Below are 131930 nucleotides of genomic sequence, written 5' to 3' on the forward strand. Positions count from 1 at the left end.
TTCCAGTGCAACATCCTTGGTTCCTCAAGGGCAATTGATCCCCAGCAGCCATGGAACCCTCCTTCAAACCTGTCCACATCTCGTTCCCCATGCCCAGACACCCTCATCTCAACTTCCATGCTCACCTCAGTTTCATGGGAAATTGCACCATGGTCCATTTGACCACTACCGACATCGGTCAAGCTGAGAGCACTTTACCACCAATGGGAAGTTTTGTCTACGCAATGCCTGACGTACGTAAAATTTCCTTACTAAGGACTCTTGCAGCATCCCCTCTGATGAGTTCTAGATGAGAAACGACCGGAATGTGATCAGCACTCCTCTCGCAACCTCGGGCTCCAACCTTGACTACGCCACTAGAATGGCCAAGATACTTGCACGCAAGATGAAACACCCAGTGTACGTGGGCTGCAGCATGGATTTCACTGGCACGACTGCCGAAGAAGAAATGGAAGGCTTCGCGGCCGTCGTCGATCAGATAATGGAGAGGTGGGACCCAGAATCGTGAATCCGCCCTGGTCCCCTCATCTCCCGTTGGGTCAATGTTCTAGAAAGCTATCAAAACTTGAGGTCCCCGACATACAAGGGTCGGTATCCTACGCCCTGGCGTCTCATTGGGTCGGGGACCAGACCTGGGGCAAGCAAATCGGGACCATTCCTGGTAGCTGGAATTCGGCACTTTAGAGCCTCATCGACCACCCTGCACCAGTGCAAGAACCTGGAACCCGTTACTAAATTCCCTCCTGAGACACCAAGATCGTCGCTTAGGCCCCTCGGAACCTCTGTTGAGTGAGAAAAACACCTCGAGATCGATCACCGTCCTTCGCCAATTCTCGGCAGGGTTGCCGGTTGCGAGAAAACCCCGGTGGCGATAGGCACCGTACGGCATCTCCCTGGATAAGGTTGTGTTGATCGAAGCTTGGCTCTTACAGAGGACAATCCCCTGGGAACTGGAGGCGGATCGCCCCTGGTGACACCACTCAGGACCCTGCAGAGTGACGACCCTCAACGTCAGTAGAAACTAAATTGGCAATCATCAAACAGAAGGTCATAGCTTAACTCTCCCCACGGAGCTTACACGTCAATTCCCCTCTGTGACCTGAGACCTCTCAGAATAGTCACGATGTCTAGTTAGAGGGCTGAGGAAGAGGTCTGCGGCAACGCCTCTGTTTCTGCCTTGTGCTGGGGCTTTCGCAATGGTGCTTTGCACTATCTTAACTTTCGGCGAGTCGCCGCAATGTTGACTCGAGGGGATTGACCATTCGACAGGCGTTCACCTTTCGACTTCCCCATATATCTCATTATGCCGATCATGCCCTCACACTTTGCGCAGCCTCAATAGCGAGGTTTTCGGTGCTCCCAGTGTGACGTACACAACCATACCGAGTCCTGCCATTGACCAAATCTTTGCGACTGTCGCATCCCTGGGAAGGGACTTGGAGGCATTGCCTTCTCGAACTCGCCCAAGCATGGGTTTCTTTGGTGAGACGCATTATCGAACTCACTTTGATTGAGTCACGGGTACTTGGGTCAGATGACAAGGGAGGAGACAATCGGCGCCTCCTTGCTGCACCTTGTCGATCCTCTTCTCAATTCTCCCAACCCTCAGCATAATTGGTTCCATGCCAGGTATATGACGGATGCCACCAAAGGAACTACACGGAACAAAAATCCAATAACAACTACGAGTACAGGCAGGAGCCAATAAACCCGTCGCGGACAATTATCCTCACCAGGAATGGAGCATCATAGGGAATAGATCGGGCGATGTTGGTAAAATTAAGAACTTTTCCCTAAACTTTTTCAACATATGAGCAGCAGATTGGATCTGCCAAATCCGGTCGCGCCCATGGGACAGTTCAACTGCCTCCGTCCGCTTATGAAACTAGTTGAAAATCTATTGAACACCAAGGAAGGGTGCAATGTCGCTCGTCGTTCGTTCGACTTTTGGGTGATGGCCGCAGTGACCACCATGCTGCGCTCCGTTTCAAGATATCGCCACAACTCGCCGAACGCAAATGTTTCACAGAGAAGAACGGAAAGAGTGGTTGGGTTCGAAACACTTGCGAAATGGTGAGCCTGTCTGATCCTTGCTGCACGAATGCGGGACTGAGATGCCAGGGGAAATCCCACCTTGGTGCAGTGCTAGCTGCGAGGTGCGAGCTGCAAAGTCGATCCTGTTTGAGGGTCGTGTAGATCCGAGGGCTGAGTTCCGTTCCAACGGCTTCCCAGTGGTACTTACAACCGACTGGATGGCGTTACCTGGGGGGCAATCCTGACCTCCAAAACAACCCTGGTTTGCTGGATCCCTGGCGTTTAATCTAAGTTCCAGGTCTCCTCAAAGCTCCACGCTAGTGCCACAAACCTGTCTTCTGGAACTATTGGCTGTTTCCATCACTGTCTCCCTGGGAATCTTTTGCGCCACCCCGCCGAGAGCTGAGCGACGGTTACTGGCACGATCCTGAACAGAAGAGGGAAACGGTTGAGCTCTGGATTTTGCTGCTAATCATTTTGGGGGAAAGACATTGCTGCACATCATTGCTCACACGGTAAAATGTTGTCGATGGCTTCCCCTACGGACTCTCTGCAATTCCGTCAAGTCTGCGGCCTAATTCTGCACCTCAATGGAAATAGGCAGAGATGACGGGGTTGACCGCCACAAACACTTGGGACCAAGGATCAACTATCCATTATTCCCGGGTTCTGCAAAGCTACGACTCGAAAACGTACTCCGTACCTGTGGATCCTCAGATCCTGCTTTCCGCAAGTGATCCGTTTCCCACTTTTACTTAGTATCATACGGGTGCAAGCTCACTGGGCCCCTCTCTGTCATACCCCGTCCTTCGAGAAGAGACGGAAGTCGTTGTGAGATTGACCGTGCAGGTATCCTCACCCCCACCTGGAATCTTGCATCTGCAGCACGGGACTGAGAACTTGCAGCTTTAGCTTCAACCAATTCGTCACGTCGCAGATATTCTGGCTCCAGAGGGTACAGACGCTGGAGCAAGTCTTCCGTCCTGGTCTTGGATGCTTGCAAAGGGAAAGGAGCCTAGTCAACAGAGATGATGTTGACGAAGGTGAGAGGGGGCCAATTTTCAGCTTCAGAGACTAAATCACTCCCGGCGAAGCAACCCCATGCATCCAAAATTCATGACCCCATGATCGACGACGCAGTCCGAACCCCCCTGGCTGATGGGCTGTGGCTGGCTAGGGTGATGGCTTGGATTCGACTTTCTCCGTCGCATCCATGCACCATCCTCACGCTTAGATTGTTTATCTGTTTAATGCCAGTCGGAACAAACGGAGAAGGATGTACTACATTCGATCACACTAAACCATGCAAAATTGGAGAGCCATGCAGGACTGGACAGCAAGGGAGAAAGACAGGAGCAGTAGGTACAGCCTCAGCCATGAATGATGCGCTCCTCATGTGGGACATCGGCATGTTCCACTTTGGTCTTCTCCATCACCCTCTGCACCAAAACCACAACATGCAGATTGAGTGTTTCGATGGAGCGAGAAGACTTTCAGACATCGGGCACCCCTCTCCCCCTTCATGTGGAATCACACACATGTCAGAGACATGCTATGTCCGGTGGCCGGTCAGCCTTTTCCGTTCGCTGGAGCAAGGCACTACCTCTGCAAGTGAGAGGAAATTTTCAGTTCGCCTACAACATGACCGAAATGGCCTGTTCGGGATGTTTCAGGTACAGCGAAAGCCTTCTAGAACCCAGTATTTCGCCGCAGATGAAGTTCAATAGATGAGCAGGGATCAGGGCCCTTTGACTCAGAGCAGTTCGAGCCGAGTCCGGATGAGGTATGTTGATAGCACATTTGTTTCTGATCTGCCCTGCCTAGGGCCGCTTAGAGCTACCCAGCGACAGCAGCCAAGGCCTATGATCGTCCTCGGTCCGCCTCCACAATAGGCCCGCAATACAGGTAGTCCAGGGAGCCGTCAATGTCAGCAGCATGGGAGCCATTATGATGGCTGAAGAACCCGGTGATCTCGTTCACAACTGCCATTCATGCCACGCGTATGACACCATAGTCATGTCGAGGCGAGGTGCCCTCTATCAGTCAGTCGACCCGGCCGACTCCTGGAAGACGTTCGAACGCAATTAGAGAGCACGAGTATAGAGTGTCTACTATGTATCATCTACCTGTCAAAGTTCCGGGACGCTCTCAGCCTGGATAGTCCGAACTGTGGCTTGGGTATGGGTCAAACACTTCATGGGTCCTCCTGGCCACCTCCCTCGAACAGGGGCACTCTTTTCGAGAATGGCTCCAGTGATGTTTGGCGCAAACCAGCTAGGCGGCAAGCCGAATGCCGGTCATGCCCCATTCGGCTGTTGAAAACGTTGCTGCTAGCTTCTTTCACTTCGGCTGCTAGAACCGGGGAGGTTCCTAGGAAGCCCTAGCTTTTTCAGGGTTGCGCATCAATCCGAATCTGCTCCCACACAGACGTGGTTTTTGGCTTTCCGCTGATGTGCCCCAGCATCAGTTTGGTCTTCGGTCAGAGGGCCTCATCCACCACCTGGCTTGGTTCTCGATGTTCCAGCGGGACCCTTCCTTTCACGCTCCCAACGCCACGCGCACCGGCAGTTCACCCCTCGTGCGCCGCTCGTGGACTACACCTGTACCCCCTTAAAAGTTAACGGGCATCAAAGTGGGCTCAAATTCTGTGGTTCCCTCCTCCCCCAATCTATACTTGTCCTTGCTTAGAAGTCTTGACGATCTGGCCCCAAATTTCGCTGCTTGCCGATCGACAGATCAGTGGGAAAAGGCGCATGGCTATCGCGAGACCACGGTCGCGCCCTCGAAAACTTCGAGTTCCTTTTGCCCGTTGGCAGTACTCTCTACCTCTGTTCTAGCGACAATTTCGGCTGACCTGACTGAGAAAGTGGCGACCACTCGCTTCGCATCAATTCGCCATTCCCCAGTGGTCCATTAGGCCAAGGTCGGACATTTACCTGTCTCCATTCCTGCATCTCGCTTCTGTCGTTGCAGTAACCTGTCGAAACAGCACTTTGATCGAGGTGTTCTTGAGTCGAGAGGGTGTCTCTTTCTTTGTTTGTTTGTTATGGATTGAGGGTCCTGAGCGCTGCTGTTGCTTCTGGATCCGGGTTCGGAAAGTGGCGGGCATGTCTCGTCACAACGAGAGAACTCGGGTCTGAGTAGAAAGGGAAGACAAAAGCCACTCTCTCGGATCTCCTGCGATGCCTGGCAACTGTCGATGCGACTGAGACGATGGACGAGTCATTGCCCGTCTTCGGATCGACGTCGGTCGCCCCCTCAGGACCATTTACTGCCGCTCATGAGCTGGATCGAACACCACATCCAAGGGCTGCGTCGTCGCAGCATCTTGGCACAGGACTATTCACATCAGGACAAACTACGATGTCGTCGTTCTATAGTCCTCACGACATGGGGCCCCTCTCTCCGAGTGAGGGAGTGTCTCGAGCGGGGGACAACTTGAGACCGGGCAGTGGAGCGGCGAGCACCCCATCTCCTGGTCAGATTTCTGCCATGATGATGCACAACCCAAAAAGAGCCTACAGACAAAGAAGAAAAGACCCGAGCTGCGATGCATGCCGGGAGCGCAAGGTCAAGGTTAGTCGGGAACAGAACCACTCCTGCTGTGATTGCGCTGATGAATGATCAAGTGTGATGCGACCGAGACATCGAGCTGTACAGAGTGTTCGAGTCGCAATGTTCGTTGCCAATTTACCAAAGACACAAACCGACGGATGTCCTCTATCAAGTGAGCCAAGTCTGTTCCAGATCTCACACGGCGCTGTCTAACCATCCCAGGCTCGTACAAGACCTGGAGCGACAATTAATGGAAGCCCGGCAGCAGCTCGAGCGATATCATTCAGTTGAGCGAAATGCTGATCTCTCCGCTGACCTTCGTCCCGAAACTGCCTCCTCGGCCTTTACTGAGTTCCCGTCTATCGGCAAATCGCCACGGAGGATGTTGAAAGCAAGAGCACCTCAGGACCTCACAAGTGCCAGGACGCAGTTGAACGATATTGGTCGCGGTTTGTTGAAACCTCCAGTTACGGGCGTCCAACCTCGATCACACACTACGCACACACGAATTTCGGACCTACAGGGCTTGCCTTCGCAGCCCGTTGCAGAAAATTTACTACACTATTATCACGAATACATTCACCGTCTTTTCCCCGTCCTATACTGGCCCAAGTTTCAGCGAAACTTTGCAGCAGCGATGGAAAGAGGCAACGTGCAATCACTGCCGACAGATTGGATTGCGACTCTATATGCCGTCCTCGCATGCGGCGCTCTTGCGACAAAAGACCGTGGCCGGGTCCCAGAGGCGCAGGAATACCTGACAAGGGCAATATCCACCATCAATTTCTGGGAAGATGACGTGTCTACAAATCAGGCAATCGTGGCGTTTCTCGCTAGCTTTGCGCTGATAGAGATGAACCGGAAATCTGCCAGTTGGATCTGGCTAGGCTCTGCGATCCGCATTGTCCAGGATCTAGGTTTACATGTACAGGGGGGTCAATGGTCGCCGATTGAGGGCGAAATGCGCAAGCGCATATGGTACTCGTTCTACGTCTGGGATCGGTAAGTCTCGAGTCTGGATGCCACCAATCTTTTTTTTCCAGCTAACAGGGACAGCGTGCTTGCTCTGGAACTCGGAAAGCCGATGCTCATAAACGACGATGAGTGCGATACCGAGTACCCCGAAGTCCTCGACGAAGAGCGCCTGATGTCCGACCATTTGCACACTCCTCTGGCTCCTAAGTTACTACTGGCGCATGTGCACATAGCACGGCTTATGGCGCCGCTGGCAAAAACCTTTCGTTCTCTGTGCATCACCAGTGAGGCGCTGGCCAAATTCGAGGGTCACCTGGGTGAATGTCTGCTCTTGTTTCCCCGGCCACTACAACTCTCTTCGACGGCTCCCCTGGACCCATGTATCATGGCCCCGCTTATCTCTTTCCAAAATACACGAATAATGCTCCATCGCCATAATTTGTCTCCATCGTGCTCTTCAGAGCAGAGAGCTCAAGCCATTGAGCAGTGTCTTCATGCTTCTCGCGATACCGCAAGCATCCTCTCAAGGTGCATGATCCCACATGTTCAGTCGCATGAGTGGGAGCAGCGGTTTGTCCTCTCTACGACCACGATGCTTTGCACCCATTTATGGCGGTGCATGCTCTTCCTGTTGTTTCGACAAGTTTATGACGGGTTTTTTCTCCTTCTGAGAGCGGCTGCTGCAATCAATGACGCTCGAAGCATCAACATATGCTGCGGCAGACACCTGTCCTTTTTCCTACGGTGTTTGATTGAGAGAATCGAGCAGCCGAGCAACATTGACATCGACCACGACGAGGAGTTGCTAGTTTACCTGTCTGCGGATCTTCAAGCCAGTACAAATAGCTGGGTCTGGGGCAACGCCGAGACGGGCACCCATCTCAGTCGCCGTCAAAAGCACGGCAGACCAAGGCACCAATTCATTGAACATGATCCACATTCCTCAGGGGCCCAGTCGCCGTCGTGGGACAATATGTTGTCTGAGGAAGAGCAACACGACTGGGGCGGCTGGCAGCACATTGAGCAATCAGCCAGATATCTCCAGCAGCTTTCGGAGAGGCAACACTATCAACAGAACCAAATACATCCCGCGCCTCCCTCCTTACCTATATCACCAATACCTAACGGACCAGGCCCAGGCCCAGGACCATCAGGGCCAGCACTGGCACCGCTCAGCACCCCGACCGAAACGAACCCAGACCCGACCCGAGCACGAATGAACCTTGCGAACATCATATAGTCAAAAGGTCGCGCACGCATGCACGTACACAACAACGCGTCAAGAGTTGAATGGGTTTTCCTGTTGGAAAAATATGATGAATTTTGACGTTACAGAGAATATGACAAAATGTGCCTTTGTCTAGTTGAGATCTTGTACATGCTGTACATCCAGCCCCTTTCTTATGGATTACTATCGAAGATACCCAGCAATCATTTTGCAATACACCACATAAAAAAAAAGAAAGACCGACGTCTGCCGCGACGATACGCATAACTTAGCCATGTATCTTTGTTTGGTGGGGATTTCTTTCAAGATTCTTTTGCCGCCGTTTCCCTCTTTTTGACCTCTTCTGCGCCCCTGTGCGAGAAGGCGAGCAACCTACCTCGTACCCAACGAGTAGCCACTGAACAAAGCTTAGAGGTAGGGCTTTCACTCCCTTCCCCCGCGCTTTCTCCCTTCCCATCTCCTTTGTGTTTGTCGTATTCGATCTACCAAAAGGCGAACGGGACTAGCGTAGGGTATCTATCCATGACTAGAAACAGGCTGGGTGGAGGCAAAGTTCCAAACCTAAGTGGGAGGCTCGTGGGTACCCAAGAAAAACAAACAAAGGTAAACAAACAGTACCAGTACCAGTTCTAGTCCCGGTCCCAGTCCCAGTAACAATAGTAGCAGCAGGACGTACCGAACGACAAGAACGACTCGGAAGAAACCCACTTACAATACATGCACGAGGTACCACCAGGCATCATACGAAACCTTTGATTCTTGGTGAAATAATTCACATGCTTTTTCTATTTCGTCTCTTTCCTCAACACTGAACTACGATCTGTGTATGCTGATCTAAAAGTCCAAGTTGTCCTTTTTTGGTCCTATATGGGGGACTTTTGCTCTGATCTTACGACATTAGACTTCATCGGTCTACTTGACCATGCAGACAGAGGAGCAGTAGCCCAGTGATGGCCCATTGGCGCGAGAGATTATACACACCACGAGTTGGGCTTGAACTAGCTTTACTTGGTTACACAGCATTCTCTCAAGGAGCAACAAGCCTCAAAAGGAAATGACCCAAGGTCAGTCGAGCAGATCAAACCCCATGGCCCTCCTGCCTGCGTCGCCGCCCAAAAGGCCCTTCTCGCCCGTGTACAGGTGGAAGTTCTTCTCGGCGGGACCGCGGCGGAAATCCTCGGGCGGGATACCGTTGAGCATGTCCTGCAGCTGGCGCTTGATGTACCGCTTGTTCTCGTTGGTGCTGGGCGTGGCGGCGATGTAGGCCACGCTGGCCTCGTGGTCGCCGTTGTGCTCCACCTCGACCGCGTGGCACATGTCGGCGTGCCACCACACCGTGTCGCCCGGTTCCATGCGAGGGATGCCCACCATGCATTCGCGCAGGCGCAGGTGCGGGTGCGACGACGGACTCAGCAGTTGGCTGTCGTCCCTGAAGGTGCCCGGGAACCAGGGACTCTCGGCGTCGAAGGTCCACTTGGTGGCGTCCATGATGTCCTCCTCTTTCTCGGACGTTGGTGGTTGGAAGAACGGCCGCAGCAGCAGGTACGCGATCGTCCATTTGACATTTGGGTACAGCATCAGGCTGCCCTCCCCGAGCCCAGCCGAGGTCAGCGCCGTCCAGCCCTGGAAGCTCCGAAAGACCCGCGAATGCGCGCTGCCGGGGAAGATGGCCTGGTTGGCCGTCTTGCGGGCGGTCAAGTCGTAGTTGTCCATGGACTCGGGGTTGCCTGAGAACACGGCCGCATAGACGGACTGGTACGTGGGGTCGGCCCAGCGACACAGACTGCCTGCGTCGATATGGGGCCCGAGACCGCGAAACGGGATCCCCGGAGGTCGGATGCGCACCGCGTCTGCGTACGACAACGGCGCTGGAGAATAAGTTCCATCCTTGTCATGCCACCAGGAGTTGAGCTCCTCGCTGAGTCTCAGCTGGTTGGGGTGTGATCGTGCGGCTATTTGCGTGGGCGAATAGTACAAGTTGAGGATGAATGGCGTCTCCACGGGCCAGCCTGGAGATAAGGTCAGACACAGACACAAAGGTATTACTATCACTTCATGATGTTTGCGCATATGGGACATACGTACCCTTAATCTGCGACCGATTAGCAGCAACATACTCCTTCAGATCCGTGAACCATTTGTCTGCTTCCTCCCGGCTAAAGACATTGCGGACGACAAAGCACCCGACGTCTTTCAGGCCCTGCTTCTTCTCGGGCGTCAGGCTGAACACCTCGTCGAATTGGATCTCAGGGATGACGGCGGTGCCGTGCTCGGCGATGCGGTCAGTCACTGATTTCAGCTCCTTGCAGACCTTGAGCCAGCTCTGAACAATGTTGTCCTTGCCGTACTTGTCCACGATGGCTTTCTTGTATCCGACCAGGTCGTCGCCTGGCTCTGCCTTGGCAGCTGTGAACTCGGGCCAGTCTGGCCAGCTCAGTAGTCTTCCTGGCATTTTTGCGACTTTGGTTTAGGGATTTTTTTTGGTTGCGCCGCCGCACGTAATGATCTCTTCCCTTCTCTCCTGTGTTGAAGACCCCGAGGATTAATAGTTCAAGATGCCCACTGGATCAGGACGCAGCATGCTCTCACACGGACATCTACGCTGTAAGGTTTGCAGACAGGGTTCAGCATTCACTTGAAATTGCGGGATACAGTCTCTCCCAGAGCACCAGGGCGACACCACACCTGCACTTGGTGAATGCGAAACTCTCGAGAGCCAGTGGAGGCGGAAATCTTCGCTCACAAACCTGGGCTCATCAAGCGGGAGACTGTGCTGCCATATCCGTCCCTCGATGCTTTCAGGACGGATATTACCGTGCCACACCTCCACATCATTCGAGCAAAACGGCAAGCCGAGGGCCAGCCTACCAGCCTCGTCCCGTATCAGGAGGGCTTGGAGTCGCTTCTCCAGATAACGCGAACCCAAATGGCACAAGACCCTAGGGGCTAGGACCAGAGTCGCGGAGCTCGTTGTTTGGAAGAGATTCGCCGCTCTATCCGTCCCACGCTGGCGGACACCTCCACATCTACATAGAAGGTTTTGCGATAAGGGGCGGTACTGCACCTGGTCTGGCTGGTGCGAAGAAGCGAGCCATGTGTCGTCCCTGTTCCAGACGATGTTCTAATGTAGATATATATAATGGAGCGGGATCTCGGTCGAGAGAGGTTTTGAAAGACACATCAAAGTCGGTCTCGTGGATATTTTTGTTCAGACTAGCGACCGATTGCGCAAACAAAGGCTTGATATCAAAGTCACAATGTCGCCAATGCCTTGGGAGCTCCCGGCATTGGTGCCAGGGCGGTCGTGGCTTGCTTGCACCATCTTGGTCCTCACATCTTGTGTGACTTCCACTGTAAGTACATATCTGTGTTCTGGTTCCGGTGCGGTTGCGCAGGTTGGATCGATCATAATTTTGACACAAGCGGCCTTGCAGACTCTAGGCTTTGATGGCTCCATGATGAACGGTCTCAACATCCTCCCCTCGTACACAGATTATTTCACTCTTACCACAGCCACTCTGGCGCTCAACACGGCCTCAGTATGGATGGGCAGCGCCATAGCAGGTATCGGATACGCCAAAGTCCCCGACTGGATTGGTCGTAAATGGGCTCTGTTCTTTGGTGCCGTCTCCACCATCATCGGCGTTGTCCTCCAGACTGCGGCGCAGAATATCGCCATGTTTGTGATCGCGAGGATCATCATCGGCTTCGGAACCGGCGCCTCGTCTATCGCCGCGCCAGTGTATCTGTCAGAGACCGTGCCCGTGAAGCTTCGAGCTGTTTCGCTGGCCCTTCTGTATGACTTTTGGTATGTTGGTAAGTCATCGCTCGCCCTCGCCTCTTGCAAGTGACTGGATGGATGGGTAACTGACAAACAAATAGGCGGTCTGATCGCTGCTGGTGTCACCTATGGCACCGCAAAGATGGATTCCACCTGGGCCTGGCGTCTTCCGTCGGCCCTGCAAGGCCTCTTCAGCGTTCTCTGCATCGTCCTCATCCCATTCACCCCAGAGTCTCCTCGATGGCTTCAAGATCAGGGACGCAGCGAAGAAGCCCTCCTGGCATTGGCGCAGACTCATTCGAACGGAAATATCAATGACGCGGCTGTGGCTGTTCAGTTCCGCCAGATCACGGATACCCTGGCGTTCGAGAAGTCGTTCGAGAGACCTTCTTTCGTCAAGCAGTTCGCCAACAGTGCATCCACGCGCAGACGCATATTTTTGGTCTGCACCGTTGCTGTCTTCTCCATGCTCTCCGGGAACAATATCATTTCCTATTATTTCGGAACCATGCTCACGCAGGCGGGAGTGACGAACTCAACCACGCAGCTGGAGATCAACATCATCCTCAACGCATGGTGTCTCGTCGTTTCACTCGTGGGCACCGCCATGGCAGACAAATTGGGCCGCAAGGCTCTCGCTGCTATCTCCACGGCGTTGTTGACCATCTTCATCTTCCTCGTGGGCGCGTTGACGAAAGTCTATGGAGACTCGACGAACAACTCCGGCATCTACGGGACCGTGGCCACGATCTTCCTCTTCCAAGGAGCGTACAGTTTCGGCTGGACGCCGCTTACTGTCTTATACCCACCGGAGGTCCTCAACTATGGCCTGCGCTCGCTCGGCATGGGTGTTTATACCTTCCTCGTAAATGGGGTGGGATTGATGGTGACATTCGCTTTCCCCTTTGCGCTTGAAGCTATCGGCTGGAAGACGTATATGATCAACGGTGCCTGGGACGTTCTTGAACTGGTTGTGGTCTTGGTATTCTGGGTCGAGACCAGTGGGCGCACATTGGAGGAGATTGATGAGAATCTCGACGGCGAGGTCCACAGCGAGGCGCCCAAGCTGAGAGCAATCATGGGTGTGGCGCCAGAAGACCGGGAGGGAATCGTGGATGCCTTGGCCTTGGGAAAGGACAAGAAGATGGAGATACTGGGCGAGGTGACAGAGGTGGCCAAGGAGTAGATGCGCGGGTCAGCCTTTCACCCCTGTCGATGTAGTCGTGATTGTGGTCATAGTCGGCAATCTTGCATCTCATTTCTCAGATCCACCCTCGTGAGTTTTCTCGTCTGTTGATCCAATCCGCAATCTAGCACAGTGTCTTTGTCATATCGAGGCCTCCAGCCATGTTGCACGATGCTACAGACGCAGAAATCCTAGCGTCCACGTAAATGCCCGCCAGAATATCGTGCCGCTAAGTATCACTCGGAGAAGTCTGGAGCCATGTACTATCCGCGTCATCGTGTAAAGATTGAGCACAGTCCCCTGGAAGAATCTCCTTGTGATCCTGGAGTGCTGCTGTGTAGACAAGTTCAATCGACATAGTTAGTGGCATTCGTCTGTTAGGCCTTGCAGGGGCGGACGCGGAGGTCAGAGGCAATCGCAAGAGGTTCGTTGGCCAGTCACTGATGTTGCGTTGAAGGACGCCATCTAACACGCCATACGACAAAAAGGATGGAATCCCGTTGTCCTTGACGGACTCTGGCGGAGGATCACGTTCCTCAGGACGAGGGGGATGAGGCGGCTGCCGTGGATATCGCGAGGCAATTTCTTCAATTGCCGTTCTATGTCATCCTCTTCGAGGTCTTCCTGAGCGAGATTGTTTCGTTGGCCCATTCGGCCTCTGTCTCTTCTGTTTGAAAGGTGATACACTGATCCTACAATATAGCTCCTATTATACTAAATCTATTGGGAAGGTTAGGCCAGTGATACTACACCTCTCGTTACCACCTTATCTTTTCAACTCTAGTACCTAGGTAGTTTACTAGATGTTCTCTACTTTTAATATCTTTACTTTAATTTATCTCACTTTACCTACTGATCTAGTAGCGCACCTCACCTATAAGTGAGATGAATATGAGGTCAGGAAGAGATTTCTTAGATTAATGACTGAACTCATATCTAGGGGTGAATTTCTAGGCACTGACTAGGCAGAGTAGAAATTTGCAGCCGTAGCTAGATACTACGCAGGTATAAATATAGTCTTCCTCCTCTGTCAACTCTCCCTCCTCTTCTTCACCATCCAGCGTCCCAGGGCCTCCCCCCTGTGGACACCTTGCGCTCTGTCGCTCTCAGGATAGACATGGAATCCTCCATCCAGATCCGCCTGGCGTGGAAGTGGGCACCAAGATCATAGCTCGGAGTCATCAGTGTCGGAAGCGTCCACCTCCATATCATCATCGTCCATGTGCTGTCTTGCATATGGGCTCTTTCTTCTCAACCTTGTTCCAAACCTCTCGAGCACAAAGGGAATGGGCACCAGCAATATCGCAAGGCATCCCAGTATGGTTCCTGCCCAGTTGTAGCCTTCGTTCTCAAACAACTGGGTGCCAAACAATGGAAAACCGGCACCGGCCAGATTTCTAATGAGTCCAACACCGGCCAGGGCCGAGGCGGAGAACACCATATAACTGTCCTCGATGTACATATACGTCATGAGGATCAACGTGTAAAAGGACCATCCGAACACTACAGTGGCAAGAATCGGAACCATCCAGTGAATATTGTATGTCGGCACCGAGGTCCAGCCAAACCAGAACAGGGAGATGGGAAACAAGACCGCGGCGATTTTGGCCAGTTGAAGGCGTGCTTCGGGGATGTTTTTGAAGCGCTTGTCGTCTTTGTTGACGTCAGGGTCGTCACGACTTGGTTCTTCTGGATCTCGGGGATGTGAATGGATGGCTTTTTGGTAATGTTGCTCTTGCCAGATGTTAACAACAGGACCCAGCGTTATGCCGACGACGAGGCCCAGGAAGCACAAGCCCACCCCGATGACTCCGAAGCCATAGCCGTGCTTGCCGAAAACCAAGTTGAATGCGTCGTTGAACAGGAATGACAGACCATAGAGATACCCGTTATACAACGCGGCAAAGATGATGATGGCCTCTGTAGCCAGAAACCGGAAGGGCCGAGACAGAGTGACTCGAAACAGCTGTGTCAGAGACTTGCGCCTCATCTCCTCCGGGACGGTGACATTGCTCGAGTTTCGCTCTCGTCTCAGGCGACTCGCCCTCCTTCTCAACAAGACGGAATGTCTCGTCTCGTTCCCGAAGACGACCAGGACAACAACCATAATCAGCCATAGCCCGCCACAGATGCCCAACAGTGCCCAGAAGACATCTCTCCACCCTCTGGTCTGCGCGACGAAGGCGAGCAAGAAATACCCGGATGGCGAACCACACACGGCAGCCCAGAGGAACACACTCATGGCAGGTCCAACCTTGTGCCGCGGCCACAGGTCCGCTATCGTCCCGCCGAAGTTCGCTATGGTCACGCTGGCGCAGAGGCCGGAGAAAAAGCGGAGGACGAGGAAGCCGCCAAGGTTATCGACGAGCGCGGTGCCCAGGAGAAAGAGCAGATACGTCCCGTACGGCAAGACATAAAGTGGCGTCCGGCCATAATACTCAGACAAGGGCGCCAGACTCATGGGGCCAAATGCCAATCCCAAGACGTAGAGGGAGAGGCCCAGGACGCCGACCTCGGTGCTGACATGGAAGTGCTTGGTGAATTTTTCGCTGGCAGGTGAAAAGCCAGAAGCGCCCCACGAGACGGTCAAGTCGATGAGCGTGATGCTGGCCACGATGGTCCATTTTCGCCAGACAGGCCAGTTTCGAGGATCGGCCGGGTCGCCAGGTGGGAAGGTGACGACGGTCTTTGATCCGGTGTTGGGCGTGGGTGTGAGCGTGTCGGTCGTCGAGGCTTGTCGTGAGGTTTCTGCCCGGTCAAGGCTAGAGGGTGCCATTGCGCCGGCGAGGCTGAAGCTGGTCCCGTGCTACTCTGTGCTCTATGGTAGACAAAAAGAAACCACCAAATCGTACCGTCCTACATGAGTATCAGTATCGAAATGGTACAATTCGCAGAGATGTATCATGGGTCAAAGGAGAAAAGGATCTGGTATTTCATCATGTCACCATTGAAGATCAAAGAGTCGTGCTTTTGCATCCGATTCGTTCAAGCCGATGATCATATCGAGATGAAATACGGAGCACAAATGACGTCCTAGCTCCTCAGGCGATCGAATCGGCGAATTTGACGAGACCCTCCCAAGGGACTCAGTAGGTAGTTATAGTGTCTTTCAACCCTCCGAGTGACTCAGTAAGATCATACTTTCCTCATAATGTCACGAAGATAGTGTAGGCGTCCCTCTCCTCGAACCTACCACGCCTACCTCCGGGGGCGCTAGAGGCGCCAACCAGCCATGAATATTTTGCGTTATATACTCGACCGACGACCGCCTACACTATCTATGTTCAATCGACGAACCCCGCGTGTACGGCCAAGTCTGTAACTGGAGAACTGACGAATGCGCTCATTGATCCGCTCGCGGACTTCTGCATTGACAACTTTTGAAGTTTATATTGAGGCCGGGACTGCAGGAAGTCGTGGTTTATTGATGGGCGGGCAGGTGTAGCGAGGTGTTGCTCGTGCTGGACAAATGCTTCTCTTGTGGTCAGATAGCCCGTCCATTAAAGTGATTGAGAGAGGAACTCCAAGTCCGCTTCAGGCATCCAGTCCGCCCACCACCAGCGCCCAACGCTGTCGAGACCCAGTTGATCCAAGAACAGGTTTTGATCGTCAATGCTGAACGCGAATGGAGAGCTGCCATTCCACGCCGGCTCAACGGCGACAATGGTCTGTGGTTCTTGCGGCGGATCCGATCTCGGCTGCCGGTGGTGATTTGTCTGCCCTGCGTGGACGGCCCCAATGTCAGATTGATTCATCCCAGCGAAATCTTCAATTCCCTCCAAGTGGCCCGTCGGTGGACTCTCGACCACCAGCCGCCATTTCCGACACAACTCGGGGCCAAAGGGTGCAAAGAATTCTTCCTGGTCAGGAGTAAGAACGAGCCGGACGGACTGCGCCGTCTCTGGTAGGGAAGTGGAATGCTTCATCATCTGATTCACCACTCTCTCAGCGCCGAGGCTAGAAGGAAACCTCTTCTTGAGCTCGTTCAACGATGATCTGATGATTTCGATCTCTTCGGTCCGATGTGTGGCCAATGAGGGGAATCGCTGGTAAGACAGTTGCAAGAGTGCTGCGACCATCAGGTAGAATATGGAGGTCACTGGGAGATGCGAGACATCTTCCCACGTGAGATACTCCTCGAAGATCCCGGAAACGAAGGACGCTGCGAGTAGCGAGACGGGTCGGGGAGGCTCATCTCTCTTGTCATGTCGGAAAAGAATGATTAGTGAGGTGAAGTAGATCGTGTGGAGCTGCCGGGATTTGAAGTTGTAGTCGTTCAGTTTTTTCGTCTCGGGATTGTAGAGTTGTAAGCTTGGTGGTACAGTTTTCAGCCATCGGCGAAGTGCGTCTTCAAAGTCGATCTTTTTGCGATCTGAGAGCGTGCCACGACGGTACTCCTCGGTCATATCCCCTAGAATGGAGGTTATTTGGACAAAGTGCATGAAGAGGAGGGCATCCTCGTCGTCGCCATCAAAGTCATCCGTGCGAAGGGGTCGAACATTCGAGTCTTCGGAGTTGACTGCCCTCGGACGTCCATGACTTGCGGCTATTAGGTTGTCCCTGGACTTCCCATTGTGTTAGTTTCGTTGACAACTTGGCGGAAACGACAGTCTCATCTTACGACCAGAGCCCACCAAATCCTCCGCCTCAACTTTGCATCCGCCATCCGCGGGTCGGGCTCACGATGGAGGCCCAATTGGTGTGCGAGGGCGACGCTGATCCTGAGCCAGAAGCTGCTGTTGTCACTGGACACATGCTCCGGCCCGGATGGATTCAGCCACTGCAGGAAGATGGTGGCCATGATGGCATGCAGGTGATCTTGCTCGGCGTTCGTGTAGAAGAGCACTTTGGCTCGCTGATAGCACCTCTGTCCTTGTTCTGCAGCTTGCGGTGTGGACGAGACGATGCTCCCCGCCACAAGCATGGACGTGACAAGTAAGGTGTCCTTGTTCTTCGAGTCGAGCTTTTCGAGGTCCAACTCGTTCACCAATGGCATCCACGGACGACATCTTTGCAAGAAATTTCTCAGCAGAGTCTGCCGAAGCGTGCCCTGAGGCACCTCGAGCACGGACAAGTTGCGGCGGATCTTGACCTCGAAGTTGTGCCACGAGCCCGCGCGAGGGCCGCCGGGACTCTGGTAGTGAGTTGCGTCGTCCTCGTCAATCTCAGCATGGGCCGAGATGTAGTCGGCACGACCGAGATAGCTGGCTTGCTGGGACGGTGTCAAGGTCCTCTCGCCATCTGCTGCTGCCCGTCTGACCTTTTTCTCCCCCGCGGCTGATTGTTGTGGGCTTCTTCCGCCGTGAACCAGCGGTTGTCGTCTGCGTTTCCTGACATGAGGCCTTTTGTTCCCCTCGCGATGTCAGTTGAGGTTTGCTCTGCTCGGAGTTTTCAATGAGACGTAAGGGAGGGACGCTTACAGACAGGCTCTCCCAGCGTCACGGCAATTGGAGCAAGCTTCGCGAGTGCTCTCATGCAGGTTCTTGTCACATCGGACTTTCCTGGAGTGGCAGGCCTCGCAGGCGCTGCCTTGTTTGGACGTTCCTGGCACAGATGGCTCCTCCGACATTGCGGTCGAGTTGGCCCAACTGGGATCCCCATTGACGGTAGGTGTGGACATTTCGCCGCGGCGATCACTGGCAACGCCGCAAGCGCGTCGTGAATGGTGGGGAAGATGTAAGAACTCGCAGAGACGAAAGATTGAAGATAAGCGGCCCCAAAGGACGCGAGCGCCGCGGCAAATTTCATTCCCATGAAATCGCCGAAGCTTCCGCTCCTCATTATGTAGTTGCTCTCGAGCCTAGAACAACTCTACAGAAAGACCTGGGGCTCACAAAGGAGAGTCTCGGAGGTTCTATGCTTGTCATTGAGACCGTCGTAATAGCACGGCGTCGTAGTAGAAATCTATGCGTCTAAATCTTTCACGTCCAGCCACCTTTCTCCACCAAACGCTCTATGCCCCAAGTGCCTTCAGTGAATTGACCGCGTCCACGATTGTCTCTTTGAGAGGGCGGTATTGAACGCCCAACACCTTGATGGATTTGCTGTTGTCGATACCCCAAGGCGGAAGCGTGTCGGATAACTCATCTTTGAGATTTCCCTTGATTTCTGGAAAGGCCTCTTCCATGACTTCCCGGAGCTGCTTCTCGGTGGCTGCTTGAGCGACGGTAAAGAACCTCTGATTGGCAGCCTCGGGTTTTTCAATCGCGAGCACATGAGCCTCGGCCAGGTCCCGAACATCGACGTGGACCGGCGACCCAACCGGTCCGGCTCGTGGCGTCCCACGGTAGAGATTCCATATCCGCGAACTGGAAGTGTTCAATTCATCCAATGACTTGACTTGATGGAGCACCGGCCCATATATCATGGGTGGACAGAGCGTGGTGACAGTGAAACTTGGTTTCTCCGCCTCCACGAAGTCCCAAGCAGCCTTTTCGGCCCATTTCTTGCTCGCCCTGTAAGCCGCCTGCGGGTTCGGTGCCGTTAGAGCTTCCTCCATGGTCATATCATTCCAGATCTCTTCGTTGTATACCGCAGGTGGGTTGCGATAATTCGATAAAGCAGCGAAGGATGACGTGATCACCACACGCTTGACGGATTTTGCTGACTGGTGGATGGCCTTCAGGATTCCTGTCGTCCCCTTGATCGCGGGATCAAGCAGGTCTCTCTTGTTGTCTGTGACCTTGAAATGGAAAGGGCTGGCAGTGTGCACGACGGCTTCAAACGGTGGATCGGCCTTGACGGCATCGTCAAAGGCGCCATCTTCCGCAATATCCTTGACTATCGTATATGACACTGGCTTACCCTTGAACAATTCTTGCAGGTAGTGTCCCTTTTCGTCAGAACGTACAGTGACAACCACGTCGTGCCTGAGGAATGGTCAATATTAGACGATATCCACGATAGAATTCAATCAAAATACCCGTGTTTGAGCAGCGCGTCCAAGCAATGCACAGCAAGAAAACCGCTGCCCCCAGTGAGCAAGACCTTCATGATGGAGAATGATCGAAAACGCTGCTCGTTAGAGGTTCTTGATGGCGAATACTTTGGGCCTATTGTCTCTGATGGAAAGGTCGGGCATCGCAAGAAACATTGGGGGTCCCACTATATATATTTTGTGCCATGGTCGTCGTCTTAGGTCCGCGCCCGGCATTTCGCCATTTGCTGCCGTATTTCCACTGATTCCTAAACCTGCGGTGATCAGCGGCGACAACTAGACAGAACGTCCCTTGCCTTTTCCATCGTGGCAACGGGAAGACGAGGCTCGTGTTAAGTTCAGTCGAGCAATGACTACCAGGAAGAAAGCTGCATCGTGGCCTGAAGATCTGCGATCGAAGCGCCTTTGTGTGATTTAGTGGGGGAAGCCGGCTGTCGACATGTGCCTAGTTGGCCGGATTTGGACGGAGCATCTGCCGTTCGCGAGCAATCTGGCACCAGCTGTTTCGCAGTTTGTCAGCTTAGGAACCATTTCGCTGTGGGTGTAGAGGATGAGACCAACCGAGAAAACTACCGTCGGTGCCAGGAACCCCGAGATGCAGGCCGCGAGGGAGCGAGGGAGCGAGGCGGCTGGCCGGCTTCAGAGATAAATGGCACAGTCTGACACTGTTCAATAAGGACGAGGGGACTACCATATCAGAGAGCTTCTATCTGGGCTCGCTAGTAGTAGGTATAGGGATCTCGCTCTGTATAATTGTAGATAGAATACGCCCGCGAATGAAGATAACCCAATCACTAACAGTCAATCACTTCGAATACTCTACTGCCATGCTTGGTCACAAAAAAGGGTGGTCTGACGAGAAGTTGCGGGCGGCTCATCAGCGTTAGAATCTAGAAATGTCCTGTCAGACAAAACAGTATTCTAAACATGATTGAGGACACCAAATCACTGAAATCCCCCCGTGTACCGATTACAGTTCGCATGCGACCCTTTGATATGCGCTCTGTGGCACCGTCACCCGCGAGTGTGCCATGCGCATGATTTGTCGCCATGTGACGCCTCCAGCTCTATCATTGTCTCCATTCTTCGCACCCGCACGGCTTTGGCAATGGCTGAGAGGCGTTCGTCTCGTCGTGCTTCTTGCCTGTCTGGCTTCTATAGCCACCGTCCATGCACAGACACCTGGCCAGATCAAGGCCCTCAGAAAGGAGGCTGAGGATCTCTTCTATCATGGCTTCGAGAATTACATGTCCTATGCCTTCCCCGAGGATGAACTGCGTCCAATCTCCTGCAAGCCCTTGACACGCGACCGCGACAACCCCGCCCATATCGAAGTCAATGACCCGCTGGGAAACTATTCTTTGACCCTCATCGATAGTCTGTCCACTCTCGCGATATTAGCCTCCAAGCCGTCGAGTTCAAAGCACAATAAACCCCTTCGCCTTTTTCAGGACAGTGTCAGGGATTTGGTCGAGCAGTATGGTGATGGCTCCGATGGGCCGTTAGGTCAAGGGCTAAGAGCAAGAGGATTCGATCTGGACAGCAAGGTACAGGTCTTCGAGACAGCGATACGAGGTCTTGGTGGGCTGTTGAGCGCTCATCTATTTGCGGTTGGCGAGCTGCCAATCCGCGGCTACGGCCCTCCTCAAGAGCAGGCTGCATATGCTCAAGTATGGCAGAAGGATCAGTACAATGGCAAGAAGCAGGGCATCCTTTGGCCTAATGCATTTGAATATAACGGTCAACTTCTTCGGCTCGCCTATGACCTTGGGAATCGCCTGATTCCCGCCTTCTGGTCTTCAACTGGCATTCCATATCCTCGTGTCAACCTTCGCCACGGGATCCCGTTTTACGTCAACTCCCCCCTAAATTCTGGCGTTGAGAACGGTCAATGTGATGCTCGCTCAGGAACACCTGAAATCACCGAGACATGCAGTGCCGGTGCCGGAAGTTTGGTACTTGAGTTTACAGTCTTGACCCGGTTAACGGGGGATCCCCGCTTTGAAGAACTCGCAAAAAGAGCGTTTTGGGCGATCTGGCAGAGGCGCAGTGCTATCGACCTGATTGGAGGCGGAATCGACGCAGAAAGTGGAAGCTGGATCGGCACTTGGACTGGCATCGGTGCTGGCATCGACAGCTTCTTTGAATATGCCCTGAAGTCGCACATCCTTCTATCACGAGAAGCTCATCCGGTCTACAAATACACAAACGCCTCACAAGACCCAAGGTCACTTCATCAATCCTTACCTGTGGAGGACTCGACTTCTGAGGCCTTTCTCGATGCCTGGAACGTCGCTCATGCCGCGATCAAGCGGCACCTCTATCGTGGGTCGACATATCAGCACCCACACTATATCCAGGCTGATTTCTCCACTGGCGCCGCGAGAGGATTCTGGATTGACGCATTGAGTGCATACTATCCGGGCGTACTCACCCTTGCTGGAAACGTTGACGAAGCCGTGGAAACCCATCTTCTACAGACGGCCCTCTGGACAAGATTCTCTGCTCTACCAGAGCGGTGGAATATCGTGACTGGAGGCATCGAAGGCGGGCTTGGTTGGTGGATAGGCCGGCCAGAGTTCATTGAGTCTACCTATTATCTCTACCGCGCCACAGAAGACCCGTGGTATTTTCACGTCGGGGAAATGGTGCTGCGGGATATCAAACGACGATGTTGGACCAGGTGTGGCTGGGCGAGCATCCAAAACGTGCTCACTGGAGAGCAGACGGACAGGATGGAGAGCTTCTTCCTCGGGGAGACTGCAAAATACCTCTTTCTCCTGTTCGATCCAACGCATCCTCTCAATCACCTGGATGAACCTTTCGTCTTCACGACTGAGGGCCATCCATTGATCATTCCCCGAAGCGTTGGCAGCAGCTCCGACCTCGGGGCTCTTCGGCGTCCAGTGCACGGCGAAGCATCATTCTGTCCTGCCAAACCCTCACCCCTGCCACTGACTATCTCCAGTATTGCCTCGAGGGGTGATGTCTACCACGCCGCTAGTCTGGCCAGACTTCATCTCATGCCTCACAGGGACAATGTCGAATCCGCTCTCGGTGAATACGCGGCGGACCACCCGAGCATTACGTTGCTGGACATCAGCTCACCTTCCAATCATACCTACTATCCGTGGACGCTGCCCCCGGAGCTAGTCCCGTGGAATGCCTCAAGTTCTCTCATTCCGACTAGACCGACACTCGACATTTCGTTCCCGGCGATGTCTCCCGCAGGCCAACCTGTTCCTCCTCTCCAACGTGTGAAAGATGGGATCTTGATCAACACGATCGGCGGCTTGCGGCTCGGAATGATTCAGGATTACCCTTTGCTTTTCGACGACGGTTTCCACGATACATTCCGGATCCAAACGATCAACAACATCCCCCTGGGTAAGGACGAGAAGGTGTACCTGGCACGTGAAACGGGCAGAGACGTCCTTAGCCCTGCAGATCCCAATTTTATGCGCATTCGCAATGCCGTTATGCTGGACCTGGTAATTGATCTAGACGGGTCAATCGAAGAATCAGACGCTGGGAAAGCCAATGAACCAGCAGCAACTGCAGCAGGCCAGAAATCTGAAGACGGTGGAGAAGCATCGATGGTTATCGATCTTCCACAGTTCGACGATGGTGCGAACGACGGCGCCATGCGGGCGGCGTGGAACGCAATCGTCTCTCAGATCTCTAGCCTCATTCGAGAAAGCCGCGCTCCATCTCCCTGGCCCTTCTCAACGCCTCTCTCACTCGTTACGCCCCCAGCAACTTCTAGGCTTGCCTCTTCCTCTACGTCATCGTCCTCAAAAAAAGGCGGACAAGGTAATTTGCTACGGTATCACCTCTCTGCAGTAACGCCGACCGGCCCAGGCGCCGCACCACTGCCAGACTGGCCTGAAGTCTCCACCCTGCTATCGCCTGGCGCTGCCCTCCCTGCGTTGTCGTGGACAAAGATCTACGTGACGGACGAACTTTGCGACCACAGAATACCTCTCAGTGTAGTCAGACAGCACCAGATCCTCGTGGTGAAAAGGGGGAAGTGCGACTTTAGTGCGAAGCTGGAGAACATCCCAGCATACAAGGCGGGCGCGCAGGCGCTGCAATTGGTGATTGTCGTGTCGTATGAGCAGAACGACGCTGAGGAGCACGGCGATGCCGAAGGAGACCTAGAAGGCGAAGCACACCAAGGCAGCGCTGGGGACATCCCGAATGATAGCGGCGCATACGACGACCTCAACCTGATCCGCCCCTACCTGCACCGCCGACAAACCACACCCGCGGGATTACCCCGTCGGAATCCGATCCCCATGGTCCTCGTGGGCGGCGGGCAGCGGGTGTACGACGTCTTCAAGAACGCCGCCGTCCGCGCCGTGGGCGTCAAGAGACGGTATCATGTCGAGACGAAAGGGGTCAGGATTGCGAATTTGGAGATTGTGTAGATGTGGTGGGAAGAGTATGAGGACGGTTTTTTGGTACATTACACAGATAGACATAGGTGGTCGATGAGTTGTGTTCGTGCATACAAGGACCTCGAGTAGTGAACATTCATTGCCCTTTCCGTTCGACTTACCCCTTACTTAATATAATCTTTTTGGAAAGGACGCCAACCCGCCCAAACTTATGTGAATACAGACTAAACGCTGCCTACCCCTGGTGAGAGCCTAGTGTCTGACCTCGCGAACCAGGCTCCTCGCTCCTCTTTTGAAAGCGAGCAGCTCCTCCTCTAAAACCTAATCTATTAGTGTTGACTAGATCGTATACTTTCACGTCCTGCGTGGGTTCAATCTCGACGGCCGGTGTTGTATCGGTGGCAGGTACCCTTTCTGGATCTTACCCTTATCGAAGGCTAGGTATTGGTGAGTAAGCTGGCGCCCGTATCCCATCAATCGAAGCTCATAAGAATGGTGTTGAATATTGCTACAATTCTCAAACCGGACAATGGGTTAACGGTAGACAAGCTACAGAACTAGGACGTCCTCCTTTGTAAATGAAGGCCTCCTCCTCTATAAATGGGTGCCTAGGTACCTTCCCCTCTGCAAACGAGAGCCTCCTCATTAGTGTGTATCAAGTTACGCACGGATTGCCATGCGCATCACCACCGGCCCCTCCAGCTCTTCTCGTAGGCGCGGGCCTCTTCCTCTGCCCGCTCAAGCGCCCGCCTCCACTCCCGTTCCATGCGCCGGGCTAGCTCTTCAGAACTCTCCCTACTGCTTTCTTCTTGACAATCGTTTCCGTTCATAACGTTTCCTGCCTCGTCCGTAGGACTCTCGCATCCTCGTAGGCCGATAAATCGTCCCCACCTCCTTTTCTTCGTCTCGAGGTCCACCGTCATCTCGCCGTCGGTGTTCGAGGTCTGCGATCGCGGCCGATACAGACTCGTCCAAGCAGGAATCCAGGCGGGATACTGGAACGTCTCCTCCACGGGCGGCGTTACTTGGTGATACCATCGCGCCAAAGAGTCTAATTGCTCGTGGGTAAGTAAGTGATACTGCAGTAGACTGGTGGGGAATTCCGGGTGCGGGAGGCCTGTTGTCACGGAGATCAGGGGAACTAAGGGGGCACGCAGGTGCTCTACGCTGGACAGGTAATGCTGTCTGTTTCGCTGGGTTGTAGGCGAGAGAGTGGGGATGACCTTGACGTGATATTTCGGCGGCGGAGGAAGGCGTGGCTTTGCCGGGAGGCGGCTGTTTTTGTGCGATTGTTTGCGAATGGGAGATCGAGTTTGAGTTAAAATAGGGGCAGGGGTGTGAGAGCGCACGAGACGTCTACCGTTGGCTGTGGGGGACGCCGATGTGGTTGCAATTGCTGGTGCCCAGTCCAAGGGCGTCGTTGAGTCAGACAACGGGATAGATACACATTCTGACTGATCCTCTTCCTGAATGGTCTCACCGCTAAATATTGTATTGACACGCAGGGGCAGAGTCAAGACCTTCTCGTACGCTGGGCTGCGCATGGCCATGCGGCTCTGCCGGCCATCTTCGCGAGGGAAGCTGGGTGTCATCGGCGTATGGGTGAATTGAAAATGTGCTCTTTCAGGGGTGCGAATCTGATCTCGAACTTGTGCGGGAGATATTGGCGCAAAAGCGGCTTGGGCTGGAGACATCATCGGTGATGCGAGGCTGTTTCGTCGACAAATTGTGCCATTCGTATTTGACCAAGGACTGGGGCTGGTCATCGATGGTTGGGTAGGGGTCATAGCAGAGAACGTAGTTACCAGCGTGGGGAGCGGCTCGAGCGGGAGCTTCTCAACAGCTCTAGACGAGTGCGGCGACAATGGCGACAGAGCAGGAAGGGTTGGAGACGTCGGGTTTGATGAAGCCATGGCTGTGCTATTTGATAACTAGGGATTGGTAAAGACTGTACAGAAGTGGAGATGTTGCGACAACCCGACGAGGTGGTTCCTGCAAAAGATGTTGTGGTAGGGGCAGAAACGGCTATGAGAGAGATTCATATTCACCGGAGGCCAGGCCAGAAACAGGCCACATCTTAAGGACAATGGACAGAGTCCGCCGAGAATAGGTGATGCACACGCGCTCTTCTTTGACCATGATATATTCGGCACTTGGGGACTCATTGTGATCAGGAACAGATCTGACAAGGTTTCTTTGTTCGAAATCTGAGATTCCAGACCGAAACAATGGGAGACGACGAGCGAGACTAGACTTCCGAACAGAGGGAACCGGGACCGTTGGGGATGTACAGTTCCCAGGGTTGATGTATGGCTGTCAAAGAGCGGGCGAACAGCAGCAGAGTAGATCATCACATCTCCCACTTGCACTGCAGAGTCCCGGTGTGACAGTCCATTGAGATAGAGAGGCTCACCTGTACTTTATTCAATGCCTGATCGGAATGCACTAACCCTCAAAACAGCGTCTGTGCTCTTTGACGTCTCAGCTCATAGTTCAAATCCTAGGAAGATGCCCACACGATTTTTCGGAATGGCCAACCTATAGGATCATCACAAGGCTTTACTTGGCTCTTCTTGGGAGTGGATTTGCGGGTGCTTGTCAGATTGACCATTGGCAGATAAGGCTCTGGCAAGACTGTAGTAAAGAGTCTTTGTTCAAGGGGAAGCACGGATCTGGATGTCGTCTTTCTGATCGATGGGCATTTGTCGTCGATCGGAGAACAGGCATGTGTCCCACTTACTCCTTACTGTGTAGTTAGGGTGAGCACAGGCCAAGGCTAGTAGTGGCAGGGAGTCTGGGTTGGAACCGTGAGAGCCTTGGTAAACACCCACTCCCGAAAGAGGAACGGAAGGATCATCCCCAACCGAGATGCATACGGGAGAAGAGTTGGAGTTCGTTCTTCTTCCCAAGACCGATCTAAGGCCTTTCTGGGAGATGCAACCTCGGGAGTCAGGAACCAAGAATGATTGGGGTGAGGATGATAACTCGGGCACTGGTGCGGACAGAGGAGCGGGTGGGTGCGAGGGGTGAGCTGCAGGTGGAATCGAGCTTTTGTTTTAGCCTCATTTTCAGCTGATTCGCTCAGCTGATGGATGGAGTGGATGATTGAATCGAGAGGATGAATGCATGAATGAATCGAGTCGAGGGGATGGATGAATGAATGAATGGGTGGATGGATGAAACGCAGGTAGAGAGTGTAAGGAAGATGCCGAATGCCCAAGCAATGCAAGCACCAAGCACCAAGCCCCAGGATTGAGTCAACTATCGAGGACTAATTAATGGGGGTTTCTTCTGGGCTTTCTGGGCTTTCTGGGCTTCTCTGCGTCTGGGTCTCTGGGCTTCTTGTGCCTTGTTCCTGTCTGTCCCTCTTTTCTTGTCCCGCCTACGCCTCCGATATGAATTCGTCTTGCTTGTCCTCGCCTTCGCCTCTATTATTCTTCTCGTCAATGGGCTGGATCAGCTACTGGTAGGGAAACGCCAATCCCTCCTCTTTAGCTATCTACCTTCCGATCTCGTCTTTGTCCTCGTCCGCTCTCTGCTCTACGTCTCTTCTCCTCTCCCCGCCATCACTTCTCAGTCGTCGTATTCTCTAGATGTCCATCGCCCAGACATGAATCCAAACGCGAGCTCACCGCTATCTCGAAGCCACACTGCCTTTCCTTGTCTACTGCCCAATCCACGCCGAAGGTCACACTTCGAGTTGCATCGCACATAAGCCTCCCCACGACCACGCACCTTCTGTCCCATGATCGATCGACCTATGCCCGGATAATCTGCGACCAAATTCGATGTAACCGACTGCCATCCTCCCCCCGTTCGATCCCTCTCCTTGAGCTGCCCTCCGCGGGCCTAGTGTGTTCTTGCAGTCATGCCATTTTGTTTCGGAAGTAAAGACGAAGAGCCAAAAGACGAATACGACCAGATCCCCTTTGGTCTGAAATGGCGCATGAATTGGGGCAAGAAAGAGACCGACCCTCGTACTGGCGAAGCGGTCCTGCGCCTCAGCAACAACCGAATTCTCAAAACCCATTGTGCCAACACCGAGTATCAAGCACTGATGCTGGTCGACCGACACACTTCGGTTCCCTCGTACAAGGTCCTCGCAGTATACAACAGACCGGAGGGAAAACTAGTCGAGTATGAAGCTTATCCCGGAAAACCCTTGGATCATGTATGGTCGACCATGTCTGCACATAAACAGAACAAAATTGTGGCAGACCTAGGGCGTTTCGTGGACCAACTCAGAAAGATGCAACCACCCAAACAATGTGTTGTGGGGGATGCCACCTTGGGGGCTGCGCTGGATCACCGATTTGGCTCCGGTCGCATTGGACCCTTCTTCTCAATCGAAGCGTTCCAAGAGTTTGAGCGGAGAGGCCACCCGACGGACGATTTCCCAGAAAAGGAAATCAAGATGGTTCATGCCCCTAAGAAACCATATCAACTCAAGTTCACTCATGCCAGCCTCTGCCCCCAAAACATCCTGGTGGACGACGCCGGTCGGATAAGTGCCTTGATAGGCTGGGAGTCGGCTGGATGGTACCCCGAGTACTGGGAGTACACTCAAATGTGCCATTTGACACCGAAGACCATGAGCGATTGGCTTGAAGCTATGCGCAGAGTGATGCCAGCATATGACCAAGAGCTGGCATGCGAAGAGGCGCTTCGGGCGAGGTATACCAGCTCAATATATGACGCACCGAGGAGTGTGCGAGCCCCGAGTCCTTCGCCAAGTCAACTACAGGCGGAGCAACAAGAAATCGATAACAAGAATACCGAGGATACTAGTGGCTAGGATCTTCCGGGAGGTCGTGGGAATTGTCAAGTCACAGTTTGATCTCCTTGGGTATCTCAACCTGATCAAAATTGGAGTCTGAAGAAAAAAGAGGGACAAAGTCCAACTGTATGCTTCTGCATCATGTTGCTGAAGTACGTGTAACGGATGAGGCGCCAAAATTTGGCAACTGAAGAAGCCGTGACTATTTGCTCTCATCGTGTTGAGGTGGGTCCCTGTAGAAGCGTTGCTGGACTGGAGACGGAACCAGTCGATTGTCCTTTTTCGTTTTATGCACAGCGAAGGCGTCGGGCTATAAAGCATGGAGTGGGAAATACAGGCACAAGAACCTAGCGATTGGGATGTGAATCGCTTAATATATTGGCGGCAATTTGTCTGCCACAGCAAAGGGGACATGGCGAGCTACGCGGCCCATCGGGACCTCCCAGGAATGGCAATGGGGACGGAATTCAGATGCGATAGATGGCCAATTGAATACATTGCAACTCATATACTTGTTGTATATACGAAAACACAACAAATGTCTACCCATCAGCGGTCTATCCTCAGTCCCACCGCTGCACCCCAACAGTCTCATCGGACGGAAGAAGTAATACCACGTACGCCAATGCCTTGACTGATATCTACAGATAGACAGATAGACAGACAGACAGACAGGGCGCTCTTGAGTACAAAGTACTAGTTCTGCCCACGTTGCGTCCGTCCGGGGGTTAGGGGTAATAGATACAACATGACATAGAGATGGCGGGGGTGGTAAAATAATATGAGAAACAGTGGAAACCCAAAAGCAATGCCACTTCGAGAGGCCCGGGGATGATGCGAATATTTTTGTAAGACCGGTTCTAGGCTCTTCACACCGGATCCAGAAAGGAAGAAACCACGGGGCCGCTGCAGTCACGCCGTGGTCCGCACGAGACGAGTCGACTGGCGACAGATGCGCTCCGAGTGGAGAGGTGTACCTGGGTACTGACGGGGAAGAATCATCGTCAATATTTAATACGACGGATTGGTTGCACAGGCCGGACGATGATGGTTAATCATTGGTACAGCCTCTTGGACCAAGCTCGATGGTATTTTTGGGGGGGGAAAGTGATACCTGATGAATTTAATTACTCCTACCAACTAATTTTCTAACAATACTATACAAAGCTGCCTAGGTACCCAAGGTATGGGAATTCAAAAAACAAAAAAGCTGAAAAATGTTCCGAGATCAGCAACGGACCCCTTGCGACAGCAGCCTTACCGCCAAAGTTGAAAGCGCCCGTTGGAAAGAACAAGAAATTTTGGAGATCTCCCCCTTCCCACTTCTTTTTCCGGAAGCGATAAATTCCCCGACTACCCAACAGTAATGGGAGTGAGGTCGAGTCCATGCAAGCCTACGCTTGCTTGTACATGTGTATGAGGACGACGACGAGAATAAGAACGAGTATGGGTAAAGAGGGCATCTTCTTCTTCGCCGTCGCTATGGTAAGATCTTTGTCGTTATTCGTCGTCATCGTCTATTTCGTGTCCAGCATCACAACTTCATCTTCATCTTCATCTTCGCCTCCCTCCCGCGCCTGTCGTTGACAGGTCCAAAGGCCCGCGCGACGCGATCCAGCACGTCCTCTTGCGTGGGCTCGCGCCTGTCTAGCCATCGTTGCACTGTCGCGGCGTCAGCTTCCTTCCTGGCAGCGGTGCGAGGCTGCCCATATTGCTGCTGTTGGTGGTCGTGCTGCTGGTGGCGGTGATGGTCGTGGCGGCCACTGGTGCTCCCGCTCTTGACACTGGTGGTGCTCCAGGTGTGGTGGCGGGATGGTTTGATGGTGTCTGAGGATGCTGGAGGCGGCATTGTCGGGCCTTTATCCTTTCTGATCTCAGTTCGTACTTTGAAGCTGAGCACTGCGACTTTTGGTCGTAGTCTTGAAGGTAGCCTTTCTTTGGCGCTGACCCTTTGGAATGATCAAAGTTCAACAGACGGGGAACGAGTCGGTCCGTTATTGTGGACTGGTGGAGGACTGTCTTATCAATGGACTCTCTGGGACAGCAAATTGGAGACAACGATGATGGGAGAGGTGTATGTCTTTTCCTGCCTTCCTTCCCTCCCGGAGTCCCTGGGAATGGCAAGGATGCGAAGTGAATTTGGTAGAGAGGGAAAAGCAAGACGTTCCGTGATCCGTCGTCAACTGATGCTGTGGTTCTCTGAGGCTTCAGTCGGTGAATAATTTATATCATCCGCTCCACAGGACCTAGAAGAATGGAAGTGGTGATAACAACACGGGCTAGTCAATGGACGGGGCGCAACAGGATATATCAAGAAGACATATCTCTTTGGCAGCCATCGAGTCGAGTCTGCGCGCTGGCGCAGTAATGTAATGGAAAGGTAAGGGTCAATGCGGCACTTGTGTTCCGATGTGGCCTGCAAAGGTTCTTCGAGAAGCTGGCTGGGTGTGGCCGCAAAGTGCGAGAAGGGCCCTCACTCCCATTCAAACTCCTACCGTTGTACCCATCGCAACGAACGGGGGTGCGTTGGCGGAATCTCAAGAATTCCCATGTTTCTTTGCTTCTGCCCCTTGAGATGGGGACTCTGTGGTACCGAGCACGGCACGGGTGATACATTTTAGCATCCCAAAGTCCCATGCGTGTGCGGAAGGGGAGTAGTGGCTGCTGCACGCTCAACAAGACTCCATCCCCGTGAGAACCTAGGTAAGCAAACCTGCAAGCAAGAAAGCAGGAACGAGCCAAGAGACTCGGATATCATCCCCACATGGCCCAGATGAGCTTCATTACTCAGTAGCCGAGCAGGGTTACAGACGAAGAGGAGAACAGCTGGACCAAAACGAGTAAGCAGACAACAAGCGGGCTAGGAGAGCCCATGAACCCAGCCAAGTGGATGCCTGAGGCCTTGGGGGTGTCGAGGCCACAAACAAAAGTGCGCAGGTCGGTTCTCCAGAGAACAGGTGGCTTAGCCAACAGCGAGCACTTTTGAGGGGCCTTTGTCCTCACCGGTGATCGGCACTGGGGGGGCCGCGGTAGGGGTTGGCACTCATCATGCTCAGGTGATGGTGATCGTGGTATTTCTAACGAACGGTAAGCGAAGTCATCTCCAGCGAAATGGCCAGGGGTTGCAAGGGAAAGGGTGAGCACAGAAGAGCTCCCGGTGCTGCTGAGAGCAGTGAAGACCATGAAGCCAGAGCTCCACCAGAAGGTAAGCAGCAAGATGGTGCTGATAAATGGATAATCATGGACAACGGACCACGGATAATACTCATAGGGTCCCATTATTGTGGACGCTGGGACTCTGGGAACCGTTCCCCCGGGAGGAGCCTGCGATGCAACGGGCGCTTAACGATGGGTCAGTGGCGATGGATCATGTCCGGGGGAGGCAAAAACTCCCTCGCGTTTGCTGGAACAGGGAATTGAGAGTCGATCGAGCGAAAGGGAGAGTGAGATAGAGACACGACACGCCAGCCAAAAGTGCTGCTGCCGGCGCCGAAAGCGCCACTTTGCTTGGAGGACGGTGGTGACAATAATAGTCGCTCCATCTTCCTCAACAAAAACATACGGAAAAGATGCCCCGGAGACAAAAAATGGGAGTGATTGTCGATCAGAGAGGGAAACCACGCGGCCTTTCTAAGAGCCAGATCAGCAGCAGCATTAGGACCTTTCAGCTGACCATGGGAGGCCAGTAGCCATGACTTGGGGGCGAAACAACGAGCGGCACGGGTGTGAACGAGCAGACGAAAGAGAAGACAGAGAAACGGTTGCCTTTTTACATGTCGAAAGAGCCTTTGAAGGCGCCATGCATGATTGTTTTGGAACCTTTGAAGCGAACTACCTACAAGTAACAACCGAGTAGTTGGGGGTATGTACCGAATACAAGGTACAGGGGCACGACAAAGACAACAGACACTGCAGCAGAGAATGCTGGGCTCTTCCTCTCCCTCTTTCTCACTCTTCTGCTTGCTTATCCTCGTAGCCTGGCCGGCTCAGGCACAGGTGCATCTCATCCGTGGGCCAAGGTCAAGGGAAGGGAAGGACCGCGCCTGCTCCGCTCCAGGTCAAGAAAGGTCCGGAGGTGGGTGGGAGGTAATTAAGATGCTGATGACTCTTCTCTCTAGCTCCTTCAATACTTGATCACTGGTGGAACTTTTGTGTGAGTAAGAGATACTCGGTACAGTCTCCCCTCCTGGTCATGCCACGGGATCCCGTCCAGAACGACATGCCACCAGAAAAAGAAAAGAAAAGGTTGGCAAGTTATGGAATTTTCGTATACCACGGTGGTCTAGCGGTGCCTACCTAGGTAGATATCCCTCGACAACTGCTCGGTGGCCACTGGCCAGGCCTACGCAGTACTCATGGGCCCTTTGAGGGACCTTTGCAGGCGGGTGATTACAAGCCTCTAGTCACTCCCTACACCTGGTCCCATCTAGGCTGTTAACTGCTAATACTGCTAGTGTTGCTGATGGCCTCCCATCCTCCCATCCATCCATCATCATCATCATCCGACGGCCACCATCTCCTCGTCCTATCCACCCATCCATCTTCCTCCCCCCCTGGCCGCCCCATCCTCCCTACCGTCATACTCCCAGGGGCCAAAAAAAAAAGCCCGCACAAGGCGCACCCTTCTGCCTAACAAGTGAGCCTTGTTCACGAGGCTAGTCAGAAAGCAATGCCAGATGATGGCCTCTTTTGCCACTCCAGCGAAACAAAATGTTGGCTTCGCTCGCTACAAAGAGTCCAATGTGGCCTGGCTTGCAGCATCTGGCGTTCGTAGCTCTCCCTTAGATTGGGTGTGATCCTTCTTCTTCATGCATCCCGTGTCTGTCTCCTGCTTGAACAAGTGTACAACCTTACCGGCAGCCTTAAGGGCTGGCCTCTTGCATCCCTAGGCACTTTCTATCCCACATTCAGGTCGGTGGCTTAAGGCTGTGGGTAACCATGGGACCCCCGAACCTGCCACGATCTCGTCCTCAACCTAAGTCGGCCTTCAAACGAGTCCAATCAAAACAGACTCGCGATGTTGCTTTCGGCCCTCACAAGGACCGCATCCAAAAGTTGTATATCCACGAGGAGCGACCCCTGAACTGGATCATGGACTATATGAAACGGGAGTATGGCATCAATCTGTCGTAAGTCACCACCCCCCAGCAGAAATTCCCACATGTGCTAAGCAACACCTCCCAGTGTGAAACAATACAAGAGTCAGTTGAAGACCTGGGGCCTCAGACACAAGCTCACCAAGCGTGATGCCGCCTTCATCTTGAGGTTGCTGAACCAAGCCCAGAGCGAGGGCCGCGAAGAGGTCGTCATCTTCTCCGGGCACCCTCGACGACGAGAGGATATCGAAAAGTACCTCAATAGGAATGACAAGGTTGAGAATGAAGAGGAGCTGCTGTCCTGCATCACCGACGACGACAGGACGCCCGATTATATCACTTTCCCTGTTGAGCCCCAGCAACCCAGCCCCTCCCACCTACCGCCAACACCTCCATCCGCAAGCTCATTTGGCTCCCTGGAGTCTCACGCCTCCTTGAGGCCCATCTCCCCAATGAGGGTCCCCATCCCGTCGCCAGAGTCCAGTCCTCGACACTCAGGCGAATTTTCGTACGATCTCAACTATGTGCCGGCGCCATCAGAACACCAATATCGGGGTGAAGCAGTGCCTCTCAACTTCAACATCATCCGTGAGCATATGTCCGGGCAGCAGGCAGTCATGACCCGCAGTCAGCCAGCCATCCCGAACATCCTAGGTCCTTTCTGGCGTGCTCAGCGAGAGCCGATTCCGTCTGGCTGGTGCCGGCTGTGGGACAACAACGACCCGAGCAAGCAGTGGCCCGCTGACTTTACCAATGCCGTGCTGTCTGCGACACCGGCTGTCATTGAAGAGATCAGCGACCTGGATCTTGATATCTACCGGTTCGGCGACAATACCCACAGCCGGCAGCTCAATGACAAGAGCCTGTCGGCGGATTTTGTCATGTATTGCCTGTACTGGTTGATTTGTGCTGGCCAGAACCAGAATGATGCCAGGATTCAAAACAAAACGGAATGGTACTGGACCACTGCTCAGTTCAGTTTCTTGTGCATGCTCACCAACGAGAGCTGCCCTGCCGGAGAATGCCTGGGGGCGCTGAGCATTGTATCGGTGCTGTTCGACTGCTACGGCCAGTGGGAGCGGCTCTCAGAACTGCTGACCAAATGCGACGAGTTGACCAAGAACCACTGCGGACTCGACAACCCTTTGACCATGACCATCGAGTTCAAAAAGAACATGCTCAGTGGTGGTGCCGGTTGTCCGCCTCATGATATTGCTCGCCTCTCCTACATTGTGACTCAAATGAGCATTGGCTTCTCTGAATCATCCGCGCCCGCCCTGACTGCCAGGTATAACATGGCCTGGGCAATGCTGGAGAATGAGCTGAAAAAGGAAGTCAGGGCGCCCGAGAACTTTGAGCCTGCTCGAAGAGAGCTGCTTGACCTCACACGTCAGTGGGAGCAATATGGCGACGACCGCATCGAGACCATCATGGCTGCCGCCACACTGGCCAGGGCCACCTTCTATTGCGGCGATGCTGAAGGGGCCGAGGCCATCATCGTCCAATCTGTCTTGCCCCGCGTGCGGAAGAACTTCCCCGAGCAGCATGCGTATAGTTGGGAAGCAAAGCATCGTCACGCGTTTTTCCTCTTCCAATTGGCAAAGAGGGAGACGGGGGCGAGGAAGAGCATCCATCTGCAACTTGGTGAGCAGCTCCTGCGAGAAGTCGTGCGGAACAGACATCGCATTCTGGGCGAATCCAACCCGAAGTCGACTCATTCTTTCCAACTCCTTAGAGACATCCTAAAAGCACAAGGCCGGATGCTCGACGCAGATACACTGTCCGAATGGTGTGAGCGACAACAGTCACCCTATGGGGTACACTGAGAAGGGGTGGGTATACATACAACTACATTCCCATCATCTCACATGAGCAAGGAATCGACTCTCCTAGGCCTTTCCACTGCGCGCTGGCCTATGACCGGCCAAAATAGGCAGGGGGCCCTCGGTCGCCGCTGGCGAAGCCGTCTTTGTTGATTGCGGCCAGTTAGCATCGCTGTTCAACGATGTCGCGGGAGAGGAACGCTCAGTCTCGGGACGTCTGCCATAAAACAGACAAACCCCAAACCTTCAGCCATCAACTTTTTGGGTAGCGGCGAGCCTTACATTCACCGTTTTGGCCACCTGGCAGATCCCTGTTGAAGCCATACCCACCGTTCGTCCCATAGCTGCTGGAGGTGCTGGAGGCTGACATGGTCCGACTGATCATGCCGCCATCCAGCGATGACATGGCGTCTGACTCCCGCCTTGATTGAGACCGAGAAGCGCTCTCAAAGGCGGAGCTGGGCGAGACTTGCATTGACCCATAGACTGAGCCATTGCTTGAGCTATATCGTGGCGCCAGAGGGGGTCTCGAGGGCACAGGGATTGGAGATACACCTGTAGCCGCGTTCCCTGAGGTCACATCACGGGAGTTGTGCCTTGTCAGTTGAGGTTGAGCTTCGGCCTTTCCATGGCAAGCCCGCTTCCGATCTTGATGGATTCGACTTTCGGAGTAACCTGTTATTTGTGAGTACCATGAAAGTGAGAAGAAGTACGGAGATGCTCACGCAATCGTCTCCGATGGTCATCGCTTCTTTGCCACCTTGCTGTGTCATCTCGCAGAGATGTGATCATGTGCTGGAGCAACCCGTTCAGTGGTTGCCATTGGACAGTGCATTTGCAACACTTACCCTGGGTGGTTCAGAAAATGACTGAATAACATATCGGTCGCCTTTCTGTGGCAGAGTCAGCCGGTTACTCGAGGCTGTGCTGTGTACCGGCCTCAGGCTACATTATTCTCCATGACCTTGGCATCCCGGCCAAGGTAGAAGGGCAAGTCGGTCTCGACCACCTCTCGCGATATCCCTTCTTTCGGAATGGAAAAGGTACTATATTGAGGCATTGTCATTCACAATGGGTCCTGGTGGGCAACAGTTGCCTTGTGGGGTCACAGGATCTGATATCAGCAGCCAAGCGGAAGGATTCATGCAAGGAAGCTTTGGGACGGAGCGATCATCAGTGGCGAAAAAAAGAAAGATGAAAACCTGGGTCGCGGGGATTGCTGCTGAAATAACGGAGGGGGGAAGCTGGTGGGAGGGAGCTGGCCGGGTTGCGAGTTGCCAATCGAGGCCATGTGGGAGCTTCGAGACCGCGAGCGAGCAAGAGCGGGGTATTGACTTGTCCGTCGATTGTCCCTCCAAGCCGAAGAGCCTCAGGTCGACGACGTCCAACCTCCAACAGGTGAGGGTCACGGCTCTATCCTTGTGGTGGTTTGGAGGCCACGTAGACCGTGGATGCAAGCCATCAATCCTTATCAGCCAATATCATGGCCTGAGAGAGCTCGCGGAGGGAGGCAAGAAGCTGCTTGTCCATCGAGTTGGACAGCTTTGAACACGGGCGGGTGGGCCACGAGCTTGTGGCTTGCAGGTCGCTTGCTGCAGGGCTCGTTGATACCCGAAGCACCTGATCCAGAAGAGACTTTCCGACCCGCGACAATCCTCGCCTCAGAGAGTATGAATCCACGGGACGGACAGAGAGGTGATGGCGATGGGTGTTGAAGAGAAGGAGACAATGCAGAACAACTCAAAACGGAGGGAGACAAGAGCTCCAGCGAAGTCAGCAGCGATCAGGACGAAGCCTATGCATTCCAACTTGGATTGCAGATTCGGCTAGACCAGAATGGCACCGCCTCCCTGGTGAATCGTTTACGAGCAACAAATCATCGCCATCTCATGCAGCATGAATAAGCGGTGAAATCGAGAAACTCTTCTCGCGTGGAGTGGAACTAAGACAAAGCGCCTGCATCGCGCATTGAGTACAAAGCCATCCGAATTCCAGCCTTGAGATACCAATTCTATGCGAGAATCAATTGTCCTCATTCCGGGCTACCCATGCTAGGAAGGCCAAGGGGCTCACGGATGTCCCTATGGCATAGTCAGCGCCCTGGCCCGAGGTTTCTGCTACCGGTGGACAATCCAACGATAGACAGGAATCGCGGATGGCCGTGGATATATAGGTTGCAGGTTGGAAGGAGGTTGTAGAAGGCGGCTGGGGGCCAGGCAAACTCCCGGACCCCTGAGTAGACTAGCCCTATGGCAAGGCTGCGGTGGCGAAATTGCCAAATATAAGGGCTTTACCTGATATATTGCCCTGTTGCTGGGTGGACGCCTCCACGGCCAGCATCAGATGCGTTGTTCGCACAACCAGCTCTGCAGGAACAGTTGGTAATTAGCCTGGGCTAGAAGCGGAGCGAGAACTCACCTTGGATCTCTATGGCGAAGCTCATTGGCATATCGTCGAAATCGACAGCACGATTCCCATAACACAATTCATTCCGATCACGCACTGCAACCCGCAGGCCGACATTCTTTCTGTAGTCGGTCCACATGATGTTTTTGTCCGCTCCTATCGTGGGGCAACTCATGGTCGGTGTCGGCTCCATTTGCACACCCTCCGGCCCTTCCTGCTCTTGTTGCCATAGATCCTGGGCGCGGTCCTGGAGCCACTGCTTCCACACTCGCATAACGCCTTGGCCGGACCGCACAATGTGTACATTGCTCAGGAAGACGCCTCTCCGGGGCCCGAGCCTCACCAGACTCGCATAGGCGCAAAACTGGCCGAACAGCTCGTCGGCATCGAGATTCAGGGTGTGTGTGACCTTTGTGAAACCTCCATCGCCTCCGTCGGCGTAGATGGGCATAGTTCCAGTATTTGTGGACGTGGAAGAAGAAGAAGATGATGATGATGATGTAGTATTCAGCACAGCACCGGCAATCCGGCGCGCAGGCATTGACCCTTGTACTCCCGGCCGCTCGGGTCTGAAGCGACTGTACAGGCCACCCAATTTCGCGAGCCTGCCTTCTTCCCCGTCACAGTCTTCATAGAGGCTCCCCTCACCTTCGTGCTTTGAACTCAGACCATCTGTGCCCAGGTATGTGCAGAACAAATACGGGTCGCTGTATCGCTTGCTCGGGTGGTACGCCTCGAGGATCAGCTTGTAGTCCGGTAGAGCCGCGGCGAGGAGGAGTCGGAAATGCAGGATTCTGAGGATGATGGAATGAAAACGGCGCGAGACTACGACCAAGGGGAGGAGGTCTTGGGTTGCGAAGCCAGAGAGGATGGATACTAGTATCTTCTGAAAGTCAGCAAGAGAATGTATCTCTCCCTGGGAGAAATGCGCATACCTCATTTGGGAGATCGTACAGGCATCGTGGATCACAAGCCATACTATATCACCAGAGACGGGCAGCGACGGCGCCCATTGACCGCCGTCGGATCGGCCCCAAAAGAAGATATATTGTATCAAAGGGAGACAAAGGTTGCCCGGGTCTACATCCAGCAGGGCCACGAGCTGCGAGAGGATAAAGCTTTCGACTCAGTTCATCATCAGAGGAAAAGGGATTATGTACTTTGCTCGGAGACCGTATATTATGTATAGTAATAATGTTGTCAGGAGATGCCGCTGATTCGACCCGAGATCGGGAAACCATGGTTCCAGGTTGTCAGTGACTCGTCGTGCCCGTACACGACAAGATACGCCCCTGGCCGGCCGGGCGCCCGATAAGCACCATTGACGTAATTTGAGCTGCGGGCAAGCCAGAAGGCTTTGTCGAGAAAGTATTATTTTGTGTGGGAAACCAGAGCTGGAGATCTGTGCCTTGATGCTGCCTCAGAGCTCACCAAAATTCGAGGTGGATACTATATACAGGGTTTGCCATATGGCTACTACTAGATCTTGCTCTACCACTTGCCATGTTGCATTGGGACGCTGCTGAATGAGGTGGAGGTCCACTCCTTTTCCCGAATATTTCAGTCTCGCAGCACAAACCTTGCATTTGGCAAACACATCCCCCTCCCCCTCTACACCCCGCCAGCCACAAGAAAGAAACGAGAAAAAAAATGCCAGACACGATCCTCGACGACATCTCGCATCGCCGATACAATCCTCTTCGGGGAAGTTGGATCCTGGTCTCTCCTCATCGCACCAAGAGACCATGGCAAGGCCAGCAGGAGAGTCCTGGAGTCATTGATCTCCCCGTGTACGATCCCAAATGCTACCTATGTCCGGGAAACACGAGAGCCTCGGGAGATGCCAACCCCAAGTACGAGAACACGTACGTCTTTGTGAACGACTTTAGCGCAGTCAAGGAGGTGCAGGAAGAATACAGGTCGCAGAATGAAGGTTCGGGGAGCCTGTCCAGCATGCTGTTACAGGCCGAGGCGGTCAAGGGCAAATGCTATGTCTTGACATTCAGTGCCGCCCACAATATCACGTTGGCGGACATGTCCCCGGTCGAGATCCTTCCCATTGTGAAAACATGGACAGACATCTACACGGCGCATCTATCCCCCAAGTCACCTCTGGCTGCGCAGGCCAAACCCACCCACCTACCGCCGTCGAACCCCCATGCCAACGTCGGACGACCCAAGGACCAGTACCGGTGGATGCAAATATTCGAGAACAAAGGTGCCGCCATGGGTTGCTCCAATCCTCACCCGCATGGGCAGATCTGGACGACCACGTCGTTGCCCGAAGAGCCCGCGATCGAGTTGGAGCAGTTGAGGAAATACAATCGTCAACAAGGCGGCGGGCACATGTTGGTGGACTATGCCCGGCTGGAACGGGAGAAGAACGAGCGCGTTGTGTTTCAGAATGAGACTTTCCTGGTCATCTGTCCGTGGTGGGCGACCTGGCCGTTCGAGACCATGATCTTGCCCGTCAAACACATCCGCTCTCTGGTCGACATGGGCGAGAAGGAACAGAGGGACCTGGCGGAGGCCATCGCAGAGATCACTCGGCGGTACGACAACCTCTTTGAAACGAGTTTTCCTTACAGTATGGGTATCCACCAGGCGCCGCTGGACGGCAGTGACGAAGAGACTGAGTGCGCCAGCCTCCATCTGCATTTCTATCCTCCGCTCCTGAGGAGTGCGACGGTCAGGAAGTTCCTGGTAGGATACGAAATGCTGGCGGAGCCCCAGAGAGACATCACGCCGGAACAAGCTACAGTCAGGCTGCAGAATTGCTCGGGAGAATTGTACAGAAAGAAGCTGGGTAATAACAAGGAGGTGGGAGAAGAGGTTCAAAAGCAGCCTGCGCCCGACAAGGCCATGACAGGACCCAGCTCATAATAATACCGAAATGGTGTGATATCTTTTCTTGAGCCCACATCTCTTTTTTATCTGACGTAGAAGCTATACTGTGCCGTGCTCCAAACCAGACCAATCAGCGCAACACTGACAGGAGCGAGCCAGGGACCCGACGGCGAGCAGGTCTTGTACACAAACGCCTCGAGGCCGAAGTGCACCAGCCCCACGACATTGGTCAACATCTGCAGCTGAAACCATGGCGCCTCATTGATGTGGTAGGCGGCGAATAGTCTGACGATCCCAACTGCCAGTGTCCAAGTCCCGAATGTCCTTGAGGAGAGAGGCGTGGCTGGAGAAGAGCTCCCTTCGGGGGAAGAGCCTTTACTGCCCTTGGATGACTGGGTGGTCGCTGAAGGCTGACCTGGGTAGAGACGTCGCGTGTAGGAGAGGGTATTGTAGCATTGGATGGCATTTCCAATCGCAGTGACGCCCACCTGGATTTGTGGGTTAGTAGAGCAAGTAAATGCAGTTTGAGGTCGCCAATGCAACTTACGAACAGAATATAAAGGGGGAGGTATCCCTCTGATTGAGGAAGTAGAGACGCCATCTTGGAGACGCGACAATGGGTGTGATTCTAGAACCACGCAATGGTCAGAGCAATTGTAGAGCCCAGGAGTATAGGGGTGTAATGCACCCAGGTCTTGCAAATCCCTCGAATTTTTTGTTGATGCGGATGAACGCGAGTGCTGGCTGATGTGGATTTGAATCTCCGCAGCTCTCCCAAGTACTAATCACTTGTTGGCGGGTAAAATAATAGTTCAACGGCTGCCTCCAACTCCTGTTCTGCACATGCTCCGTACAAAGGAACTTGATCTTCTGCTCTCCCTCTGTCATAACTGGGATCTCATTGTCTGCTTTTGAGCTCGAGCAATGGCAACGACAATCGATTTAGGGCCCCTGGGCCAGCAGACTCTCCCTTCAACCCTGCTCATAGGCATTGGAGCGCTCACGCTTGCCTCAGTCGCCTTTACAGTGACCAGAGTGTTTTTGAGCACGTTCATTTTGCCAGGGAAATCTGTAAGTCCTGAAGGAGACAGATTAACACGGAGCTTTGCGGCTAACCTCTATCTCTTCAACAGCTGTCCTCGTACGGCGGGAAAGGTACATGGGTGGTTGTGACCGGCGCATCCGACGGCATTGGAAAGGAATACGCTCTACAATTGGCAAAGAAGGGCTTCAGTCTCATCCTCGTCTCCCGGACGGCGTCCAAGCTCGAATCTCTCTCAACCCAGATCAAGACCGCTTCTCCAAACGTCTCGGTGGAAACTTTGGCCATGGATTTTGCGCAAAACCTGGATAAGGACTATGCATCGCTGGCATCGCTGGTACAGGGCAAACGTGTGGCCATCTTGATCAACAACGTAGGCCAGAGTCACAGTATTCCTGTGCCTTTTGCCGAGACTCCCCTGCCTGAAATGACAAATATCATCAATATCAATTGCCTGGGCACGCTACGGGCGACCCAGACGGTGCTCCCGAGCATGCTACCACAAAAGAAAGGGCTGATCTTGACAATGGGATCCTTTGGCGGGTTGACGCCCACGCCGTTGTTGGCTACATATTCGGGTTCAAAGGCATTTCTTCAACAATGGTCCAACGCCCTCGCCTCGGAGCTGGCCCCGAGTGGCATTGACGTCTTCTTTGTCCATTCGTACCTGGTCACGTCCTCCATGTCCAAGATTCGCCGAGCAAACTGGCAGGTGCCCACAGAAAAGGCGTTTGTGGGATCTGCGTTGGCCAAGATCGGCCGGAGAGGTGGGAGCATTGGCTACCCCTACAGCGGAAGCCCGTACTGGAGCCACGCCCTGGTCGCGGCACTGATCACGGGCGTACTGGGTCCGATGAATAGCATCTTACTTGGGATCAATAAGAAGATGCACGTGGATATCCGGAGGAGAGCATTAAAGAAGGCGGAGCGAGAGGCACAGAAAGGCAAGAAGGCTGCATGATAGTTGAGCTGTGTGCATTTGTGAATCAACGAGTTGGTCTCCGCAAGGCGTTGGAGTAGAGCCGCGTTGCTCGGAGAATGGCCAGAGGCAAGATATAGAGGGTTCTCTGGGCCAGGACAATAAGACCTAGTAACATGTTGCGACGGTCAAGCTCCTTTGAATGTGTGCGTGTGCCTTCAGCCTCGTGTGGGGAAGCCCAGTAAGCAAATGACTTAAAGTTCCCAGGCACCCACCAGGGGCACTGCGAGTGAACCACTGACGCGCCACCTTCCACCCCGCGGTGCACCAGTCGCAGTGGCACCTTAACTGTTGTTCCCTCTAAACATCCAGCCGTAAACCAATCTCTTTGTCACGGTCTCTTAATGCAACGAGTTTGTCTGTGCCAACGTACATGGCCATGCTGCCCTCCGTCCTTCTGGCAAGGATACTGACGTTCGACCATGACCCGAGTTGACCTGTCCCTGCGGCAAGCTATTCTGCTCAATGATGTCGCATTAGTGCAGCGAATCCTCCAGCACAATCTTTCGTATCTCCAGAACCCGGATTTTGCGGACAAGAGCAACACCTCGTTGCATCTCGCTGCGAAATATGGGCTCGAAGAGATCGCAGTAAGTCCACGTCGCGGCGGAAGCCACCGTGACAGATCGCTGAAGCGCAATACAGGAATTCCTGATATCTCTGGGTCATGACGGTACTCGGCCAGTCGAAGACTGGATCTACAGTGCGAAGCACGACAATCGGGGTATATCTGTCAACACAGACGGTCAAACACCTCTGCATCTGGCTGCGGCCTCTTCTCAAGCCGGAGTTGTTGAGCTCCTGTGCAGAGAGTTCCCACAGACTGTGAATCGAAGAGATCGCAAAGGTCAAACACCCCTCCATCTCGCCGCCTCCTCCCAGATTATTCCCAAGCCGAATTTCAACAACACTGCTAACAACAGCGGGGCCTCGAGGCCGACGCCGGAGGACAACCGAACGATAGAAATACTCCTAACCCATGGGGCGGATGTGAATGCCAAGGACGAGCTGGGAAACACATGCCTTCACAACGCAAGTGCATGGGGGAATCTGAAAGCCATTCGCGCCTTGATCCAAGCTGGCGCTGACCCGTTGAGCAAGAACAAAGCTGGCTGGACCCCCGAGTATTACAGTATCACAGTGCAGGCGGAGGTCTACTACCGGAATTTAGTGGCAGAATGGGAGAAGAGGAAAGCAGAAGACGAGATGCGGGCCAGCAGCGAGAGAAGAGGCAAAGGGGGCGGCTCGGTCAGGTTGGTGCCACAGGAGAATGAAAGCGACGGCGAAGGGGATGAGTCGTCGAGGACGGAGACAAGCCGGGAGAGAAGCACAACAAGGAGTCCAGTGCCCAATAATGCTGGTGCTGGTGCTGGGTCTGTCGTTGGCACTTCACTGGGAAAACAGAGCGATGCAGGCTTGGGCATCAGCGTAGGCTACGTGGATGCTTGGAAATGAACTGGTGTACTCACAGATACCTGGGCTCGCTGGGTATCCTCAACAAGCAAGGTTTTTAGGCACATCTGTAGTGGGGGGGCCTTTTGTGCTTGTGATTCCTGGGGATCTCCGCCTCATGATCATGATCGATAACGAGGACCCGCTCGGGGTGAGGCGGCGAAGGCGGTTCAGAGTCAACCCTGAGTCGACCCTCACACTCAACCTGCGTTATGTGCTCCGCCAACACCACCACCGTATCTATAGTACCAGCCTTTCCTTTCTCTTACCTCCGACACTCGTTCTCGGTCCCTCACTTCTGCCTGTCTCCTTTTCTCAAGACCACTCGAATCTCCTCCAGGGTCTTCCCTAGTGTCCCTTCTGCCTCTGAACCTCCTGTTCTCAACTTTGCCGACTTGAACCGCCTCGCCTACACTTCACTGCTTCTCTCCCTGTCCCTGAGCCATCTGACTGCATTCCTACGGTCCTAGCGAAGCGCCCAATCTACATCGAGTGAGATCTATGGCGAGTCCTGCGCACTGCTTCTATTGCTTCGAAGTACTGTCGGCCAGCTTTGAACGTCGAGATCCTCCAACTTTACAGAAAGTGCTCGAATTGTATGAGAATTACAAAACAGTCAGACAATCTAATGGGACAACATCCACAGGAGAGGAAGAATCAGAAACTGGCAAGGATTCTGTCAAGGTGACGGACTCTGAAGAGGAGGATCAGGCCGGTGACGAAGAAGAGGAGGAGGAGGAGGAAGACCAAGAGGAAGAGGAGGATGCTGCTGGGGAAGAAGAGACCCAACGCTTCGATCGCCGTCACTCTAACAAGGCCGGGCCTCAACTCCCCAGCATCTCTCGATTGCAAGCGTCGAGTTCGTCGTCACGGTCGTCCTCAGCGTCTTCCCCTTCACTTTTCTCCGCCAGCTCGTCCAATTCTCAGCTTACAACCCCATCGAGTACGACCTCCTCGTCGAGCTCCTCCTACACGCGGCCTACGTACGCATCACAACTCTCGGCTACCGAGTCTTATCCGCTTTTCGTCACCTGGAACACCGTAGCCCGCTCAGGCCACAAAGCTCTGAGAGGATGCATAGGGACTTTTGAGGCCCTCCCACTCGCGTCGGGACTCAGCACCTACGCCCTGACATCGGCGTTTGACGACACGCGATTTTCGCCCATCCCGGCCGCCCTTTTGCCCGCACTCTCCTGCTCTTTGACATTGCTTGCAGACTTCGAGCCCTGTCAGGATGCCATGGACTGGGTGTTAGGCCTCCACGGCTTACGGATCAGCTTCAACTACCGAAATCGGCGACACGGCGCGACCTATCTACCAGACGTGGCGGTCGAGCAAGGGTGGACGAAAGAGGAGACGGTGGAGAGTCTAATGAAGAAGGCAGGATGGGACGGAGGATATGCAGGAGGTCATGGCGTTGCGAGGAGACTCTTACGAGGGTCAATTAGAGGAGGGGGTGCAAGCGATCAGCAGCAACAATCCCAACCGCCAAAGCCATGGGAGGAGGTCCAAGACTTCAAGGCAATCAGGTATACGGGGCTGAAGGCGAGTGCATCATATTCTGAGTGGCAGGACTGGCGCGACTGGGTTGAGAAGAACGGGCTCAAGTGAGCGGGCTTGACATTGACGACCCTTGTTATCGACGCCCAAGTGGTTGTCTTGATCTTGAGAGCACCCCGTGCTCTTGTGGGACGTTGTGCCGGGAGACTCGTGATGGGCATCGGACAGGCAGCCCAGCTGACTCCGCTAGTTGACCTAGACAAAGTGAGCTCAATCCAGATCACCAATCTATGAAAGACCCCTTCGAACCCCGGATACCAAAGCTCTCGTCCTGGATATCTGTAGGGATTATCTCCATTATGATACGCCTCGCCCACCCAGGAGAGAACCGGAGTAGGCGCAGGGAGATGTACATCGAGTTAGTTGCTCCGAGTCGTCTTCCTACTACCTAGTACTGATGAAGTGGACGTATTCGGATTGCTGGAAGCTGAAGAGTCCTCCTGACAAGTAACAAACACACTTTAGGGTCGACACTTGATGGCATTCCTGGACAATTATTGGCATGTGCTGGTGGCAGCTTACATAATGCTTGACCCTTGGAAATCCCCAAAAAGTCAAAAAAGTCAATCAGCCTGCATCCGGAAAGTCCTCGATACCTTTTTCCCTCGACCTGAGAGCTTCCCACTACACCCGCCGCTCGTTTCTTGTACCATTCTCTGGGTCTGTTCCGGAATTTTGCAGCTTCATGGACGTCTGTTCCTAATTCTTATTAATGCCATTCGCAGCCATGGGAGGACGCGGGCGTATTCCTACCAAGTCGACGATTATTTGGCCGACAACAGCCACGGCTCCAATAACAGCTTCTTCACGATTGAATATAAACCCGTCGGTCTGCGCGTGGTGCCGGACGAGATCGCAATATTCAAGACTAGCTTCGCGAGTTCCCCAGCCGCAGTTGAGGCGGCACTTCTCGAGCTCCTCCCCTCCTCAGTCGTCATGGGCCGCCGCCGCCGCTCAAAAGATCCAGAGCGCCGTCGCCGAGGTTCTCCCCTCCTCTGCCCGACAATCAACTGGTAACATCACGATTGATCCTCTCAAGGTTGTTGCAAAAGAATTAAAATTCCTCGACAAGAATATCCGCCAGCTACTGGGCTCGGGCCATCCGATGCTGGACACGGTTGCAAAGTACTACTCGCAGAGTGAAGGGAAGCATATTAGGCCGCTGCTCGTGCTATTAATGTCAAGAGCGACTGCTTTTGCTGCGAAGCTGCCACGGCCTAGATATGATGTGCAGCATACCTTGTCCAGAAGCGCCATTGACACACCCATCACAAGCCCGTCGGTGCTTCTTGACAAGAACCCAGACAAAGACCTTCTGAACTATTCCTCCCCACCGTCGCCGTTGACGGACGCCTCGAACGAGACGGAATTTGCCTTCCCCAACGATACCGCAATCCTCCCTTCACAGCGACGGCTCGCGGAGATCACAGAACTCATTCATACCGCTTCCCTTCTTCACGATGATGTGATAGACCACGCAACGACTCGCCGCTCTGCACCCTCAGCGAACACCACATTCGGGAACAAAATGGCTGTGCTGGCAGGTGATTTTATGCTCGGGCGCGCCTCCGTCGCGCTCGCTCGGTTACGAGACCCCGAAGTCACAGAGCTGCTTGCAACAGTGATTGCGAATCTGGTGGAAGGCGAATTCATGCAACTGAAGAATACTGCGAGTGATGAGAAGAATCCCAACTGGAGCGAGCAGACCATTTCATACTATCTACAAAAGTCATACCTGAAGTCTGCAAGCCTGATTGCCAAGAGTTGTCGTGCGGCCGCGTTGCTAGGACAGTGCGCCCCGAATGTGGTCGAGGCTGCGTACCAGTACGGGAAAAATCTAGGGCTGGCGTTCCAACTCGTGGATGACATGTTGGACTACACGATATCTGGGACCGAACTGGGAAAACCCGCCGGTGCGGATTTAGAGCTTGGGTTGGCGACGGCGCCATTATTATTCGCATGGAGGAATAGGCCGGAATTGGGGCTGTTAGTGGGTAGGAAGTTTTCAAAAGAGGGTGATGTTCAGAAGGTGAATCTCTTTGATTTCTTCATGTCATTGTAGTCTGGAGCTGACCACTATCGACAGGCAAGGGATATTGTATCGCAGAGCGACGGACTCGAACAGACTCGCGCCCTGGCTCAGGAGTACGCCGACAAGGCTGTGTCCTCAATCAGTGCGTTTCCACCTGGCGAGGCCAAGGATGGCCTCGAAGAGATGTGTACAAAGGTTATGAAGCGTCGGAAGTGAGCACCAGACATGCTTCAGTTGGCTCGACTTACACTGTACCATACATCTACTCAGATGATCTCAAATGTACAAGTTCTGCTCAATATCATGGTTATCGCTGTGTACCTGGGTTGTTGCTAGGCGATTTTATGCTGAAGAGATTGCAGTTGCAGAGAGAGCCATCACGCATTCTTCTGCTCATATATGTGAGTGAAAATCACACCGCTGTCGTTTCCCTGAGTTCGCTGACTTACTGGTAACAAGAACGGAGGCACCAGGGATGTCGCCAAACTTGTGAGGAGGCATGCATCCTCTGATTCGTCCAAACGCGCCTTGAGCAGCTGCAAGTCGAATGCGCCTTGTCCAGCATAGCCGCACCTGCGCCTTCAAAGTCACCTCAAATTTATTTCTTCGTTGTCTCCCAATTCTGTTCCATTTTGACTTTCGTTCATGTTTCTCCACGTCTTCATCTAACCTTGCCCCTGGCGAAATCCTGCAGCTGATATTGGCGCAATGTTGGATCCCGCTTCAGCGTCGGTCGCATTCATCGGCTTCGCTGCCAGCCTTGCGACGCTCGCTGGCCTTGTGGTCGACTCCATCCAGACCCTCATCGAGCTTCGCAGCAGACTTAATGGGGCTCCTGAAGAGCTCAAGCGGCTGTTATCTGTCCTTCGACAGCATGAATCGATTCTCGTCGACCTCAGAGATCGTACCAGCACGTTTACGTCGGAGGAACTGTCAGACGAGCTACAGAAGTTCTGGCAGGAAAACAACACACAAATGGCAGCAGACTATGCGCGGCTAAAAGAGCATGTGAAAAAGATACAAGTCACCTTCCAAGGAACGACAGTCACCAAAAAATACCTACGAGCTCGAATCCAGAATGCCTTCCGTTCCCCGGAGGTGCAGGAATTGGAAACCCGTCTACAAGGCAACTTGAGCAAGTTCGATGCTGTGCTTTCCATGGTTGTTGAGTATGTTTTCGGGATAGGCTGTCGGAATTGCACTAACACAGACGCTTCAACAGAAGCCGACTTCGAAAACAGGACCATGTACTCCAAAGCATTTCACACGGTGTGATCGCTAACTATGCGACTCACCAGCAAGAACTCCAAAGTATTCGCTTATCCACGTCTAGGACAGAGACGTATCTCTCGCAACAAGCTGTGCAACTTAGTGGAATAGAGCACCGGCTCCGATTTATCTCTTCTCACTTGAAGGTTCCTGCTGGTAGTAATCACCTATTTCGAGGACGCAATTTTCAAGCTCCCAGCCTCAACCAAGGCAATCATCAGGCTCGAAGGCTGTGGCCCGGACTTCCGCGATTTGCCAGAATTTTATTAGCTGAAACAGAAGGAATGTGTCTCGTCCGTCGGTACTGGTTTGGATTTTTGAGGGTTAAGGTGATTCGCGACACAATCCAGGAAGATCCATCCTCATTGGAAGCATTTGAAGACCACACATACGTCGAGTTCACCTATATTCCTCCAAGATGGTTGTCTGATATGTGTTTTACCGTCTCACTGACGCCTTCCGCACGTCTCCAGTTGCAGAACGTGCATGTCAACTCGGACCCGAGACTTTTCAAGTACTTATTGTCTTGTGATGTTCAGGGTCTACAAACTATGTTCGCCCATGGGCTAGCCCATCCCCTCGACCTTATACCGCTGCACTATGATTCCGAGCTCGCCGATACGCCGGATTATCCACGTGGGGGACCGGAATCATTATTTGAGGCAAGTGTCATGTTACGGGTTCTGGAACAGTGATCCTGATACTAAGCAGCTTTTTTTCAATTGGAGCAATCACGAGATCGTGGGAGAATATCATACACAACGCTCGTGGCCTAGACTGTGCCATTTGATGCTTGATCACATAGGTTCCGGCAAGCCTTACGGTGACAAGGCCGTACAGTAGGTGAAAAATGGGGTGCATGGTGGCGACGCTAACACTATCAGGATGCTTGCATACCTTATGGAGAATGAGGCGTATGAGAAAAGAGAGGTCCTCAATATGGTAATCGACCGAGGTGTCGATCTTGCAAAGGTCTTGAATTTGTCGCCACATGGACGACATACGATTCTCTTGGTTCTCTATGCTACCGGCCCAAGAGCCTTTGCCCATGACTTTGTGCGTCAACATATCGGCCTATTTGAGTACTATGACATGGCCCCAGCAAATTCCTGGCTTATTCGAACGATTGCCCGATCGGAATCATGGTTTCGTTCCAAGTTGATTCGCGAGCATCAAGACTTGTGGAATCCATCTTGTGGTGATCAGGCTCAGAAAGCTGGGCCAGACGTCAGTCTCCAGACACAGATCAACGATATGCGCATGGCTGATTCTGAGGAGCGTAATCTCTATTTATCGGCCTTGTGCGCAGGAGGAACTGCTGCAGAGCTCGACGCACTCCTCTCGTATCCGAGCGAGCTTCCTGAACTTGACCCCAGTCACGATAATGGCAATTGCCTTCGCCAGTACCTTGAAATTTCTGCCAGTTTTGGGAACTGCGACGTCTTCGAACGCCTGGTCAAGGCTGGTGCCGACGTCACCACAGACCAGGACCTACTATGGAGATTAACCTTAGGAGTGCCCATGGTACCCGCTTATTTCAACAAATCTGTCGACTGGGCCAAGTCACGATGCGACATGGTAGGAAGCCTTTTGTTGGATCCATCAACATCACTCTCCTCATGTTTGCCGTCCTTGATAACCAATTTACGCCCTTCCAAGACCGTTCGAGCCGCTCTGTGGCTATCCGACCACTTGAACATCACGTCAGAAGTGCGACCACAGCTGAATCCAGATGAAGCTCTAATATGGTCCAAATTCGGCCACGTGATCTCATATACATGGCCACGTCTCTACAAAATTCAAAGCCTCAAGCTTAAGAGGGGTATGGAAGGAGACACAGGAGTGGGATTTCTCTTGACTGCAGCTGTCCTCCTCAGAGACCAAAAAGTTCTCGAAACCGTGTTAACCGAGGTCGCTGACCTCGAATGGGAGGACATCAATGGTTTAACTGCGCTGATGCTGGCCATCATCTCGCGCTCGTTCGAATCCGCGAGGACGCTGCTGCTGCATGGCGCTGATGCACAGGGCATGAAGTCCTGCGGATTCTCGGCCAAGCAACTGATCATCAAGCTGAGAGATTTGTGTGAAGACCGTGAGGCAGGGAACGGCAGTGACCGAAGGTGCAATGACGTTCTTCTAAGAGACAAGCACCTTAGGCAGCGCATTTGTGAAGAATTTGGTGAGAAAGTGGGCTACTTTTCCCTCGATGTCTGCGCTTTAGACAGCGACTTGAGAGGCAGCTTCAAGGAGTTCAATGATGCAATTGAAATGCTGGGATTCGACAACTGTGAGCAAGAACAGGTTAGCACGATTCCTCAAAGCGTTCCAAAGACACTGGGTAAGCGTCCCTCTTTCCATATATATTTATGTATTAATTTGTGTTCAGAAACTACGAGTATGAGGCTAAAACCTGAGCCCTTGACAATACATCTGCTGGTCATCGCTGGATATGTGATTGGCATTCTCGCTCACGTTGGCTACGACACTTGGTATTCTCTCAGCTGGCTCTCAAAGCTACCTCCTTCTGTGGTGAGGCTGGTGGGCTTGTTGTTGCTGGTGCTGCTTTGCAGCTGGCTTTGGAAGATGGTGGTGAGGTATTGGTATTGGTCTACGCCCAGCGAGATATGCTTGACCGCCATTGTGACTGGGACGATATTTGTCTGGACAAGGTTTCACTCAAAAAGAGAGTCTCGCCTCCTCAACAGCAGCGCTTTGGAAAGACATCCGAAGTCTTTCAGCTGAAGCGATACTGGTGGAATAAATACTCTGTGTTGGGCGCTTCAGAGCATGCAACTTTCAACCTTCCTGCACCGTGTGCTAAATTACGACTGAGCAACACCTACCGGCGTGCTCATTACGCTCAGCTCATCCTGTGCTCGATGCATGCCCTATTACTCTGTTTTATCAGAAACACAACTAAGTTTGGCAGGATCTGCTAAGCTCATGTGATTCATTTCTGGTACTGTATACATGCTGTGGGCCTAAGCTGCAAGGCTATGGTGCTCTAGGGCAATGTCAACAGCAACCCGGCTTCCCTCGACTCCGACCACGGTGCCGGAATCCGCGGGAATAAGAGGATGTCCCGACTAACAGTCAAATCTGAAATGAACATACGGTAGAGATTGGGGCCGCTGCCGAAGTCGTTACCTAGATGGGATGACGCTTTTTAAGGCCACCCACCGCCATGTGTCCCGTCGAACCAACTCAGTACTGGTGACACCAGTCTCGCGAGTCATTACCCCGGACGATGATGTGGACTGCAACCTAAGGCTTTATCGATGCATGTGGACGAGGTATTTTGCATCCAATTGGGCAACCGATAGGGCTGCCAGCTAGTGCTCGTTCAGTGACATCGTTTGCGGCAAAGGCGTAGATGTCATCCAGCTCTCCGCAGATCGACAAAAGCCATAACGACTTGGCAAGCCGAAGTTTAACGAAGGGATGAATCCTCTACCGGATCTACTTGTCCTGCTGGTCTGATGTGACTTGTTGGTCGAGGTGAGGCATTCGATCTGCGGCACTGCAAACTACCTATCTATATACGGCCCCCCGACAGCTCAGTCAGCGTCCGTCGTGAATGCACCCACCCACGACGTTGGTGACATATGCTTTTTCCAGCTTGAAGGGCTCGAATCTGACTGCAAATCCTCGAAGCGAGACTGTTATGAAGTCCACCAGCACCGATGCCAGCACCAGCGAAATTGCCCGGTCTCACCTCTGTCATCGACCTTCGCGGCTCTACCACTGGGTCTGAACCGGCTCGTTATCCCCGCAACAGAAAACGGAGATGGCACTCGAAAGTATTGACCGGCTGTCTTCGATGCAAACAGAGGTGAGACTATGCATCACCAAAGTTACTTGGGAGCGTCAAGGGAAATGGTAGTTGACATGTTGCCCAGGCGAATAAAATGCACCGAGGAGCGGCCACACTGTGTTCGATGCAGCAAATCGGGTCTACCATGTCCAGGTTACAAAGTCCCTGTGGCACGGATCTTCGAATCCCAACCACCATCAGCTCTCCAGTTCGATTCCGATCTGGACAGAACGAGATACCAATACTTTGTCGAAATCGGCAGTAGGATCTTGTCGACGTTCCAGTGGAACTCGACGCCTTTCTGGACACGGCTCGCACCACAGCAAGGCCTCCGCCATGCTGCTGTTCGACACGGCCTGACCGCGTTGGGCGCCATTCAGGCCCGGTTCCACAATATCACAATGGCCGAAATGCAAGCACGAGCGCGGCCCAAGATCTCTGCGCTCGCCATGTCGCATGCGCACAAGGCCATGCACTTGGTCCGGACTGCGGACCCTGGAACATTGCCGATTGAAGTGTCGCTGACTTGTTGCTTGTTGTTTCTGGCCATACAGTTCTGGATCGAGAGGACCTCGTCAGCCACGATACACATTCTGGCGGCATATCGTATCCTGCACGAGAAGTCCGACGCCGATGCGTCTTTGTCGGCCAAACCTCCGGATATGGCGGGCGAGTTTGCGACGACTTTTATTCCCACGCTGGACGAGCTCATCAGCCACACGTGCACGTTTTCCGACGACTTCCCCCCGCCCGGATCGGGCATTCCAGCAGACTATCATCTTGACTATGATGTGAGTCAGCTACTGGTTTGTGATATTTCAGATTCGAGCCGCGCCCTTGATGCTATCGACCGGCTTCTAAAATGTGTTTTGAGGGCGACCTCGATGCCTGGGATATCACAATCTCTTGAGGAGAAGATTACTTCAGCTTTCCTGTGTCTGGGTCGCAAAATACAGGAACTGCGTGACACGGATGTGCTGTCAGGACACGGATTTGAGTATATCCACCTTTGCCTCCACCTCCGCGTGGCCAACGTTATGTTCTTGACAATCGGGCGGCACGATGAGGCGGGATTCGACGCATTTCACGCCGACTTTGGTTTCATCGTCGACTGCTGCAGCAAGATTATAGACCTGAACGCCGCGGATCCTCGAAGGAAGCAGAGCGTGCTGAGCCCAAGCCTGGGGGTTCTACCACCTTTGTTCTTCGTGGCGACGCGATGTCGAGAACCGAGGCTGCGTCGCGAAGCGCTCGCACTCTTGCACGAAGCGGGTGTCAATGAGAGAGGATGGACCAGCTGCATTGCCTTCTCAATTGCCAATTTCGTGGTTCGGGAGGAAGAGAACGGACTGAATGATCTCCTTGGTCAAGATGGGGCCGCAGATCGAATCCGTCGCCGGATCAGATTGCACGATGTTCAGGTGTGCAATCCCTCGCGCACAGCAAACATTAAATACTTCGTCTTCGAACACGGCTTCCGAGATGCAGGGCCCGTTTGCCCCGCCATTTCTAATCCAGAATCTGGTTTGAAAGGCATTATACAGTGCAAAGCGAGTATACCTTACCCGTCGCACCCGTCCGTCGAGATTGATGGCGTGACCTGTCAGATGTCTCGGAAAGTCCTTCGGGCCTGCGGCTACTCGAGCATCACGCTTTTCAGACAGCGGGTGGATTGCCATTGTTAGCGCGAAGAGCGATTGACGGCGGGTACGCAGAGTTTCTCTATCATGCTGCGGCAGCTCCGAGCAATAACATGAAGGGGGCAGCTTGCCAGCTTTGAGGGCACGGGAGGTGGCTAGCATTGACGGGAGCCTTGATGACATTGACACAAACTGGCTGCCATTGTGTCACTCCTGGTGAGTGAGTCAGATCGGACCGCATATGGGCTACAAACCATCCATCTCTGTTTCCACCCATCCAACATGAACGGACATATTTGCCGAGCCCCTGGCCGTTCTGGTCTTGAGACACAGGCCAAGAACATGCTCCGACGACGGCCACCAAAGAGGCCACCATTGCATGCGACTGCCATAGTCGATGTCTACCACGAGCACCTGGGACAAGGCGGGACTTGGACAAGGCGGGAGTCGCAGACTCATTCTCCTCCTCTTGGCCGCCACAGTTGAGATCCTCAAAGAGAAGTCTCCATTGCCAGAAACTCTCGAATCCGAGTGAGGGCAGAAGGTCCACCAAACCCCGGGTCAACAAAGATGTGTAACAATTACACGTGGCGCCCAACCCCACGTACCTATTGTTCGCAAAGTGCTTATGACCGTTTCGTCGGCCACTTGCAATCCAAGATCCTCAGGGTTGAAAGGTCGGGCTTATTGTGGGCGGGTCTGAGCCGGAACACCACCTGCAGGCTTGGGTAGGTAGTTGAGACAACTCAGAGGGAGAACTCTGGGTTGGGTCAGGCTCTTGCAAAACACATGCCGAGAAACCGCGATATGGCGGGCTTGAGCGCGGGTCTGAGGAGAAGTGGCTTGTTGGTATTGAGCTAGCTGGGACGGAAGTTTCTGTCGCTCCAGCCTGAGGCCCTGGAAATTTCTCGACTATGATGGCCAAACGTGCATTTCTGCCAGGCGAGTCGCGACAACTTGGGACTGAAGTATGAGCATTGGAGGGCGCTGTGAGCACTGGAGGTCACTATGGGTATTGGAGGTCGCTATGTGGAGGTCACTATGGGTATTGGAGGTCAACATAAGGGTTGGAGGATATAAGAGCTGGAGGTCGATATAACTATTGGTTATTCCTATATTGTCCATAGGGAATGCTTTATACCTAATGGAGCTCTATTCTGTCTTAGGGAACGACACCCTTCTTGTCTCTTTCACTCACCCTAACTCTTCGAAGGCGCCAACCATAGCTCTAATGCGCCTTACCCTACTCGCCTGATGCAAACGGCAACTACCGAAGTTAACTTGCCATATTCTTCCTCGTATGCACGTGCCTCGAACGCTGTCTGCTTGGAAAGGGTGACTGTCGATGTCTACCCAACAGCCTCAATGTTAATATTGAAGATACGCTCGTTGAGCTCCGACATGAGACCAGGTGCGGCCTTGTTGCAAGTGTTGATCCATTGCCTATTCGATATCGTACCTAGCATGTTAATGTTGTAGCACTGAACGGTGCGCGTTTGTAGGGCACAGCGGAATCGAAGCGTTGCCTCAATTCTGGCGTATCGTGACGGCGGAATATCGAATGAGACCGTCTCATAACACTGATACTGGGGATCTAAGCCGTAGGGACGACATAGAGTAGGATGTGATGAGTATTTGTGCCTGTCTTGGTGACACACTGACGGACTCCGCGGATCATATGTTGACGTTCTATCGATGACATTGACAAGTCCGCCGAGTACAGCCGGGCATCGATTTTGAGCAATTTCAGGACGCCTCAGATCAAAAGTTGTTCGGCGGCAAGTAGCATCCAAGCGCATAACTCGCGATCATGCTTGATGGTGTGGAGTACTATGCTGAGTTGCGTACGGGCCCCTGCAAGTCATCAGTTCCACCGTTCCACCGTCTCAAAATCGAAAGAACGGGGCCTCGAGGACAGGTGCATCAATTTCGTGTGCTGGTAGTGGTCATTTGTCCCACTCAGCTCGAGGTCTTTTTCAATTCAAGAGTTGTCATACATTTGCGACAACGGCCACGAATGGCCTTGTTGGCCGTACATTGCGAGGTGCTGTAGGTGCCCAGGATTCATGGTGGCCGGCTGTGTAAGAAGTTCAAAATCATTGAGGAGTGTATCCCATCTTTGCCAGTCCATTGCCATATTGTCCATGACAGAGAAATCATGCGGGGAAAATGTAGGGTCCAATGTATTGACTGGTTGTTCGAATTGCTGGACGCTGGGCATGGTCTGTGCGGTGGCATTATTCAGTTGCTGCGCCTCTACTTCCAGATTCGTGTCTTCAGCTTGGAGAGTGGAAATCAAGTGGAATGCAGCGGCTCGACTGACGTCCGCCTTCCCTTCTTGAGCCTCTCGCTCTTTACGAAGCTGAAGAATGAATTGCGGTGTATCGAGCCATTGTAACCCCTGGGGATTTTCCCCTTGGGCCTTTTCGCGGGCTCGCCAGGCCTTCAAGCACAAATTGCCGATTGCAATGTGAAGCGGCTTCTTCTGGTCGGATATGAATCTTCAAAGACAAAAGCCAGAGTTAGCCATGACTTTCACACAACAGTGCACAGTGGACGGTGGGCACTTCAAGCAGAAGACGAAGAAACGACGCCTCCAGGCTGAACGCCAAACTTGGGGAGAAGCCAAGGAGGACAAAGGGGTAGAGACGACTTACGCAGGATGGTTTCTGAAAACGTCCTCGATCTGTACCCACGCATCGTCCTTGCCGTCGCCGGTTGGCCTGGCTATGAGCTCTCCTAACGCAAATATAAAGGAATGCCACTGGAATCCGGCGTCGATATGCCAACTGAACCGCTGCAGCGACCGATGAGAATGCGCCAGGTTGTCAGCTTCCATCAGTGCCATGCTTGTTGTCCATAGAAATTGGCGCTCGCTGTCGGGGATATCCTTCTCGTTTGCGTAGCGCCGAGGGTGGTGCGCCATGAATCTTATGCTCTTGCACATTGTGCGTCCAATGATCAACGCCATCATCTCGAGGGGTATCGAAGGGTCACAATATCTCAGCACCTTTTCTTCCAAGTTGGCCTGGAATTCATCAACAAAAGCATCCTTTTCGTGCAGCGTCTTCGTCGCCACCCAGCGCTGCATAGCCCGGCCAAGCTCTTCTTCGGGGGTGCCTGCCTGCAGAAGTTTTCGCCGCCAGAAGGCGCCGACCGCATAATGGAGCAAGCAGACCACCATCTCTGTTGGGCGAGTCTGGTCGACAGGTTGTTCTTTCATGCCTGGCCAAATATCTACATCATTGACATTGGATGGCGTCTTGGTGTTCCACCAGTTGACTTCCGTCATGCCGCCAAAACCACTCAGCTCAGCTGCCCTAAAGTCGAGCAAGTTGATTTGCCACCAAAGCCGGCGGCGCATTTCGGTTTCGAATGGAGGAAGGCCAAGGACGGTGCCGTCGCGATGCACGCCCATGCCTTGGGCTATGCGACTTGCAACACCTGACAGCGTCCATAGGGTACGAGCATCCAGAATTTGACGCGTAGTGAGCTATCGTCGATTAGTTATGCACAATTGGCTGATACTCCGCTTACAAGATAGATGACAAGTGCTTGTAGGACAACCATATCCGAAGTCGCCAGAAATCGTGCCTTTGTCAAGGCTCGGCGTATGCCCAACCGGTATCTCGATTGCAGAGTTGTCCGAGACTCGCCAAAAGTTGCTTGACATTCTCCGTCGCGCATGGAGAGAACGGCAGCGCCATAAATAGCAAACATCAAGGCTTCAAGCCCCCGGGGTATATGACCGGTGTCCTGAATGGCTTCCTCAATGGAGCGCTGCAGGGTAGGTTGATGGACAATCTTCATTAGCGGATTGACATTGGTGAGGAAGATCTGCCATAGTTTGAGGACATGGTCTGGACTTGGGTGCAGACTCGATGTCTGAGTCGGGTACGGTGTCACGCCGAGGACAAAATCGGTACTGTCGTCGGCAAGAGTGCCCAGCTCATCCTCGCTCTCGGTATCTGGGATGACATCCTTGCTGTGATGGAGCTGTGGTTGTGGTTAGTCGACGGAAGAGAGCGGACATGAAGAGGCAGACCTCTTCGCTGACAGTAGTCCATAATTTACTATTTTGACTTTAGCTTGAGACAGACTGCGATCGACGGTTGGGAGACACACTTCTGGATGAAACGCGACCTGCCCTGGTCGATGATCAATCTCCCGTGAAGCGAGCCCGGCGCCCAAAGAGGCTCTGTGGGCTTGGATATGGACGTAGTGGAATTGTCGGCGTCGTCAAGGGGAGGGGACGTGGTGTCGACTTTGCTAGGGGTGGTCGACGGAGTGGTTGGATCAATGCCTTGATCACGGAGCAACTCCTCGTAGTGCTTCAGGCGAGCAAGCACGTCGTCTTCGCGGGATTTGCGTTTCCGCCGGCGAGGAGCAGGGGGGATTCGGAAGACGCTGTACAGGGCAATGGTCAGCGAAGATCCTGGCGAATGACGCGGGGAAATGATAAGAGCCACATCAAGAGTCCAGCAGTGGCCGGACACTGTTTGTTCTTGGGTGAGCATGGAATGTCATCACATGGGGGACCAGGCAGCAATGAAGGCAAGGATCAGTGTCAGTCAGACTTGCCATTCGACTTTGGATCGGACACAGCCGCTGCACGGATGCTGCTTGTCGCATTTGACCTTGCGCTCGAAGCAGCGGACACAGGAATAAGCCTTGGGAGGTCGAGCCTCTAAAGTGCTAGACTTGGACTCCATGAGGGACTCGCAGCATGGTTTCCGGTGTGGGTGTGGGTGTGGCCTGTAGGTAGTTGTTGGAATCTCGTAGCGTGTGGGTGTCAAGGCATCAATGACGGCTGCAAATTGACCTGAACTGCTGACTAAGAAATGAGTCAAGAATGGCAGGGATTATACCGGCGACTCGGAGCCGAACAACTTGAAGTCTTAGAGAAGTGATCAACTACTAGTTATTAATAGGTTATCTTCACTTATAAAGGGTACCCCCATCTACTCTTGCGCACAGCGGGACCCTTATACTTGTTACTAATTAGTAGCTGTCTCTAACTAGGTGGTCATCTCGTCGTTATTAAGCACTATGTGTCAGACTGTGCCATTCATTTCTGAAGTCGCGCTTGCTAACTAGGTACCTAGGTAGGTAAGACTTGGCTTCCAGGTTGTAGAGGAGTCCCGCCATCCACCACACGTCCTGCCCTCATCAGCTTCCCCGTCAACATCTTCCAAATCCTAGTGTTCAGATCTTGATGCTCTTGTCATGATAGGGTCTTCTTTTTCCTCAGTCGATCTGTCCCTGCTGCACGTCCCCTCGACGGTCTCCATCCACACCGCCATTGTCAACCGATTCCATGCCCATGGCAGCGCGGTACTTTCTCATCGCCTCACCGAACGGAAAATCATAATAGCCATTCCCCATATCCCAATCATCTGGATGCAGAGGCACGGGGCCTGGCCACACCGACCCTCCATCACGTGGTCCTTGCCGATAAAACCGAATGCATTCCTGATAATCAGTCCAGTTGCAAGCAAACAGCTCCATCTGGATCACAGAGGGCACCAGACCGTTCGGATCCTTGCGTCTGTTGACTCCCCCATGGGCAATGAGATTGCGTAGCACTGCACGACATGTGGCCCTTTCCCAGTTAGCCACCTCTCTTGTGTTGGCTAATTCCCATAGAAACTCCAAAGGTGTTCCTTGTCGACCAAGTTGATTGATATCCGCCCCCTTCCCCTTTAGGAGATCAATGAAACGAACGATATCATCTGCGTGAGGATTATCGGGCACTTCATTGATGATATAGTGCAATACACCCCCCAGAGGTCCGCAAGAACCGTTTATCTGGACTCCCCTCTCCATTAAGATGGCAATTACCTCTTGTGTGGCTTTATGGAAGTCATCGCGCACCATCAAATATAATGCATAATCAAGAGCGACGAACGGGTGGACCCCCTCGCTCTGCGACCATCGAGTGCTGGTATCCAGATAGAGAGCTGCCTCCTCCGTGCGAACGTTCAGCAATCTAATATCTCCTGCACGGTATTTCAACAGCAGTCTCAGCAGCTTAGGCGCGCGATTACCCACTGCGCCCATGATTTCAGCATCTTCCACGATGGGACACTGTTTCAGTAAGAAAGAGGCAGTCGAAAGGAAATTGCCCGTTGGTTTCCACGATCCTTCTTGGAACGCAGACAAGACGGCAGCCTCCTTGAGCAGCCTGATCATCTTGGCAGGATCCGGGGTCCTCTTCAAATCCATCATCTTGAGGACCCTGTGCACAATATAGTTGGAGGATTTCGATGGCTGTCTCTCCTTTAGTTCTCGCACGTAGTCTTTCACATAATAATGCAATCCATGAGCAATAGCAAACTGGACAAACTCGGTTCTGAAACCGCGTGCTTCCGAAGATCTGTGAATGCGCCAGCAGGAATCAAAGCATCTCATCTCACCACTCACGGCTCGATGGAAGTTTACGAAGGGAGGATGGCCCAGCGCCTCAATCAATACTGACGAGGATGTCACCGATGCCTCCTCATAAGAGGAGGCGTGGGAAAGTACGTTAGTGGCGGCATAGCCTAGGAACATAGTCTGGGGCGTGAACTTGTCCACTCGCGGTTTGTTGGCAGAACCTGGCTGAAAGTCTACATCACCGCTACGATGGCTTGTTGCGATGCTGCCGGGACTTTCATCAGGATTGTCAAGAAAGCTCTGCTGAGAGGAAGACACAGATTCTCCGCCGTCGCTGTTGATATCGTAATCATCGGAATGGTCATCTCTTATAGTGAGACGCAAGTCGGAAAGAACGGAAGGAGACAGCGATTGCAGATGGGCTAGATTTGGTTCTCCTTCCATGATCGTCTGCGTACAGATCTCGGTCCATGTTTTATAGCCCAGTTCGGGGCTGTAAATGTCGTCAAGGATCTCCTCCCAACCACCTCGCTCAAGGTAAGTCCTCACAGTCCGATGAATCAAGCGAGGCAGACTGCCGAGGAATGTGTTTCGCCCAATTTCTACTCGTGCCGTGTATTCTTCCACCGTTCCGCCCGTGACAACCAGGAGACGTCTCGAGGACTCGTCCTCGCCGCCTCGCGCAGCTGCGAGCGTTGCGGGACCAGGATACAATGGTGAGGACGGCGGAAGGGAAGAGATAGCGATTTGTAACATTTCGGAAGTGATTTCCTCCATTTTGTAGCAAATCAGGAGCAAAATGAGCCCTGCCAGCTTTCTCTCATCTCTGGGAGAGCGATGGAATATGCGGGAATAAATTTGTTGTAGCTCCGGTGGCATTTCCTCCAGTCTTTGCGTCAGTGCGGCGGATCCCAGCTTCTCGCCGCGGGTGAGGCCTTTTATGAGCTCAAATATAGCGAATCTTGCCCACAGGAAGACACCCTGCGACCTTCGTGCAACATCATCTGCTAAAGACTGTAAGGTAGACGGGACATCTTGCCGACCAGAATAAAATTGCTCAAGGACATGCAAACCAAACTTTTTGATGGCGCTCAAATTGAGATCTTGCATCCGAAAAGAAGGTAGCCCAGCAAAGGCGTCTGGAAACGGAGGATCAGGTCGGCTGGCAATACAGATTTTCACATTGTCTCCGCGGAGGGCTTTGATGAAGTTGCACAGTCCAACCTGTTCTCCCTCGTATTCATCGAGGCCGTCCAGTAGAATCATCAAACCATCTGAACAGCTCCGAATCCCGCGAAGAAGCGCTGTTCTCAAGATATCAAGAGGTATGTGCCCCTCAGAAGATGTAGCAGGCTGTGGTTGTGAAGGACGGGTGACAAGTTTCGCAAGTTCTGGAAAGGTCTCGGTAACAATGGGCAATTCTTCGCATAGTTGACGGAGTAGAGATCGAAGGAAACCTTCCATACTATTGCCAATGCCGCTTCCAGCTCGAAAATCGAAAAAGAAATAAATCATACTCCAGTTACTGCGGGAACAGTTGTTCAGTATATTGCGGGTGTTGCTGGCTTTGCGAATGTAGTTCATGAGTGTACTCTTGCCACTAGCCGGCTTGCCCGATATCCAGAAGATAGAGCTCTCGTTCTCGAGCCAAGTTTTGAAAGGCGAAGCCCAGATCCATGTGAATGTTTCCTCCGGCGTGTCAAGGCTACTCAGTTGTTGTTCGCGGATGGATCTATCGGCGAAATCGAGGGCCTTCATTAAGGCTGTGGCCGACATCAGTAAATCACGACTCGAATGCCTGGCATTGTAGTGACATTCCAGTTAGGACACACCTGCTCGTTCATCCTCCTGCCTCTGTTCCCTAAGTCTCTGCGCATTGGTGGTCGTTCCGATCTTTTGCAGATATTCTCTCAACATCGATCGAAAATCCACGTAACCTTGTGTTTGCGCAGATTGGAGTCGTGTCATCCCCATGTGATTTTCATTGATAAAGAAGCTAGTTTCAATGTCTCTGCGATTGAAACAAGAAGATGAATCTTCCACTACCTAGACCGATATGTCAGCCTGGACTGAAGACTTCTTTTCTCCGGCCTTACCTTTCCAATGGGAAAGAACTTCAAACCAGTCACTGTCTTCCCTTCTTGGAAGCTACATATTTGAAGCTTTTCACTGGCTGGAATTGGTTTGTTGATCAAGTCATTAAAGTCACGTTCAACGCTGCTTAGCTTCTCTCCATTCCTCTGGAGTCCTCTCAAGATCTGTTTGTTGACACCGACGCCGCAGGTTTCAAGGATCTTCCCCAAGTATTCACCGTACTTTGCAGCGTCTGACCCATGGTGGGGGGTTCCAAAGAAGAAAATGGCGACAGAGGAGCGGCTGATGTCCATGACCGCAGGCTGATCTTCGTACTTTCTCGATTCAATAATGGCATCCTCAACCAATATGCCCCCGAGACTGTGGGCGACGAATATGATTGGTCTTCCTTGACAATGACTGCGAGTAGTCCTGATGCGCTGAAGAAGGTTTTGGGCATGTTGAGAAATGTTCATTTGATTTCCCCCAGCGAGAAATCGTGTCGGGTGCGAATCGTAGCCGCAGGTAAGGACTCGTACGTTTTCGAAATCACTAGGGATCAGATCGAGGGGCCAGTAGCAGCCGCGTTCCTTCGGTGAAGGCTCCACAGAACTGTTCCCACTTGTCTCTCGTCTGTCTTCATGTTTCCGACCAAATATCTTTGATAGCCTATACTTTTTCGACTCTGGGTTGTCCTGGCTTTTCTGTGCTGATGCTGCCTTTGGGTGATACCACGTTTTGAATGGATGACCCATCAGGCCGTGAACAAAGTAGATGTCGGCAACGACATGCGCAGGATTGGGAGGGCACCACAGCTCAGTGATGCCATCGTCCAAGATATGAGGAAGTTGACGCTGGGAAGGGACACTGTCAGTTGCAGAGGGTCCGCGTGCTGCTTCTGTGTTCTCGAGGGCGTCCTGAGATGGTAGACGGTCTGGCTCAGCTCGTGGCTGTCCTCTGCTGCTGCTAGAGGCCATTGCGCAAGGCGGGGGTCCACAGACTCAAGCAAAGTAGGGCAAACGAAGCAGGAGCAATGCCACCTAGAGGGGAGGAGCAGGACAAGCAGACGGGAGAGTGTGCACCTCCTCCCTAAGGAGAAGAATGAGGCTGCGAGCCATGATTTGGGCCACCGCTGTCGTCGAAGTCAGGCTGAACAATTTGACCGCAGCCACAGCAGACGCGCAGGTGACCATCATTGGTGTGATGAGGTTGGTGGGATGTTGGAATCGTCCAGTGGTCGGTCTGGACCTGGGGATAGACATGGGTGCCAGAAACACCCAGCCAAAACGGGCCAGCCACAGCCCCTTTGGCGGCGGCTGTTTTTGCCTTGCTTTGCCTCGACTTCCAAGTTGCCTTTGCCTTGCCTTGCCATTACACATTGATATTTAGTGCGTAAGAAAGCTGTGCCATCTAGCTTACGAACAGAAAATTAAGCACGACATGCCCTCTATAGGTAAATCTGAAGAAAGGGGAGAGAAATCATTAAAGGCTCTCAGTCCGCATACGCCCGATACACGACCATCCTGTCTTGCGCCGCCATCTCAACCTCAACACCATGGCCCACGAAGAAGATGCTCCCCTCGTGCAGGCCATATTCCTGCCCGCCTACATTCATTTTCCCGCTCCCGTCCGTCACGACCATAATACTGGGTCCCGCGATCTGCTTGACCACCTCCTTCTCTCCACCCGAGAGCTCCGTGACAAGCATGTTGAACTCGCTCATCGGCGGCTTGAACTCGTCCGTCTTGCCGTTCCGACTCTTATCGCTGGCTTGTCGCTTAAGGATCGGTTCCGACGGGTCGTGTTGCTTGAAGGTCAATGCCTTCGCGAACAGGTCGACCGAATCGCGATCCGCTCTGGGACAGAATCCCGTGTTGATGACATTGTTCGACCTCGCCATGCATTCGACGATGTCGCCCGAGAGGTAAGCGTGAATACCGTCCGCAGGGATGTATAGTGCCGAGCCTGCTTCCAACACCAAGAAATTCATACACACCAGCGCCACAAGGTTCCCGTTGTCCTGCTTGCCGTACTGCTCCTGCAATCTCTTGGCCAGATCGAGCACATACGCCTGCTTCCCGTATTGTTGAACTGGCGTCGCCAACAGGCCCTTCATCGTCTTTGCCACGAGATCCTCCTCTGCCTTGAGCATGTTTGTACAAATCTGCCGCAGAGTCTCATCATCGCTCAACGTCGGACCCTCGGTGGTGCTGGGCAGGAACGGCCGCAGAATCTCCAACTTCATCAAATCCTGAATGTCCGCGAGGGGTTTGAACCCGACAAAGGCCTCGAATTTGGACAGAGCGACAGCAATTTCGGGCTTGTGATTGGGATCCGTGAACTGGTCCGGGTTCTCCCTGTGCAGTTTCTCCGACAGTTTCTTGTCCGGGTGAATCTGCAGCGGCAGCGCCTTTGCGATGGACAGGATCTTGGGGAGGAAAGGCAGGTCGGCTCCGAACTTGTCGTACACTTGTTTCCCGATCAGTTCGTCCTTGTGCTGTGTCAGGATGTCCTTCAAATCCTCGCCCGTCTTGAGCGAGTAGGATGGCAGTTCCGGGTACGTGCCCATCCACATCTCGGCATACTCCTTGGAGTCATCGAGCTGGAAATCAGGGTTCGTCTTGGAGCAGAGCCGCGCGGCCAGCGACTCGCGACCCGTCTTGCCCCAGGGGTAGTTGTTGCAATTGCATTTCAGCTCGATCACCGACTCGGCCATGTCTGTAGAAAGCGGGAACAACCTGGATCGTGATGGATCTACAGTGTAAGAAACACAAACAATGAGAGTGTCTCTTAGCTGCTAAGCGAAGCGAAACAGTATATTCTCTAAAGAAGGGAAGAAATTCTTCTTTCAACTTTCGCTCCCTTTTCTCTCTTTGATACCTTTCTCACCTGCAAGCATTTCTTCTTCTATTCGGTTCGCCCATATTGAATTCCAGTGTCATGATGTAAATTTGGCCGATGATGTCAGTTTCTGATGCCCACGCAAACGGATGGCAAAAGCGATTGCAAGAAGACGGAATTGAAGTCCGCTGGGACAGCAGAGTACGAGTTCGATGGAGATGGAGAACCACCTGTAGTATATGAAATTTCGGGCTCGGGCTCGAGCTCGAGCTCGAGTCCTGAATCCCATTTCTTCTGCAACGACTACCGAGTACATCAGTCGTCCTGGGCTCGGAGTTGGACTATTCAAATGCACCCAAGGAAGTCTTTTAAAAACTGGTGTGTCTGACAAGGTTGGAAAAGCGTCAAGAAGAGAAAAAAGATATACAGGAGCGACAAAGATGTCGCGTCAGACAAAATTAAATTCCATCTTCGCCAGATCGGAAAATATCAAGCGAGCAAGCTCAAGAGTGTGCCGATATCACACTTTATCAAAATCCTTTTCCCTTCAATTACCTGGTATCTTTTCCTTTTTCCAAGTCATATCCATCGTTGCAACCCGTCAGCAACATACCAGTGACCATGATAGCAGCAAAACACCTATACGACCAAAACACCCCGAAATGTACAAGGACAACAAAAGAGTTTGAAAACACCAACGCACAACATACATTGCTCATTTCGTCTCTCAAAATTCGCAGTAGTTGCTCATGTCCAGGCCACCAGAGGGATCCGTGGTCCCCATGTTTTCAACGCCGATTCCTGTTCCAAAGTCAAACTCATCCATAAAGTCTTCCAGATTCAAGTTCAGATTGGCGCCCGAAAAATCCTGGAATGACTCATCCAAAGCCTGAAAGTTGACTGACGACTCCGGCACAGGACTCGGTTCCTTTGGGAACTCCGGTGCTTTTCGTTTACCTTTGTTCTTCCTAGCCTTTGGTGTTGAATCGGACTTTGTCTGTGTCCCAGGACAAGCCCAAGAGGACGCTGATGCGGAGGACGAAGCGTGGCCAAGACTTCCATAACCGGAGTCGACAGATGACGCTGTGGAATGCTTAGGTTTTAGCTCAGAAGCCCTTGTCGACGCTTCCGCAGAGGGTTCATTTAAGCTGGAAAGCTTGACCGGGTTGAATTTGGAAGGCGGCAGAGGTTCTGCTATACCCGGCATTTTGTTTAGCTTCTCAAATTCTGATGTAAAGTCAAACTCGAATAGGTCGAGGGGCGGCAGCATTGTGTCCGTCGTTATGTCAAGAACGTGGTCGTCGTCAGGGCCCCAGCTGATACAATCGTTGCCGTACTGGTCATCCTCGAGATAAAAGTCCAGAGGATCAGGAAAGGTCACCTCACTGGGTGACTCTTCCAAAATCTGAGCCGTCTCGACAGGTTGTGACGGAGTCTGTGGTGCCGGCCTTGCTGGGACGGGGCGAGGGCGACTGAAACTTTGGGGACGTGATCGCAAAGGAAAGTGCGAGCCATCCCCAGTCTTGCTTGTGGAACCAGAGCCATGAACTGGTGAAGGGGGGAGGGAAGATGTCGGTGTTAGAGGAGAGATTGAGCTGCGGCGAGCTGAACCCATTGGCTGGGCTGAGCCGGGCGATACTTCAAAAGACGGATTCCCTAAAGGAGGACTGTTGACATGGCCCAATCTCTGGAGGACGTCGGCCATAGATGCTCTCAATTGCTCACGGATAAGCTGACGCGCTTCCGCTGATTGAAGCCACCCTTGCCCAGGAACGTTCGTGAGCTGATTCAAGCGTGATTCGAACACTTCCCCTAGCACATCCATTGTGCCCTGGGTTTCATCTGCCCCTGGGCTGAGTGCCGAAGGCCCACCCGTATTATCGGCGTATGGGCTTGTTGGCGGCGTCATCCCTGGAAACAGGATACCGAAGATTGTGTACCAGACCTGTTCAGGAGTGCTTGCAGGCCGTTTACGCCGAATCTCGTTGTATTGTGCCTCGTTAAACTTCTCTGGGAATGGACATTCGACAAAAGCACAGGGTGCAGCTCCTCGGACATGTTGGTCCAATTCGTCTTTGTTTTTGAAATTGGTATAGCACCGCACACAATGGATCCGTCGCCAATGGACACGGTACAGATGCTGCTTCAGTCGCGAAATATCGGGCCAGTACCCACTCGAACAGCCTCGGTAATGTTTCTCCTGCGTGTTCTGTTCCGAATATCTCGATTTGTCAAACCTACAGAAAGGACAAGCGAATAGCTTCCCTGGCGTGGCCACCGAGTCGGGGTCTTGCTTGATCTTCTTCGGTGTGCCCCCTGTAGCGTCCTCGTCGTCTTCATCGGGATCTTGCCCGCCATTGGGCGTACGCTTCGGTGAATACTTACGATTCGAGCCGGTAGAATTGGAAGGTGAGACCGTCGCGGAGCCTGTCCCCGCTTTGCGTTTAGTGGCGTGAGCCCTGATTTTGTCATTCTGGTGGTGGTTATCAGAACAAGATCCGGCTCTAAAAAGGCCCAAGGAGACAAGACGAACAGAACCACTTACCTGGGACAGATCTTGGAACTGCGCACCGACTCCGGTGGATAGTACCGACATTTGTCTTGCAACCGCTGATTGCACTTGTAGTGCGAACATCTGCTGTTTCACATGAAGAGCGGCCTCCTGCTCCCTGATTGATGCCTGCTGCTCTCGCATAGCAGCCTCCCGTTCCCGCAAGGTGACCTCCTTTTCGCGGAAAACCATATCGCGTTCACGTTGGCGGAAATCAAGTTCCTTTGCGTCAAGAGCTCTCTGGGATTGACGTATGCTCCGCTGTTGAGCTTCATGGGATTTCTTCTGTTCTAGAATATCGTGGTAGGCCCATGGACTATCTGCAGACAGTGTTGCTTGAGCAGGAGACTCGGTCAATCCTTTATGGTGGGCAGGGTAATCTGACAGGTTCACACCCCACATGGCTGTGGCATATTGCTGTGCCTCTGACCGAGTTTGTTCTCCGCTCATGCTGGCAACGTCGACTTTCTGAGAAGCAGCTGGGCGAGATACACTCCGTACCCTTTCGGTAAGATTATGACGACAGCTCCAGCCTGCCTGGTCGCATGAGGAACACAGTATGCGGTCGCCGTGGTCACAAATTGAGCAGTGGTAGTAGACCTGTTGCAGACGAATCGGGCTCTTACATGAGTCGCACCTCATCGATCTTGGTGATGGAGGAGCGTCGTTCGCTCTTGCATCGTCATCCTCGAGAGGTGACAAATCATTGTTTTCTTTCAGTGCACGAGGATCTTCCAACAGCGCAACAGGCTCGTTCTTTTCACTCCTCGTCGAGTCTTGGAACGGCGTATACTCCGGCAGTTCGGCAGGGAGCTCAGCGATTTGTTCTGAAGGTGGGGGTGGAGGAGAAGGATTGAGATAGTCTCGGAGCTGTTGCTTGCTGTCGAAATCGTCCAGTGTCGGCGGATCCGACCTGTCTCTCCTGACATGACGACTGAGTTTGTTCAATGGAGTCTTCAGGCTCAAGCTCTTGACCACTTGCGAAGCTATGCTCCTCGTGCTTTTCGAGCGGAGTGAGATCGAATCTCCCGCCGCCCACTTCCGTGACCTGGCAACTTCAGCAGCCAGCGTCTGACGGCGTAGTTCATCCTCCTCTTTTTGTGCCTTGCGCTGCTCCTTCTCCTCCTTTTTCATAAGCTTCTTTAGATGCTTTTGCTGCTTGCGTTGCTGACTGAGGGTTTCTACCCTCAGCGTGGGCCGAGGTGGGCATGGGTCTTGTAGCTCGTAGTCGACGTCGGGTGTCCATAATGACGCTGATGGCGGGGCACACGGTGGGCTGATTGCAGAGATGGGTGACCCTCTGTATAAACTTAACGAGGCAGCTTCCGTCTCTCGTTGTATGGTTGACAGAGAGTTGAGACTGTTTGACCGATTCAACGGGCAGGGTAGAGGGTCCGAGGCGGGGACATCGTGGAAGTGGCCCGGTCGATAAGGATAAGGAAGCGTCCTGGTTTTGCGTAACACAGCTCGATGCAAAGATCCCAGTGCTTCAGGAGGAGTCCAGGACTGTTTGGAACGCAGAGCTCTCTGTGTCTGGTCGGCAATCAGGAGTTCTTTAATATCATTGGGAGACTCGTCGTCGTGGATGCTGATCCGGGCCCGAATATCAGGCTGATCCCGAGTGCGGAGAGCCAAATCAGCCATGTCTCTGGGGGACCTCTGGTTCTGGTACAAAATAGACGGTTCGTGGCGAGATTGGCTCTCAGAGGTGGCAAGACGATGGCAAACTCATGCGAGAGAAGGAGTCGATAATGACCGAAGCAGCAGAAGCTGCTGTAGCCTGTCGAGGAGACAAGAGAGTATTATGACCAGCTCGTGAGAAAGACTCACTTTTGTTCAATGACAGGAGCCCGCAGCACCGCCGCAGCCCGAGTCCCTGACTCCCCTCCCAGATGCCAGCCAGTGCCAGTTGCAGGGGGTGACAGGGCTGCTGTTTGTTAGGCGGTTCGTTAGGCGGCATGCCCAATAATCCACCCCCCGTATCACAGAGTAGCCTGTGAAGCCAGCAGCCTGTGCCATTGGCCCTTTGCTTGCCGGGTTCTCAAAAATTCCCGTCCCGGATGGGGCGCCTGAGGCTCACAAGCCACGATCAAGCCACCGAAACACCTCATGTCAGTCACCCTCAGTCATATTGCGGTGTTGAGTCTGCCTTGCCGTGAGTCTCGGGAGTCTCCTAACCCGGTCAATCCTAGCGGGCCAAGGGGGACACGAGGAGACTCTGTATGACATGTGAAGGCGTCCGCAAGACACGGCAAGAGCAGTACGAACACAGCTGTCAGACACACCTATTCTGTCTTTTGCCACGGCCCCTGGGTGCCGATGGTGGAAGGTTTAGGTGCTGGGCGCTGCCTATGACGTGCTTTTCTTCGAGTTTCTCTGAGTTTATTCAGCATATCTCTCATACTAACCAAGGGGGAGCTTCGAGCACTCGGTATTCACTCGACTTTCGTATCTTGAGCAGCCAGTGGCTCCCTTCATTTAGCATACTGCTCACACCATTGGGGAGAAACGAGCACAATCTCAACATTTTCGTACCTTGAGCAGCCAGTGACCTCCCTTGGTCAGCCTCACTCACCCATGATGGAAGCCGCCGCCAAAAGATTCTTCACCTCACCGTACTTTGCCGTCGTCGGCGCCAGTCAAGACAAGAGCAAGTTCGGATACAGGATACTGGCGTGGTACCATGTGCACTCGTTGCCAGCGACGCCCATCAATCCCAGTCGGCCATCGATCTCCTTTCCTTCCAAAACATACAACACTGTGCCGACGGTCTCGGCTCTTTCTCACCCATCTCAGACTGCGCTGTCGTTTCTCACCCCGCCTGCAGTGACGAGGAAAGTCCTGGAAGAGGCAAAGACGGCTGGAATAAAGGCCGTCTGGTTGCAGCCGGGAAGCTTCGAGGACCAGGACCTGGCATACGCCAAGGAGAATTTCGAGTCGGCCGTGGGAGGGTTCGAGGATGGCACGGTGGGCAGCGAGGGCTGGTGTGTGTTGGTCGATGGCGAGAACATGCTGAGAGCAGCCGGCAGGAAGACTGAGAGGCAGAGGTTGTAGGCCACTGCATGGCTGCCTCATGTAACCACCCACGGCCAGGGTTACAGAAAGTGAGCAAACTGGTTCTTTTTTTCCCTGGCTTTGAATACGATTCCCACACCGAGCAAAAACTTTTTCCTCGAGAAGACATCCGCACCGTTATTTTGCGGTTGTGTTCTCGAGGGAAGTGAAACGTCCTATCCGCGTTTTTCACGACGGTGCGTTTTTTTTTCGGGAGATTCTACACGCAACAATCATCCAAAGCACCCAGTTAAGTCCCGTTTGGGGACCGGTTGTGCTTTATCCGAATTGTTGACTGAAATTCCACGACTACAATATATGAAGGCACGATTGTGGAGAGCCAGGGAGAGGTGCGGCAGAAGTTGGGTGCGTGGTTTGGAACCTGATACATTATGACTGAAAGAGGCGCAAAGTCGTTTGTTGTTCTTACAGCCTCCGGTACTCATCTCAAAACTACATGACCCGTTTCACACACTCTTCCGCCGATGTCCAAACTCAAAGTTTGCCAGAGCGTCTCCTTCCTCGATTGTCGCCACTCCTCCTTCGACACGGGCATTCCGCAGTTCTTCTTCGGTGATGGTCTTGATCGGTCCTTGGAACCAGTGCATGGCGCCCCATACGGGGAAGAACCATCCCACCAAGCTGATGATGGTGATGATACCGATGCAGATGGGTGCATAGTTAAGTGTGTTCGCATCCACCGGGTATAGTTGCGGTAGAAGAAGGACCGCAAAGAGAAACAAGATGTACGCCGAGGCTACAAGGGCCAATGGTGCGGAGAATTTCCCCAGATTCCACTTTGCCGGTACAAACGACTTGCGCCCAACTGTCTGTCTCGCAACGATCGGGATCAGATACGAAAAGTTGGTGGCGATCGTCGCCGTGGCTGTGATGGCTGAGAATGCGACCGCAGAGCCAATGACGGCCGTTGTGATGGCACATGACAAGACAAACACGAGCAGCGCAGCGTTGACGGCCATCTTGCGCTTGGAGAGCTTCCTGAAGAAGAAGCTGAAGGGGAGCACTCCGTCACGGGAGATGGCATAAGTGACTCGCTGGGCCGACATGAAGCAACTGGCTGTGGCACACGTGCTGTCGACCCAGAGCAGTGAAAGAATGGCCACCGCGCCGTTCTCACCGATGAGTTGCACAAGGTACTCGGCCCAGTTGTTTGCATATGTTGCTGAGATGATGCCGTCGAAATCTTGCATGCAGAACAGAATGATGATGAGGGTCGGAATTGACAACAGCCAGGCTGAGAAAGTGGAAACTGCAGATACCTGTTAGTAGCTGTCGCCAATGGCTCCCGCCGGGTGGCACTAGAGAAGAGACTTACTGTAGATGCCTTTGGCGACAACGGTTGAGGCTTGTTTGGTCTCTTCAGCCAAATGCGCCGAGGCATCGTATCCATAAAAGACCCAAGCTCCAAATAGAACAGAAATGACCCTTTTTTTCATACGACATCAGCATGAATTGGGCGTATAGGAGCGACTTGCAGAACTCACCAACAGTACCCGTCAGAAGCCTCCTTTTTGTCGCCCAAGTTGATGCCATTGTAGAACAAATCAAACGCTCCGTGGCTGCTGTTGAAATGCTTCTCGGAGGCCTTGACGGGGAACCAGATCCAGTACATGAAGAAGAGCGAGAAGAAGATGACGACGGCGAAGCGGAAGTACAGCCGGAGCAGCCGCGGGTTGTAGATGTTGGGGATCATGGCGAAGATCATGCCGATGCTCGTGAGCAGCCACAGGAACCAGCCCTTGTGCAGGACCGTGGAGTTGGGGTACTTGATCATCAGGGCCGAGACCAGGAAGTTGGTCGAGCCCTGTTGGACGCCGGGCACGACGGTGATCCAGCCCGCCCAGTTCCACCAGGCGGTCATCCAGCTCAGGAAGGGGCCGTATTTCTCTCCGCCCAGACGGTAGCTCCAGAAGTAGATGCCGCCCGTGGTGGGCAGGGAGGCGGCCAGCTCTGCCATGACCAGGCTCACGATACAGGACAGGCCGCCCACCATGGTCCAGTTGGCGAACGCGGCCTGAGGTCCCCCCGTGTACATGACCCAGCCGAACAAGACGGGAATGCCGGAGATGAAGTTCATCGAGGTGAATGTCGCGGCCCAGCTCTCGAAGAAGCCCAGCGACCGGATGAACTCCTGTTTGTAGCCCAGGGTGGCCAGGTGGTATTCGTCGTGGGTGAGGACGACACCGACACCGACGCCGACGTCGTCGTGAGTGCCATCTTTGATGGAAGGCGGGTCTGACGGAGTCGATGTGTTCTTGACGTCCATCTGTGTCGAAGCTTTCTCAGCGGTAGAAGCCATGGTGAAGAGGGATTAACGCCAGGTTTGGAGGAAGAGAGATCCCAAGGCTCGCATCCTGGAAACTGCCGTTGATCCTTCATTTATCTAGTTGAGTTATGCAATGCCTTTCGCGTCCCCTCAGAATGCAAAACTCATTTCGGACTTCTGCACTATGGGGCATAGCTTCGTGCCTCGTTCGAAGGCGAGACAGCCATGGTTCCCTATCAGAGGCTTGGGATTGCAGAAGTCCGTTATCAACGGAAGCCAATGCTGGCGGCGAGCTTACGGGGGAAGCCACCATACCCATTGAGGTTCGAAGATGCGGAGAAGTAGCCACGACGAGTCGCTCGGAGGAGAAAAGTCCCAGCGCTGGTGGCAGAGACTAAGAGAGTCTTATCATGCTTGATCAGCTCTCAAAGAGATCTAGGCCTGGACAAGAGAGAGAATCCCCATTCACCGTTGGTTCTCACGCTGTCGCTGTTAGGCAATCCGTTTTCCTACGAGATGCTGTTGGTGGATAGCGCAGGTCAGCACTCCAGCCTTTGATAACAATGAGCCAGGGGGGCCTCGTGGTTTTTGTGCGACTAGGTCGAGCCAGTCCTTGGTCACTTCTGCATAAGCTCTATGCGGACACGTTTGAGGGAACCAGAGTACCGGGTTTGCCACGTGGAAAGTACCGAGTTCACGACGGAGAGGACGGGAATGGAGAAAGAGCCTTGAGAGACAGTCTCTACCAAAACCCTGGTCCGAAAGCTGATGCAGGATGACAACACGGCGGGGTCTGGAGAGCCCAGAATATGTACTATTCTTTGCTTCCTCGTTGCTCGCCTTGGATTGAGAACCAGTCGCGGTGAGGATCAGAATTACCATGGGCGAGTTGGAAAAGGGCGAGAAACGGAAGAGCAACGGGCAACCTGGTTGAAGAAAAACGGAATTTGGATTTGTCTTTTTGGCGGAATGGTGTTTCCGAAAGCTCTTTGGCAGCTTCAGGCCAATGAGAGCTGCTATTAGAGAGCTGCTAAATGATTTTGGACACTATCAAGTACATAATGGGCGTGGTCGTGGAAAAGATCACTCTCTAGAAGGCGGCTATATCACAGCCAGCATCTCTACCTTCCAGTCTTCTTCCTCTCCAGATATCTCAATGGGAAGTAGCACACGATTGTGATGGCGCCAGACATGTAAATGCCGACATCACCACCGTACGGTCCGAATTTGGCAGCAATAGGGCCGACATACTGCAAAGATTGTTAGCAATGGACTCGAGGAAAGATGGGGCACCAAGACATCGTCACTTACCCAAACCTGCGCCATACCGGGCAAACCACCCGCAAGGTACCCTGCCAGTAGCGAGAAGACAGCCGCAGCACCCCATGGCAGCTTATCGGGCATATCCCAGACTTCCAGGTTGTATCCCTCGCCGGATCGCTTGCGGAACCATTGGTCCTCGATCAGCAGAATGAGGGTGAAGGAAATGGTCCAGTAGCCCAGCAAAGACACGAAATCAGAGACAATGTTCGACAAGTGGTCCTTTCCAGCAATGGCGAGCAGTGCCACGACCAGAGCGACCAAGAACGACCAGATAAATCTGGGCACAGCGTGGAAGTAATGTCCGAGGAGTTGAATGGAGAGACCAGAGGAGTAGTTGATGGCGATGTTGTTGCCCAAAACGCTGAAGGTGAGGATAACCAAGCAGAACTTGGCCCAGCCCACTGGATGGTAGATCTCGCGCAGCAAGCCACCCAAGCCGTGGTTTTCGTAGGCATCTGAATAAGGGGGATATGCGTTCAGGATGGCCGCGTTGCCAATGCAGGAACCAATGACAGTCACAAAGACAGTCGGGATGGTGATACCGGCCAAAGTGAGGAAGAAGATCTTCCATGACTTTGTGTTCGCAGGGTAATGGCAATAGTAGTCGGCAGCAATGGAACACCAGCCGGACGAGCTTGAAAAGCAGATAGCCATGAAGCTGAGCCACGAGCCAGCAATTTCCAGGTTTGAAGCAGGAAATCCAGGCGCATTGGCTCCGACATGGGGCGCAGCCTGACCGATCAAGACACAGAGGAGAATGAAGGATACAATCCAGCTGTACTTCTCAAACGTGTGGATGATCGCAAAGCCAAAGATCGACACCACGTAGGAGATCACGGCGACGATCACGCAACCCACGGCAATTGTCATCGAGTAGTCCGAAACGGCGCTGAGCATTTGACCAGTGATGACGACGTTGACGACAGCGAAACCACCACCGACAACCACGTTAAGCACACTGCAGAGCTTGGCGCCCCAGAAACCGAATGAATATCGAGATGTGGCGATTTGACGAAGTCCAGTTTTAGGTCCCAGAGTGCCGGTATATGCGGTACAAAGAGCTCCAAGGATGGTGCCAACCACAACCGCAGCGACAGATTGACCCAGAGTCAAGCCGAATTCGGGTCCCAGCACACCCAGAGGGAGGGTGCCAACGTGGCAGGTCATCGAAAACCACATGAAAAAGGTGTTGATGAGGGCGGGTGGGCGTTTTTCTTCTTCGGGGATACGGTCGATACCCTGGGTTTCGACGCCCATCTTTTCGTCGAGCCATGTCTCGCCTCGGCTCAGCCAGCGAAGAGGCGCAATGCTGGTTTGAATATGTCTTGCTTTTGCTATTTCGTAGACGGGGGTAACACTGCCGTGGCGGACTTCGGGCGCGGATGTCTCATTGACGCCGGGCATCTTTTCGATATCGACATCTTTGGACGGCGCCCCAGAAGAGGAGCTGGTAGGCTCAATGGAGGCCATTTTGTGACGACCGAGGATTCTTTGGTGCCTCACAGGAAACAAAGTCGTCGTGCAGGCGAAAGGGGGAGGAACGAGAAGCACTCAATCTCAGTCACACAAGGTCGAAAGCATGACAGATGGGCGACCAAGGGACATTAAATATAGCAATGATGCTACTGTACCTAGATAACAAATGGGCGCGACGGTAGGCACCGTCCAGCGCAGCAAGTCTTGCCTCGCGAGCTTGATCGTATCTTGCCCTCGTTAAACTATCGTCCGACGACCATCGAACGGGCGAGTCCCGTTCCGGGGGACGTAAATGCGACTCTGCATCTCCACAGAAGGATGATCTCGAAGATGTTAGCGAGTGAGAAACGCGGAGAGAGCCGATGATTGCACCGGATTGCACAAGCCCAGAGATCAAGTGGGAAATGCCAGGCGAGCCCTTGATAAGGGCGACCCAGTCAGGAGCCTGGAATGGCAGGTCAGCGCCACATCTTCGATGCAGCAATGTGCGGGCCATGTCTGCCTTTGGGAACTGGTCCGCGTACTGGGCGTGGTTGGATGAGCTATCTCGCTAGTCCACGTTTTGGGTGTGGAATCTGTCTGACGCTGTTGACACTATCCGCCCACGTTTGGGTTAGGACCTGATAGCAGTACATGATGGGGGTGTGCGACTCGCGAGGAGCTCAGGAATAAACAATATATAAACTCGTACAGACGAGAGCTAGGGAGTCGCCGCCGTCGAGAAGGACAGGGGGTGTATTCCCCAATGTGTCCCATAGCATATTGTGTGTGTAGACATCTTGTCAGACTGCATCTTCAACCCCCTCTTCGGCTGGGCTCACTCCTCATTGGCACCATTGGTATTTGATATACTTCGCAAGGTTGCGTTCAATCTCGATTGCGCGGCAAGGACTTCTTGAGCAGGCGCTTGGCGAGAAGATCATGATGAAAGACGCCGAACTTGGCCACACCACCAAGCCTGATCAAGCTCTTCTGGGCAGTTGCTTGGACGGACGGCCGATTGCTCGTACTCTGACCGGGCTGTTTCCTGGGAGACAAGAGACGACGAGGGACTGCAAGTCACTGGCAGAGTGCCTGGGAGACTAGGAGACTAGGTAGGAAGAGATGAAGTTCGGTCAGCCCCGAGAGGTGGTTCGGTGACCACTGACCACAAGAGGAGAAGGACCTTATCTTTGATCGTGATTAGATATTTGCAAGAGAGAGTCCATGGCGCTAGACGGCAATTTGCCACACAAGGATCGTGGCCGCTGGCCATTGACTCGTAGATTCTGGCCCCTATCATTGATCGATCAATAAATACAAGTAATAATGATTGACCAGAGATACTTTGGTTCTGGGCCTTGGGTCGGTTGGCGATGATAACCATTCGTTCACTAGGGGGACAGCTCGGGGCGGAAGCTACCTAGCACTCCTAGGCTCTAGCCTCTAGCAGTACCTACTACCTAGGTACCCTCCGAGCCTCGTACCTAGCTCGCCAGGTAGTAAAGTACCCGCGGTACCCTTAGCTTGCACCTTAAAGCGCACCAACTCGCCCAGTCGCGTATCGAGACAGCCTGCGAACGAGTGCTCGCGGATTCGTTCTTGTTACACACTGGCATTATTACCTGGTAGATATCACACAGATACGGCGCATGGACACCGAGTACCTCGTGGCATCGTGCAGGCTCCTGCAGTCACGCGAGTTACAATTAATAGCCCACAAGATGCGGCAACGTGTGTCTTCGTAGTCATCTGTCCCGTTCCTGCAGAAGAACTCAAAAACAACATCGCCGCCGCCATGGCCATTGCCACCGACATCCCCATCATCGACTTTACGCAGGCTTCGTCGTCGCCGGATCAGGTGGCCAGAGAGCTGCTCAGAGCGTGCACCGACTGGGGTGAGCGCCCGACATGAGCCCAATGGCCCAATGGCCCATTGGCCCATTAATGCCATGTGGCCAGTGCTGATCTTCTTTCCCACCCACAACAGGCTTCTTCTTCGTCAAAAACCATCCTATACCCCAAGACGCCATTGACAGCATCTTTGACCTGGTAAGTCTTCTTAAGAGAACGTGTTCTCGCGCGGTGTTTCCAACTTGCGTTGTGCCCTGGAGATGCCTCGAGCTTCTCATCATCGACGAAGTAAGACGAGGAACAAAGTCCCGATATAGCACAAGGGCTCTCTCACTCGTCGCCGTCAAGATCTATGTTGCCAGTTATAGATTACCACCACCAACGTTGCGTCGCACTTACAAGCATCGCAGGAGAAAGCGTTCTTTGCTCAACCGCTCTCGGCCAAACTAGAAGCGCCCTACGTTGCCTCGAAGAACGCCGGCTACAAACCCGCCAGTTCGTATGGGTGAGTGTTAACGCGCAAAATGATTTTCTGATCACTTGCTACAGCATTTTGACAAAAGAGAATGCCACGCAGCGCGGATGCCAGATTCACCGATCCTCGTGAGGCGATCAGCATCAACAAGTGGCCCACGACCGAGCACGCCACAGCAGCTCGTCTTCCTCCCGTCCTCTCTGAGGCACGGCAACAGATCTTCTCCTTCCAACAACATGTCCGTCTCTTTACCAAGCAGCTCCTCGAACTCATCGCCTTGGCGCTCGATCTCCCGCGCACGACCTTCGCACGATACCATGACCCGGACACGGAAAACTTTGACAATTTCGAGCTGATGCATTACCCGCCCGTCACGCCCAACGGCTCAGAAACTTCCACCAAGGGGCCGATTCCAGCATTCCGCATCTCCCCCCACACGGACTGGGGCACATTGACGCTTCTCTTCCAAACCACGGTCGGCGGCCTCGAAGTGCGTCCGCCCAAATACACCGCCCCGGAACTGTCTCTGGACACCGAAACCTGGACTCCCGCACCGGCGCTGCCGGACCTGATCCTCGTCAACATCGGAGACATGCTCGAGTTCTGGACGGCAGGCAAGTTGAAGAGCACCTGGCACCGAGTCGTCCCCACGCCCACGGAGGGCGGGCTCGATCGCTACACGTTTGCGTATTTTTTGCATCCGGACAAGGACGCCGTGCTGGTGCCCATGCAAGGTCTGGAGAAGCAAGGTTGGGTGCCGCGATATGCCGGAGCCGGGCGGACCGCCGAGGAACACATCCATGCGCGGATCGAGGGCGTTCATGGGAAACCTAAACCGAAGGCCGAAGACAAGAATTTCAATCTTGGCAAGGGAAAGGGAATGCTGGAGTCCGGCTCTGGTGAAATTGATGCCCGCGCATGAACGGACAGGAGGTGCTTCTTATCTTGCTGGGTTGGTACTCACACATTGCGGGAGGAATCTGCTGCATCGGGACAGATCGCATGGCTCTAAACCGCCGCGTTCCCCTTGCTCGACTACTTGGGTAGAAATCTCGAGGGGGAGGGTAGCGATCCTCCTCAGGATTGGGTCCGCAGAGACACCGTTGCAGAGGTCGGACTTCTTCTGCCGCCTGACTCCGAGGATGCACGTCACGATATCCATGGCGTTCTGACAAGAAGACTTTTACTTCGTTGCGAGGAAAGAAAGCGCACCGCAGTACGTCAACTGGGCCTGAAGACCCTCACTCTGCATATCCTTTTCATGGTTGGCCGACCGGGACTCGAGTTGACTTCTGAGCCCAGAGCCACTGATGGCGGCCATGGGAAGCCTTCGATCGGCAAATAGCATGTGTAAATTTGGAATACTATACGAGGTAGAAAGTAGATTCCTGGTGCTACAAAGGTATCTGAAGCTTGGTTCCAGTGTCCATCCGGTCAAGCCCATTGAATAATACATGTTTCTCCATTCTGACGCTCGCGATATATCCTGACATGGGTTTACAGCGTCATCCATCCAGAACTTGCTTGCATGATTGATTCAGACAGCGAGTCAGAAAAAGGCATCATGAGATGTTCTGCCCTAGCTCTGCGCTTTTCAAAGACGTCAACTTCCTCTGGATAAACCTGGATTAGAGGATTTTCCCGCTGCAGATTTATACCAGAGCATTCGCAAGTCACATGAACCAAGATCCCCGGCAAGTTTCTGGCATGCCTATTGTGTCCGTCCAGAGTGAGGTTCTGTGTCTCTGGACCTATGAACTAGACGCTCTCGTGCTCGCGTGACTTGACTTTCTTCGATTGGCGAGAGGTGCTTGGAGGGCTGGGTTGGCATTCTGGCTAAAAAGGGCGTATTGGGTACCGGTTTGTAAGCATTCCAGAAAGACTGGGGTGAAAGTGGGAGTTGCGGGGAGAGAAATGCTTCCGACACTTCCACGAATTCTTCCATTTGTCTTCCTCTGCGACCATGCGAGGCAGTGTGGCTCGCTACTCGCCGCTCGCCGCTTATCCGCATTCAATGAGGATTAGTGAGGGTGCTTTTCCTGCTGTAGCATGTCCATCTCACTTGCATTCTCTTGCCGTTTCTCACCCCCTCAATTTCCTCAAACCCCGTGAGATGCTGTCCAGGTGGATGTGCGGCCGCTTCGACGTGAAACCCTTGCTTGATTTGGCGTTCTTTCCCGCCTCCATCGCCGCCCCTTGGAAGCATTCGATTTGTTTGGCTTGCCACGACTGCCAACGTTGTTGATTGTTGGAGCGGGCCTGCATTTGTTTGCAGAGTTTGGAGTGCATTTCGCATGACGAGCCGCCCGCTAAGGTGGGTGAGGTGGTTGAGCTTCGGAGAGTGGCCACGGAAGATAGGGAGGAAGAGTGCTGGCGATTTGGGATAGCCAGAGCAGGTCTTTCAACAACTGGAGATGAGGGAGAAGACATTGTCGGCTGAATTGTAGCTCTGGAATGTGCTGGTTGATAATGTGAAGTCGGGTTATGTCAACTGGATATGCTGAAAGAGCCCTGGAGATGGAGGTAATAGGAGTTGATAGATTTTTCTTCACACCTGTGAAGGAATGTGCAAGTGAGTGTAGGCTGTTTCGAAACTTGGATTCTCGACTGGCATCCAATTCGCTTCTATATCAGTGATTGTGGACAACATGGGAGCTGATGGCAAGGGCAGTTGTTGGTAGCGCAGAGTCAAGACCAATCTCAATGGCCGAGCAAAGTCCCTACCTTGTAAATGAGCAAGGGCGTTGAGACACGCCAGGATAAAAGATTCATAGCATGCCAGCGACAGTAGTTCGTCAGGATATCACGCTTTCTCCACGTTTATCCACCCGAGGACATTTAGGCTGTGTTTGGGGTCTGTTTGAGGCATGGGACACCGACCTTGGGCGATCATGTGAAAAGAAGAAAGCCTCAAAACACTTGCGTGGACAGAGGCCAAGGTTGCAATGGACCGACATTCCCTCTTCCAGGGTCTGGCCTTGATGGGAAGGAGACGACGCCGTAAGCGACGTGTTATGCCCGTTACAGCTGTTATTTGAGGTTCGGTCTTACCACCGGGGCTGTTGAGGGTATGTCCTGGGCCTGGGCCATTGGGACGACTCAACGACTTCCACGCGAGTTAAGTCCGAGGGGCGTGACATAATTGTTGGTGAATAGAGCCCTCCTCATATTGGAGGACAGGTATACCCAATGAGGACCTGTGAGATAATATTCGTGGTTGAGGGAATAAACGGGTCTGGTTCCGCCATGCCACGTGAAGCGAGGGAGAAGAGACTGAGAACCCAGTTGCCACCGGACAGCATATTAAAAAACGATGGATAGAAAGTCGTGCGATCGCGTTTCCTTGTAGATATTGAAAGAACTTGATGGCCAGTCGGTCCTATCGAAGGCCGTGTCAGTCTGTTCAAGAGTGCTTTAGGATGAGGCGGGAAGATCTACGGAGTGCGTCCAAGACCAGATGAGCATCCTCTTTCGGTTGCTGCCCAAGAAGGAGCAGAAGGTCCTGAGGGTGTGCATCGTGATAGCAAATGTGATTTTCATGCTGGGGAGTCGAAAAGGAGGGGCTCGAGGCGGCGGTGAATGAGGCTGGGAGCAGCTGGCAGCTGGCAGCTGGCAACCGTTGCTGGTTGCTGGGAGACGGCAACGGGGGCGTTGGAGTGGGTTTCGTGGGTGCGTGGGTGTCTGGTCGAGGGCCACGCAGGAACTAGTGTCAACAGAAGGGGACTGTGCACGCCCCATCTGGCTTCAGGAGACATCTGTGTTATCTTCCATCTCTCTTCAACACCGAGAAAAACCACTCGAACACCACCGAACAATCACTCCAGCAAACAGTACCTAGGTAGTCGTGACACTGCTTTGGGTGAACTCAGATTGGGAAGATGGTGAGTTCTTTCCTCCCATTCGCCCAGTAACTCTCCGCAAAAGACCACGCAGACCAGGGTCGATCAATTACTTGCACCAACAAACAAAGACACGACTCCCATCTCACGAACCTTCTCACTCTGCTTCCTTGCCCCCCTTCCATCTCCAGGTTCACTCACAGTGATTCATCATGGCTAATCCTCAATCCTCTGTCGCGCAGACTTCTACAAACTACAAAGAGGCCTTTTCGCTGTACGACAAGCGTGGCAATGGCCGTGTTGCCCTCGAATCCCTTGGCGACCTCCTGCGTGCCTGCGGCCAAAATCCCACCCTCGCTGAGATCAGAGACCTAGAGAAACAAGTTGGGGGCGACTGTAAGAGAACAGAGGCAACTCATATCACGTACGCGGGCTAACGTTTGCCGCAGTCGATTTTGATTCCTTCAGCAAAGTACTCAACCGACCAGGCGGTTTCCGAGACCCTGGCGAACCAGAAGAATACTGCCGTGGCTTCCAAGTGTTTGACAAGGACATGACTGGCTTCATTGGCGTGGGCCAACTGAGATACATTCTGACCAACCTGGGCGAGAAAATGAGCGACGAAGAGGTGGACGAGCTGCTGAAGGCCGTCGATACCAGCAGTGGGGAGATCAACTACATGGAACTCGTCCGAACGATTCTGGCCAACTAGGCACTCTTCCTTTTACGAGCGAATGGTTTTATGGCAATGGAATCCAGTGCATAGTTTTGGTTGGCGCAATAGTGGTCAGGATACCACCACCATTGTCCTGTTTCGCGGGCACGATACCCGAGAGCATCCTGGCAGAGTTTATTGGTCTAGAGGGTATCTCAGATGCAAATAAACACATGAATCCCACAAAACGCACTTATTTTTGCTCGGCCCACAAAGGAGTCTCTGGCTGCTTCCCCTCGACCATATCCTGAGTGCTGAGTAGTCCACCAGGCAACAAATACACTGGCCTTGGGTCCCCTTCCTGTTGCTCAAAGTGACTTTCGTCGAGATTGTACCCTAGAACCAACTTGCACCTGACGCATCTCAGCAGCGTTCTTTTCTCAAATCCGTCTTCTCTCCGGATCATGACTGGTCTCCGCTCTGGCGCCACGTTCAGAAGCACAGAAGTCGCGGATTCAGACAGTTGCGCCTCCAGAGTCTCCGCTCGAGAAATGTTGACAGGAGGAGCGAGGATTAGGGCGCCATCTTGAACAGGCTCATTGCGGCGAGGAAGTGAGTTCAGGTCATGTGCGGTGGTGAGGACGAGGGTGGTGCATAGGCAGTGGTAGGTGTGGATAGACGACGACGGTGATCTGTCGGCCATTGAGTGCAGACTGGTGGATGAAGATGGGCGATAGAGGAACGGGTGCTTGATAGGATGCGCTGTTTTACTTGGTGAGAGCGCAGCGCTTGCGCGCCTCGATCCTTCATCCCCCGCAAAATTTTCCAGTGGCACCAGTGGATGCATTCTAGGCGGCATTGGCGGCATCTGCACTGCGGGATTATCACTTGTCGCTTAAGCCCTCTAGGCTCTCCAGAGATCTTACCGACGTCACCATTGCCGCCCTTGGATAGTAGCGCATGTCGCTGCAGATGCCTGCATTTGGTATCCGGAGTGTCATTGTCTTTGATTTCTGACCTCGCATGACCTAGAACTGAAGCTCTGTGCCCTGCTAGGGCAGAGTCCAATGCCACCGTTCCTACCGAGAAAGAGGCTGTCCGTGTCGCCGCCAGCCTCCGCTCGGGAAACCCCTGCGAAAAAGGCAAAACTCGCAGATGTTTTGGACGCCGAGTCGAAAAGCACCCCAGGGCTACAGCGGACAAAGACATTCTCCCTCGGAAGTGATGAGTCGGACTCTTCCCTCAGCGATGTGGACAGCGAGCAGTTCGAAAAGGTCCCGTCCAACCTCAAGCAGCCGTCCGCTCTGACACACGACGACGAAAAGGAGGAGGACGATGATGATGAAGACATAGAATGGGAAGATGCTGCGGGCTACGACCACGAGAAGGAGCTCCCAGCCTACAAACCGCAATCGGACGGTCCTATCGAGATAAACTTGCGCAAAGCGGACAATGAAGCCGACAACTGGATAACGCAGGCGGCAAACAAGAGGAAAGGTCCCTCGAAGCGAGAGAAGCAGGTCCGGGTCTGCACTCATCAACTACACGTGCAATTTCTTCTCTGGCACAACTCGGTCCGCAATAGCTGGATCTCTGACAGAGAGGTTCAACAGATCCTTGTCCAACAATTACCTCCTCCAATTAAGAAGGAGGTCGAAAAGTGGAAGAGAGCAAGTGGATTGACGGTTGCAGATACTGAGGCCGGAGGAGGATCTGCAACAGTTAGGGGCAAGCGACCCGGCAAACAGAAAGTGGCAGACCCGCGCAATGAAAGAGATTGGGGTAGGCCTAGCAAGCGCGCTGAGCAGGGCAAGCCCGACATGAGCAATGGTGATCCGATAATCTCTCTTATGAAAGTCCTGGCTGCATACTGGAAGAAGAAATTCGCCATTACTGCACCAGGTCTGCGGAAGCGTGGCTATGGCACCAGGCTGGGGTTGAAACAGATCATCCAGTCTCAGCGCAATGACGAGCACAATCCCGAGGTGCATGGGGAGCGTATCAGAAACATCCAGGAATTCCGCGAGCTGGCGAGGAGGTCTGAGGGTTCGAGGGACGTGGGTGCTCAGTTGTTCACCGCGCTGCTGAGAGGTCTAGGTATCGAGGCCAGGTTAGTGGCGAGCCTACAGCCCAGTGGGTTCGGCTGGACCAAGGCAGAACAAGCCCAGCCCCGGAAGGCCAGCGAAGCGGTCGATGTAGATACGTCCTTCGACGATTCAGGCTCAGAGGATGCCAGGTCAATGTCAGAGATCAACAAAAATCCAGCGCGACGAAAAGGCGGACCACGCAATATGTCTAGAAATAAGTCCGAACTGGAGGACGAAGAAGACTCAGTGGTGGACGTCACCCCTTCGATGCCCAAGAAACGACCTCAGAAATACGACCGCGAGAACCCCTTCCCTATCTACTGGACTGAAGCAGTATCCCCAGTAACCAACAAGATTCTCCCTGTCTCTCCACTCGTCCTTGCGTCTCCCGTCGCCACCACTCCTGAAATCCTGGCAACCTTCGAACCACGCGGCATCAAAGCCGAGAAAACCAAGACCGTGATGGCCTACGTCATTGCGTATTCTCCGGATGGCTCAGCGAAGGACGTAACTGTGCGATACTTGAGGAAAAGGATTTGGCCAGGCAAGACAAAGGGATTTCGGTTTCCGCTTGAGAAGATCCCGGTATACAACAGATATGGCAAGGTCAAGAGATATGAGGATTACGACTGGTTCAAGCGCGTAATGAGTGGCTACACTCGGCCTGACCTGATGAGAACAACGGTCGACGACGTGGAAGATGCAACGGATCTCGTTCCTCAACTTCCGGAGAAGAAGGACAGCGGTGGTCAAGAGATCGATACCTTGCAGTCTCTCAAATCGTCTGCTGATTATGTGCTCGAACGGTTCCTCCGCCGCGAAGAAGCACTTCGACCCGATGCCGAACCCGTCCGTACCTTCATTTCGGGAAAAGGTGAGAACCAAAAGGAGGAGCCCGTGTACCGCCGGTCCGATGTTGAACGTTGCTTGACAGCAGAATCATGGCATAAAGAAGGCCGACGGCCTAGAGCTGGAGAAGCTCCAATGAAACTCGTTCCTGTACGGGCAGTCACATTGACCCGTAAGCGAGAAGCAGAAGAACACGAACGAGTAACTGGGGAGAAACAGATGCAGGGCCTGTACAGCTGGGATCAGACTGAATACATTATCCCTCCGCCCATAGAGAACGGCGTGATCCCGAAGAATGCCTATGGGAACATTGACTGCTTTGTCCCTTCGATGGTCCCCAAAGGCGCGGTTCATATTCCTCTCAGGGGGACTGTCCGGATCTGCAAGAAGCTGCAGATCGACTTCGCCGAGGCAGTCACGGGCTTCGAGTTCGGCAACAAGCGCGCAGTGCCCGTGTGTACCGGCGTGGTCGTCGCGAAGGAGAATGAGCGAGCTGTGAGAGAGGCATGGCATAAATATAATGAGGAGCAGAGGAAGAAAGAGGAAAAGAAAATGGAGTCGATGGTGTTGGAGATGTGGAGGAAATTCGTTGTCGGGTTGAGGATTAGGGAGAGAGTGAGGGACACATACGGTGATCAGAACGCGGCAGATGAACTAGCGATCGGGAGGAGCAAAGAACAGCCGATTATGTTGGAAAGTGACGAGGAGGCTCTCACATCGCACAGACATGAACCTGAACCTCGGGCTACTGAGGACGAGTTTGGCGGAGAAGGCGGGTTTTTACTCGAATCAGACGAAGAGCACCAGGTCGGGAGTGACCTCGAAGTGGTCCACCACGACGAACCGCAACCGCAGTCCATCTCCAAGGGAAAGGAACGAGCGACAGACTATCAGTATCCGACTCCAGCTTCTGTCTCTGCCTCGCCGTTGAAGCCGCCTCTTCGCCGGCAACGGCCTGGAAAGTCTTTCGAGGAAAGGGACCAGGAGCAGGAGAGTTCGGGCTTATCGGCCCCTCCTAGTGATGATGGCAACGTTGATGGGAGTGAAGGTGAAGGATTCGATTACACGTCTGATCTTGAAAGCGGGCGAGACGGTGTCGACGACGCTGATGACGAGGACGACGTGGAAGGAGAAGACGATGATAAGTCGAATGAATCCGACTCGGACAACTACGTGCCCACAAAAGCCACGAAACGCAGCACATCGGCGCGCAGACCTCGGACTACTCAGAGCAGCTCAAACACTGCAACCGCGTCCCAGCCATCTTCACGGAGACGGACGAGAACAAGAACCAGCACTGCAACTGCAACGAGATCTACTGATTTATCCAGTCCAGCTCCGGACGACAGCAATGACAGCGGCAATGCCATGCCAACACGCCGATTGAAGTCAAAGGCCACGGCGCAGTCCAAATCCACATCCACATCCAAGTCCACACCAACATCCGAGGAAACCTCCAAAGTGAACCACCTGCAGTCCAGAGGTCAACCTGGCTCTGGAACTCCAGCCGGAATCAGAACCGGAACCAGGCGACGGTTGAGACGGGACAGTACGAGGGTCACGAGTCCTTACTTCCAGGGCTGAGAGGGCAGTGCAACGAATGAAGCCTTGATGTATGCCAGTGAATTGCAGGGATACTGAATCAATCTACTAGGTAGATAACTCACTACCTTCAACCCAGCGTGTGCCCTTCGCTGCCAAAGAGCATATAAGAAAGACCTTCGACTCTTGAAAATTGTACATCATTGGGGAGGCCCGCTCACCAAACTAGGTACTCGGTGCTAGGTACATGTATGTCTATGAGGGAAGACAAGCTATTGGACCCCTATCGCCTATTTTTCCATTTCAACGAGCGTAACAAGGTACCGTAACGGATATATCGCCAACGGTCTCCCCTTCAGAACGTCGTGGTAAGAAAACAGATGGACAACTTGTGAGATTCAATGCTCAGGCGAAATCTCGAGGCCATCGTCTGCCCCATCGGTCGGGCTGCTCATACACGCCCTGAGGACTCCATGGCATGTCGCCTTTCTCATAGGGCGTGAGAGGGAGGTCGTAGGGCACGCGTAGACCGACCAGAGTTTCGGGCCTGGAAGATTCAGCCACCGCGGCGTCCAAAGTGTGTGAAGGCTGAGGCTGAGGTGTGTCTTTGCCGAACACGGGGATCATCTTGATCTTTTCCGTGGGTTCGCGGTGGACCGCATTGCCGTTTCCGCCGTCTGCAACCTGCTGCTGGTCCGTCTCGCCGGCTTCTTCAGCGTCGAAGTTCTCCGCGAATAACTCTGGCCAGACGAGCACACCGATCTCGTAGCTCTGCACCACGATTTCCTTGTCTTTCGGCCGGAGCGACCCCCAAGCTTGTTGACTTAGGTTCGCACTCGTCAACAGCGCCCACTTCACCTCCGGTCTCGGGTGGGATGTTGTCGGTTTACTTGTGAAACACACGTATGTCTTGATATGTGGCGCCGCCTCGTCTCTTCCTGCCCTTGTCTCCTTCGTCATGCCCTTGGTCCATTGGCACAATGAATTCCGAAGGGAGGCGATTTGTTTCAGGTGAGCAGCGGACTGGGCCTTTGTGTGGATGGACCCGCCAGACGCGTAGCCGTCGAGTGAGGTCGCAACATTTTGGGGTGTCGGGTAGATGATTGAGATGTGCTTGGGTTCCCACTCCCGTGGCGGACTGGATGAGGTAGATTGCAGAGCCGAGTAGAAGACTGGGAAGAATTGATTCAGCCAGCTTTGTGGGAGGGTGGCGATCGAGGAAATTTGGCAAACAATATGGGGAGGCTCTGTGCTTGTCTGCTTGTCCGAGGGGTTGGTCTGCTGTTGATGCAAGAGGATCGATCTCAATGCTCGCAATAGACTCGGGTAGCCCCAGAGTTTTACGTCCACGGCCGCGTTATTCTGTGTGACTGCGGACTCCTTCATTCGCGATGGGACGGAAGCAACAAGGGCACCTCTGACGCTCCTAAAATCGAACTGTGCGAGTTGTTCCCGCAGAGGCTTTGTTTTTGATCCGTATGCGGCGAGATAGGCCAGCAGATCGTGCTTGAACCTCGTCCCAGTTCCTATTTTTCCAGATTTGTTTATCACCTGCTTTACCTCGAGTAGTGGGAGCATAGGGGATAGCCACGCCGCCTGGGTCATGTTTGTCCAGTCCTTCTCCAACATATTCGCGGTGTGGATGACAACCTGCGCCAGGTCGTCGTGAGTGAAGAGAACAAACATCTTGCTATGGTGAGTTCCGAACTGGTCGGGCAAATAAGCAGTTGCGGCTTCAACGTTGGGCCATCTTCGGCAGGCATCGTCGATGCCGATCTTGTTCAGGGAGTCATTCTTCCATGAGCCATGAAGGATCTTCACTTTGACACTGGAGCGAATGTCGGAATCGAAATGCGTCATAAGCCAATCGACATCGAAGCAGTAATTGAAGATCCACGCTTCCTTGATCAATGGGTTTCCCAGAATGTCATATAGTGAGACAGAGTCGACATTCTTTGAAGGTGGGAGGTCACGGATCGTAGTGAGTCTGAAGGGGGACGGGAGGAGCTTCGTTGCAGAAGCTGGCTTGGATTTAGAGTCGGTGAAGGGAACGTCTGAGCCTTCATGTACAGGCTTGGGAGAATGGTTTGGTGACGGCGGAGAACGAGAAGTGGCCTCCCTTTTCACAGCTCCCTTCATCTCATTTTGTGGCTGAGGTGTCGTTGTCCCAGACCTCGAGATCCCCGGCGGTGAGATTGACCTTGAAATTGAACTGAGAAAGGCAGCTCTCTTCGCACGGATGGATGCTGGGTTTGCCAAGTTGCCATCAGGAGATGATCCCTGCGAGGCTGATGGGACATCATGCTGGCCGGAGTCTAGCTTGATTCGTTTTGAAGGTCTTGATGCCATCTGATGAAAGCCTAACAGCTGCCGTCTGAAGGTGTGAGCAGATGCAGACCTCGAACGAGTCTCAGTAAAGATGTGGGAGGGAGTCGAGCAGGAAGTGAGTCGGAGGATCCTGGGCGTGAAGTGAGAGGCGAACATTCATCAAGGCTCCGCAAAATGAATTCCCTCTAACGCAACAACCTCATAGTGTCATATAGTCACCTTGAGGGACCTGTTTTGAGGCTGTTGCACTCGACCACAAGAACATGGAATCCTCTTGAAGGCAGCACTGACGACGTTGAATTCGGATCATCTTCGGCAAAAGTTACCCCTTCTTGGAACTTATGAGGCATAAGGCCGATCAAATTCTCTACTACGAAGCTCCATTGTCTATATAAAAAGAGTCTCTCAATATCTAATAGCAATCCAGACATCATGGCTGCTATACCGCAGATCCTTGGCCTCGGTTATCCATGCTGAAAATCAGCAACGCCATCGTATGACGCACGAACAGCCCCAAGAGTCCACAGCACGTTTGCATGACCAGCAACTCCCTCGTCAACTGGTCTTCTCTCATGGGGCCTCTCCATACCAGCCACAAATTGATGATGGTAAGGTTAGACGTGCTCGAGATGCGGTTCGTCTTGGGCTCTACTGTGACTTGAATCAGGCGTAACTTCTCCAGAAAGAAGAAAATCGCCGTCAGCAGCTTGCTGGGTGGTCTCTCCGGCGGCCATGGCGTCACGCTGGGCTCAAGGAGGCCTGTCCTTGCGTTGAATTTGGGTAGCCGATGTCGGGGGCATGGGATCAAGTGGAATAGTTGCGGAGTGCTGTACAGGAAGTTGACGATTTGTGGAATCAGAAGCAAAAGCAGCGTCTTGCTGAAATGCGCCATGATCGCCACCACCGCGAATGTCATACCCGCAACGTAGCAATACGTGTCGCCGACAAAGACTCTAGCCGGGTATCTGTTGTGGATGTACAAGGCCGTCGACACAGCCAGGAATGGCAGTAAAATGTACAGCGTCATGAGATGGCCGTCCGTGGCGGGATGTGGCCGGGTGGCATAGGCGTGATTCAAGACCGGATTTCCAGGGAACGGGACCAGATAGAGTGCTGAATTGAGCACCAACAACCCCGCAATCACCAGTGACTGTCCGACCTCGATTCCGTTAATGCCTGCGAGGATGTTGATTGAGTTCGGCGCAAATATTGACAGAGCCGACATGTACAGATAGTAGAAGAGCGACAGGTTGATGAGACGAGCTTGGTTTGGCATGTACGGGACGAGAAAGTTGGGGACCACCACGGAAGTGACACCAAAGTCGACATAGTAAACGATGAGCAAGGGGAGTGATGCCACCGCCGGAATGAAGAACTTGTGTCGCCAGCGAAGGTCGAGCAGGTCGTCGCATATGCCGAGAATCGTCGTGGCTTGGAGAGTGTTTAGCGCCGATTGGTACGAAGATAGTTTCGAATGAGGGAACCTGTGCAAGAAGCGCCCCGTTTCGACCTCAACGACAGTAAGCACGACATCCCTGTTTCCAGCACCGGATGTAGCAGCGACAATGTCCTTGTAGAAGGCGAAAGGAATGAACGCCATCAGAGCCAGGATGTAGACCGCCGCAGCAACTGCTCCCATTGCCTCAGGACTAGGATGATTAGCATGTCACCCTGTGCTTCATCTCGAAGGATGCTCACATCTCTTTTGGCATGGTTTTGCTCATGTCTCTCCCCTTCAGTCCCGCCTTGACGAACGCTGGGCCCGACCATCGCACAAAAGCATAAGTCATGGAGAAAGCCAGGGTTGAGAAGGCGACTGACGCCACGAGAGGCGCTCCATCTCCCTGAAACGTGTTTGCGATCACAGCCAGAGAAGCCCCGGCGCTCACAAGCAGCGACCATTTCTCTGAAGGATTGAGTGTGGAAGAAGCCATGGTGTTTGCCGCGGCATGTGAAGTTGGTCTGCAGTGCCAGGTGCTTCTTTATGCTACCTCGAACACATGTAGATGGCGGCCATGGCGGTGGAAAGATCTAGAGGAGAGAACAACCCGACGAAGCCACCGACAGCAGCCTCCTTTCGCAGAACAATGGCAGGGCGCTGGACATCAAGATGGCGAGCTGGTTTGAGTGACAATCTGTCCTCTGATCAGTTCCAACAAAGACCCTCCGGAACAATAATGATCCGCCGTCGCCAGCCTCCCCGAGATTCCGCCAATCAGAAGCAGCTTAAATCCAACATGCCAACCTCGAAAGCTACAATCAACTCCATATTAATTACTCGGTACTGTTCATTTCAATCAGCTCTGCTGCATGCAACACCGTCAGTCGCGCATTGTACAGAGCTTCAAGACGTCTACACGAGCCTAATCACCGAAAAGGAAAGCAATTGGGACGCAATGTCTCAGCATGGCCTAGCCTAGTACGACCTCCATTCGCACCAACTATCTCAGCAATGAAGCATTTACTTCCCCAAGAAGACCGACGACCACGGACCCCTCCACCCTCACCCAGCAGGTTCTCTGCTTGTCTACCCTGTAGCTAGAGAACGTCAGCTCACGGATCTCTGCTTGTGAACACCACCTATTGTCGAAAATGGCCAAAAGCTCAGCCTTTGACCCTGGTCACCACGACCGCGTCACCGTGCTGCACACCAATTTCAACGGCACCCGCATCCTGACGGCGTCGATAGACCACCGAATCAAAGTCTGGGAGCGCAATCCGAAGACGGGCGAGAGGACGTTGCTCGACACGTTCACGGCGCACGATTCCGATGTTAGGGATGCCAAATTCCTCCACCCAACGCTGGGCACGCACCTGGCCAGCATCGGCAACGACCTGAAATTCCACCTGTGGAGCGAAGACGCGTCGCAGCCTCCCAGGGGAGGCCACCGGTTCCGGCGGATCGCGACGATCCCGTCAACGCCGCGCGTGCCGTTTGTGAGCATGGACGTCAAGACGCTCGCGAGCGACCACGTGTCGACTTTTTTGGCGCTGATCGACCGACAGGGCCTGCTGAGTATCTACGAGCCGAGCAGCCCGGACGACCTGAGGGAGTGGACCCTGCTGGACTGCTTCAACGTGTGCGGCGGCGGCGGCTCCCCCAGCAACGTGCCGGGTCGTGGCGAAGAGACCAGCTTCAAGGTGCGCTTCGACCCGAACCCGACGCCGCTGGCGTATATCAACTCGGTCAGCGACGACCGCGACCAGCTGGGTCTCGTGGTCTGCGCGTTGAACGACGTCAAGATCTACCGCAGCGTCGTGCCCGCGTCGCACTCTGGGCCCGGAGGAGCAGCGGACGTGAGTGTCGGAGGCATAGGCATGGGCATCAGTGGCGGCACGGGGATTTCCACCAGCGGCGGCAACGCCAGCCATAGACTGATGTTCTACGAAGCCATCAGGCTGCCCACGCATCCTGCATTGGTGAGGGACGTGGCCTGGGCGCCGTTCAGTGTGCGGGGCACCGATCGCATCGCCACGGCGTGCAAGGACGGGGCGGTGCGGGTCTTTGAGCTCGGCGTCGCGGAGGGCTCAGACGCGGGTGGCGGGAACGGAAACGGCAATGGCCATGGCCACCATCGCAACAATGGCAACGGTGGCGCAGAGCAGCAGCACACTACTGGGGCCCCGACCCCGACGACACGCAGTATGAGCACACAGCAGCAGCAGCAGCAGCGCCACCAGCAACAATCGAGTCTAACCACCCAAATCACCGGCGGCCGACACGCCACGACCGCGACACACCCGTCTCCCTCCTCCGGCGCGAATCCCGCGCGAACGGGCTACGCGTTCCCCTACCTGACCACCATCTCCTCGGCCACCACGCTCTCCCAGGCGCACACGGACGCATGGTCCCTCACTTTCGACTCCCAGGGGCAGGTCCTCATGAGCACGGGGAGTGACGGGATCACCAAAGTGTGGCGGAAGAGTGTCCTGGGAGGACAGTGGATGATGTTTGCGGGGCAGGAGATTACCGAAGAGGACGACGAGGATGAAACGGACGAAGACGACGGCGACGAACCAGAAGAACTGGACGACAAACCGGCGTTGGAGACGCAGGAAGCGTGATAAGCGTGTATATTGTGCGAGGATTTAAAACCTCTGATGTGTCTCCTATACCCACCCGTGAGCCTGTCGCTTGCAATGGTATTGATCTCTCCGATCCGAAATCCCCCTCGCCACAACGCGGGCAAAAGTTCAGCCATCACTACCGTCGTGAAGAGGAAAGCCGGTGTCTGAAAGGAGTGGTAGCCGGAGCCATGACAGCAAACCCCAGCACCAGGGGCTCCCGTCCCTTGGCCCTATTGCCTTTCCCCGAAACCCTTAACCCGCTCTAGTTCCCACCAACCGCCTCGGGCGCTTTACTTGGGTCAAAGCCATATTTGGTCTTGAGACTGTCGACGAGTTTGATGTAACGGTCCTCGGCGGCCGAAGCGCTGGTGCCGGCATCGACCTCTTTTTGCCAGGCCTTGTGTTTCGCCTTGCCCTATTTATTCACAAGAGACGAGGGACCGTGTTAGTTAGCGGCGTGGGGGGTTTTCAAGAGATGGGATGCAAGGTCGGCGGCGGCTTACCTTCAAATCAAACATTCCTGGAGCGGGAGCCTTGGAGATATCCTCGCCGTTGGCGACTTTGAAGAGTGCGTAGAGCTGGATTTTGCGGAAACATTAGTTTTGAGATTCATCAATGCCGAGTGCTTGCTTGGAAGGTGGAATATAACGGCCAACTATTGAGAGCAAATGGTGGTTTCTGGAATAGCAGGGCGTGCTTTCAAGAGACTTTGCGATAAAGGGTAGCGAGACAGAGCCATCGGGAGAAGATGATATGTCCAGGTCTCTCAATCCCGTTCCTTTTTCCATCGGCCGAGAGCTTTCGCCATGAGTATCCAACGTCCTGCTTTTCAAGCGGCTCGCCCTCGCCCTCGCTAGTTCTTTATGTGGCGGGGGGCCCCTGCCCACTTCCTCCAGTTTTCTTAACCCGAGCCTTCTGTGTCTAAAACCCTTTTGTCTAGACGGATATGTGGAAAAACAAGAAAGACACAGCAGCCGCACTCACCTCCAATAACTCGTCGTTGCTGGGCTTGGCCTTGAGCTGACGGCTCTCGTCGGCGGCCTTTTGGAACGCGGCGGAAGGCATGCTTTCAACAACCAAGAGTAGTGACGAGGTGTACGTATATCCCTTTCTCTTTCCTCGATAAATGGGAGCGGTTGTACGTGTAGAGTGTAGGGGCAGAAATATCCCGAAAGGATCTTAAGAAAGTGACGATGGAAAGGGTTGCCTAGGTAGATTGCACATGCAGAGTTAGCGACGATTGCTCTGAAGAAGTATGACGGAGACGAGCACAAGGAATGAGACGGCTGCTAAGGGGAGATCTCAAGGCGAGTCAATGGAAGTAGAGCATCCTGTCTTCTTTGAAACCTCCTCGTTGAGGGCGCACCCGCTCGTGGTGGTGCAAGACTCTTCCACCGTCGGTGTGGTGACCATGACGCATTGATCAGGTCGGAGGGACAAGTAGAACCCAGCTGCTTACCTCTGGTGTTTCTCTTGGTCAAGGGGACACTTAATTCAAGCGTCTGTATCTTGGGTGAAATCAATGTTCAAATCCAACGCAAGAATGCAGAGCAGATCTGAGTGAAGTTCGGAAACCTCAGCAGCGAGACGTCAACATAGATGAGGCCTACTAGGTGGGGATTTGGTGGTGATGCTCCCAACCAAAAACGACGTCAGAGTCCAGCGTCCAACTATTTGGGCTTTTAGGGCCTTTAGGGCTTTTGGTGGGGGACAAGAAACCTGTCAACCTGTAAATCCCCGAGCGCTGACCGAGGACCGCCAGGCCCGCCCCTTAAACTCAACCACCTGCGAGGTCTGTCAGGGCAGCGGAGTTCGTTGGCTTAAAAAGTCCCTAAGTTGACACAGAGGAATGGTCCATCAGTCATGGTTCAAGCTCCCCATTGTTGATGGTGCCAATGCCATTCGCTGCTGCTGCTGCTGCTGCTGCTGCTGCTGTCATTTCATCAGCAGGGTTACTATCCAAGCGAACGCCTTCCCTCTGTCATTAATAAATGCAGCCTATTGCTCGGTATCTGTTGACCGTGGCATGAGTGTAGATCCAAGCGCCGCATAAGAGCCTCTCCCTTTGAGAAAGGACGAGGTAGATCCTGGTCTCGCATCCTCTCTAGAGATGCCCCAAAGGCCGTTGCATGCTGGCAGGATTCGGTAGCCCTGGGTTCTAATATGCTCCTCCTCAGTTATAACCCAGTGCAATACTCACACCGAGAAGTGTCGATCATTCCCATTGACCTAGGACAAGGCTGACGCCGTCCACCCGGACGAGGTTGTTTGACAAGATAACCACCGACCAGCCAGCTTGCGGAGAAACGCTCCCCTCTCAGTTCAAAATGCCTACCAGTCAGCAGCCCAGCCGTTCTTCTCCAGGAACTCTCCACAAGCATTCTTCAACGCAACATTGGGTATCAAATTGTCCGGCTTAAGAGGCTGTCTGGTGAGGGGGTCGCATCCGACGGCCTTGATGTGTTTCAACAAAGACACTCGCTCGTACGAGACGCCAGTGGGTGTCACAACCGGGTCGTGCATCACTTCAAAGGTTATGGGGTCAATGAGCCAGTCAGGGACAACCTGTACAGGGCAGAAAGGTTAGCAAAACAGTGATATAGAGATGCAATCGGTCGGTGCCATACCCTCTCCGCTGAATCCGGCACACCCTTGTCCTCAAATCCCCGCCTGATGTTTGCTCTTCTACCTTCCGCCTCTCTCTGGAGTTCTTCAATCTCCTCCCGACGGCCTGTCTCCCCAATCTCGCCCGCCTTGAACTTTTCTTCCACCGCGTCAATGTCCCGTTGTAATTGCGCATCCAGCAAGTCTTCCACCAACGCCAACGTCTCATTCATCTCTCTCAACCGGGCTGTCTCTTTAGCCTGCCATTGTGCCTGCTTTGCTTTCAAGATGAACCCGCCAATCAGCTCTGCAGAGCTGTCGTGTGTCTCTAGACATATGGCGTACGCGATTTTGGCCTCTTCCAGCGCTTCACCGACATGCCGTTGCGGGAGCAGTGCTTGCGCCAAATAATAATGAGACTTCATGGCGGCATTCTTATTCTTGACACCGTACAGTTCTATCGCCTTGCGCGCATCGGATTCCGCGCCAGGCCAGTCTTGTAGACGGATGCGGGTGAGGGCTCGGTTAGTAAAGACTTTGGGGTCAGAGCGGGAGTGTTCGGCGATCCTGTTTCAATGGCCAGGTTAGGACATTGTCATCTCAAAGAGAAAGGCAGGTATGAACATGGAACGAGAGACGTACGCTAGGGTGTAGAGTTGCTCGGCTTCCTTGTAATCACCGGCCTTGAATTTCTCGTTGCCTAGTTCTCGATAAGACATGGCTGGATGATGGTCATATATATTCTAGAGTCTAGGGAGACGAAGTGTCAATGATGGTTGGGAAAGACAATCTCAGTAGTATAAATCGATAGTCAGTTGATCAGGTAATGGCAAAGGAGCGAATGCTGGCAGTGGAGAGCGACAGCGACCAAGCAAATGCAACTACAATCATGAAATACGAACAGCCGGGAAGCATGGCTGTCCAAAACAATGCAGAGAACCGATCGTGCGACACCAGGTCGATGGTCGGATTTCGTGGCAAGTCAGCCTTGGGGACAGAAGGTGATGGATGCGGTTGGATACTCTGCGAGAAAGACCAGCGCAGCCCAGCGCAAGGCGAAATTCGGACGAATTGGGAAGCGGAGGCAGTGCCGGGCACAGACGCTGGATGCGGAGAAACTCACCCACCGACCCGGCGGCCGGCAGCCTAGCCAAGCCAGCCTCACGCCCAGTGCCTACCAGGTACCTAGGTGTCTACATGTTGGTACCTCGTACAAGTTGAACAAATAAGACACCAATCGAATTTCAATCAGTGTGAATTTGCTTTCTGCTATGACATATCTTGGGTATTTCGAGTGTTTTTCTAAGCTTCTTTTCCGAGGCTCTATGTCATCAATCACTCCTGGAATCAGGAATCCCGTATCCATAATCATCCACGCTCAGACCACTAGCCATTTCGCCGTTTCCTGGAACGCCCAATTGAACTGTACATCTCGCTAGCAGGTAAAAATATTTTCCATATCAAACTCATCAAGCCCGTCTCATTTCTGTGCAACGTGAGCCGCATTTAAGCAGCACCTGCTGTGGGAGTGTTCTGGAGCACTTTGGTGGGCTGGTATCCAGCTCGGATGATTCTCTCGCCAGAAGAGTCACGGCTGACTTCACCCTTGGCTTCCAGTTGAGACCGCCGCCAGATATCAACCTCACCGCCACCACGGATGACACCCACTCTCATTGTCGAGAGCAAGTTGTGGGCCGCATTGCTGTGCATGTAGACGCCACCGTTGAACATGGCAGTGGCGTCCTTGCCAATGCCGGAACCGATCATGGCCTTGCCACCAGGGTGGTCCTTGATAAAATCCGTCACGTCGTGAACAATACCGGCGACGGAAATTAGACCACGGCCGTTCTTGCACTGGTCGACATAATCATCCCATTCCATGACCGGAAGCTGATCGAGAGGAACACCCCAGTCGAGCCTGGCACGCTTCTGATCAAGCTTCTTCTGTTGTTGTTGGAGGCGGCCCTTCTCGATTTCGTTGCTGCGGAATTGCTTCAGGTCATACGCAAGACCGAGCTGCTTGCAAGTCCAGATGAACCACTTGGTGGGATCATATTGGTGCCATTCAATGGCGTTGCGGTAATCGGATGGGAACTCGTGGTGGAAGTTGTGGTAGCCCTCACCCAGAGTGACCAAAGCGGTGATGACGTGGTCACGGGGAGAGTTGCGGTCGTCGAAGGGTTGGTCTCCCAGCCAGTGGGCCAAGGAGTTGACGCAGAAGGTGGCTTGCTGGACGAAGAAGATTCGGAGAATGCCAGCATAGATGAAACCACCCCACCAATCACCCCAACCAAGGCCAGCAACGATAGTAGGTAAGATCAGACCCATGAAGATCACGACCTTGAGGTAGTTCTTGTGCTGCCAGATGACAATCGGATCTTCGTTCAGATCCGAGATATCGGTACGTCCAATTCTCTTGGGATTTTGCTTCATAACCATCCAGCCAATGTGAGAATACAGCAAGCCCTTGCGGACGGAGTATGGGTCTTTCTCGGTATCGGTGTATCTGTGGTGTGCTCGGTGGTCGCGTGACCACCATCTGATGGAGCCTTCAACAGCACCACCACCGACGGCGGCGAGGAAGAGTCTCAGAGGGAGAGTGGCGGAGTAGGAGGTATGAGCCCACAATCTGTGGTATCCTGCTGTGATGCCCAAACCAGTGGCAAAGTAATAGAGCACTGCCCAGACAGCGGTCTTGAACTGCAAAGGCGTCCAGAGGGACTGGATGCAGCCCCAGATTGGAATGCCGACGATGAGGGTAACGTTGAGCCAGTTGACGTGCTTGTACCAGTTCGACCGTGTCATGGGCGTCTCGGTGATATGGACTTTCTTGGGGTCATACTTGGTACTTCTGTTGGGCTCGGAGGGTTTAGCCATTGCTGGTGGCTGAGACGACTGGAACTCAGGCTTGACAGCCAGGTCACCAGCTGTGGGTTGAGACGAAGGCATTGTTGAAGCTGAGCAAAGATTCAACTGATGCCGGTACTGAGTATTGAGAACTGAGGATGGGATGAAGGAACGGAAGGGGGAAATCAGCTCAGGATTTGGGACCGGAGGCTATATTTATGAGAAGGGTGAGGACGGTCCCAAAGGGTGCTGGTGTGTTTGAGCTGCCTCAGATATGTTGAGAGGTGATTGTGGGGAAGTCGGTGGAAAGGGAGTGAATGGGTCAGAGACTCAAGAGACTCAGGCAATTGATCGGAGGCAATAGAGCGTTCGAGGATACGACGATCATGCTCGGCGGATACAAGACCCAGTTGCATGACCCTGACAGACGAATGGTGGAGCGACAGAGGCCGGGCGAGAACTACATAGGAAATCTGGCAATTGACAGAGATTTTGCCTCGTCTCATGAGCTCACCCAACCCCAAAAACTGCAGTTGGGAAGCGGCAACCCAGCGCAGCCTCCGAGGCCAGAAAAACACAGTTGCAGGGTTTTGTGATTTTTGTTGGGGAAGAGCAACGTCACTAGCCCCTACCGGCAGCGACGTCCGACTGCCCTGTGATTGGTGGATCGTGTTTGGTGCCTTGCGCTAGAAGCCCGCTAGAAGCCCAGATCCCTGCCGCTAGGGGAATTTTGACTGGGTTTCCCCAACATAACACCGTGGACTGGTGACGAAGAAAGAACAAGAATAGCTAGCAACAGAATCCGAGTGTAGAGCATAGAAGAAGGGTTGCATAGAGGCAGCCAGTCGGGCACTGTGACTCTCAGCCTCATCTACGAGTACGAAGGACACTCAGACTCGGCGCTTCATCTGAATATCGCCCCGTTAGATCAGCAGTCGGATTATCCCTCAAAAGACCAGCCCGCGGCTCAACCGAATTCTGAGACTTGGCGGCGAGGCGGCTAAAGGAGCTGGTCAGATCTCGGGTCTGTCCCTCCGAGGCACATGCCACTCCAGGGACTCGGGGCGACGTCTTGGGAACGGTTGGGCCCTCGCTCTTCGTTTCGGTGGCCGTATTTCGTATCACTCTGACAGGCAGTCCTTTTTCCTCTTATCCGGCTCCTATTTCCAGTACAGAAGGAGTACTATATCATTGGCTCCTTCTTGACAACAAGGCACCTGGTGAGCACCATAGGGTATTTGGATATGTTGAATTTATCATATGATTTCTGTGGACGAGTGTTGAAAGCATGTGAACTCCTCTGGCACTGTGAAAAAGTGTTGGGAAATACACCTCGTCCTACAGATGAGAATATGTATGCTGTTGAGAACTTACAACACGTTGGTGACATGTGCTCCGAAGTTGACGTGCTCTGTCACCTGTCATGATATCAGTGCCCGCGCGGAGTGACGAGGACGGCCGAATTATCGACCATTCTCAGCCTGGTTGACTGATCATTTGCACGAGCAGACCACATGGAGTATGCCTTCTGCAGTGCTCTGGACAATCTTCGTACCACCCCGACGTCTTGCTGCCTCACCATGGAACAGCTCTCGGTCCAACATCCAACCCATACGAACCCTCTCTCCTGATCTCTCCCGCTTGATCCCCCGCCCGCTCCCTAACTTCCTCTGCCACATCGCCCCCGCTGTTCTTCCATCTCTTATGTAGCCTCCTGGCTGCAAATCTGCCCACTCCCCAAATACTCGCTGCAATGATGCTCGCTCCTATCGTCGGGGGAGCAGCCAGCCAAGCTACTCCCGATATCATGCCTCCAAACGCAGTGGCTCCCACCGCCGCCACCAAAGCTCCCACCGCAGCATATTTTGCCCAGCGTACCAGCCGCCAGATGATGAATTGTCCCACGTATCGAACTGTGCGGAGCAGTGCGCGTGTTCGAAATCGAGCAGGCTTTTCAGCTGCGGTGGGCGAGAAGAGGTAGTTCAGGTTTCGTTTGGCGGAAATAAGGGCCGAATCGGACTGTTGTTGAACGGCAGTGTCGCCCTCGTCTGCAGCTGAGGCAATCGCCGTCCTCCCCCTAGAAGGTGCCATACGGTCGATGGAAGCTTGCTGATTGGGTTTGAAAATAGTTTTGGTGGCAGACTTGGTGCGTAGGGACAGTTGGTGGCAGCTTCAGCATTGAGAGCCACTGTAAGATGCCTAAAGGATGCGTTGTGACGTAATTGATCAATGCACGACGCAGCCTCGTCAGGCGCGAGGCTGACATTGCATTTCAACCTGTTGAGCTTCCCCTCTTTTTTCAACCTTTCTTTGATTCTTCACCGCGTCCAAGCTGGTAAGCAGACCTAAATGTCGCGATAGAGCTCCCTGAAGATACTCTGCCCATTGCGCAATACTGTTCATTCTCCTTTCTCTGTGGACATAATGGCTAAACCACAGCCAAGCTTCCCTTTCGCCTAGCCGCCTTAGCCTTCAACAGACTCGTACTTGGCTTGCAATATGGAAGATCATTATTTTCTACAATATACCTTCAAACCTTAGATGGAAGCCGGGATCTTGGACGATGCTACACCCAAGCCATGAATATATGCAGCACGCACTTGTAGGTGGATATGCGAGCCCATCAGTTATCCCTGAAAAGGGAATGGGGCGATGTCAGATATTGACCGGGAAAACTCCGACTTACCGTACCACGGCGTACTTACCACTATCGCCTAGGGATAAATTCACAGCTTATCTTGCAATGGATTGTTCGACCAGCACACAATGTCAATAGCTGTGCCAAAGAAGGTTTACGACGCAGTGGTCGTTGGCGCTGGAGGAGCAGGTGTCGCAGTGGTTGGTGCGCTCCTCCACTCCCACAAAGCCTTCAGGATCGGGTGGGTAGATCCCGACTTCTCAGGGGGAAGAATATCAAAGCGATATAGGGACGTATCGAGGTATTAATGACCCTGCTTACCCTTTCTCAATATTAACCAACGGGCTAATCCCTGTCTCCCCCTATCTAGCAACACCAAAACATCTCTGTTCCGACAGTATGCCGATGCTTTCGACCCGTTCCGACAAATTGTGGCTTCAACACCAAAGCCAAATGCTGTGACTGTGCTCGAAGCACTCAAGCAGAACCGCGGCTGCCGCCTCAAGTACGCGGCAGACATGTTGACAATGTTGACAAGCGGCCTTCGCAGACATCCCAATGTCGAGACACACCTTGGCAACATGTCTCTTGCGCATTTCCAAACTTCGCCAGCCTCTTGGTCAATGAGTCTCGACCCGACGAACCAGGGGCCAAGCCAAAAAATCTACTCCCGAAACGTCATCATGTGCACGGGCTCGTCGCCCACGACAATACCTTTACCTAGTTCATTGCCTACCATCCTCGACCTCGACGCCGTGCTGGATCGACAGAACCTGCGAACCAGCCTTGCAGCGGCGGATAAGAATCTGGTTGTTGGAGTGATAGGCACGTCTCACAGCGCCATCGTCGCCATCATGAACCTCTACGAGCTGGTAACCGGTGGTACCTACCCGCACCTCCGGATCAAGTGGTTCGTCCGTAGCCCCCTGACCTATGCTGTCGAGATGGACGGCTGGATCCTGCGCGACAACACGGGTTTAAAAGGCGCCTCTGCAGATTTTGCCCGCGAGCACTTGGAGGATGACAAACTGGCGGAGTCGCCCGTGGGCAAGGTACTCACAAAGGTCGACTGCCCGGACGTTCGCGACGCGTCAATGACACCTCAGCTCTCGTCGTGCACGCACGTTGTCGAGGCAATCGGCTACACCAGGGACCCGCTCCCACAGCTCTCCGTCGACGGCACGCTTCTCCATAACATCACCCACGACCCGACCAAGGGCGTGCTTTTGGACGGCAACGGCCATGCTGTCCCACACGCTTACGGCGCCGGCATTGCCTTCCCCGAGAGAGTCACCGATCCGGCAGGCAAGACCGAAAGCGCCGTCGGTCTGTGGAAATTCATCAAGTATCTACGCCGCGTCGCCCCGACGTGGTGTTAGAGACTAGATCGCTGGCGGGCACAGATAGACACTGCGGTGGAGATAGAACACGGTTTAAAGGGAAAAAATAAGAGAAAGAAAGTATTCAGATCACTGATCACTGATCACTCCCTTGTCGAGCCGATCGCGGCGCACGTGTTGGGCGGGTTTGGACCCAGGAAACTTCATGTCCCGGCACCTCACTGCTGCCAAACACCCCGTCGATCAGATCGCTTGCGGGCCTTTGCAGCTACAGCCGTCCATAGGAAAGAAGTGGGTCATTATCGGCGTTCATGAGTTCAACACAATGACAACCGGAACGATAGATCTGGCTAGAGCGTGTGAGTGATTATCCCATTCGGAAGAATTGACCACCTATTTGCAGCCGAGATACATTGCATTGCATTGCATTGCATTGCATTGCCGACTTATATACATCTACGCGACAAACATGGCTATGTCAAGTGGTGAAGTATTAGATTCCATATCAGTTGAGGAAGTTGAAGTCGTAACGTGTCATCCAAATTAAAGTACATCTATCTATAACTCAACACCAGCTACAAGTCTACCCGCTGGGCCACCCGGGGTGCCGTATGGTGCTTCGGCGGCACCCACAATCCGTCTGACGGAATCTGTGCTTCTAGTTCGGCGACTACCAGGGTCCTACTGGAGCGCGAAGAGTCCGCCATGCCCATGATCTTCTCTGCATTCTCCCCGTCCACCCCGCGGCGTGCACGGCTGAGGAGCCAGTTCCGGGTCCAGATGGCGTGTCTCACGACGCCAAAGATGACGACAATGGCCACCGAGTAAGCAACGACATGCACCACGACCTTCCACTTGCCCAGCTCCGGGTCCAGCCATTCATACACCCAGAACCCGCCGGTGACACGGGTAAGATACGCCAGGCCCAGGTACAGCGACAATATGACCATGAGAACGGGCAGGTGCGTCCAGGGCAAGGGGTCAGTGGTGGGGAGAGTGATCTCGAGCAAGGCCATGAATGTGTTCATGGCGTGCACGGATATGTTGGCCCAGGCGTCGAATGTCACCGTGTACCACGGGCCGACGTACATGGTGCACCAGAAGGTGAGGGTGACGAGGATCGGAAAGCACGTCACCATGCTGTAGTACAAGGAATGCAGGACTTGCAAGGACGGCGGGAAACGGGCGTCGTGCAGCCAGCTCGTCCCCGTTTTCGCATAGAAGAAGGTATGCACCGCGGTCACCAAGAAATAGAACCCCTGGCCATAGTAGGAGAGGTAGGTGAAGTAGGAGAACGACCGACCGATGGCGGAGGAGCCGATAACGGTCGTGTAGGAAGGTTCGTCAACGTCGTGCAGGTGGTAGATGTCGATGTTGCCGGAGAACCAGATGTAGGAGTAGATGATGGCGGTGAAGGCATAGAGGCCAAGCAGCACGCGCAGACCGCCGTGGACGACTGGGGGGAGAGCCCACGAGGAGACAAAACTGTGGTTCTTGTCGAAAGGGGTTGTGTAGCCCAATAGGCGATAGATGTTGTTCTTTGAGATCGCCATTTGCAGCTCAAACGATGAGAAATTCCAAGGCTGTTACCGATGGTTTGATCCTTACCTAGAGGTACCCAGACAAGTGGGTGGCAATCATGTTTATATCCCAGAGGTCGCCGTCCCACAGGCTCATCGAGTCGAGGCAGACCTTGCTCAATGCGCAGTGTCTAAACTTGTTCGAACATGCGCAGACAACGCAACGCCATGCTTGCTTGTCCCCAAGGCAGCAGATTTGGGCGCATGCCAGAATTCATAAACACTGCGTCTGAATAGTCAGATTCTGACAGTAATATCCTGCAGCGCAAGTCTATATTCTGCTCCCCGGCGCGATTAGTGGACAGCGCTAGAGCCTGTAGGGAATATCAGCTAAGCCTTCTGGGCTTTCGCGAATCTGGGAATTTGGACGAAATGGTGATCTTTAGGACACTGCAAGTTGGAATTGGAAGGCGTCTGGACGTCTCGGCGATCAGCAGCCATGGCTACTCGTGCCGTGCTTTGGAGCAGTGATGCGGCTTCCAGTAGCTGGCTGATCGAGGAAGAAGACCGATATCAAGCCTGCGCAAACAGGGCTTCCATGGACGGCTAAGCCGAAACCACAACTTTGAGATGTAAAGGGCTACACAGTTGTGTGCGCGGTACATCATCCTCGTTCACCTATTCTGTGACATCGACTCAGGATCGGAATCACCAGACGGGAAGTGCCTAGATCCGTGTCAGACGGGAGGGTCGCAAAGCCTTGGGGCCATGATGAAGCGGATCATGGAGGCGGCTGCAAGATCAGGTTGTTGGGATCTCCTGGCAATAATATGAGGTTCTGGTATACCGTTACCTCGAACAGCACGGTGATTCTGGAATCAGCCAAAAATGGAGGGTCGCTGACATTGAAGGGCCCGTAAGCTTCGAGTTCGGCGACAAGATGAACTGAGATCGTGGGCTCGGAGACTGATGGATCTAGGTACCGCCTCAGCCACAGAGTTAGGGTTAGAATTCCTCTTTGCGGCAGTCAGTAGACTCTGCGCCTTCAGCCCCCGACTGCAGCAACCACCCAATCAGCTCTAGCAGAGAGGTATACGAAATATGTTCCCCGATCATCTGCGTTTTCTCGAGGACCAGCTGCTGGGCTGGGATCCATAGGCACAATAGAGAACGGCCGCATGGGTTGTCAAAACTGAGATTTCTTTCAGTGACGCGACGGTGTATCAGAGTGGCTGCAATACCTTTGGCCTAATACAAACTGACGGGGTAGTAGGACTAGAGTCCAATGCATCGCGTTCTGCATCAAGAGAAAAGAGACATAAGAGTTTTTTACCGTCTGTCTTGACCGCTTGAGAGACGCCAGAAGGAAGTCGACTCTACCTGACGTTGAAGATCAATAGTGTCACCGTATCTGGGACTGGGAACAGAGAATGAGCCCATCAACCAAGAAACATGGCATGGGGGATTGTGTATTAACTCAGCACGTGCCTAGTCATATGTCCGCAAAAGTATCGTTTATGTACCTAGTAGGTACCTGGTACGGAGGACTGGCGGAGTTCTAGGGAGAATGTCGCCTCCATGTTCCTATGATTAGAATGAGATGCACTTGTATCGCTGTCGAGTGCTCGATAGATATTCCGTATGATTGATAAAGAGCCATAAGGTCGTTGCGTCTAGCTCTTCTCCCAACCAGGTGTGCCCCAGGCCAAAGCATGGGAATAATATGCCGGGGAGACTGACGTCTGGTTTGGGACGTAGTCGTCAGTATCGGCCGAGTACATTGTACCTGCGCGCCATGTCCATACTGCTGAACAATGGCCAGAGTACCCTCGGCAAGGAGTATGAGGGATATTTTCTCCGGATTGTCAGCGGTCACAACTTATATTGATCCCCTGCACGGGAGTGTTTTGGCAGTCTTGAGACATGAGGTGACGATCATCTGGGGTATTAATAGCAACGTGGTCATAGAACAGAGAAATACGCAAAGGAATACGCGTGCAGCAGAGGTTGATTTGTCGCGTGCCGCTGCTTAAGCCCTTTGAGGAAGTGCCAGCTGTGGTTGTGGTGTACATCTATTACTTGTGCATGATTGCGGGTTGGCATTGCAAAGGTTTTGATGGACTGAGATGATGGGTGTGAATACGCGTCACGGCTCCCTTAGCTACCAAGTGGTGGGTGGTAGAGGGTGCGAGTGGGTGGTTAGCCCCTTGGCTTAGTGACGCCTAAAGAGCCCCCGGCTTGCGAGACTGATAGGCGACGCGATAGGCACCACAAGCACCCACTAGGCACACACCAGGCATTGTTAGGCGATGCTTAACGAGAGTCCGGCTTCGGCAACCCACCTGTTCCGGTTTCTTGACATTATTGTCGCCCCTCGGACGGTTTCCACCAACCCTGAAGACTGAACCCCTCTCCTCTGAGTCCTCTCCTTCCCCTACGGGTTGAAGGTTCCCCTTCGTTATCCCCAGAGCTGTGCTGACCAGGACCACCAGCACCACCAGCACCAGAAGCTGTGGTTGTGCTTGTCGCAGCCGCTGCAAGGGTTTTCATGCCCCTGCTTCACACCCAAGTTACAACATCAGCATCCTCTGACGCCTGCCGCCTGACTCTCGCATCGATATTCATGCAGGGAAAAGGGGATCGATCACAGGGTAACGGCTACCCAACAACGTTCCATGCAACAAGGACAAGTTTTCTTTTTCCTCCTTGTGAACCAAGGATAACCGCCGGATATCCCCATCACCTCGTATCCCAGGTTGGTGCCAGGTGGATGGACTCGGTGCTGTGGGCATACGACATCCCACGCCAATCGATTACCACCCCCGACGTCCTGGTTTGCCCAAGGTTGTCTGTGGATCACTCCACGCTTCCCGGCGTTCCGATCAGCTGCACCGTCTGCACCTTGGAGGGCCCTTGGATCGCAGACAGCACTTTAAACTCGACTAAACTCGACTTCTGTGACAAGTTCTCAAACACGAAACCGTTGCCGTTGCCAGTCCTGCCAACACAGCCTCAATCGTGCTTCCAAATCATCCCCGTCCCCTTTTCGAACGAAGTACCTCTACCCGCCCATACTCTCTGTCGATCCTTTGTCGACGGATGTAAGCAGCATCGCCCGGCCGCTAACTCTTCCCTCTGATTTGCCTCGAGTGGGTGTCATGGCGCACTCCCCGATTCTTTGCTCGATATAATACACTGCAAGTCCTGTCTGTTCGATTTCTTGTCCGACCTGCACGCACCTAGCGGATCGAACGCCTGCATAATTGATCTGAGGTGGAGTCTCTGTGACGAGCGGGAAGAGCATTATTGTTTTTGGGCACGAAGAGACGGCGGTGGCACCATATACCACAGACATGGCTGTCGCTCGACCTCATCAGAGATGGCTGGCCATCTTGGTCTCAGCGCTGACGTTCTTGTGCTCAAGGACGGCGGCTCAGGCTATTGCACCGTCGAACAACACACAAGATCTGCTTCCAGTCTCGACGTCCCCCAGATTCATCTTGAATGGCACCGAATTCCCCAACGTTCCTGTGGTAGACATGGCACCGCTAGGTCCTTATGCACAAATGTCGCATGCAGGCTTTCTCCAAGTCCGTGTGGAAGGACATTTGGTCAATCTCGATGCGTCCAACGCCAACGACATCGCAGATGTGGATCAGTTTTCCTATGTTTCCTGCGATCCGGAGGACTATCCTGACAACTTGGATGCAAGTGAAGTCTTCCGTATTGTGGTGAACTCACCGCGCGCCAACATTGTCATTTTGTACAGCGAGACAAGCGATCATTGCACCGCAACCGGGCTAGATGGGCTTCCGACGATCGGAGGAATTTTGACAACAACCAACCGTGCGACAGCGTCCAAGCTGGCTGATTTGAGCCTGACCCAAGGAAGTCCCGGCACAGCCACCATCCTTCCAGATCTGACGTCCTACACCAACTCCTCTGCGCCTGGATTCAACGGAAATGGTAGCATCGGACAATCTCCGACGACCGCGGTTGCCATGATCATTTTGTATTCCATCACCGGCATCATCACCGCTCTGTTCGTTGTCATTATCGTCACTGGCGCCATCCGGGCGCATCGACACCCTGAAAGGTACGGACCTAGAAACATCGCCGGCAGAGGCAGACAAAGTCGTGCCAAGGGTATCGCGCGTGCTATGCTTGAGACCCTCCCGATCGTCAAGTTTGGCGATCATCAAGATCTGCCCGCTAAACCAGCCGAAGGGTCAGATATCGAAATGAATGCTGGAACCACTCCGGCGCCTGGTGCCAACAATGCGGACTCGACGAACAAAGCTGGAGCGGGTGAGGTCGTCACTTCTGAGTCAAGCAGCGACCGAGCACCAGCAGTCATCGCCACCAGTAACCCCGACGGTACTGATGCCGAAGGTCATCTGGGCTGTTCGATATGTACCGAGGATTTCAAGAAGGGAGAGGAAGTGCGTGTGTTGCCCTGCAACCACAAATTCCATCCTGACTGCGTTGACCCGTGGCTCCTGAACGTCAGCGGAACCTGTCCGTTATGTCGAATCGACCTGAGACCACAGGCTCAAGAGATCGAGGGCGAGGAACGAAGGGGTTCTACCGCGACAGCGGACCAGGATGGCCAATTCCCACCGCCACTACCTCCTGCTGGTACTGCCGACGCCACCGGTAGTCCACACAGAGGAGGACGAAGGGAAACTGTGGCTAATCTCCGACATCTGGCCTCCGGGTCTCGAGAAGAGCGCATTGCGGCGTTGAGACGGCTGCGGCAGGAGACTCGATCTAATCGTCCGGAAAACGATGAGGAGCGATCCGGTCTCGCCAGGAGATTCCGAGAAAGATTCCGGATTCGGACAGAAAGGCGCGAGACGACGACTGAATGAACAGTTACGGATGTTATTTACAGGCTTTAGTCGCCAGTAATGACTCGACGATCGCGGCGGCTCGGATGCGCCGCATTGGATGTGTGCTGGTAACGATTTAAAAGTTTTGTCTGTTTTGGTGCACACGACGCAGAGACGCGATGATTATGAATTTTTTCACCTTTGTTTCAGAGAGGAGCGCCGGAGTGGGAGGCGAGCATGAAATGAGCCGCGGATACCGCATTTCGGCCGAGTGTTCGATTTCATGGGCCATTCTTGAGTCTGGCTCGTCCATATAACGGAGGGGAGTCCAATGGGTTAGTGGACTGGCATATACTTTGCAGGCTGTACAATGTTTGTTTGTGTGGATGCACATTCTGGAGTACATTGATCCATGGGAGTCATGCTTGGTATTGAATTGACTCGTGGGGGAAAGCAACAGGGCGTCGTCGGTGTATCATCGAGTCTGAGTCTGAGTCTTGGGGAGTGCGTGAACATTAACCATATTGCGTATATGCGTATGAATGAATTCACGGAGCATGAGATATACGGTATGGAAGGACCACGACGATGGCGCAATATATATGTATATGTGTGTGTGTCGTTCTTGAGAAATGCACAAAGATCTTCTACACTGTGAGTGAGTAAGTGTCATGCGACCTGATCGGTTTCATCCATCGTCTGTAATTATTACCTCGTACTCTCGGGCTACAATACAGGCACAACAAGCCTTTTTGTGTCGCAGTGGTACTTTGTTTGCCATTTGGATTTCTGGAGAACTGCATAAATTATCTGCGGACATTTTTCATGTACATGACTACATACCAAGGGAGGTAGAACTGGACCGATTGTCCCGTAAGACGTAAGACGGACAGTGGCATCTCTTATACGTAATATCCCTTGCTCCATTCTCGATCGGGAGAATTTGTTGAATTTTGTTTGCCATGGCACAGCACGGGGAAGGAGGTATAGCTTCTGCTGCGTCGTGTGCCCGAGCCATCCCTGTCCTTTCCTATCCTGTCCCTTTCCCGTCCGTGGTAGTACGAGTCTCGCCTTTTGCGCCCCCTTTTTAACTGGTAGCCCGGATGCTTTCAACTGCGTCGTCGATCGTAGTCTCCCATCAAGGAATCGACCCCACTGCTCATGCCGCGGGAGATCTCATCCGTGATATCCCTTGCGGCGTTCCATCCTCGAGATGCTGGTCCAGAACCTCGCATCCGGTCCCTGTCCATATCCCGCTCGCTCCGGTCATAGCGACCACTATCACCTTCGGCTCCGTCACGGGGAGGACTGCCTGAGAACCATCCACTGACGCCCGAAGGGATCCAGCCTCCGCCTCCGCTTCCGCCGGCACTGGTACCCTCAACGCCGCCGCTTGTCCGCCGACGATCATAAGCCTCGGCCGGCGTGTTCGAACCTCCAGTGGCTTCGTCGTAGTCGACATTCTCAAAGGACTGCTCGCTCCGCGATTTTGTCTTTAATCCACCGCCCATGGCCAGCCCAGATCCGGAGCTTGAGGGTCGCTTACTATGCCCGCCAGTCCTGCTTTCACCTGGAGCAGCGCCGTAGGCCAAGTCTAAGTTCTGCTGCTCGCTGTCCAGCATCTTCACTAGCCCCAATAACCTGTCACGTTGTGCGGTGATGAATGAGGACTTCTCAGCCGTGGACTGCCCGGGGATGTTCTCGAACTGGAACAGGCTTGGTGGAATGGAGATCGAAGCGGCTTCGGCGGCTGCAGAGCGATATGCTGCTCCTTGAGGAGGAGAGCCGCCGGATGTGGAAGCCAGGCCGGCAGCGAAGTTCGACACCATACTGTACACGCCCGCAGAGGTTGTGCCGGGTTGGGTAGGGGTGTTCGTCCTTGCGCCGGGCATGGCAAAGCGGGAAAGGAGGTCTGATGCGTAGCTGGCGTAGCCCCCCACTGCTGCTGCGGCTGCTGCTTGCTGCTGCTGAGCAGCATCCCCTTGTGGACTCTTCTGCCCCAAAATCTTCTCTCGTGCCCATTCGATTGCGATATTCATATACCCCAACCCCATTTGTTGCAGCTTGTCATGGGTTTCGCCAATGAACTGGTCAATCTGCCTCTCATGGTGGACGATGTACGGCTCCAAATAGTCCAGGTATAACACCTTGGCACCCTGAGTCTGAGGGAGGACGAGGTACAAAAGGAAGATGAGGCGGAGCCATGAGTAGAAAGGGATCCAGCCTATGATGAACAGGGTCCAGGACTCGAATAGGAGAGTGAGGGAGAGGATGGTGAAGTAGATCAACCACGGGTGCGTTTGAGCCGGGTCATTGGTGCGCAGAGCTTTGTAGGAGAGGTACGCTGGGAGGAGGATCGTGGTAGCGGAGCTGGACGAAAGCAGTGGAAGAGAGGTTAGTTGTGTTATCGCAGAGTATGGGTTTGGTCTTGCTGTTGCTGTACTCACGCAATGAGGTCTGCTATGATCCCGAACATGGTGACTTTGCAGAAGTGAATTGAGAGAAGGCTGATGATGTGGGAGGCCAATGGCGCTGGAAAGTTGACGAAGCAACGTTAAGTATCTCTGAGACACCCACCAGGCAGCCAAGTTAGACACAACATGTGGCACAAGTTGGTCTGTCGAGACAACAGATTGTCCTGTACAGGAAGGATTTGAGGGAAGCCAAAGTCACTCAAAGTCGGTGTGTGCCTGACGGATGGGCAGGTGGCAGGCAGTGGCAGGTCAGAGGATCAGGCTGCGCGGACTCCGCACACTGCGGGCCCGGAACTCAGCCTCGTTTCCTATCGATAAGGCGCGGGGCAAGTGCAACGAAATGCGCGGCCGTACAAACCTAGAGCATCGTCTACGGTGGAGTTATCATACGCCATGAGCAGCTTCCACGATTTCCAGAAGGGATCCAGAAGGGGATAATAGCAATATCAATTTGTCCTTTCTTCCCTTTCGTAAGGAAAATCCATATCCATCGAGGCTGGCGATCCCTGTTCCCACGCGATATCCAAGCAAAGAGACTTGTCGTACAACTCAGTGCAGACCCTGCTCCTTGCTCCATACCTAGGTAGGTATCGGAGAAAACGAAGTCATTTGACCAACCCACTTACCTAGTACTCGGCTCTCCCTACTGGCTCCTACGCCACCCCTTCTTATACTTCTCGCCTCGGTTCCCGACGATCATGTCGTCGACTGATTGATTGCGGTTCGTCATTTTTTGTTTGCTGCAGGTCCCCTCGAAAACTACGTGGCGCAACCCAACAAAAGCCCGCCCTTGTGCTCCAAACGGACGTCCCCTTTTTCGTGAGGCTTTGCTACCAGACTCCGGGGGGTTCCTGAGAGTGAGTGGTGTGATAGCAATCGGAAAGACTCATCACCTCGTCACAGTTGGCATATAAATTTGGCCGGTTTACATTATTTCTCCTGCGTCTCCCGGTCCCATATTTTCCCTCAGGTCGACAACACTCATCTGACTTCAAAAATGTGCATCGCAATAATCTCCACCGCACATCCTTCCTATCGACTCATTCTCATCGACAACCGCGACGAGTATCTGAACCGACCAACCGACACTGCCGGATGGTGGCCAGATCCTCACTCACATGTCCTCGGGGGACGGGACATGCTCCGCGACATCCACGGGACATGGCTTGGAGTGACAAGAACAGGCAAGATTGCTGTCCTCACCAACTTCAAAGAAGACGTCACGCCTCCCCCCACCGCCGTCAGCCGTGGCGCCATCATCAAAAAGTTCTTGTCTGAAGATGTCGGTCCCGTGGAGGAGTTCGTCAAAGACGTGGTCAATACTGGCGTAGCCAAGGACGCTGGTGGATTTAGTCTCGTGTGTGGCCACATAGGCGAGAAGCTTGCCGTCATCTCGAACCGCGCTCAGCATCAAAGTGAAGTTCCTTGGATAGCAGGGGACGTGGTGCACACAGTTGGCCTCAGCAATGGTCCCTTCTCGGATCGATCCTGGAAGAAGGTCACTTTGGGCGAAGAACTCATGTTGAACACAATCCGCCAGAGTATTGAGAACGAAGAAACAGAAGATCAGCTAATCGGAAGATTTCTTGACCTTCTGAGCCACGAAACCTTGCCTCGAAACGGTGAACCTGATGGATCCGGCCTCGAAACGTATATTCCAGCACTAAGAAACACCATTTACGTGCCAACCTTGGGACGAAAGGACATGAATGGTCACCATCACCTCGCGGACGACGAGATCGCCGCCGCCAAAAGACACGAGAAAGTCGACATTGTAGGGCACAATACACCGGTACGGCGCCACTCTCCGTCCATCAACCCTCCGTTCAGGGCTCGACAGCTGGGCGTCAGCGGACTTTACGGGACGCAGAAGCAGACCGTTGTGCTCGCAGACCAAGATATGAATGTTCGGTTTTTCGAGAGGACACTGTTCGATGAAGAGTCGAATCCGATCCCCCTTGGGGAGGGTGATGTGGACGTGAGATTCAAGATCGACAAGCCGTCAAGTTGACACCGCACTCGCAGCGAGAGTATCGGCTAGACTTTGGGGCTGCCCTGGGCCGTGGTAGAGAAGCTGAAGATACCCCTATGTTGCAGTTGCGGTTGGCTTTCCACAAGAACCAACTTGGGCATGTGGGATATTTGTTTCAATGTGACAATGTCAAAGAGCTACGTAGAGTGCAACAACAACTCCCCACTCTGCAATCGATGCATCGAGCAAGGTAAACGGACGGAAATTGTTTGGCAACCAACAACGACAGTGCAAGAGTCGTGCCCCGGCCTGCGACAGCATATCTTCCGATATATGAGCTGAGCGAGGGGGAAGAGAGCTTGCTGAGTGGCTTGTCAGTGGTTCGTGGCATCCACTGTCTGTAGGCGTGGCTGAGGAGCTGGTCCCAGAGCTGATATCGAGGAAGCCAGAGAGAAGGGGGAAGGGGAGCGGGGGGTGGAGGGAAGGAGGGAGGATGGAGAGAGTGAAAAGAGAAAGGGGAAGGGGTGCGCACGGAGGTGGGAGGTGAGACGGGGAAGTAGAAATGGAGAGGTGGTATTATACTATTGAAGACAAGTACTCCGTTCCATAATCGGATGATGAGGTGTGTGTGTATACATATATATCGCTGTTGTCAACAGGTGCCCTCATCAGAATCCATTACGGCTTCTTTCCAGACGAGGTTAGCTGCAAGATGCTCTCATATGTTACGAGAATGTTGTCATCTCCTCCAGGCCAGCCTGGCCCAGAAGCTAGTGCTGATCGCGTGGGCGAGTCGCCGGGTTCGCGACCTCTGCACAGGCGCGTCAAAGAAGAAGCCTCGTCGCTGGAACGTTTCGAGTCTCTCGGCCAGAACGCGGTCGGCGTCCTGACGACACTGCAATGGGTCCTTCAAGTAGTTAAGTGACCGGCTGCTGGCACAGCCAGACACCTGCTCTGCGAACCACTCGGCCACGTCGCTTCCATCGCCGGCGCACGAGAAGCCGACGATCAGAATCCACGCTCTGATGTCTTCTTCGCCAGCCCAGCCAAGCGGCGTTGGGATTTGCATGAGGATGCTCCTCAGCAGTGGCGCCATGACTTTGACGGTTTTTGCACGCCCCGTCACGTTCATCGCGAGCAAGGTCCACATGATGATTGCTGTCCTTAGAGCGTGGGCTCGAGGATCATGGGTGGTGAGTGCCAGCAGCCTGTTCCTGATCGCCATGTTTCGTGTGGTGATCCAGTGAGTGACCTCCATAGCTCGTGACGCTGACATGGCGGAAGTCTGGAGGCGACTCTTGACGCTGTACGACTCATACAACTGTTCGATCACTAGTCTCAGCTCCAAAGGCACTATCCGCATGCCTCTGTCTAGCAGTGAAGCGGCGACAGTCTCGCACTGGGCAGAGGACAATTCGTGAGCCTTCAGTGCAAGAACGCTGGCTGGGCCTGGGTCGTAGTCACAAGTAAACAGACAAGGTTTGAGCTCGACGCAGGCGAGATATAGATCGCTCATGGCGAGCTGGCCGCGCAAGTTCTCGTCCTGGATGGACACGAGCCCGCCATTCCGTTCCAAGAGGCCGACAGCGGCCCGCAGATGTGTTTGGGCTGCCGACACGTCGTCGCGGTAGCACTCGGCTGACGTCAAAAACATGATGCAGATCAGTAGCTGTCTCAGCTGTTCGGAGGTCTGCAGACAGTGGGTGTCAATCCGAGAGCGCAGTAACTGGAGGGCGTTGCGCATGTAGTGGCCATCCTTTCCTGCCACCAGCGTGCAGGGAAGCCGATCGACGAACTGCAGTCGACAAGCCGCCGCGCTTAGAAGACAGTACATGGTGAGCCTGTCTTCGACGACCGTTCGCATAATGGAGTTGACTGCGTTTTGGAACGTGTAGAGACCCTGCCGAAGGACCGCCATTTCGTTGGGCCACAGCGTGGGATGGTAAAAGTAGACATAGTAGTGGAGCAAGCCGGCTACAGTATTGTCGATTTTGACAGATGTTGTGTCGAAAGGATCTGCCCCATGTAGGATCGTCTGACTGGTTGGAGAAGTGACATGGCGCGACTGAAGTCTGTGCCTCTCAACATCCCTTTTCCTGTGTGTCTCTCGGGCAGCATGAGCCCTGCGCTCAGCATCGTCCAGCTCACGATCTCTCCATGGGCGTTTCGGGTGGCAGTCGACGAAGAAAACTCTGACCTTTGGCATATCGCAGGTCACAGGCTGGCAAGTCTGTCGCTGGAGTCTGTATAGGTGTAGTTGTTGATAGAAACAGTTCTCGCCACCTTGCAAAGAGGTAGTACCGTTCACCTATGAGTGTTGCTCCATCGAATGCATGCGACAAGACTGTGTCTGACTTCCTCGTAGGTCGGAAGTCGACTCGGTGTCGCTCATGCTGAATGTTACCAGGATCATGTGAATGCATCCTCAACCCCAACCGCATTCCATTCCAGTACCACCCTCAATGTATCATGCCGGAATTGCCACATCTGTTGTCCCACGACGTGACTTCCTGAGTCAGCAGTAGTTGGTGAGTGATTGGCGGTGTCGGCCAGCCTGCCCTTAGCCAAGCTGGCCAAGGCATGTGCCTCGTATAGATGCCGTGTCCCCAGCGAATGGCGGGATTCCGCCCAAGGCGTGTCGAACCCGAGAATCCACTTTGAGTTGTTTGGTTTTCCGAGGAGGAAGGGGTGAACAAGTAGCAGGCTAGCAGCGAAAAAAAGGAGAAAGTCGTCAAAACTCAGCTGATACATTGTACCCCGAGGAAGTCAGCCAATGATACTTCCATTAATCTGTGGCAACCCGGCCTGCTCTACAAGATCCGCCGCCCTTGATTGGGATCTTCAGTTATCCCATCGACCACTGTTTCGCCTCCAGAATAGCTGTAGCTTCATTCTGAATGAACTTGAGCGCCTTCAACAACAGCGTTGGGCCCACGGAGATGCGACTAACGCCAGCCTGCGTGAGGGTTTCGATCGTACAGCCCTGTGCAAGCACGGCCAACTTTCCGTCCAGTCTGGTGGCCATGTCTCTCACCTCGTGTTCCGTGATGACTTTCTTCCTCACGCCCCAAACAAAGACGGTGGTAGCACCTGCGTCCAGATATGCGCGCCCGCGCTCTACCACGTCGTCGATCGTGCCGTCGAACCCCAGAACATCCGTGCGCGCGTTGACCACGAAATCAGGAACCCCTGCCTGCCTGGCTGCTCGGACGGCGGCCTCGATTCGGCTCTTTGCTTCAGCAAGGGTTCTCAGTTTTGGTGGATGGGAGCTGTTGTCAACATCCTCGATGTTGCAGCCCACAACACCGATCTCGATAGCCTGTCTGACGGCCTCTGCCGGGTCAGCGTAGCCGTCTTGTAAGTCGGCCGTCAGGGGCAGTGTATCGGCCTTGCCAGCATTGCGTAGCCCCGTAGCCACCCTGCGCACTCCAGCTAGATTGTCGCTGAGAGACATGGTGTCTTCGTCCTCGATGCCAGCAGCGGACGCAATTGCAAATGAAGCGGTTGCCACGGCCTTGGTCGAAGGGAGGATGGCTACCACTGAGGCAGTACAGGCATCGTAGACGTTTGTCAGGATCAGAGGCTGGCCGGGGATATGCAGGGATTTGAGCTGGCGAGCGAGCTGGTTGAGCTCTTCACGAGACTTGGCCATAGTAGCAGTGAGGGATGTGTGCTGTGGTCGTCGAAGCAGTCAAAGTGAGGATGTCAACTTTGCAGAGTCGTGTCCTGAAGGTGAGGAAGAAGAGCAAAGATGGTGTATGGATTCAAGATTGGGAGCAATGTGATCTGAAGTCGTCATGTCTTCACCCCGCCTTGCCGCCATAGGTTATAAAGCTTTTATCCTCCTCAAATAGCTCCTCTCTGTCAGGTTCTCGCAATCGTATTTCTTTCGTTAGGGCTAGTGAGGCCGTACCGCGCCTCCACCAAAAGACTAGGCTAGCGAGAGTTTCCGCGGTGGACTAAGCTGCGGTGGGGACCGAAGTCCCATGCCAAGCCGTTCATATAAAAAGCGTCGCTGCCATATGTACAGCCTTGTCTTCTCTTGTAAAAAGCAGAAGTGAAGACCTCGTCCGTGACTCGCCAAGCTTACTTCCCACAACCCGTTCACAATCACCAGGATTGCAAATCCCACAAGGCATTACATGCGCAAAAAGTACAAAAACTTTCCAAGGAACCCCTGGACGTGGGGGTCTCTGGTAGCGAAACTCACCCCCTTGCGAGGGCTGGTTTTTCCGTTACTGTTTGTTGTGATTTTCTACCGTCCAAGCTGAGCTGAGCTACTGTATCGAGGTCTTGATGCCTGCTAACCGGTGTTAGTTTGTCCAGTCAAGACCTAGATTGCGGGGGATACTTCGGGGGGAGAATCGCAATCGAGGTCAAGACGCCTGCTGCCCGATGGTAGTTTGCTCCGATCAAGACCTGGACTGGATCCCGGATCGGCTCGCTACAATATCGCCCATGCCACTGATGCCTTTTCCAATGTCCAACCCCGGCCCGGGCGGCAAGGTCTACACAGTGGGTGTGGGGGTCTTTGCGTATTTGAGAAAATATTCAGGTTGTTCAATATTTATCAAGGATTAAAGGACTTTGTGCCTCACCCTGTGGGACCTCTGGAGTTCAGGGCACCTGGAAGTGAAGTCCCTTTCTACAGGCAAGTTTCCCGGCGTGTCTTTCACCACCGAGCTTCAAAGCACCGATTCTCTGTCTCTGACATCCTCTCCTCTGACATACTCTTCGTGGGCTACAAGTTTGGCTCCCTCGCCGTCACATTGAGATGTACTGGGGAGTGAGGGACTTCTCAGTGAGCAGGATCACAACCTTGTTCGCATCCCGGTCCTCTTTCGCGAATACGAGCAGCACCATGTGCTGATATAGCTAGTGGCCAGTTACTCATCTACAGCTCTTCGTGACAACAAGTCGCGGTGGAAGTCGAAGGGGCATAGAGTATGGCGAGGCCTCGCGGGCATCAAAAGGCAACGAACACAAGATTACGTTCTCTGCGTGTGCTTTTACCTTACATGCCTGAGTATGTCATATGCCAAAGTCGTGACTCAGAACTTAAAGCCTGAGTGGTATGGCGACATCGTTGGGTACAGAACAGTCGCCCCAGAACCACTAGAAAAAGACTCCAATGACGATGTAAAAGTGGTTGATGCTCAGCTATTTGACAAATGTGCTTTTCCAATCCGTCCAGTTTGTGATGATAACAACTGAAAATGCAATGCCAGCACATGGGTGCGATACAGGCAGACCTGCCTGACTCTCCCAACCACATGCGTCCCTCACCACAATTCACAGACGGGCTCCTTCTGTTCGCACTGGAAACTCTCCCTGAAGTCTCTTGAGTTGGCCATGGTACCCAAAATCCTTGCAAACTTGGGCGCATGCGGGTCCAAGTAGATGCGCTGAATGGCAGTTTCTTTCCTTGTCTTTCCGCACCACCAATTGGCATAGTTAACGAAGAACAGCTGCTCCTGCGTGAAGAACTCCAGACCGGGAAGATCCTGGTTTGGCTTTTCCGCCGCTCGCTTCTTCCACGCCGCAAATGCTGCAGATAAACCTCCGGCGTCGGCAATGTTTTCACCCAAAGTCAATCGGCCGTTGACGTGTAGCGGTTTGTCATCTGGCCCGGGTACAGTAAAGTTGGCGTACTGCTCGACGAAACACTCTGCGCGCTTCTTGAAGCTCTCGACCGTCTTTTCCGTCCACCAGTCGGTGAAGTTACCGTTCTGGTCGTAGTGGCGACCGGTGGAATCGAATGCGTGAGAGAGCTCGTGGCCGGAGACGGAACCGAAGGCGCCGTAGCTGAGATATTGGGGGACCTCGACATCAAACACAGGGAACTGTTCGAGTAAGCTCTCTGAATGTGAAACTTGTGCCAAGATGACTGACCTGCATGATTCCTGCTGGGAATACGATTTCGTTTCCAGGAGGATTGTAGTCTGCAAATTAGTATGGTGTCAAGGCAAATAGCTGGGGATGGGCAAGCACATACATGCGTTCACAGTCGGCACAGTCATATCCCTGAGAGAATGTCAGCACCTTGCAACCGAACATATCGACAAGAAGCCGTGACGAACCATTGGTTCCTATCCACAGGCTTGCCGAGGGCTGCCCATTCGCGAGCGAGCTCAGCACGGATGACCGACACTGCATTGCCAAAGTACGTGGACGAAGTGATGTTCACTGGAGCGTAATATTTCTTCAAACTCACGGGATCCATAATATTTGGGCTCTGCAGACAGAAGATCTCAGTATTGGACAAACTCAGTCAATAGCCCTTGGAGTTTCACATACCTTATCTGGATAACCGATCTTCTGGACGATGTTGTGGACTTTGGAAATGGCTAACTCAATCACTTCCTTCTCCATCCACTCAGTGACCTTGAGCTTTTCAATAAACTGATCCTTGATGTCGGACACAATCTGATCACCAAATTCTTTGGCTTTGGCGGAGAAAGCTTTTTCGACGAAGAAACGGCTCAAGATCCAGCCCACGCCAAAGTCGACATGGTTGACGCACGTCCTCCACCGTTCCGGCTTCGTATCTGGATCCTAGCTCATGTCAACACCAGAAGAAGAGGATTGGAGAAAACGACGTACCTTGCCCACCAACTCGTTCGAAAACCGTTTGAGGGGAGCAACGGCATCGGCCTCAACGAAGCTAGCGTATGACTGGATCGCCTTCCAGAGAAAATACGCGTGCAGGGTCTTCTTTGGAGTGTCTGCCAGCAGTTTACTAAGCTCCTTCATATATTGTGGAGCCATGACTATAACTCGATCCAGTTTGTAGTCTGAAGGGGCAAGACTGCCGAGGATTTTTGACAGCTTCAGTTGTGGAATGAGAGCATCTGCATCAGCTAGAGACATGGGATTGTAGTATTTCTGTAAAGTGGGTTAGTAAGTCGGGATAGCCAAAGCAGTATCCGAGCTCACTGTAACGTCGTTGCGGTCTTCAGCACTTGGCGAAGCTTTCGCAAGCTGTTTCTCAAACTCGACCAGAGCATGGGCGTCAACTGCGACCGCGGCGGCTTGCTCGTGGAGAGCCGAGAGGACTTCCGAGGCCGTATCTTCATACTTCTTCACGAGCTTTTCGTCTTCATACATTTCCTTGGCCGGCAAGCCGACGCTCCACGGAGCCGAGATGGAGACGACTACCGTGTCTGGATCTTTGTCGTCGGCACCGGTGTCAGCAGATATCAAGGTCGGAATCCCAGTCTTGAGCATGAATAAGACGGTGGAAGAAAGATCGCCAGACGAGAAATGGTTCGAGGTGTCGTTGAGTATCTCGACCAATGGGGCAACACCGAGTTCCTTGATGGTGTCCTCGTCCAAGCAAGCGTCATATGCAGCTTTAAGCTTGTCGAAATTCTCCTTGTCAACCGAGCCAGAGGCACTGTCTAGTGTGGCAGGGGAGAAGTAGGAATGCTGAGGCAAACATAAGCATAGAATCAATCGACCTGCTGCCCGAGACCTACCGCAGACAATTCGGGGTACGAGGCTTCAAGAATATGGCGGAGCAGCATCTGCGAATTCTCAGCCATGATGGTGCCAGTGAAGGCATCACCTTGGTCTGGGCGTAGATCATGACGGTCGCGCCATCCTCCGCAGACGAGTTCCTCGAAGTCGGTGCACGGGTCGAGGGTCTTGTAGTCGGGCGACAAGTTGTAAAGCAGCTCAGAGGAGGCATGGACACATGCGGGTGTGAGGCAGACATCAGCTCCATTCTGCACTGGCTCCTTCCTGTCCGCTTCGAGTCGTCAATAACCCGATAGACTGCACCACCAGCTTCATAGTAAGGACTCACCATTGACCGAGAAACGCCAGCTGTCGGACCATAGACGGTGATGTTGCCAGTCCGATGGTCGACTTAGAGGAGGACCGAAATAAACAGGCAAGAACAAGAACACGGACAGGACCATGAACCCAGCGAAGGCAAGCCAGTGAAATGGTTTCTGTCGGTAACGGCCGCAAGAAGGACATCGGTTGGCGGGAGTCGGCGCATTGCTTTCTTCGTCTCGAAGGAACGGTGACTTTTCGCCGGCGCAATCACCGCCACTCGACACTGAACGACGATCCATCATGGCAAGAGAGTCACGCACAGGATGAATGACATGGGAAGGTCTATGGTGAGATGAGGGTAAGTTCAAGGATGTGGTGTTTGGAGGAGGAGATGCTGGTGGCGTGGCGGTTGCTGTCCAACGCGTTAGTGAGTTAGTGCCACCAGGGGCGGAACCGGGGGGGAGCCGTGACACATGCCGCGCCTATTAGGCGTCCCCGTCAGACCCTATGTGGGCACTGTAAGCTTCCAGCTTCCCCGCGCTGGGGGAAGCTGCCAGCTGCTGGCTGCCTGCTACTGGCACCTACGAGCCTAGCTGCCTAAAGTTAGCGTAGCCAGCCCACCCTAACCTATCCAGAGGGCCACCGTAGGCGCCAAATACCCTTGGGTCCATGACGAGTACAGTCTGTTCTGCATGCTACGAGGTACTTCCGGGAAAGTCACCATTTGAAGAGCCAGAGAGGCGATCGCTATTTTGTACATCTTCTACTAAAACGTCAATGAGAATGTGTGCCTTTGAATTCGTCTGCAACTGATATGGTTGTCGAGTTCCCTACAGATTCATTTCACAGGCATAAGCTGATGGTAACAAACAGTCAGATCACACCTCTACCACCTGCTCGGTAGATACTCTATTCATGATTCATCCATTTACAGATATACCACAAACGTCATTGCAAAGGCGTCGATAGTATGTTCAGAGCTTGCATATCTCTCTCAAGCCGCACATGCTGCATGCTGCATCGTCCCAGATAAACGATTGACCACCGCTCGCTCTCTCCACAGAGTAATTTGAGTCTGGCTCCTTCTAGAGCGCTCTCGATTGCAAGACTGACGTTTCTTGAAAAGGCAGGCAGGCAGGCAGGTAGACAGGTTGGCCTTCTTCAGTTCTTCCATCCAGACGAAAAGGCCCTGAAGCTGCTTAAGTTCGAGAACTTCACGAACACACTGATGTGTCTGCAGGTTGGCGAGCAGGACCGCAACTACGAGTGATGCAAGAATACCTTGGCCTGAACAGCCCCAAAGTCTCCCCCATAAACTTTAAGGACATGCGATCCGAGGATTCAAGAGACCACCTGGGCTCGGCACCGAGAGGCTCTCAGTCCTCCCTACGCGCGTATGGTAGAATGATGCGTAGATGATGTCAAGCCTCAAGGGGAAGAGCCCTTGCCAATTGAGATACTTGTGCAAAGACCCTGAAACAAGAGGGCTGAAAGTCCAACCGCCTAGCCCGGGGCCCCTGGGGGCGGACATTTTGATATTTCGGAGGATCGGACGATGGAGAGTCGGACGGTCGCGATGCCCACTCTTCATTGAGGTATGCTCCGAATGCCACTAGGACGGAAACTATGGATATGTGCATATACTAGGAGAGAAGAAACGCCGGACAATGAGATATATAGACAGGTGCTCGTTTGGGAGATCGAGATGATAGAACATATAGAAAACATACAGAGGAGGGAAAAAGGATAGCGCAAGCCAACCAGAGACAGAACTTTCGCAACACAGATTTCGATCCATCGATACACTTGCCATCACATACCTTTTTCGCGTCTCAGAACCTGAGAGATGCCGTCCAACAGAGCCGCATACCTGACATCCGCCAAAGCGCAACCTCTGGAGGTCAAGTCGGCGCCGTACCCGAAGCCAGGCGGCTCGGAAATCGTGATCAAGAATCGCGCCGTGGCCATCAACCCCCTCGACCACATCAAGCAAAGCATGGGCAACCTGCTGTTCGATTGGGTAAAATACCCTGCAATCCTGGGGAGTGACGTGGCGGGCGAAGTTGTCGAGGTCGGCAAGGACGTTGCGGCGCGTTTCAAGGTCGGAGATCGCGTCGTCGGCCACAGCATTGGGATGGCCAAGAAGCACAACTTCGCCTCGCACTGCGGGTTCCAGGAGTACACGGTCTTGCTGTCGCACATGGCCTCGCATATCCCGGACACAGTCTCTTACGAGGATGCGGCCGTGATCCCGTTGGGTCTGTCGACCGCGGCGTGCGGTCTGTTCCAGAACGACCAGCTCGCCCTGCAACTCCCCACGGTGCCGAATGCCAAACCGACGGGGAAGACTCTGCTTGTCTGGGGCGGGTCGACGAGCGTGGGATGCAACGCGATCCAGCTGGCCGTCGCGGCCGGATACGAGGTCATCGCGACGGCCTCGCCGCGGAACTTTGAGCTGGTCAAGCGTCTCGGAGCCGTCCAAGTGTTCGACTACAAGAGCCCGACGGTGGTGGAGGACATCAGGACAGCGTTCAAGGGGCGAACCACAGCCGGGGCAATGTCGATCGGCCAAGGCGCGGCAGAGAAATGCCTCGACATCCTCGCCTCGTGCAAGAAGGGCAACAAGTTCCTCTCCATGGCCAGCTACCCTTTTCCCGCGACACCGCCCGAACGCTTCGTCGTGCCTCAGATTGCTTTCCACTATGTCATGTCAATGATATACTTGTGGTTCAAGGCTCAAAGGCATGGCATCCAGAGCAAGTTCATCTTTGGCGACACACTGGTGGACAACGAAATCGGACCGGCCATGTACGAGCACTTTCTCCCGGAAGCGTTGGCCGAAGGGTCGTTTACGGCGGCGCCAAAGTCGGAGGTCGTGGGCCACGGTCTGGAGAGCATACAACAGGCCATGGACGTGCACAAGAAGGGTGTCAGCGCGAAGAAGATTGTGGTGACGCTGGGGGCACAATAGGGTTGGGTCGAGTACAGCGGGGTGTTGATGGCTTGGTGGATGTTAGCTCTTAATATCATTGTGAATGGCTTTTGATAGTTCAATTTGCGTTTGGAGAATTGCCATGTCTGTTGGTAGTTGAAGTGTAGGCACTATCGGGATCGTGTATATGGAGAGTGTATTGGGATTTTGGAAGAAACAGAGCTCGTAGGTGTCGTGGTGTGGGTGACCTGGTTTAGGTACCTAGATACCTACTAGAGGTACCTACCTAGGTAGGAGGTACTTAAGGTGTGGTCCCTGGGGAAACTCAGACGAGCCCCTAATCCTCTTCCACTTTGTCTACATCACCTACACACAAAGTCGCTCTGCAAACCCAAACCACCATCTACCACTACGACAAACCTCAACCACCTCTCAATGCCCTTCAAACAGACCTCAATCTCCCTGCCCAAGAACTGGCCCAAAGACATCATCTATCTCTGCACACTGCACATCCCGCCTTCTCTATCGCCAGAACTCCTCCAAACAACCACTCTACCACCCCCATCCATACCAGCATCACTCGAGGTCCCCATCATCCCAGCCTCTTCACGTCCCGCCTGCCCGTGCCCCCTCGTACAGATAAAACCCATCCTCGACCCGTCTCACCCAGCGCACGGGCAATACGGCCTCTTCGCGACACGGGCTCTGACCCCCTCATCATTCGTGATCCTCTATCTCGGCCGTCTACACTTGTCGTCCTCGTCCGATCTCGTGTCAGACTACGACCTCAGCCTGGACCGCGAGCTGGACCTCGCGATCGACGCCTCGCAGTGCGGCAACGAGGCGCGCTTCATCAACGACTACCGCGGCATTCGCTCCGAGGGCCCCAACGCCGAGTTCAGGGACTGTTGGGTCGAGGTCCCCCCGGCCACCAACAAATGGGAGAGGAGGATCGGCGTGTTCGTGCTGAGTCCCGGCAAATCCGGCAAAAAGGATCGAGGGAAGTCCAGGGCGAGGGGCATCGCAAAGGGTGAGGAGATCGTGGTTAGTTACGGCAAGGGGTTTTGGAGGGCGAGGCAGCACCAGCACGAGCACGACCCCGAGGGAATGGGTCAAACGGACGAGTCCAAGGACCAAGATGTAAAGGAGGGTGGGCTGGGAGGAGGCTGAGAGGAGGCTAGGAAAGGAAGTTGCTCGACCCGTCCTGCTGAGAGCCCTGGGCGAGGCGGTGTTATGCCTCGGTGCATGGAAGGCATCCGCATCACCTGTGCGCCACGGGTCGACTTTCGACTTCCAGAGACACCTCCTTCTCAAGCCCGAGGCCAATGTCGTTCACTGATTACATTGGCTGCAAGTGTGACTGCGACTTTGCGTCTGTCAATGTCAGGAAGTGCTCATCAATCTCTATCCAAAAAGTCACATGTACTAGGTACGTCCCGCAGTCTTCGTGCCTGTCTAACGATTAACACCATCTTTGGGGCTTTGGGGTCAGCCGACAACATAAGACCCCAAAAGAATGCTTTTCTTCACAGTGCTCGCACCAGACTATTGGAACTCCTTCCGTCTCCTCACCCGCAGTTTGGCACTCATCGGCGGGACGTGGTTTGGTCCCGCCCAGTAATTCTCAGGCCTGATGCCCTTCCCGTTCCAGCTGCCTCCTATTCCTCCTTCCATGGCCATGTGGATTTCGTACCGCGAGAGCAGATACGCCAGTAACAGCTTCAACTCCTGCGCAGCGAAAAATCTTCCGGGACAGGCGTGTCGACCGTGTCCAAACCCAAGGTAGGAGGGCGAGGTGGCGATAAAGGAGAGGTGGGCTTTGTCCAGGTACTCCTTCTCCCGATCTGCTTTGTCTCTACCACCTTCCCCAACTCCATCCGAGATTTTGTCTCTCAACTCGACGAAGCGAAAAGGCTTGTATTTGTCGGCTCCCTCATAGAGGCTCTCGTCATTATGGCATCCCCAGCTGTGGGTGGCGACCATACAGCCTTCGGGCAAATGCGTCCCATCGGGGGTCGTGATACCACCAGGAGCAACGACCTTTTGGTTCACGCCCACACCTATGATACTGGCGCGGCGCGAACTCTCCCGCAGGGCAGAGTCGAGGTAGTGCATTCTGGCGATAGCCGTGCGCGACCACATCCTCGAAGCCGGTCCAGACCCTGTATCTGGCTCCATGTTGTCCAGGGCCTCCTTCCGCAGCGTTTCCAGGACGCGCTCATTGAGTGGTGCGGCAAGGATATCCAATAAGGCGTTGGTCCCGATAAAACTAGTCGTGTGTACGGATGCAAAGTTCACATGCAGAAGGCGCGCACTGATGATTTCTGGATTCGTCTCGTCGGGCGAAGGATACGATTTGGTGAGCGAGCGGGTCAAGAGCCATTGGAGGAAGTCATTCTTCGCGCCGTTCTCAGCCTGCTCCGTTTCGCTGTTCTTGGGTTCGGGCTTGGAGTCGCTCGCAGTTTCTTGCTGGAGGCGTTGACGCCGGATGATCTCGGGCGTGAGGATTTCAGTGTAGGCGCGAGTATGCTCGCGGTTGGAAGACGTCACTATCGGAGCGACCACAGAGCGGATTATACCGGGAAAGAGTCGCAGGATTGTTGCAGAATATGCAATGTCTTCGGCAAACCCGATTGCGTTTTTGAGATATCGCTCGTCACGGCCTGCAACCAATGTCGGATCAGCATTCGCTCAGTGAAAACTACCAATATAGACGCGATCTTTCTAAAGCGGACGTAGGCACTGTCATGGGCATGATGCACGGCTCTTCAACCGTACGCTCTCTCATTTTTCCTCGGCCCGTAGTACACAACGCCAGTGTTTTACCCGCCTCCAGAAATCCTCCATTCGAGGAGAAGAAGTGAAGATACTCACAGAGTGGCAGCCCAACAAAGACCCTGTTGGAGATCCTGGCTATGATCTTGGTGAGACTGTCAAAGAGCACCACGGTCTTCCACCCTTCGGCGTCGGAGTAGTATTCGAAATCGGGATCAGCTTCGCTGCCCCAGATTTGATCCACAGCGGCGGCCAATTCGTCGCATACTTCGGGCGTGACGTTGAAGACTTGTCTGGTCAACTCGGACTTGATGACGTCTAGCAAGGGAGGAGAACGTCAGCAATATCCAAGGCGAGAGCGACCGGGTTAGAAAAACCGAATGTTCCAGATCCAAGGATGGGACGAACCCGGGTGAGGTGGGGAGGTAACGCACCGAAATGAACAGTCGGATCCATAATCTCGGGCTTGGGAAAGGTATATCGGGTCTGTAGGATATGCTTGTGCGCGCCATTGACGCTGAGGACATTGTCGGGCTGGGCGATCAGCCAGGGTGTGTTGGAGGGAGGAAGCAGAACGACCTCGCCGTCGAGGGTGGCGAGGATGCACGGCTTGTTGTGACGGGCATACTGTTTGGGAAGTGTGGTCAGGTCGACGGTCCCATTCAGGCGGCAGAGGTGATGGGTTTGAAAAGAACGAAACAGTGCGGGATAGGCATGTAATGGAGAAAACCAATAGAAAAAGATCAAATCCCAGAAAGCGCATCCTCCTCTTCTCCTTTCCTTCCTTCTCTCCTCTTCATATCCGCCGTCCCAGCATAACAAGTCCAATCGCCGAGAAGAAAGAATTCGTGGAACGAAGAAGAGAAAAGGAAAGAAAAAGCACCGATTTGCTCCCCCAACTCAACGATTCAAAAACCCTTACCTGATCATACGCCCTCCTCAAAGCCTCCTCATAGTTGACCGAGCACCACAGCCTTGTCCTCAGACCCGGCAGGACCCAAGCCTTGTCGTTGCGGCCAACCCACGGCAGATCCGGCAGGGATGGGTTGGCGTTCCCGTGGCGGCGCAGCAGCAGGACAAACCCAAGCAATACGGACACGAGGACCACGATATTCGGCGGGCTGACCGCGGTGGTGTCTTTGAATTTGGCGAGGGACAGGGAAAGGATGTTGGCGGCGGCGGCGGGAGATGCGGAGGCCGAAGACCAGGATGAGGATGAGGATGAGGTGGAAGCCATGCCCCTACCTAGTTATTGATTATTTGGCTTTTTTTTAAACCCCCCACTGGTCCGCGCTTCCTTGGCTGCTTGTTTCAGGACTTAATGACAAGAAGTTGATCGGGCAAGAAAAAAAAAATCAATGGTCCCGCCTTCAGAAGTCAGAGAGAAGGCGGTATCTCGGAAATGAAGGCATTGGCAGAAGTGTTGTCGCGAGAAAAGAAGAGAGACAAGGAGGGGGAAAAAGGAACTCAGTGAGGTAGGAACCGTAGGTAAGTACTAGGTAGGAATCTACCAGAGCTACCAAGTCCCCGTGCAGGTATGGAGTCAAAGTACTGTACCTAGTGAGCTAGGTAGCTAGGTAGCTAGGTAGTAAGTCATATTAACGCATGTGCATAGGTACCCAGCTCTCTGGGTATCCTCTTCTTCCCTTCTTCTCTTCTTTTGCCGCCCAATAAGAACCCGCCACACACACCACAGACGCACTTGACGAAGCCATGCTCAGACACTGCAGCAATTCGTCTTATCATGCATCTATTTTCTGTCGGCAATTTGCCAAATGCCCCAGTAGCCTATAGGCCTATGTCTGATGCAGTCTCGATGCACAAGAGGCGCGGAACCGACTATCAAAGTCTCGACTACTTAGACATTCTCGGCGCTTGCACCGCAGACCGAGATATCGTTATGCAAACCCACGAATCTCTCCACCTTGAAGCTACGAGCACATCAGGATCGATTATGGATCATCCTCTCGCTTCTCAGAAGGAGCTGAACTCAACTCCTCTACCCGGACCGGTTGCGCCGCCTCATTCCAGACATCCCAGCACCGCGGCTGCAGCACATAGTCCCACCACAGGAAATGCGACATCAGTGTCTGGAATAGAATCCAGTCCAGGAGTCGGCGATCCTCGCGCAAGTTCCGCCCCAACTGCACAACGTACCATTCCTGGTGAACCGTCCCGTGCGATGCCATCGTGCCCATAGTCAGACACCAGAGTATGAGCTCACGCTCCGCCTGCGTTTCCCGTGTCTCGCCCGTGAAGGACAGTTCCAACGCTTTGCGCAGGTCGTACGCAAGCTGCGACTTGAGATTCACCGATTCGCCAATCGGGAAAAGCACCAGGTCGCTGTATATCAGCGCAGCAAGCCGTACCATGTTATAGAGCAAGTCGTCATGTGTGGGCACCAGCTCAGACGGTGGATCGAGCGAGCATAGCTGGTGCTGCACGGCATTCCGAACCGTAGATATATCCCTGAGTGAGGGTGCTGCAGGAGACTTCCGCTGATACAGATCAATTCCCAGCGTGGTTCTGCATGCCATCATCAGAAGACGTACAAGCCGAGCATCTTTCAGGCAAGAGAAGCCTCGGCCCAATACCAGAGACAGTTGAAATGCAGGTGTATCCAGCACAAGATCGTCAAATGCGTCGAAGGCGTAGTGTAGCTTGTTGGGCCATGGCCAAAGAGGGCGGACGCCGAGTCGCGACGAGACGAACGTGTCCGCACTAGAAGGCAACAATCAGCACGACCAGCTCAAAGCACGCTATCCAGGGGGAGGGTGTCACGCACATGCTGAAGGTATGCAAGTGATCGGGCGCCGAGAGTCCATCCAGACCACCTAGAGGCTCGAGGATGTGGTAGAATCGCCGAATTTGCTGGATTCTGCCGGGCGTCAATTCCATGTTGTTGAAAAGGTGGAGATTCTGCGCTGTGGCCATAGGAGACACAGGATACTTCGACGGGCCCTCCGCGTGGGTTCCCGCCGGCCATGTCACCAAGAGCAGCGCCACAACGATGCCCTCCCAGGGCGGTGTTGGGAGCTTCTGCAGCATGTCTGCAACAGTTTCGAGAGCCTTCCGCTCATGGTACGCTGCTGCTTGTGCGATCAGTGACCGAGACTGGTGACCGGCCGGAAGCAGCCGTAGTCTCTGCCACGCAGCATTGACAATTTGTGCATGAAGTATAAATGGAGTCTCCCGGGCGACTCTGCGTCTGATGGCCATGTATTGTGGAGTGTCCTTCGGGTCTTGGTTCATCACGGTCGGCCAGACGACGCGGTATGCTTGAAAGATCGCACGAGAATCAGCAACGCCGACAGAACCATAAAATTCTGACACCCAACTGAACCGCATGTCGAGATCAGGGGCACTAAAGCTTCACACGGGCAAAAGCGGCTGGGGTCAGAGAGAATACGACTCACCATGGTCCAGCATATCGTAGATGAAAGGAGGCAGTCCACTAACCGAGGCGGTGTCAAAGGGATCGTGGTTGCCCTGACCTAGAAGAATGGTCGAGGTCAGGGTCTTTGGCACGAGAGATGGCCCGAGCATCGTCTGCGGATGTTCTGGAGTCTTGGGTCGTACAGCTAGCTGCTGATTGACAAAAGGAAGAGCCGGGCCGTCCCCATCTTGTTCAACGTCTTCAACCGGGCGAGGATTGGGTCTCTTGGAGGAGCGGCTTTCCATGCTGGTGGCTTCGTCTTCGGCCTGCTGGACCGGTCGCTTGAGTC

The 131930-nt window shown here is 53.5% G+C and overlaps 53 protein-coding genes across 53 annotated transcripts in view; 24 read left to right on the forward strand and 29 right to left on the reverse strand.

Annotated features, from left to right (window-relative positions):
* Positions 1–50: 50 nt before the first annotated feature.
* Positions 51–508, forward strand: Z520_10670 (uncharacterized protein; the record flags this gene model as incomplete). Its single annotated transcript, XM_016781162.1, has 2 exons — positions 51–233; positions 290–508. 2 exons carry the CDS (start codon positions 51–53, stop codon positions 506–508), a joined length of 402 nt encoding a protein of 133 aa, XP_016627615.1.
* Positions 509–5247: 4739 nt separating this feature from the next.
* Z520_10671 (uncharacterized protein) lies at positions 5248–7804 on the forward strand (the record flags this gene model as incomplete). The annotated part of the gene is made up of 4 exons (XM_016781163.1): positions 5248–5610; positions 5664–5761; positions 5812–6591; positions 6646–7804. The coding sequence occupies 4 exons, from the start codon at positions 5248–5250 to the stop codon at positions 7802–7804; spliced, it is 2400 nt and encodes a 799-aa protein (XP_016627616.1).
* A 1053-nt stretch (positions 7805–8857) lies between these two features.
* Z520_10672 (uncharacterized protein) lies at positions 8858–10244 on the reverse strand (the record flags this gene model as incomplete). Its single annotated transcript, XM_016781164.1, has 2 exons — positions 8858–9801; positions 9878–10244. 2 exons carry the CDS (start codon positions 10242–10244, stop codon positions 8858–8860), a joined length of 1311 nt encoding a protein of 436 aa, XP_016627617.1.
* An 805-nt stretch (positions 10245–11049) lies between these two features.
* On the forward strand, positions 11050–12759 carry Z520_10673 (uncharacterized protein; the record flags this gene model as incomplete). The annotated part of the gene is made up of 3 exons (XM_016781165.1): positions 11050–11145; positions 11227–11608; positions 11675–12759. 3 exons carry the CDS (start codon positions 11050–11052, stop codon positions 12757–12759), a joined length of 1563 nt encoding a protein of 520 aa, XP_016627618.1.
* A 1165-nt stretch (positions 12760–13924) lies between these two features.
* Z520_10674 (uncharacterized protein) lies at positions 13925–15535 on the reverse strand (the record flags this gene model as incomplete). Its single annotated transcript, XM_016781166.1, has 1 exon — positions 13925–15535. One exon carries the CDS (start codon positions 15533–15535, stop codon positions 13925–13927), a length of 1611 nt encoding a protein of 536 aa, XP_016627619.1.
* Positions 15536–16259: 724 nt separating this feature from the next.
* Z520_10675 (uncharacterized protein) lies at positions 16260–18379 on the reverse strand (the record flags this gene model as incomplete). The annotated part of the gene is made up of 3 exons (XM_016781167.1): positions 16260–17324; positions 17381–18101; positions 18180–18379. 3 exons carry the CDS (start codon positions 18377–18379, stop codon positions 16260–16262), a joined length of 1986 nt encoding a protein of 661 aa, XP_016627620.1.
* A 333-nt stretch (positions 18380–18712) lies between these two features.
* Z520_10676 (uncharacterized protein) lies at positions 18713–19752 on the reverse strand (the record flags this gene model as incomplete). Its single annotated transcript, XM_016781168.1, has 2 exons — positions 18713–19628; positions 19682–19752. The coding sequence occupies 2 exons, from the start codon at positions 19750–19752 to the stop codon at positions 18713–18715; spliced, it is 987 nt and encodes a 328-aa protein (XP_016627621.1).
* A 975-nt stretch (positions 19753–20727) lies between these two features.
* On the forward strand, positions 20728–24126 carry Z520_10677 (uncharacterized protein; the record flags this gene model as incomplete). Its single annotated transcript, XM_016781169.1, has 1 exon — positions 20728–24126. One exon carries the CDS (start codon positions 20728–20730, stop codon positions 24124–24126), a length of 3399 nt encoding a protein of 1132 aa, XP_016627622.1.
* A 653-nt stretch (positions 24127–24779) lies between these two features.
* Z520_10678 (uncharacterized protein) lies at positions 24780–26009 on the reverse strand (the record flags this gene model as incomplete). Its single annotated transcript, XM_016781170.1, has 1 exon — positions 24780–26009. The coding sequence occupies one exon, from the start codon at positions 26007–26009 to the stop codon at positions 24780–24782; it is 1230 nt and encodes a 409-aa protein (XP_016627623.1).
* Positions 26010–27964: 1955 nt separating this feature from the next.
* On the forward strand, positions 27965–28891 carry Z520_10679 (uncharacterized protein; the record flags this gene model as incomplete). The annotated part of the gene is made up of 1 exon (XM_016781171.1): positions 27965–28891. The coding sequence occupies one exon, from the start codon at positions 27965–27967 to the stop codon at positions 28889–28891; it is 927 nt and encodes a 308-aa protein (XP_016627624.1).
* A 1516-nt stretch (positions 28892–30407) lies between these two features.
* On the reverse strand, positions 30408–30722 carry Z520_10680 (uncharacterized protein; the record flags this gene model as incomplete). Its single annotated transcript, XM_016781172.1, has 1 exon — positions 30408–30722. The coding sequence occupies one exon, from the start codon at positions 30720–30722 to the stop codon at positions 30408–30410; it is 315 nt and encodes a 104-aa protein (XP_016627625.1).
* Positions 30723–33811: 3089 nt separating this feature from the next.
* Positions 33812–35795, forward strand: Z520_10681 (uncharacterized protein; the record flags this gene model as incomplete). The annotated part of the gene is made up of 2 exons (XM_016781173.1): positions 33812–34002; positions 34058–35795. 2 exons carry the CDS (start codon positions 33812–33814, stop codon positions 35793–35795), a joined length of 1929 nt encoding a protein of 642 aa, XP_016627626.1.
* Positions 35796–36045: 250 nt separating this feature from the next.
* On the reverse strand, positions 36046–36852 carry Z520_10682 (uncharacterized protein; the record flags this gene model as incomplete). Its single annotated transcript, XM_016781174.1, has 4 exons — positions 36046–36467; positions 36518–36587; positions 36641–36685; positions 36742–36852. 4 exons carry the CDS (start codon positions 36850–36852, stop codon positions 36046–36048), a joined length of 648 nt encoding a protein of 215 aa, XP_016627627.1.
* Positions 36853–38039: 1187 nt separating this feature from the next.
* Positions 38040–39175, reverse strand: Z520_10683 (uncharacterized protein; the record flags this gene model as incomplete). Its single annotated transcript, XM_016781175.1, has 3 exons — positions 38040–38158; positions 38211–39081; positions 39134–39175. The coding sequence occupies 3 exons, from the start codon at positions 39173–39175 to the stop codon at positions 38040–38042; spliced, it is 1032 nt and encodes a 343-aa protein (XP_016627628.1).
* Positions 39176–39848: 673 nt separating this feature from the next.
* Positions 39849–41081, forward strand: Z520_10684 (uncharacterized protein; the record flags this gene model as incomplete). The annotated part of the gene is made up of 1 exon (XM_016781176.1): positions 39849–41081. One exon carries the CDS (start codon positions 39849–39851, stop codon positions 41079–41081), a length of 1233 nt encoding a protein of 410 aa, XP_016627629.1.
* A 47-nt stretch (positions 41082–41128) lies between these two features.
* On the reverse strand, positions 41129–41646 carry Z520_10685 (uncharacterized protein; the record flags this gene model as incomplete). Its single annotated transcript, XM_016781177.1, has 2 exons — positions 41129–41533; positions 41593–41646. 2 exons carry the CDS (start codon positions 41644–41646, stop codon positions 41129–41131), a joined length of 459 nt encoding a protein of 152 aa, XP_016627630.1.
* A 323-nt stretch (positions 41647–41969) lies between these two features.
* On the forward strand, positions 41970–43048 carry Z520_10686 (uncharacterized protein; the record flags this gene model as incomplete). The annotated part of the gene is made up of 2 exons (XM_016781178.1): positions 41970–42116; positions 42179–43048. 2 exons carry the CDS (start codon positions 41970–41972, stop codon positions 43046–43048), a joined length of 1017 nt encoding a protein of 338 aa, XP_016627631.1.
* Positions 43049–43488: 440 nt separating this feature from the next.
* Positions 43489–44521, forward strand: Z520_10687 (uncharacterized protein; the record flags this gene model as incomplete). The annotated part of the gene is made up of 2 exons (XM_016781179.1): positions 43489–43656; positions 43712–44521. The coding sequence occupies 2 exons, from the start codon at positions 43489–43491 to the stop codon at positions 44519–44521; spliced, it is 978 nt and encodes a 325-aa protein (XP_016627632.1).
* A 498-nt stretch (positions 44522–45019) lies between these two features.
* Positions 45020–46129, forward strand: Z520_10688 (uncharacterized protein; the record flags this gene model as incomplete). The annotated part of the gene is made up of 1 exon (XM_016781180.1): positions 45020–46129. The coding sequence occupies one exon, from the start codon at positions 45020–45022 to the stop codon at positions 46127–46129; it is 1110 nt and encodes a 369-aa protein (XP_016627633.1).
* A 676-nt stretch (positions 46130–46805) lies between these two features.
* Z520_10689 (uncharacterized protein) lies at positions 46806–48326 on the forward strand (the record flags this gene model as incomplete). The annotated part of the gene is made up of 2 exons (XM_016781181.1): positions 46806–48107; positions 48165–48326. 2 exons carry the CDS (start codon positions 46806–46808, stop codon positions 48324–48326), a joined length of 1464 nt encoding a protein of 487 aa, XP_016627634.1.
* Positions 48327–48818: 492 nt separating this feature from the next.
* On the forward strand, positions 48819–50074 carry Z520_10690 (uncharacterized protein; the record flags this gene model as incomplete). Its single annotated transcript, XM_016781182.1, has 3 exons — positions 48819–49279; positions 49333–49357; positions 49409–50074. The coding sequence occupies 3 exons, from the start codon at positions 48819–48821 to the stop codon at positions 50072–50074; spliced, it is 1152 nt and encodes a 383-aa protein (XP_016627635.1).
* A 190-nt stretch (positions 50075–50264) lies between these two features.
* Positions 50265–52318, forward strand: Z520_10691 (uncharacterized protein; the record flags this gene model as incomplete). The annotated part of the gene is made up of 3 exons (XM_016781183.1): positions 50265–51717; positions 51766–51908; positions 51950–52318. The coding sequence occupies 3 exons, from the start codon at positions 50265–50267 to the stop codon at positions 52316–52318; spliced, it is 1965 nt and encodes a 654-aa protein (XP_016627636.1).
* A 949-nt stretch (positions 52319–53267) lies between these two features.
* On the forward strand, positions 53268–54878 carry Z520_10692 (uncharacterized protein; the record flags this gene model as incomplete). Its single annotated transcript, XM_016781184.1, has 1 exon — positions 53268–54878. The coding sequence occupies one exon, from the start codon at positions 53268–53270 to the stop codon at positions 54876–54878; it is 1611 nt and encodes a 536-aa protein (XP_016627637.1).
* A 1936-nt stretch (positions 54879–56814) lies between these two features.
* Z520_10693 (uncharacterized protein) lies at positions 56815–59350 on the reverse strand (the record flags this gene model as incomplete). The annotated part of the gene is made up of 5 exons (XM_016781185.1): positions 56815–57334; positions 57491–58326; positions 58371–58829; positions 58879–58906; positions 58959–59350. 5 exons carry the CDS (start codon positions 59348–59350, stop codon positions 56815–56817), a joined length of 2235 nt encoding a protein of 744 aa, XP_016627638.1.
* Positions 59351–60080: 730 nt separating this feature from the next.
* Positions 60081–64258, reverse strand: Z520_10694 (uncharacterized protein; the record flags this gene model as incomplete). Its single annotated transcript, XM_016781186.1, has 3 exons — positions 60081–62971; positions 63041–63254; positions 63305–64258. The coding sequence occupies 3 exons, from the start codon at positions 64256–64258 to the stop codon at positions 60081–60083; spliced, it is 4059 nt and encodes a 1352-aa protein (XP_016627639.1).
* A 515-nt stretch (positions 64259–64773) lies between these two features.
* On the reverse strand, positions 64774–65997 carry Z520_10695 (uncharacterized protein; the record flags this gene model as incomplete). Its single annotated transcript, XM_016781187.1, has 1 exon — positions 64774–65997. One exon carries the CDS (start codon positions 65995–65997, stop codon positions 64774–64776), a length of 1224 nt encoding a protein of 407 aa, XP_016627640.1.
* Positions 65998–66849: 852 nt separating this feature from the next.
* Positions 66850–70317, reverse strand: Z520_10696 (uncharacterized protein; the record flags this gene model as incomplete). The annotated part of the gene is made up of 2 exons (XM_016781188.1): positions 66850–68595; positions 68668–70317. The coding sequence occupies 2 exons, from the start codon at positions 70315–70317 to the stop codon at positions 66850–66852; spliced, it is 3396 nt and encodes a 1131-aa protein (XP_016627641.1).
* A 936-nt stretch (positions 70318–71253) lies between these two features.
* Positions 71254–71727, forward strand: Z520_10697 (uncharacterized protein; the record flags this gene model as incomplete). Its single annotated transcript, XM_016781189.1, has 1 exon — positions 71254–71727. One exon carries the CDS (start codon positions 71254–71256, stop codon positions 71725–71727), a length of 474 nt encoding a protein of 157 aa, XP_016627642.1.
* Positions 71728–72194: 467 nt separating this feature from the next.
* On the reverse strand, positions 72195–74047 carry Z520_10698 (uncharacterized protein; the record flags this gene model as incomplete). The annotated part of the gene is made up of 3 exons (XM_016781190.1): positions 72195–72997; positions 73064–73173; positions 73233–74047. 3 exons carry the CDS (start codon positions 74045–74047, stop codon positions 72195–72197), a joined length of 1728 nt encoding a protein of 575 aa, XP_016627643.1.
* Positions 74048–75135: 1088 nt separating this feature from the next.
* On the reverse strand, positions 75136–76807 carry Z520_10699 (uncharacterized protein; the record flags this gene model as incomplete). The annotated part of the gene is made up of 2 exons (XM_016781191.1): positions 75136–75264; positions 75326–76807. The coding sequence occupies 2 exons, from the start codon at positions 76805–76807 to the stop codon at positions 75136–75138; spliced, it is 1611 nt and encodes a 536-aa protein (XP_016627644.1).
* Positions 76808–78590: 1783 nt separating this feature from the next.
* On the forward strand, positions 78591–80043 carry Z520_10700 (uncharacterized protein; the record flags this gene model as incomplete). The annotated part of the gene is made up of 4 exons (XM_016781192.1): positions 78591–78690; positions 78783–78844; positions 79057–79151; positions 79224–80043. 4 exons carry the CDS (start codon positions 78591–78593, stop codon positions 80041–80043), a joined length of 1077 nt encoding a protein of 358 aa, XP_016627645.1.
* Positions 80044–83172: 3129 nt separating this feature from the next.
* Z520_10701 (uncharacterized protein) lies at positions 83173–83672 on the forward strand (the record flags this gene model as incomplete). Its single annotated transcript, XM_016781193.1, has 2 exons — positions 83173–83356; positions 83410–83672. The coding sequence occupies 2 exons, from the start codon at positions 83173–83175 to the stop codon at positions 83670–83672; spliced, it is 447 nt and encodes a 148-aa protein (XP_016627646.1).
* Positions 83673–83868: 196 nt separating this feature from the next.
* Positions 83869–84318, reverse strand: Z520_10702 (uncharacterized protein; the record flags this gene model as incomplete). The annotated part of the gene is made up of 1 exon (XM_016781194.1): positions 83869–84318. The coding sequence occupies one exon, from the start codon at positions 84316–84318 to the stop codon at positions 83869–83871; it is 450 nt and encodes a 149-aa protein (XP_016627647.1).
* A 364-nt stretch (positions 84319–84682) lies between these two features.
* Z520_10703 (uncharacterized protein) lies at positions 84683–88135 on the forward strand (the record flags this gene model as incomplete). Its single annotated transcript, XM_016781195.1, has 1 exon — positions 84683–88135. The coding sequence occupies one exon, from the start codon at positions 84683–84685 to the stop codon at positions 88133–88135; it is 3453 nt and encodes a 1150-aa protein (XP_016627648.1).
* Positions 88136–88498: 363 nt separating this feature from the next.
* On the reverse strand, positions 88499–90442 carry Z520_10704 (uncharacterized protein; the record flags this gene model as incomplete). The annotated part of the gene is made up of 1 exon (XM_016781196.1): positions 88499–90442. One exon carries the CDS (start codon positions 90440–90442, stop codon positions 88499–88501), a length of 1944 nt encoding a protein of 647 aa, XP_016627649.1.
* Positions 90443–90860: 418 nt separating this feature from the next.
* On the reverse strand, positions 90861–92355 carry Z520_10705 (uncharacterized protein; the record flags this gene model as incomplete). Its single annotated transcript, XM_016781197.1, has 2 exons — positions 90861–92070; positions 92120–92355. The coding sequence occupies 2 exons, from the start codon at positions 92353–92355 to the stop codon at positions 90861–90863; spliced, it is 1446 nt and encodes a 481-aa protein (XP_016627650.1).
* Positions 92356–93013: 658 nt separating this feature from the next.
* Positions 93014–94486, forward strand: Z520_10706 (uncharacterized protein; the record flags this gene model as incomplete). Its single annotated transcript, XM_016781198.1, has 1 exon — positions 93014–94486. The coding sequence occupies one exon, from the start codon at positions 93014–93016 to the stop codon at positions 94484–94486; it is 1473 nt and encodes a 490-aa protein (XP_016627651.1).
* A 265-nt stretch (positions 94487–94751) lies between these two features.
* Z520_10707 (uncharacterized protein) lies at positions 94752–95554 on the reverse strand (the record flags this gene model as incomplete). The annotated part of the gene is made up of 3 exons (XM_016781199.1): positions 94752–94904; positions 94993–95067; positions 95474–95554. 3 exons carry the CDS (start codon positions 95552–95554, stop codon positions 94752–94754), a joined length of 309 nt encoding a protein of 102 aa, XP_016627652.1.
* A 1266-nt stretch (positions 95555–96820) lies between these two features.
* Z520_10708 (uncharacterized protein) lies at positions 96821–97812 on the reverse strand (the record flags this gene model as incomplete). The annotated part of the gene is made up of 3 exons (XM_016781200.1): positions 96821–97054; positions 97117–97660; positions 97736–97812. The coding sequence occupies 3 exons, from the start codon at positions 97810–97812 to the stop codon at positions 96821–96823; spliced, it is 855 nt and encodes a 284-aa protein (XP_016627653.1).
* A 787-nt stretch (positions 97813–98599) lies between these two features.
* On the reverse strand, positions 98600–100042 carry Z520_10709 (acyl-CoA desaturase; the record flags this gene model as incomplete). The annotated part of the gene is made up of 1 exon (XM_016781201.1): positions 98600–100042. One exon carries the CDS (start codon positions 100040–100042, stop codon positions 98600–98602), a length of 1443 nt encoding a protein of 480 aa, XP_016627654.1.
* Positions 100043–101515: 1473 nt separating this feature from the next.
* On the reverse strand, positions 101516–102031 carry Z520_10710 (uncharacterized protein; the record flags this gene model as incomplete). The annotated part of the gene is made up of 1 exon (XM_016781202.1): positions 101516–102031. One exon carries the CDS (start codon positions 102029–102031, stop codon positions 101516–101518), a length of 516 nt encoding a protein of 171 aa, XP_016627655.1.
* A 675-nt stretch (positions 102032–102706) lies between these two features.
* On the forward strand, positions 102707–103957 carry Z520_10711 (uncharacterized protein; the record flags this gene model as incomplete). The annotated part of the gene is made up of 2 exons (XM_016781203.1): positions 102707–102879; positions 102949–103957. The coding sequence occupies 2 exons, from the start codon at positions 102707–102709 to the stop codon at positions 103955–103957; spliced, it is 1182 nt and encodes a 393-aa protein (XP_016627656.1).
* A 536-nt stretch (positions 103958–104493) lies between these two features.
* On the reverse strand, positions 104494–105471 carry Z520_10712 (uncharacterized protein; the record flags this gene model as incomplete). Its single annotated transcript, XM_016781204.1, has 1 exon — positions 104494–105471. The coding sequence occupies one exon, from the start codon at positions 105469–105471 to the stop codon at positions 104494–104496; it is 978 nt and encodes a 325-aa protein (XP_016627657.1).
* A 3320-nt stretch (positions 105472–108791) lies between these two features.
* On the forward strand, positions 108792–110309 carry Z520_10713 (uncharacterized protein; the record flags this gene model as incomplete). Its single annotated transcript, XM_016781205.1, has 1 exon — positions 108792–110309. One exon carries the CDS (start codon positions 108792–108794, stop codon positions 110307–110309), a length of 1518 nt encoding a protein of 505 aa, XP_016627658.1.
* Positions 110310–111379: 1070 nt separating this feature from the next.
* Z520_10714 (uncharacterized protein) lies at positions 111380–112746 on the reverse strand (the record flags this gene model as incomplete). Its single annotated transcript, XM_016781206.1, has 2 exons — positions 111380–112640; positions 112718–112746. The coding sequence occupies 2 exons, from the start codon at positions 112744–112746 to the stop codon at positions 111380–111382; spliced, it is 1290 nt and encodes a 429-aa protein (XP_016627659.1).
* Positions 112747–113741: 995 nt separating this feature from the next.
* Z520_10715 (uncharacterized protein) lies at positions 113742–114755 on the forward strand (the record flags this gene model as incomplete). The annotated part of the gene is made up of 1 exon (XM_016781207.1): positions 113742–114755. One exon carries the CDS (start codon positions 113742–113744, stop codon positions 114753–114755), a length of 1014 nt encoding a protein of 337 aa, XP_016627660.1.
* A 700-nt stretch (positions 114756–115455) lies between these two features.
* Z520_10716 (uncharacterized protein) lies at positions 115456–116922 on the reverse strand (the record flags this gene model as incomplete). The annotated part of the gene is made up of 1 exon (XM_016781208.1): positions 115456–116922. The coding sequence occupies one exon, from the start codon at positions 116920–116922 to the stop codon at positions 115456–115458; it is 1467 nt and encodes a 488-aa protein (XP_016627661.1).
* A 639-nt stretch (positions 116923–117561) lies between these two features.
* Positions 117562–118368, reverse strand: Z520_10717 (uncharacterized protein; the record flags this gene model as incomplete). Its single annotated transcript, XM_016781209.1, has 1 exon — positions 117562–118368. One exon carries the CDS (start codon positions 118366–118368, stop codon positions 117562–117564), a length of 807 nt encoding a protein of 268 aa, XP_016627662.1.
* Positions 118369–119998: 1630 nt separating this feature from the next.
* On the reverse strand, positions 119999–122797 carry Z520_10718 (uncharacterized protein; the record flags this gene model as incomplete). The annotated part of the gene is made up of 9 exons (XM_016781210.1): positions 119999–120559; positions 120609–120658; positions 120712–120740; positions 120797–120951; positions 121014–121271; positions 121320–121601; positions 121653–122144; positions 122195–122466; positions 122524–122797. 9 exons carry the CDS (start codon positions 122795–122797, stop codon positions 119999–120001), a joined length of 2373 nt encoding a protein of 790 aa, XP_016627663.1.
* Positions 122798–124344: 1547 nt separating this feature from the next.
* Positions 124345–125469, forward strand: Z520_10719 (uncharacterized protein; the record flags this gene model as incomplete). Its single annotated transcript, XM_016781211.1, has 1 exon — positions 124345–125469. The coding sequence occupies one exon, from the start codon at positions 124345–124347 to the stop codon at positions 125467–125469; it is 1125 nt and encodes a 374-aa protein (XP_016627664.1).
* Positions 125470–125865: 396 nt separating this feature from the next.
* Positions 125866–126600, forward strand: Z520_10720 (uncharacterized protein; the record flags this gene model as incomplete). Its single annotated transcript, XM_016781212.1, has 1 exon — positions 125866–126600. One exon carries the CDS (start codon positions 125866–125868, stop codon positions 126598–126600), a length of 735 nt encoding a protein of 244 aa, XP_016627665.1.
* Positions 126601–126975: 375 nt separating this feature from the next.
* Z520_10721 (uncharacterized protein) lies at positions 126976–129442 on the reverse strand (the record flags this gene model as incomplete). Its single annotated transcript, XM_016781213.1, has 4 exons — positions 126976–128093; positions 128305–128523; positions 128640–128832; positions 129128–129442. The coding sequence occupies 4 exons, from the start codon at positions 129440–129442 to the stop codon at positions 126976–126978; spliced, it is 1845 nt and encodes a 614-aa protein (XP_016627666.1).
* A 715-nt stretch (positions 129443–130157) lies between these two features.
* Positions 130158–131930, reverse strand: part of Z520_10722 (uncharacterized protein) — a gene marked incomplete at both ends in the record, with an annotated part of 1897 nt that continues 124 nt past the window's right edge. The window contains 3 exons of the mRNA XM_016781214.1: positions 130158–130926; positions 130991–131531; positions 131622–131930. The exon at positions 131622–131930 is cut by the window's right edge and continues 124 nt beyond it. Of these exons, the coding sequence (XP_016627667.1) occupies positions 130158–130926; positions 130991–131531; positions 131622–131930 (1619 nt within the window). The remainder of the gene's footprint in view (positions 130927–130990; positions 131532–131621) is intronic.

The sequence above is a fragment of the Fonsecaea multimorphosa genome (assembly GCF_000836435.1).
Source record: "Fonsecaea multimorphosa CBS 102226 unplaced genomic scaffold supercont1.32, whole genome shotgun sequence".
NCBI lineage: Eukaryota > Fungi > Ascomycota > Eurotiomycetes > Chaetothyriales > Herpotrichiellaceae > Fonsecaea > Fonsecaea multimorphosa.